General features: G+C 43.7%; 2 protein-coding genes across 4 annotated transcripts in view; both read right to left on the bottom strand.

The window, feature by feature from the left end:
• Positions 1-8,505: 8,505 nt before the first annotated feature.
• On the bottom strand, positions 8,506-68,037 carry nrp2a (neuropilin 2a). Of its 2 annotated transcripts, XM_078243443.1 has the most exons (18): positions 67,191-68,035; positions 58,539-58,713; positions 49,022-49,203; positions 41,243-41,473; positions 39,642-39,797; positions 38,854-39,023; positions 38,070-38,225; positions 30,854-30,998; positions 28,936-29,111; positions 28,340-28,519; positions 28,088-28,232; positions 23,239-23,319; positions 22,922-23,026; positions 19,232-19,497; positions 18,508-18,604; positions 16,598-16,630; positions 11,743-11,805; positions 8,506-10,943 (listed from the first exon to the last, which is right to left on the bottom strand). In XM_078243443.1, the coding sequence occupies exons 1-18, from the start codon at positions 67,264-67,266 to the stop codon at positions 10,639-10,641; spliced, it is 2,742 nt and encodes a 913-aa protein (XP_078099569.1). In that variant the 5' UTR covers positions 67,267-68,035; the 3' UTR covers positions 8,506-10,638. The 2 variants fall into 2 exon arrangements, with proteins under 2 accessions (XP_078099569.1, XP_078099570.1); XM_078243444.1 differs by lacking the exons at positions 8,506-10,943; positions 11,743-11,805 and adding an exon at positions 12,050-14,727 and having other exon boundaries at positions 67,191-68,037.
• A 30,494-nt stretch (positions 68,038-98,531) lies between these two features.
• pard3ba (par-3 family cell polarity regulator beta a) overlaps positions 98,532-130,111 on the bottom strand; it is a 143,734-nt gene continuing 112,154 nt past the window's right edge. For both annotated transcript variants that reach the window (XM_078243477.1, XM_078243478.1), the window contains exons 22-24: positions 126,970-127,081; positions 113,049-113,125; positions 98,532-99,927 (exon numbers count right to left, since the gene is read on the bottom strand). In XM_078243477.1, the coding sequence (XP_078099603.1) occupies positions 99,537-99,927; positions 113,049-113,125; positions 126,970-127,081 (580 nt within the window). In that variant the 3' untranslated portion in view covers positions 98,532-99,536. The remainder of the gene's footprint in view (positions 99,928-113,048; positions 113,126-126,969; positions 127,082-130,111) is intronic.

Genomic DNA, 130,111 nt, shown 5'->3' with positions numbered 1-130,111 from the left:
GTGCTCCACCTGATGACGATGTGTTGGGCATGGGAGACGCTCATGAGAGGATTTTGAAAAACATTGGGTTTCGTTCTCTGGATGGCGATACTGATCCAACGCGTCCCAACCTGTTGCCTCATGAAGTTCCACTGCCTCCAAGCCCTCCACCTGCTGAGGATGTGTTGGACATGTGGTGCACCAATGAGAAGAAGTACCCACATTTAAAAGACAATGTGTTTCCTTGTCTGGCTGACGACCCTATGGAGGCTATGCCTTACATGGGAGACACTCATGAGAAGAAATACCCAGATTTAACAAACATTGTGTTTCTTTGTCTGGATGACAACCCTGCGGATGCTCTGCTTCACATGGGAGATAGTCTCAAGAAGAAATACCCAGATTTAACAAACATTGTGTTTCCTTGTCTCGATGACGACCCTATGGAGGTTATGCCTTACCTGGGAGACACTCATGAAAAGAAATACCCAAATTTAACAAACATCAGGTCTCCTTGTCTGGATGACGACCCTGCTGATGCTGTGTTTCACATGGGAGACACACATGAGAAGAAATACCCAGATTTAATAAACATCAGGTTTCCTTGTCTGGATGATGACCCTGCTGATGCTGTCAGGGGCGTCGGACTGGGGGAAAAAAGGGGACTGAGTACCCAGGGCCCTCATGTGAGGAGGGCCCAAAAATATGCTAGAATGAATAGCTGTGGATGTGGGGAGAGGCCCATAGAAAATACCTTTCTACAGGGCCCAGAATGTTGTGCTACCCCCCTGGATGCTGTGCTTCACATGGGAGACACTCATGAGAAGAAATACCCAGATTTAAGAAACACCAGGTTTCCTTGTCTGGATGACGACCATATGGAGGTTGTGCCTTACATGGGAGACACACATGAGAAGAAATACCCAGATTTAACAAACATCAGGTTTCTTTCTCTGGAAGACAAAGTGGCATGTTTAATGTTCAAGCCTCTTCACCTGTTGCATCATGAGGTTCCTCTGCCTCAAGGCCCTCCTGCTGCTGATGCTGCGTTGGACATGGGAGACACTCATGAGAAGAAATACCCAGATTTAACAAACATCAGGTTTCCTTGTCTGGATGACGACCCTGCTGATGCTGTGCTTTACATGGGAAACACTCATAAGAAGAAATACCCAGATTTAACAAACATCAGTGCCTGATTTGATGCCCCTCAGTCGGTTGGGTGAGAGTAAGCTATGCTTGATTTATTTAGATTTTTGTTTTATATAATGTATACTATGTTAGTAAATAAAAACTGACTAAATTACAATTTTGTCTCATATTATTATTATTATTATTATTATTAATTAACCTTGCACAATAGGTTTATCTACATCCTATCATTACTAGTGAAACAGTTGTACATTTTTACTCCCCAACTTGCACATCAAGTTTTTCTGTATCTATTGAAACAGTTGTACATTTCCATATATACATTTTGCAAATTGTATATATTTTAAATATTGCTCGTGTAGTATTCTATTATTATTTCATGTATATCTTTTCCTATTATTTAATGTTTACTCTGTATGTGTGCTGTGTGTCTGATATTTTGCTGCTGCAACTATCTGCATCTATTATTATTATTATTATTATTATTATTATTATTATAATCACTCATGTGATGTAAAAGGTACAAACAAGTAGCACTAAACAATACAAGTATAGCACAAAAACAAAAAATGATTTATTTATCATTCATTAGTTGACACTGGTAGGGTATGCACATTTACATCAACAAATTTACAGGATTCCCAACATGCACATACCCTTGCCATTAAACACAAATACACACCTAATGGAACAACTTTGAATAATGGAGTATGGAGTGAGAAGTATTAAATGAACTGGAAGTGCTTCTATGATCGCCGACCCAAGAAAGATTAGGAAGAGGCACCTTCCTGCATGATTGGCTCCGTAGCCGGTCTGACTTGCACACGGGCTTGTCGGGGACCCTGCCATGGAGCAGAGTGTCAATTTTAAAAGAGCATCTCTTTTTCTCCGGGCTGGAGGGTGACGGATAATGCTTTTGTGCATTACTGAGAAGGAAAGGCCATCCATCATGGCTACGTGTGTGTGTGTGTCTGCAGTATGTGCATGGGCTGATTGCATACAGGTATACCGTTGTTCTCCTCGAGGCTGTAGTGTGGTTATGGAAGGGGGGGAGGCCTTCCGGGTAGATGCAAGGCAGGCAGAGCATCTGGAGACAAGGACTCCCACTGGTGTCAAGTAGGGGCGGGTTATTTATTTTGTTGGGGGTCGTGGGAATACTGCAAGCATCTTCTTGCTGATGAAGAACTGATGCTCTCAGACACATTGCAATGCCAGTGGTGGTGTGTGTTTTGTGTCAAAGGCTACCTTTTCAATACCAGATGTCAGGCTGATTGGTGGGAAGGAAGGGGACACAGTAATGCAATAAGAAACATGCACACTTATGTATATACTGTGCCGACACTAACAGAATATATAATTTCATTTTCATGAGTTATGGGAACATTTTTGACAGTGTCACCAGTGAATACTCAGCAGGGGACTGTGCAGCACTAAAGCTCACATTCTCTGTTTGCAGGGAAAAAAAATAAAAAATCATATTTTGGACACAAATGGCTGGAAAATACAGGTGAAAAGCAGTGTGGAAGTGCATTTATATGCGCATAATTTGCAAAAACCTTTTTTATTTTCACTTCTATATAAATCTGGGAGGCAATCTATTCAATACAGAGGCGTTCAAGTACAGAAACCCTTTTCATTTTTGGCAAGGTGCCAAGAGAGAGAGAGCGAGAGAGAGAGAGAGAGAGAGAGAGAGAGAGAGAGAGAGAGAGAGAGAGAGAGAGAGAGAGAGAGAGCTATACTATAGTTTGACCTGCTGAACTCGCTCTTTTTAGCATGCCATGCTCTGTGGGGCTAACATACAACATCCCATGCTAATGCTGTTCCTGCAGCTGCTCTTGTTCCCATAACAACTTAAGGTGAAGAAGACAGGCCTCTAACCAAAAAGCAGTATGGGTGGAAAGACACATGGGAACTTAACCTGTACATGCACACAAGCAGGTCCATACATGCAAGTAAAAACACATACATCCATACAGTTGTAATTTCACACAACCCACTTGTGTTGTTTTCCCTCCCTGTGTGTGTTCTCAGGAGAGGGCAGGTGGTGTGTGCTCCCCTAGTTCCATCCTCTGAGGGTTATTACTGTTACAAATAATCCCACGATGACGCCAAGTCCAAACAGTTTCAAAAATGAAGACGGGATATTGATTTGATATTTGCAGCAGTATTTGTCAGTGGATTCGGTTGCTTGTTTGTTGTTCTTCCCAGTATATATATGGAAACTGCAGCGCTGCGTCTTTGTGTGTGGCCTTGGTCATGGGAGGAAGGCCTTTTGTGTAGCTTGCTTATTCTACTACGATGTGTTTACTTGACTCCCCGCTTGTGTGCCCCAGTGGCCTGATGCTGTTATGTCTCCAAGGGTCCAAACTGTAGCTTGAAAGGGACTGATAAGCAAATTGAGCAGGCCCCTTTCCTCCCTGCTCTGTTTGGTTATATGCAGAATGATTGTTTCATTTGTGTACAGTGTATTTTCTCCCTTTTTATGGCTCTCTCTCTTTCCTCTCCAAATCACTGTATGTTTTATGAATATCTAAAGCTTGGTGGCTTTCAAGCCCATGCAACTGTAAGACCTCTACGATATAACTATTCAGGTGAAAAACAACAGCACACAGAAAAATGAGAGGAGTAACCAGAGATAAATCTCGAGAACACTTACTGCAAAATGTCCCATGAATCTACTGCCATGACATCATTTAGCAATAGTGTGTGTGTGGGTTGTTATGAAGAAGGGTGTTTGTGTGTGTGTGTGTGTGTGGTGAGATACTGTAGAGAAAGAGAAAGGGATTGCTAAGTTGGCAGTTTGAATGATGTTTAACTGGAGCTCAGCACAGTTGAATGAGGCTGTAAATCCGCTTTCTCCTGGGTGCAGTTTCTCAGAGCGCCATGGTACAGAAATATCATGGAGAGAAGGATGTCACCACATTACTGTTGCACACACACACACACACACACACACACACACACACACACACACACACACACACACACACACACACACACACACACACACACACTTCCTGCCTCCTGCCTCCTACAAGGCATAAGATATAACCCGTACCATCAACAGCAACCCACTCAGAGGATTGGGGGTATACACAGAGCACAGAGCTCCATCCCACATTAACCAAACACAGAGAGCTCTTCTCTTGAGGCTTCACATCCACACAGGCCTCACTGGCACATCTCCCGCTGCCACAACCCTTTTCCACACAGCTTATGATCAAATTGTAAAAACAGAGTAAAAAGGAAAACAACAAAACAAGACTGACAGCTACAATTTCATGCAATAATGGAAATCAGTGTTGTGTGTAAATAAATGAGAAACGCATCTGCTATATATCTAAATGTATGATTACAACTTAACCTAAGAGCATTTATTATAGCACCAAATTGGAGTGCCTTTTAAGGGTAAAAACACATTCCATGCTTTGACATTGCACCTGTTTATTTGCTACTGCATTTCTGCTGCCATCACACTAGTGTGTGCAACTTCATCAAAGGGGAAATGTGGCGGGTGTTCTTACAAAGTCGCTTCGTAAACACACGTTACTTGTGGAGCTAATTTGATTCAGATGAGATTTATGTGCAGAGCCAAGGAGACTCGGGAGGTTTTTTTGAAGGGTAGAATCGTCAATTATTTTGGAACAGATGGGTCTCAAAGTGCAATTGAATTTGATTATCGCCTCGATGGAATACATAATGAAAGAGCCCTAATTTGAACAAAAAGTTATGAGAAGGCCATTTCAATTACTCCACAAACTAAACCGGGGTAGCAGCCTCACACAATAGGCTCAGGCATTCAGATGATTTTCTATTTCTTATTTTCTTTCTTTCTTCCCCTTTAATGACAGCGAGAGTGAATCATGATGAGCACAGCTGTTTATTTGCTTGTTTCTGAAATCTGCCCCCGCTGCATTCTTGATGCTTTTGGTCATTGTTAATTCATTACCACTTTTCATGAAATACAACTTTGTTTTTCGTTCTATTATCACCACGCTTGTTCATATAATAACAGGCCTGGCGACTCAGCTCTGCTGAAATCTTTTGACAGATTTGGAGTGAAGAATTGTCTACGGTGCCTGCGTCAAACAGATGATCACAGAAGCTTTAAGATGTTTTGTTCAGGAATCTTGACAACCTGTCAAGTATGATTGCTCCACTAACAGCTTTCCTTTACTTAACCTGTGATTGGCAGATATATTTTTAGCTTTTTCCCCCCAGGTTCAAGAGTTCATATTGATTAAGAAGTCTTCTGATCTGTTTTTAGAATTAGGTTGCGCTAAAACTTTTCATCAGTTATTCCTTTATGTTTAGAAAACAATGGCCACTCTTTCTACCTAAATACAATCTTAATTGCAAGACTTAATTGCTGATGGGTGGACTGGATGTTTAAGAGAGGACCCAAACTAAATGGGAACAGGTTATTAGGAAGGTTTGTGATGTGACTTCCTGTCCCACATTGTAGGGGAACTCCACCAATTGTACACATAAAAGTCTACAGGTGATGGGGAGTACTACTGCATATGTGGCTTAAGGCTATAGACGCACAAGATTTCATTAGCTGCAAAACACACCTGAATCTGTTACAGAAGGTGCAGTGTGGGTAATGTAGGTAAGAAAGGAGAATAGAATAAAAAAAAACTGCAACAAGAATTTTGAAATTGTACTGGTCTCTGACGTCAAGCGCTGCAACACCTTCACTCAAACTCAACCACACACACTCCAGACAGATGGTTAGGACCCACTGCGAGGGGCACCCCGCATTGCCTGATAACACGTTTCTTGTGCTATTCAGGGCAACCGTAACTGTAAACACACCAGCCTCAAGTGGAGCGAACAGGTGGCCCACCACATAGGACCACGAGTCACGTTGCGTGTCCACAACAAAAGTTCAGTCACGAGGAAATGCTCCAGATACCATATGATGGCATCAAATCTGTCGATGGGGGAAAATATCAGATGCTTTTCGGGAAATCAAATCCGGAGCTCTGAACCCAAACATCGCTGCTCAGCGATCCCAGCATGAGGCATTAGCTTCAGTCTAGAGGGAGTAGCATCAGAGCAAAAACAGACCATCAGTGTTGTGGTCCCTCGACAACAGGATCCAAAATTGGCTCAACTCATCCTCGGTATCTTCTTATCAAGTTAATTTCCTCTGTACTGCTTCACAATGACAAGAAAGCTGGCCTAGTTTGGAGCTCTGAACGGACCTTTTCTCATCCCAATCATTTCCTCCATGTATTTGTTTTCGGAGGCAGTATCCTCTGGTGTTGGGGAGATGATAATGTCACGGAGGAAGGAAAGTGATGGTCCGCCTGTTGTTTATATAAGACTTTCGCATTTGTTGTCATTGGGTCTGTCGTCATTGGCGGGCAAGTTGCCACAGAGCCCCTTTCCATCCTCCACACAAACACACCCTCCCTACTCTGACCCATATAGGTGCTTTGAACCGCTGGCAGGCCAGACAAGATTATCTGGGCCCCCTTCCCAGGAAGACCATTGGGATATGGGTGCGCGCTTGTGTGTGTGTGTGTGTGTGTGTGTGTGTGTGTGTGTGTGTGTGTGAAACATGTAAGTCTCTGCATGTGTATATGCAACGCTGCTGCAGTTTCTGACAGCATTTTGGATGCTGTTGAAAGACATGTAAGGTTTAGTCTGGCTTTCTTCTCAAGACCTTCACTGAAGATGCAGAGAGGAGGATATGGAGAATTTCGGATTTCTGAAGGTATAATTCTATTTTAACAATATTCTGCATGATCGCAAGCTAGTTCTAAGGATAACAAAACCAATGTCCTTTGACACACCAAAGTTTCACCTTGCTCAGACACCACGAGAAGCCTATATGCAGTAATATAAAGGAAATACAGAGTGATTAAGTTAGACAACTAAATAAAGTTTCCTCCCTAACTGTGATGACTAACTGCCAGTTTGCCTTCTCTTCCATCTTGATTACATAATCCCCACATTAATTAGCTGTGTGTTGCAGTCACTTCCTGTGGCGCGACCCTCAAATGGGCTCCTTCCTCAATCTGGCCTATCGACTTACAGGGTGCCAGAGCTTTTTCTTTGAAGGCCGCCTCGGCTTCACAGGCAAAAGAACTCTCTGATCTGACGGCTAAAGGAAAGGGCCCCTGCAGTGTGTCGTTACAGACTGATAAAAACCTAGAAAAACAACATTTGGGTAACACACACACTCACAGGAAGAAAAGAAATTGGAATAATTTGGTTGTGAAAACAAGAGGCGGTATGGAACAATGACAATCTGGCTCCTTTGGTAATTTCCTGTCGGCGTTCATTCGTGTGATGTGGTCGTGACTGTTCTGCCGGGATCAATCAAACCTGTGAGCAGATGGCATCGCACTCCTCTGGTGGACTGGGGATTGTCTGTATTTTTTCAGAGATGGTAATTGGCCCGCTATGTCACGGACCGGAGCATGCTAACAGCCACTGCCATCGCCGCTGTGCAGTGACAAACACGTGTCATTCTGCTTTGTATGGCTCATAATGTGGTACCTGAGCTACAGGCTCCATTTCATATCATCATAAAGTTGTGTTAAACATTGCTATAATTAAAACGTTACGATGACAGTCTAGTTCAGTAAGGAAAAACACATTTCAGGAGCGCATACAAGCTAAGAAATGCAACAATAACTTCAGCACTCTTTTTAATCTTCAAAGTCATGACTGTAACAGCCACCATAAGACACCTGGTAAAAAATTTGGACCGCTTTGGCAGTCCACGAGACCTCAAGGAGTCAAAGATATCACAATCTGGATCTAAAACTCTGGGCTGTATTTGCTAATAGGGTTTGCATTTAGGTGAGGAAAGCTTATGTGGATAAATGGAACCGTGTGTGGGAGACTCAGCAAGCTGTATAAAAGAGAAGCAGAGTAATTGCATGTGTACTGTATGAGTGTGTGTGTGTGTGTGTGTGTGTGTGTGTGTGTGTGTGTGTGTGTGTGTGGCTGAGACGCCGGGCCCTTCAAAGCTTTGATGTTGGAGCTCCTAAATGAGGGCCACCAGAGGTCCATACTAATGGGACATCATGTGGAGATTAGAGGCAAAGTATACCAGGCTGACAACATTATGGCATTATGTATGTATGTGTATGTGACAAAGAAAGAGAGCAAGAACATGAATGAGTGTGTTTGTGTGTGTGTGTGTGTGTGTGTGTGTGTGTGTGTGAGAGTCCCCGTGTGTATTCTTCTTGCAATTAAAAGTGAGAGTTTGGCTCGAAGTCTCAGATGGAGTTTGTGGGTGAAACTTAGTTGTGTCTACAGTCAACAATGCTACGCAAATGTTGCATCAATCAAACCTTTGTTCTTTCACACAATGTATCACAGCAAGAAAACCTTAGCCAGCTTTTTCCTCAGTATGGTATAAATCCTTTATTAAATAATCATAACAATAATTATAATAACAATCATAAAAAGAGCATTTCTGTACAAAGACCCCTCTAAAACAACAACAACAACAGCAGTCCGAGCAGTGCGAAAGGGGGGATTCTGTCCTTTTTTAACGTTTGTTTGGTCCTCCCGGGTAGAAGGGGGCACTGTGACTGTCACTGTCAGTGTCAAGTTACTGTATCTGATACCGGCTCCAAAGGCAAGCTGGATCCCCGAGGCTCCAAGGCACTTTGAAAAGAGTCAGTGGGGTCCAGAGAAATGGGCCTCAGAGGAGAGGGACAGCGTGTGTGTGAGTGTACATGGTGATGGTAGACGGGATGATATGTTGAGTGCATGTGTGTGTAGTGAATCCATGGCATTTGTGTACGACATGGTCTTAAATATATACCTCTGGCTTCTCAGCAGCAACCATTGTTCCCTTCATTTTTAGGTCTGAGTGCCTCTCGGTGTATGTGTCCAAAGTTTCATGTGAAAGTGGGTGTGTATTCATGTTATGTATATACATGTGTATATACAAGTGAAGTAATGTGTGTACTGTATGTGCGTGGGAGGGAAACTTCTTCTCTCACCCTCTCCTTCTCATGGCTTATGAGTCCATTCAGAGAGTGCAACACAAGACCCTTTCTGATTGGTTCAAAACAGTCCCGAAGAATGCCTGCCTTGCTGTGCGAGAGCAGACATAAAAAAAAATGTAACAGAAAACAGCCACAATCAACCAGTAGTTTGAGGCGGGGGTGGTGTGATCTGTGTGTATGTATGAGGTGGGGGGGGGATAGTAGGTCCTTTAAATCATGGCTTTTGAGGTCCACATGTAAAACGAGAGAGATGGATACCTCCTCTCTCGTGTTGCCTCAACGTTCCTTTTTCAACATTTCTGCAAACAGTTTGCTTTAAGGCTTTGTTGTGTGTCCGGCCACAGTCAATTGAGACGAGCTGTTTCTGGCATTTGTTTTTGATCCCGTTTGCTTTCTGTCCTCGCGAAAAGCACAGGGAGAACATCGCCCCTGTGAGAGAGAGAGAGAGGCAGGGGTTTTGAGTGCTCTGTCAGTCATATAGTCCCTCTCAGTCTCTCTTTGTTTGTCTTTCTTCAGTGGTTTTCAGTCTCTGTCCTTACCAGCAATCCATAGGTTGCACCGACCAAAGCTCCTGGACCTTTCACCATTAACCACAATGTAAACATGACCTTATCATTGACAGGAACCAGTAACAACAGTCTCCGACAACTAAATCTAACAATAACTCGAGAGTTATTGTTAGATTTAGTTGCAGTTGTAGTAGTCTGTCATTAAAAGAATGTGTTAAAATGCCCTCCCTCCCCCCACCTTTACACACACATACCCGTTCTTTGCCTCTTTTTTTCCAACTTATCTGCCATCACAGACTGGGGATAGGCCAGAACGAAAACATTAAACAGAAAGAGAATGACCGAGAAAGACAAACTCGATGGACGTCTGTGACTAAAAATAACCACAGACTGTCAGGAACTAAGAGGATAACTGAGGCTGATAGGTAGCAGAGTCTACGACGGAACAAAAAAAGCCAACGGGCCACACTAAGGAGCTAAGTTCTAGGCCACTGTGTTCACATGTGATCAAAAAAGACACTTTCTAAGCACATTCCTAACCTACCACCTTTCCAACACAATGTGTTATGACTCAGTACGTGTAGCTTACAGTATCCAGCGTCAAAACTAGACCTCTTACAAATATATGATGCATTTATAAACACTTCTCTTTTAGTGGAGCAGGAATCTGTAATTGATATGTGTAGATATTTTTTGAGGCCTAACATCACTGCAATGAAACGATCCATCTGGGTAACTGCAGTCATTCTCTCATTGGTTCTTTCACCACAAAAACAACTAACACTGGACTGTGCCACGTTTTTCCGTGCAGGACACGAGTTCTCATTTGATCTAAAAAAAAAAAAAAGAAAAAAAAAAATTGGCTTTCTCGTTGTCCATGTGTCCAGGGATCTGCACCACTGAGGATGCAAACTGAAAGTGAACTGGAGTAAATGAAAAATAGTGAGAGGTTTTTCACAAAATGGCCGTATCTCTCGTTCCGTCTCCTTTTGTGTTTTCCTCCCTCGAAACCCTCCTCACGCCTCGGTGCAGCAGCGCTGTTGGTTCAGCTTGACCTTGTGCTTGAGGCCGTCGTACAGTTCGAAGTTGTAGTTCTCCAGGGTGGTGGAGGAGCGGGACGACAGGCCGCTGTAGGAGCAGGTACAGTACAGGAGGAGGCCGGCGCACACCGCCCCAAGCAGGACACCCAGAGAGCTCATGACGATGATGGTGACCAGGATGGGGTCCAGGGTGTACAGCCACGAGTTGTCCTTCTCTGAGACGCGGGTCACCGGAGGCTCAGAGGACGGCGATGCTGTGTTCCACTCAGGGAACTGTAAAACTGTGACGGGAGGGGAAAGAGGAAGAAAAAGTAGACGAGAAAAGTTAATTTCACGACCGCTAAAAGTGACGTAAACGTTTTAACACCTGTAGTTTGTGTTCTCTGGTCCGAATCGGTTGATGAGTTTGTAAACTTGGAGCGGTTTCCCCTTGGATCAGTTTCGCTTCACACAGAGAAAAAACCCAAGCAAACCAAAATGCATCACTACAAACCAGACAAGAACGTTCACTTATTGGTCAGATGTGTCTGGGGTGGGAGCAAGAAAGTAAATACAGGAAGAATGTCCTGTGTTCTGGAATAGTGCATATTTCTTGCATCTCCATGGTCAAACCAGCTTATTTAATTTAAATAATTTTTCAGACATTGTTTCGTGAGCGATGTCACTACATCTGCTCTACTCACGAGACTTTGCTCTGCTGTGCCGGAGTCTGTCTCCAACTTTAGAAACAACGACGAGTCTATTTCTTAGAGAAACCTTGCAAGCTGCTACAATTTGCATGTGCTGCTGCATCGCAGATTGCAAAACACACCTGACTACAAGAGTCATTTAGCTCACACTTGCGGAGTACACATAGTTGGGTTGGTTCGAAGTTGGATCATGTTCTCATCCAGAGTTCGTGGTCCGCTTTTGGTGCGCATCCGAGTGCGATTGCTGGATTCATACCTGCCCAAATGAACCGCACCAAGGGGGAAAACGAACTCTAGTGCGATTCAACTGAACTAAATGAGGCAGGTGTGAAAGCCCCTTAAAATTCTGGCTCTGATGATCAAAAGGTGTTGTAAGTTCTTTGTGCCTTACCTCCACCTAGTGGGTCTCTGCCACTGAAAAGTCGTCCATCTCCAAATTCATTCGGTCTCTTAACTGTCAGAGAGAAGCACAGGAAACACAATCTTTAAGCATCAAGCTAATTCTACACATGGCTCCAATTTAATACCTTTTGTAATGCTTATAATCAGTAATAACAGGTGGCACTGGTCATGAGTTTGCAGGAGCACAAAAATATTTACTGATAAATAACCCTTTAGACATTGTAAATTGATAGTTGGTGTCAATTCTGACCATGTAGTCATTTTAGCATCCATACACACACATAAACGTCTTGGAATAATAGAAAAATATGACTTTATTAATAGAGAAAGATCATTATGATACATTCCTGTCAAACACAGTCATCACATAGCATACTGATGTTATAAGACGTTCATTAAATAATTAACATTACCCATCATTATCACCTTTAAAATCATCGACACTGTTACTGTCAAGTTTAAGAGTGGTGTATAAGATGATAAAAGAAAGAAAAAAAAACGAGAAAAAAGAATAGTGGCAACAAATGTCAACATTTAAGTAGTGCTTGTGACGGTCTTTCTCTGAAAGGTGGTGTGAACTGAAAACTGATTATGTATGTCAGTGTCTGAGTTGATTATGAGTGTGGTAAAACTAGCAATGGCTGCAGCACTTTAGTTGAGCCAAATGGCACAAGTGTACTTATACTTTAGATAAGTTTTCTTTGTGTGTGTGTGTGTGTGTGTGTGTGTGTGCATTTGTGTCAATGTGTAAGTGTGTGTTTGCGCTTGCTGCTCTTGGCAAGCATGCAGGAGTGGGAGTAACTGCTTGGCAAGGCACACGTCTAGATCTGGAGGTCTTTGACGGCCAATGGCATTATCAATACTGTTTCTGGGGCAACTGAAATTGGCAGCACATTGGGCGGCGGAGGTGCGGTAGATAGGAGGGAAAAGTGCTTACCACAGTCTTAATAAATGTAATATGTCCATTTACTAATTACAACTATTAGAGGCTTGGAGCGTAACGGTGTCGAGATGGCCCAAGTAGGGTGTCCAATCCTTCCTCCCCCAAGATGATTTAAAAGCACATAGTGAGAGTGTGCCAAAAAACACTTCTTTCCCACTCTGGAGAGAAAAGCGCAGCTTCTAAATTGTGGCAACAAATCGAGGTGCATTCTGCTGAGCTGTGCACTAGTATGTGACGGATTTTTGCTGGTGTGACAAATCATGAAAGCCCCGCCTGTTAAGCCACAGAGTGAAGATCTCAATTTCATTCAATCTAGAGCGTTAAACTGAGCGTGTCAAACCTCACCACCTCTGTACCGACTGATCAGAGTGAAATTGGTGCCAATTTGTCTAGCTCGGTCAGAGTTTCAAGAAATTTCACAATAAAACCTTCTTTTAGATCCCAGATATGTTAAACATTAGTAAGAAGTGCATTAGCTGTGTCTTATTTTATGTTACTAGTCATTTATGGCATCTAATGGCACTAGAGAATCAATAGCTGGAGCTCTGCTCTGATCTTCATTCTCTCTCAAGGGTGCACATACTGTATACAGCAAAACACTGCACTTATGTCTTCCAGCTGGTCCAGCGGCATTGTGGGATTTGTAGGAGTATAAATCAAGACAGAAATGGTGATGGCAGACAGCTGTGTCTATTTACAATCCTAAAAACAACAAGCACATATTCCCAATGAAAACAGAACAAGGCTTGGCTCAGCATGAGTTTCATCTGGTCAGCTCAAAGACATGGAGAACAACGGGAGCGGGTGATATGACGCACAAATGGGAGTGGGAACAACATGCTTTATTACGGCAGAGAATCAAGATGAAACACTAAACACTAAAGACGGCTGCATCCATCACTGACTGATGCCTTTATCAGGAGAAGACAAGACGTTCAATCAAACGAGCTGGTTATCTCCATTTGTGATGCAGGACTTAAAGTATGATGGATTTGCATTCTTTTGTTTTTAAATGTGCACATGCTCTGTTGAAAAGCACAATGGAAGGATTTTTTTTCCCTCCTCCGTTACAACCCCCTCACTATTGGTAGAACTCATATCACAGCTATCTCATGTTATGACAGAGATACCAAGAGCTTTATTTTCTGGGGATTGCCAGTTAATTTCCACAGCTAGCACGTTGGATGCCTCTCAGCCTAACAGTCCCCCCCCCCCTCTCTCTCTCAGCACTGCAGAGCTCCTCATGTCTCTGGGGTCTTGTTTTAGTCTGGTTTGGCAGCTCTGGCTGGCTCTCGCAGCGGAACCAGCTCAACCCCCTTCTCGTCCCAGCCCACACATGTCTGTGTGCATGTCCATGCTGGGGTCATTCCAGGAGGACCGTTGGGGTTATGAGGAGCCAGACGGCACTCAATGGTCCGAAGCAAGCTGTTCAGATAAATAACTTACTCAGACTTCAGTCCTCACATCAGGAGCAGCAAAGTGTGAGAATGTCAACAGCAAACTCCTTAACGGAACAAATAAAACAGCAACCGAAAGCTACATCCATTAGAGACACAGAGAGAGAGCACACAGTGTTTCTTTGCAAATTTTCACTTGGCAGTTTAGGACAATGTCATCATCACCCTTGCAACTGTAAACTAAATGAGGGAGGGGTTGGTCGAGTGGATGTTCTGTCAATCTTGTGGCATCACGACACACACTGCCAGGGACATCACAAGTTGGCATCCTGCTCTACGCAGCTAAGTGCTTCTTTTCAGCAGAGGGTACGGTGTCGGTCCCGGCTGTCCAGCCTCACTGTCAGGACTGGCTCTACCCCTGGGGCGGCCATACTGGAGGACCAGTTAGAATACTGGAAGCACTGTGAGGAGCTGTGATAGGCCACTGACAGCTGGCTCTTCTTGGTGGCCAGGTGTTGTCGGCAGCAACAGAGGGCTCTGACCAAGATGGCCACGGCCAGAAGAAGGAGGGCGCCCCCGGCGGCCATAATGTAATACCAGTGGATGGGCAAGGGAGGCACAGGAACGCCTCCCCCTGGTGGAGAGATACAGAATAATTGCCAGCGGGAAAAGAGAGGAGTGGCACTTGTTTATTTTCTACATTTAAAATGTTTCTCTATTTTATATCCCTATTGGTCTTCATCATACGAACAGCAGGCGTGCACCTCATATGAGCATGCACAAGCATGCCAGTTGCAAAAAATTAAATAAATCTCCAAGGCCAAAAAAAAAAAAGAGGAAAAATTAAAATGCATCCATTTCTCTCATGTAGCTTGGGTTGCAGTTGGAGGACAAGTTTTCACACCAAGATCATCAAGAGATTTGGTTTGAAATCAGTCCAATGGTTGATCCAGTCAAATTCAATGCAATTATTGTTTTTTTTTCCAAAGCTACAATGGAATGACTTGGTGTGAAACGAACGCCAAAATAATTAGTTATAAAAGCACCCACACACATTGAATTAAGTAGCTTCCTCTTCCTGTTTCGCACTGGCACAGGAAGTCACAAACAGCCCCCTGATAAAGAACCATGCAAGAATCAGTCGGACACCACATGGTAATCCAATGTTCCAGAGCACTCGTAGCTGATATTGGATTGGGATTTGTTATTTAGCTGGCTCGAGTTGGCAGATTTGTTTTGAGTACATAATTTATCCTGTTCTCTGTTCTTGGTTTTTCATTTTCTTCTTTCTCATGCATTAGCGTCCTGGCCATTCCTCTCCTCCTCAAGCCAAGCTCTGTCTCCTTGGAGACTATCTCCACAGATCCTCTACACTGCTGCCCCTGGCTTGAACCCCCTTCTTAAATTCTTGGTAAGAACCAACTAACCACCTTCCAAGAAGCCTCTATCCGACTATCCAAGACTGCTATGCAAAAACGAACCCCTGAAGACGTTGGAAAAAAAAAAAACTAAAACCCAAATGTACCATACAGACTTAATGTGGAGAGTCGTAAGACCGAGAGAATGTCAAATTGAACTAGGGAAAGTGAAGCTGAGCTGAATACATCCTGATTTTTGGACCGTGTCACATAATTACAGAGGGAAATGGTGCATGCTGCTGCTACTTCACACTGCACACACTCATTAGACAGAGCTGAGTTAGGGAGAGGAGAGAGAGACACCCGTGCTTGCCGCTGCTCAGTCACTCTATCTGATTGCTTGTTCACTGGTGTGTATGTGTGTGGTGATATTAATGTGTGTGTTTGTACATGTCTGTCAAGGGTTAGAGACTCTGTGTGAGTGAGTGAGTGTGTGTGTGTGTGTGTGTGTGTGTGTGCGTGTGTGTGTGTGCGTGTGTGAGGGCAGAAGAGTAAAAAAGCCGAAGAAGTGCACACACATCACATTTGCACTCTTATCTTATTGGAAGACATTATGAGATGCCAAAACACTAACATCAATCTCATAGAGTCCCCCAGGATGCCCTAAATATTTTTCACGAGGCAGACAGTTATTTAAAACCCTTCAGGCTGTGTCAGGCAGCGTAGAACTGAGAATATGTAGCTCTTTTCAAATATCTGACTCCATGAGGTGCACTTGATTTGGCTTGTCATGCACGCAGAGTTTGCCGTTTTGAGCCTAATCCTTTGTTTCCAGAGACTGACAAGGTAAAACTAGTGCACAGTGCATTACTGAAATAATCTGTCTTCCAACTTAGTTTGAGTTTGGGAAAATTCATTTGGTATTTGCAAATTTGATAATTTTTTTTTAGCAAGGGGTTTTAATAATGAATGCAGATTTATTCATCTGGAATCACATAGCTCTAGCAGACTCAGCCTCTGTGTTGACGGTGAGGACTGGTTTGGGCTACTTAGTGCCACCAAGCAAAAAAACCCCAGGCTAGTGCATACCAACGAGCAGGAAGCAAGACCAGAGAGGAAGTGACATCATATCAAAGTCAAACTCACCGGAATTTTCAGGAGAAAATGCTGCAATGGGTTCTGTGAGGACAGAGAGAGAGTCAGGCAGACATGGAGACAGGAACAGAGAGAGAGAGAGAGAGAGAGAGAGAGAGAGAGAGAGAGAGAGAGAGAGAGAGAGAGAGAGAGAGAGAGAGAGAGACAACTGTTAGATAACTTTAAATACAAGGGAAAAGTCAGCCAAATGTCACACAAATGTCACAAGACTATCAAAGTCCTCCTGAGGATATTTAGGTTAATTCCTCAGATAACTCATATGAGTTATGGCATTTACTCGGCTTCTTTGCCAGAATGCAATTTCAAACAGAGCACATTGTGTAAGTTGGGAATCTAAGTGGGACTGTGCTGAGAGAGTGTATAGGCTATGTGCATGTGTGTGTGTGTGTGTGTGTGTGTGTGTGTGTGTGTGTGTGTTTGTCTGCGTACGCAAAGTTTACGCATCTCAAGTTGTTTATCTGCCTAGTCCAGTTAAACTAGAGCGGGCAGAATTTTTTGGCTTACTACAAATGCACAGAGCAGAACCTTCACTATGATTGCCTGGAATGCAAACACAAAGAACTGGTGTGTGTGTCTTAGTGTGTGCGTTTGTGTGTGTGTCACGGGGCGGGTGGGAGAGAAAGAAAGAGGGAAACTGACTTGGGAACTGGCGCCTTTTGGCGGGAACGCCAACGCACTGTGCAAAACTCAACTGCGTTGGGTGATAAGCAACATCCCAGAATGCTCTGGGAGTGGCGAAGGAGGGGAGGGAAGGCAGGAAGGAGGAAACACAGCAGCATGGAGGCAGGAGGGGGCTGGGCTGTCATCTTTGCCTGCCAGGCTGCTGTGCTGCTTAGACTCTCTCAAGACTCATGACACACGCATACACACAAAAATGACTGATGCAAAAACATGAGTGTACGCCGCAACCTAGGGACACTTCACACACACACATGCACACTTTCCCCTCAATAACACTTGGACTGTGGTCCAGCACCAAAGCACTCTGAACCCCTGGCTCGGTCTCTGATCTGTTTAAGACCCTCTCCAAAGCCCCTGCTCGGGCCAGATTAAGGAGGCCGTGCTGGCGCTCGGCTCACACCAGGCACCCAGAAAGTTGCTTGGGAAACAGCCTGTCTAGTAATTCCCTTTGACGGCTCAGGAAAAGCTCTGTTTACAAATACGAAAGAGGAGTGAGTGTAAAAGAGATGGAGAGAGAGGAGAGAAAGAGAAGTGAAATCTAATGAAACATAGATTAGCATCGCCGGGGCCCACGGGGCGTTTATGGCCTAGTTTTCCTATTCTTCTTTTTCTTTTCTTTTTTTTTTAATGGAGGAATAAATGCTCTCCCTCCCTCTCCTTCCTCCTTTCATCCCTGCATTCGGTGGGGTGTATCTGAAACTGGGATGGGAGGGTGCCGGAGAGAAGGGAGGATTGGAAAGGGGCGAGGGTGTTTATCACTTCATGTGTGTCACTGTTCAAGGACCTTCGGGCTGAAAGTGGAGGAGGTGGAATGGAAATGGCAGATTGATGGGAGGGCGAGATTATGAGGCGATGGTAAAGTTGACAGAAGATGAGAGGAAGCTGGTGGGTCCAATGGATGTGTGTGTATATATATATATATATATATATATATATATATATATATATATATATATACACACACACACATACATATATACATATATATATATATATATATATATATATATATATATATATATATATATATATATATATATACACACACACACATATTCTTCTGGATGGAAAAGATTTTGGCAAAACATATAGTTTGTCCCTGTCTGTCTGTCAGAGAGTTGTCCTTAGAAATGCATGGATGTGAGGTCCCGAAGAGTGTGTGTGTGTGTGTGTGTGTGTCTGTGTGTGTGTGTGTGTGTGTGTGTTTGTGTGTGACTTACGTGTACACTCTTTCAGAGGGGTGCTAGAGCTCATGTGGATGTTGTCTATCCAGATGTGTCCTCTAGTGCCGTGCACAAAGAAACCTTCCATCACAACCTACGGCATCCAAAACAGAGGAGGAAGAGGAGGAGTTAAAAGTTGAAAAAGAAGAGGAAGACGAAGACATGATGAAGGAAACAGGGACCGGGGGAGGCAAATTGAGAACAGGGACAAGCGGGAGGAGGAGGAGGAGGAGAAAGAAGATAAAAACTTAATACAGTGCTCCTGATTTCAAAGTTGCACCCAACACTTGCAATCATCCTCCCCTTCTTTGCAAGATTCTTCAACTTACTTTTTTATGAGAACATTAACTGATTGTGATGTCTCTGACAAATGCACAGCGATCCCCAAACAATCACACAGCCAACAGAGACAATATGGCTTACTTAAGCTCCTTTTGAAGTCAAACCTGGCCTAAGGTGACAGAGAGACTGAAAGTGATGTTTTCATATGCTCTGAGATGAATGCTTCTCCCTTTCACCTACCCTGATAAATACATTAAAGACATGTTTCTCTTTCTGGGGAGACATATAATAAAGGGTTTGAAACAGATGCCTATTATGAAGCAGACATACTTTAATATAGCTGATATTGGCCAGAAGTCTGGTGCTTTCATAGCATTGCTGTTATGACTTTTCTAGTCACCTTCTTTATTTAACCTAAAGAATGTTGGTTTATTACTACCTGGAAGTCTTTAGGGGAGCGAGGCAGGATGGTGCGACCCTCCCTCCAGACGGGGCCCTGATCGTCTTTCAGTGTCCACAGGACAGTCTCCTCGTTGTGGCCGTCCCGCAGCAGGACCTTCAGGTGGCCCTGGGCCTCCCCCCACAGCTGGTAGGAGAAGAGGAGGCAGAGGGGCCCGGTGTCTGCCGCCACCACGGGGCTCACGAAACGGGCTTGCTGCTGCTCTGTCTTTAGGCTGGCGTCCATGTACAGATAGCTGTTGAGCTCTGGAGGGGAGATAATGAAAGATTACTTTGTCTTACTCGGAATAAGTGTAAACTGTAATGCCAATTTCACAAGTCCCCACACACTCTTTCAACTGTGGTTCAAAGGGTTCCTAAATCCAGATGTGCTACGATTGTACAGACTAACTTTGGCGATTTCCATGTTTTGAAAATCCTGACATATGAAACCCTTTAAAACCTATTGGATAAACTCAGGAATACATTGGATCAAGTGAAAATAGAAGAAAAAAATGAACAATATGCAAGCAAGCTGTTTTAGTATTTGTAACACTGCCAGAAATGAGCAGAGCTTTGTTTTAACCTTGAGTTTGCTGGTTGCTACAGTCAAATGAAAGTGAAAAAAGCCTCATTTAATGGGTTTTCATTTTAGCCCTTGAGGCAATAAAAATTAGGAAATTTGAAAGGATGTGTAGACTTGTATAACTGGTAACCACTGTAAATGGAAGCTGCTGGAATGAGTTTGTGGGGCACAAATGGAGCACATACACATACTGTGTGTGCATACAGTCACACAACCATAAATCATCACTGTTTGCACATACAGGCAGACTTAGACACATAAATACTCATATGCACAGTATGTTTTCACACAATTACAGATATCCCAAACAAAAAAGAAATGAATCACGAGTTGTTAACAGGAACGGGATCACTACCACACAATAGTCACACCAAACAATAGGGAAATGACAAATATAAACACATGGAAGAATAGGACTGGTGAGAGCGTCATTCTTACATGGAGTGCTACCAGAACTCCAGCCAAGACCCTCGGGGCCTATTTCTCTTCATTCCCTTCCAGGTAAATGACTTCAACAGCGGAAAAGTCCCAACAAAACGCATGCCACTCCATTTGTTTACACCAGAGGATGTTTAGTTTGCAAATTGGATGCCGACATGAATTCCATTGTGAGAGATTGGTGAGCCTACAGTATGTTTGAGTGTGTGAGTGTGTGTGTGTCTGTGTGTGAGAGAGTGACTCAAAGAGGCGTCTGGTGAAGAATTTCTTAAGTGGGCCCTGTGGGAAAGTGTCCAGTATCAACAATCTGCAGATTAAATCACCTGCTTTATCATGTACAACTGTGTGTGTGTATGTGTGCCTGCCTTTCTGTCTTACAAGCAAGAAAAAAGTAGTCCGAGGCAAATCAGGGATCATACAGGTATTTCCCATAGTGTGTGTCTGTTTCAGTTTTTGATTCCCAGTAACACCACAATGTTTATCTGCACAGCATCTGTTTTTTATCCCAGTACCTTACAGTTACATCCAGCCATGCTCAACTTATTAAGTGACTGGGTCCATAACCTTTCACTGTGTGTGTGTGTGTGTGTGTGTGTGTGTGTGTGTGTGTGTGTGTGTGTGTGTGTGTGTGTGTGTGTGTGTGTGGTCTTTCCAGCAGATCCGACAAGCAGTATCTGGAGGGACAAATCTTCCTCCGACTTGACAGCTCTCCTCTGGCCGCCATACGCCCAGACTCGCCTGTGTGTGACACTTCAGACAGTGTGTGACAGTATGTCCCTTGGCCCTTCGCAGCCCTCGAATGAGTGGTGTCTGTGTACTCCCCCTTGCTCCACATGACACTGTTTTCTTGTGTATATACTGCATGTGTGTATACGACTATAGAGGATATGCGGGTGAATCATATTTGTGGAGTCCACGAGGTGTTTTATTACACATTTTAAGGTGTGCACTAAAGCCTCTTCCGTCGTGTCTGCCTCACGTTGAAGTGCGGCGTCTTGCAGCGAACCCCCCATTGTTGTGCCTCTTGTTCGCCAGACAGCTCATAATCGAGACTGCCTCGCTGTACGCAGGCACAACAGAGCATTATTAATCCATTTCACAGCGGTCTCCTGCAGCGAGAAGCAAACAAGGATTCAATCTATGAGGCCTATTTAGCATGTTTTTACTAGCGGGGGTATATTAAGCCAAATAACACAAAATCTGGTGGTTAATTCCACCTCTGTGCCTAATAATTGGTTTCATGACTGAGGTCAAGAGGTGACGAGATCATGGTTTCTGGGTCACATGAGAAAAGGAACTCTATAGAGGATTAAACAGCGACTTGATAGCAGTGAAATAATGATCCTGTGTTGGCTGGGATTTCTGACCTTTGACATCCAACAGGAAAATCAAAGGCTGGCGTGGCATGTCAAAACGGCTGGAAATGATACTCCATACATGAAAGCCACAACCTGACTAATCCAAGAAACCCTTTCCAATCCGGCCGTGATGAAAGAAGCTGCTTTGAAGCCCCCTGTCAAAGATGGCTATGACCTAAATCGGTCATGCTTCAGGAACATTTCTGCCTTCGCTGTGAGATCTGTTGCCCTGCTGAACACAATGCAGGTGACATCACAAATTTGACCAAAAAAAAAAAGGGGGGGTGGGGGGGTGGTTCATGCTGAACCTCTTGTTTAATTCTTTCCAGCTGGAGAAATGCTGAATCTTTCATGGAAACTTGCTCAAAACCAATGAATTTTAGAACAAGGTTGGGATAACACTCCCTTACCCTGTCCAAGAAACATTATAAATAGTGCTATAAAAAAGAACTCCCTAAACCCAGCAGGATACATCTTATATAGTTTTTAATAACACGCCAAAAGCTGCACTTTTGATCCGCAGATATGTATAAAAGGGAAAATGAATTATTATTTCTTCATGGAGTGATGCTGTGTCTACACAGCATCATCTGGGATGTGCCTGCGGTAATGGAGAGGCAGTAACGGACGACTGGGAATAACTGCTCGTCTTTGGAATCTACTGCTCTGAACTTAATTGGAGCTACTGGGTCTTAACCCCTTTCTGCAGAGACGTTGCACGTTTTGACACACAGGCGAGCGAGCGGAGAGCTGGTGTATGACACGTGTGAAGCTGTACGTGCTTGACATGGCGGTGGCGGCGTCTCTTTCCCCTCTCATTCCCTAATTCATTTTCATTCTCATTCGCTCGGGAAAGAGCGGCGCGGCTGGCAGACAACGTTGTTGCTAAATTAGACTGGTTTCAATTTAAGGAATCATTTTAATCAAATTGAAAAAGGACTCAATGAAGATGCACAAGGAGAATGACTTCATTTAATTAGTGTCTTGTCTAGACTGAGTGAAGTTGATAAAACAAACTTAATGCATTCGTGTTTGTGCAATTTTCTGTGCTGAAATGGAATTGTCCTTGCAGCTGCATACAAAAAAGCTCTGCAGCACAGATCCTATGTTAGATGTCCGTAATCAGCCTGAGCTGCTAACTGCATTGTTTTGTAAAATCACCCAGACAACCCCTGCAGGTCACTGTCCATCAAATGCTTGCTACATTGAGAAAAACAAAAGCTCCCTGAAGCAGCTCGGAGTCGTTCTGCTAACCAGACAGTGGCGGTGAGTCACGCAGAATCTTCACATGACTGTTGAGGAGACTCACCGTGGCTGTGCAGGGACCAGAGCAGAGGGGCGTTGGGGTCGTGCGTCCACCCACACAGGCCATGGTCAAAGTCACACACGCTGTCTGATGGAGGAGAGGTGGCTACTGTAGAAGTGGAGAGCAGTGAGGAAGGAAAAGAGAGTCAGAGCGAGAGCCAAAGGGCACCAAGGTGTGAGAAATCATTTCAGATAGAGAAGCATTCACAGCTGCTCTCCTTTATGTCATACAGGCCTTTCAAAAGGCTTTCATCTTTTATATTACTGCTTCCTAATAATACTATTAATCCAGTATTTCTCATCTTTGTTTCCTGGTCTCACCTGTAGTCGAAATGGGGACAGTGGTGGTTTCAATGTCAGCAGGCAGAGTTGGCGTGACGGTGTCGGCCGGTGTGGTGGTTTCTACAGAAACAAACATAACAGCTCAGGTCAAAGGTGGGTGTATGAAACAATCCTCAGACATTATATTACTGTAAAGAGGACACATTATATATAATATGAAGCTACAGTCAGCAGCGGGTTAGCTTAGCATAAAGGCTGGAAACAAGGGTAAACAGCTAGACTCGCTCTGTTGAAAGGTAAAGATCCACCTAACATCATGTCTAAAGCCCTCTAATTAGCACTTTATATCTTGTTTGATTGATCCATACAAAAGATTATGGGGTTATGTATCAGACTATATCTTGGCCTGGGCCAACAACTTCCTTGTGTCCACTGGTTGCCTGGCATTTTTTTCATTGCAAACTTCTCTGCAATGTTTCACAAGCATCCCCCCTGCATATAATCTCTTTTGCACAGTTCAGGTTCACTTTAATAGCAGTGAGCCAATGTTTTAAACAGGAAACCGAAGAGTTATACTTCTGTTTTGAATCATTTCTACCCATATTTCAGACTAAAATAAACAGCACTGTATATTATGTGTAAATTAAAGCACATGTCATAACTCAGTGTGTGAGGTCATTGCTCGAAACTAACTAAGTCCTGTCTACTGTCTCCATACGGCCATCCCACCCAGAGTGCCAGAGACAGGAGAGGGGCAGATAGCCCAAAAGCACCCAAAGGGGGCCCCGTCATGTTATGTCTGGGTGCTCAGGCGTCAGTATCTGTCAAATATGCACAGATGCACACATGCTACTACACACACAGATGCAGAGTCACACACATTCACATGCATACAGGACTAGGGTTAAGGCTGATGGATGGATGTGTCTAACAAACTCCCCTTGACCTTGGACAGGATGATCACACTCTGGGACTACTCACTGGCTGTCAGAGAGGAACAACACACACACACACACACACACACACACACACACACACACACACACACACACACACAATCTCCCACTCTGTTTTCTTGTGTGCATGTGTGTTACCAAGTGTCTCGCTCACTCTATAACTCACACGCACTCAGAAGAAGGGACACAGCAAACACAAAGTGAAATATATGATTTTCTCTCTGCCCATAACATCTATTTAGGCACACATATATCACAAAAAAACACATGCAATACACTAAAGGCATAACAATTTGCTCATTAAAACACATCACATGTGCGCACAAACAGACACATGTTGAGCAGACTGCAGTCGGAATGTGAAGTGGGAGAAAGCACTGTGTTATTAAGAGCAGATGGGTCAACCCTGGTGTGTGATGGGAGTTTACACGGAGGTTTTAGGTCACGTCTCAACCGAAGATCCAAATTTATCATGTGAATAAACTGTGTAAGCTGTTCTTCCCTCAGTTCCTCTCTGTATAACCATTGCAGCTACAGATGTATGTCCTTGGATTCTTAAGCATATTATATTTTATATTGCTTTGTTAGCTTTCTCTGACATGTCACATTTAAATTTATCCAAACAACTCTGAGACTTAAAAGCCTGAAGATGTCCTGTGGGACAGAGCTCATCAGTTGGAAAAGAAACAACAAGCATGCAAGCATCTAAGAAAAAGTCACATGAATCCATCACCACTCTTTGCTCTGCTGGCTGGCTGTTAGCGGCAACTCTAGAGCCACCTACTGGTCTTTCTGCATGACAACTATTAACATTTAAAAGGCACTAAGGGCGACAAACACGGCGTGATACACAATTGATCCGCTTAAAGGAACTTCCTATGGAAATGAACGTGACGGTGCCCCAGCTGGAGAAATGGCAGACATGAAAGGGCTGGCCACAGCTGGCAACGGCTTCTGACATTAACCCAGCGTTAATGTCATGTCCTTTATGCCTGTCATTAACTACCTAATGAGACTCTTATTGCTGCCGGCCCACCGGGAAGGTGAGGCAAGGAAAGCGTCCCTCTTCCCTCAAACCTCTCTTCCTCCCAATGTTTCAAATGCAAGACCATCTCTTGTTCCCCTTCTCCTCTTCATTCTGTCTCTTGTGCTCACTCTTCTCGTTTGTTTTTACCTTTTTATTCCAGTCTAACCTTTGAGTCCTCCACTTAAGTCTTGGGACCAGGCGTTAAAGCAAACCAAGTACCTATACATTACCTGCGTGCAAGAACACACACGCTCCCATGTGTGTGAACAACTAAACCTTGTAATGAACACAAAACACACAGTCTAGTCCATTAAGATTCTACCCAGCACTCTATGCTTTCAAAGGTCAGGCCTTGTCACAGTGTAAATGTGCTGACCTTTCCAGGGTGTGACAGGAGTGTTGACGGCAATGGGAATGGGACCGACTTTGGCGTTTGTGTATGTTTATGTGAGACAGTGAGAGAATGTGTCTTGCCCCAAGCCCTGTCCTTGATGTGTGTGAGGACTAGAGCCATGTGGAGGCCCATGTGCGCGTAAGCAGGCCTACTGTACATGTGCAGCAGAGGGCCTTGTAATGCAGGAAAAGTCCCTCTGCAGCGGAGTGTTGTCTTACATAATGTGTCTGCTACTGCTGCAGGTGACGATGCAAGTCATCACCATGCACGGGATGAGACACCAACACTTAGGAGTGGACCCAGGGGAACTGCTAGCATAGATTATGGAGGTGCACACTCCCACATTCAAATACACACTGCAGCGGCACAGGCACACACATACGCTCACAAACATACACATGGACATAGACACAGATCAATGCTTTTTCATGCTTATTTTTGCTTAAAAACAGACCCACACACACACATACAGGTTGGAAAGGGCTCTCTGTATAAAAGACATTGCTCTCTCCAAAAGAATCTGACTCAGCGATATGTCGGAGAGGAGAAAAAAATATCTTCAATTATATAGAAAGCTTTTCTGTAAATCTCTGCTTGGCAGTCCTAGGCGGGTGCACACACACGCGCACACACACACACACACACACACACACACACACACACACACACACACACACACACACACACACACACACACACACACACACACACACTCCTAAATGATGGGACGCTATGACAGTGACATAAAGAGCTTAAATGCAGCCAAAACAAGTATAGGACCAAACTGTCATCATTTCATAGTGAGCGCCACCATATTAACTGAGGTTTTATAGAAACCAGAAAGCTAGTGTGAAGCTGGGACACCTGTGATTCACATTACAGGTGTGTACGTGCAAGTGTGCGCTACAATTCAGTGCTCCTAAGACTGAAAGGATCCTTCCTGGAAAAAGGGAGATAAGATATTTTGCATTTTCTTTTCCTTTACAGATGAGTCTCTATAATTTCATTCCTGAGCTCATACATTTTTCATTTTTGGAGCACGTACACTAGAGAAAAAACTGTCAATGTAGAGGCTGTGTGTGTGTATGTGTGTGCGTGTGTGTGTGTGTGAGACAGCTGCGCATCAACAGGGCATACAGAAGGAGTCAGGACCAACAGCAGTGGGCATGGAAAAGAGGTGCGAGTTATGACTAATGGAGGAGGAGGGGAGGAAAGGAGAGGAGGCATGGTAACAAAAAAAAGAACAAAAACATTGACGGACCCACGCACTGGGCCTCAGGGTGGGAAAAGAAAGAACTGCAACCATGTGTAGGAATGAAGAGAGAGACCTTATTTTATTCTGCCTCACTGTGGTAGCTGCTGCTACGTTCAAACGCCACTGAGCAGGATTTGGGGTAAAAAAAAAAATAAATACATAAATTTCATCAGCCTAAATCATATAAATGAGAAGAAATTCAAAATATGGCTTAAGTGAAGACAGAACAGAAAGAAGTGAATAGTCTGAGTGTAAGGCGAAGTGAAAGCTTTACAGGATGTCAGCAGTATTCTAATGAGTTTTAGAGGCCTGTGAACAATGTGTGACCCTCAGCAGCTTTCTGTGACACATTCCCCTAAAACCCTCCACACCAGCTGACAAAATCACCCCTCTGCAACAAGTGGTAATCTCTGACCCTGAGGATCTTATTTTTTCATTTTGTTTTCATCTTTGGGGTTTGTGTTCATTGTCGATCAAACGGTTAATTCAAAACACATTGTTTCCTGTGCGGAATGGGGAAGTGATATCAGGTATCTAAAGCAGCAAAAGTAAACTCTTTAATGGACTGCATGTAAATTGAAGCACAGTCATATTCTATCTTTCACTGACATATTTCCAGAGCACAAGAGCCACGTACTCTGTGTACTAACTGTGTATTACTCTGTATGCACAAGTGGCGATAATGATGATGTGCTCTTTCTGATATTTCATCTCTCTTCAACGAGAGAGCACTTGTATCGGCACTTGTAAAAGCACAGAAACGCACATGCTGACACACACACACACACACACACACACACACACACACACACACACAGAAATCACCTTGATGAAGGCTAACTTACATTTTGGAGTCAGGAGAGTATAAATGTACATTTCTCTCTCTTTCTGTGGTGTATTCTGTGTGTGTGTGTGCGTGCTTGTGCTGAGCATGTTGTGCTATATAGCCCAGTCATCCTGTTCAGGCACAGAGGGAGTGGTAAACACTGAGAGTCCATATGTGTGCAAGTGCTGGTAAATGTGTGTGTGTCGCTCCAGCGCTACATCACATCTGGATCACATACCACGCTGGAAAGTGAACAAACCAATTCATTCTCTCTCTCTCTCTCTCTCTCTCTCTCTCTCTCTCTCTCTCTGTTCTGTAGATCTGTTCATTACAGCGCTGGGCAAATAATTCAGCCTGGAATAGTGTAGGCAGCAAATTATCATATATTAAATGATTTCCCTGTCATATAAGCAACAGCAGAATGTCCTACCTGGAAGGTCACAGCCCAGTATCTCCACTCTCATCCCGATTCCTGCGGGAGACCACCTCTCTGGATACAGCCGGATGTACTGGGACACTATCTCCTCAAAATGGCGCAGCTCTGGGGTGTCGTAGTGCGTGTTCCCCTCAAAGATCTGTCCAAAACACACAAATACAAATGTTCATCTTGGTGGTTTGTCTGTATGGGGGAAGTTTACTTGCAAACACATCATTTTCCCATCTATCTTCCTCCCTCACCCACCTTGGGCAGGCTAGTCTTGCTGTCCATGATGAAATTCCACTCTTTTCCATTCAGGCTGTGTGCCACTTTGTACTTCCTGACAAACGCCCGGTTATCTGTGGTCGCCCCGCTTCCTGCGTCTCCTCCCCTCGCTCCCTGGGTGATCACTCCACGCACCGTCTTAGGCACACCGAGGTCCACCTGTGGAGATTAGATTGAGATAAAAGCATGGCGATGAATGTACTTTACACAAAACAACACATGGTTATGTTTTAATGCAGCTGTGCTACTTGTTTTAGCTTGGTTGCCTCTGGCAGCTGGAATGACACTATGTGGAAGCCAGAGTTTAAAGGGACTACTTGTTGCATATATAAACATGATATTTCTACTGTGAAAACAACAACAAATGACACCACAACCATACTGTTGCTGGCTTTTGTCTTGCATATTTAGCACTAAACTTAACCCCATGGCACAATATATAAAATGCACAACATATGTTACCAGTAGATGCATTCATTTCGGTGTTCATTGTGGTCTTGTATGGTCACATAATCTGGAAACATTTCACAAACAGTGAAAATGTACAATAAATGCAATTAAAAACCCTCTTGTACCTGAAGCCACTCCTCTCCAGCCAGGGGCTGTGCAGGAGCGGGGAACCAGCCGGAGCGACTGGCCACCAGACGGGCGGTCGCAGGGTTCCACACCATATCCCTGCTGGAGGAGGCTGAGATCTGGGCATCAGGGAGCAGGCCGGACAGCAGGCCCTGCAGGTCTGAACATGGAGCATCTGGAGTAAAAGGCGGAGAGGGGAGAGATAACTTTAACCTTCACCTCAGAGGCGGTTTGATAAAGAAGTTTCAGCGATGACCTAACATACGCTCATGTGCTGTTACACATATTCCCACCCGGGAGCTGTTGTGCTTCACCACAGGATTGAACTACTGGCCACTGAGCATTAAGAGTTAAGACTGGAGCAAATAGGAGAGGGTGAGGGAGAAAAAGAGACGTGTAGCGCAGCACTATTGCTTAAATATGCAATTGCATTGCCTTAAGTGAGGAAAAAAAGCATACGTTGACTTTCCTGCTTTGCATTCATGCACTTCACATCTCACACAAACATTTTGAAAATGTTATTGTATCTTTACATTCTCTACAATAGCTTGTCTGTTCACTGTGCTGCACACATTTTATGTACTTTCACTGGCTGAGGGAAAGTTCCACGTACATGCAAAAGCACTTGGAAATGAATCGCATTCAGATATGGATGAGCGAGTAGCATTGAAAGTAACTTGCTGAGGGAGTATGTGAGAGGGAGAAATGAGGATTAAGGGTATAAGGGAGGTATAATACAAGGAGTCGGGAGGCAAAGAAGTAGAGAGCGGAAAGAGTGAGGGAAAAAAAGCACAAAAAAGAAAGAGAGACGGAGCTGAGGCCGACGGCTTGGGGAAGCTGGGAGGAGAGCAAGATGTTTGAGATGAGGCTCCTACAGAGACAAACAGTGGGAGAGGAAAGGATCGAGGGAGGAGGAACGAGACACTGCGGGTGGTGGATGAGGTAGAGAGAGCTTGAGGAAGAGACACAGAGGAAGAGAGAAAGGGCAGGAGGAAGGGAGATGGGGAGATGTTAGTTGTGCTGACGGTTTAAGAGAACACAGATCAAAGTTTCATGCTGTTATGTCACTACGAAAGCAGGAGATGTAAATAATGAATAAAAGGCACAGGAAGTGTATACATGTGCCGGTGGGTGGTGTCTGTGTAAATTTCAAAGGGTGTGCCTGCTTTTGAGGTCATCTGCTATATTTAGCCTGAGTGTGTGTGTGTGTACCTGTACTGTAAGAGCTAATAGTTATTTCAATAGCAGCTGTTGAGGCTGAAGCGAATCACAGTTTCTGATGTAAGAGTGAACAGGGAGCCATGAATGATTGAGTGGTACTCATTTCTCAATATAGAGGAGCTCACATAGCAAAGGGGACACATCAAGAGAGTATCTAAGACTATGAGAGGGAAGAGAGGCATCGCTGGGGGAGATCGAGAGACAGAAAGCGAGCGCGGAGAAGAAGTGGAAGAATGTCGAGAGAGGGAAATGACACTGGCGGTTCCTCTGGAAGGAAGAATAGAGTAAAAGTTTCCTATAATTAGCCCAAGGCTTACTATGTTTAAAAGACAGCAGGGGAAAGTGTGGGAAAGAGACTAAATACACCTGTGTGTGTTCTTGGTTTTCACGATTTAGCAGATTATTGTTTAGCTGATGTTTAAGTATCTTTTTTAAGCAAATTATATTTGTTTTTTTAATGACAAGCAGCAGAAAAGGTACGCTTCAGACCACAACATTGCTGGTTCGAAATCCCTAAAGCTCTCTCATCAGCTTTGTTCAATTGCCTTTGAACGTGAACCCGAGCCCAGCAGAAAACTGTTGTTGTGTGTGTTCAGTCAAACTGCACAATTGCGAAAGCAGCGTAATGATTCTGGCAAAGTCAACTTTCCTTAGGCGAAATAGAAAGGTCTAACCTTGGGACACGCCCACACACACCTGTAATCTGGCATCCGTAGAGCTCAAAGCGCAGGGCAATGCCGTTCCTCCAGGTCTGTGGTCGGATACGAACAAACCGGGCCAGGACTGGCTGCGGGACCCGGTTCAGAACCACCTCGGCTGGGTCTGTGTTGGCGTGGAAAATCTGGGAAAATAAAGACAAATAGAAGACAAAGGTTACTGTCAGAAGGAGATGTGCTGCTTATGCCGGTAGGTCTTATCTCTCTTTTTCTCACACACACTACCTCTGGCTCTACACCCACCCACGGTGCATGGTTTCACTTGGCTAGACACACACACACACACACACACACACACACACACACACACACACACACACACACACACACACACACACACACAGTGGCAGGCCGGACAAAGCAGAGACAACCCAAACACGGATCCAATGTCACCAGCCCAGCTGTCGATGTGTTTTGGGGTCAAAGGTTCGGTGTTGGGGAGGCTGGGAAAACCCGACGATGGATGAGGGTTTTACACACACACACACACACACACACACACACACAAAAATTGCCATACACCTACACCTCGACGCTGTTGGTCGCAGGAAGATGTGGGAGACATGACCTGAAACTACAAAACATGATTGGCTGTCGGACGCAGGAAGTCTGTCCAGGTGGGCAGGATGTAAGTGAAATTAACTTCCCAAAGCATCAACATTTACTTCTTCTCTATGAACACTCCCTTCCTTCCATTTGCTCTTAAGCAGCGGGTGGGACAGCAGGGGTCAGAGGGCAAATGTAACCAAGCTGGTCAAGTTACTTCCTGTTTTGGGCAGAAAAGCATCCCACGCTTGAGGGCGTTGGATGGGGACATTCAATGACAGACATGAGTCTTCCTTTCTTTCGTTTTTTTGTATCACACAAGGTTTCCCAAAACCATAACTCACGGTTTGTAATTATAAATGACTTCCTCTCTTCCCACTCTCGGTCTGTCGTTACCACATCCCTCTGAATACCTACATCTCTGTTTTCTCCTTAATGTTTTCTTCAAAACCATACCGTTGATATCACTGCACACATCCTCTCTCACCTCCTCTGCCTTTCTTCCTCTTGTTGGTGGCTACAAACTGAAACCACACACACAAAGACACAGGAAACCACACAAACACACATACATCCTACACGATCAGATGAGCAGAGGAAGTGTCTTTTAATTGCCTGAGTGACTGTTAAGTGTCATTGACTCGGTCTGTGGTCGACCAGGCCGGCTCATAGGAGAGCCGACAAATATTCTCAAAACCACACTGATGAACATCACGGCCACAACGCACAACGGTAAGATGGTATGACAACTGCTACAAGCAGCTGAATTAAAGATTAAAAGGCATCATCTCTTAAAAACGACCCCTACATGATTTCTCTTTTACTCCAATCTAAGCACAGGATGATCAAACCAAAGCACGCTCCCTTAGCCTAAAGATTTGATTCTGTCTTGTTTTGATAGTTGTTTTTCATTATACAGTAAGTGATAAACAGTGGGATTTTAGTTTGAGTTTAAAAATATTACTGCCATATTGGTGTAAAGTGACCTATTTGTAAAATTCCCTGTCTGGCGCATGCCTCCAAAAAAAATGATATGATATTCCAGAAATTCCATAACCAGTGGGATATATGAGAGATATGACTTCAAAATCCTACTCGAGGGGTTTTATTTGATTTTGGGCATGGCCTGATTTAATCAAGTGGAGCTGACACTGGCAATACAAAGCAGTGTGAGTGTTTGAACAGATAAGCAGCTCTATCGCTGCTGTATCTGCTGCTGGATGAGGATAGACAGCCGTTATGTTTACCTAAGAGGCCAAACAGTGGATGTGGGCTCTTATGGGGGTTATATAAACACCCACGCATGCTCACACAAAGACAGGCGTATGATAGAGGGCTTGCCTCACATACAGTTCAACCAACCCATCTTTACCGCTCCCAAAACACGAAAAAAACGAAACAAAGAGCAGCATGGAGGAAAGACAGAGGACAGGAAAAACAAGAAAATGACTGCAGGGAGGAAGAGTCCTCAGAAGAATAGTTAAAAACAGATGAAGAGAGGGGTGGAGGCGGGTGAGAGAGAGAGGTAAAAAAAAAGAAGGTTGAATGGAGGGCAGCAGATGTAACTGGAATATGAACAGAGTAATGTGGAAGGAGTGGTGGCGAGTAGGAAGGACAGAACAACACATTCATCACTGAAACAGGAATTCCAAGTATTTATCTCTTAAAGTGCTCATATTGTGCTTTTTGGCTTTTTCCCTTTCCTTTATATATCTTTTTTGTGCACGTTAAGGTCTACAAAGTGAAATAGCCCAAAGTCCACCCCAAAGGGACTTACCATCTCCAACAGAAAACACTGATCACAAACTGCTCCAAACAGCTCTATTGTAGTCCAGCCTTTACTTCCGTGACGACTGTGCGTCACTTTGTAACACACGTTATAATGCTCGCCTAGCTGCTAGCATGGCACGCCCTCCTACACTGCTTCTGACTGGCTAGTAGTCCTTACCTAGGTACTGCCCATGTGCGACTAACAAAGATGGAAGAGAAGTGAGATGTCTCGCTCTGTAGCTAAAACAGAGAGCTCAACACACAGGGTGAAAAGAGGAGCTGCAGCAATGTGCAGTACAACAAAAATATGGTGTTTTTTGAAAATTAAACCATGTAAACCTATTCTGATATAATCTCTAAATACAATTATGAACCTGAAAATGAGCATCATATGAGCACTTTAATAAGGGAAAACAGCTCAATTCAATAGAATGTCCTTTTTTAAATGAATAGCAGACTATTACATCCATTGTAATACTGACATTTTGTGATCAAAATTTAAAAAAATGTGTAAACATGGCATGATTAGGTCCATAAATAGTTCAGATATGTCTGTTAAATATTTGCCCACTAAAACTTCCCCAAAATGTCCAATTGTTCGAGATGCCCGGCCATGACTAAAAGGCTATTAGCCGGTGCAATATTTCCAGCTGCTTTCCTTTGTTTTCATCTTTGGATAAAAGCAGAGACTATGGCCAACATTACTATTACACCAAAAGAACAATTTATTCAATAACAATTGGCTCTCAAGACGCTCTTTTCATTTTTCTTTTGGATGTGAGAGGAGAGAGAACAAACTAAAGACAGACAAGAGACAAAAACTAAGAGAAGTTGTCAGTTGGCTCTCAGCTACTCTGTCTCTTCCACTTCCTCCCCTACCTGAAAGGTCACTCATTTGACCCCTGAACCCATTACTTCCAAGGTTAAAGGTCAATGGCCTGAGGAAGCAGATGGTTGCTCATTGACCAAATTGTAGATAACGTGGTTACTTTTTGACTAACTGGGAATGTGGCACGAATTGAAATGTATGCTTGTATTGTAGATGGGAAAAGCTGCCAGTCTGCTGTCTGGACCACCTCTGTAATCTGCCCGACGACTAGCATGTTTTTGGTTGTTGATTGTCTATGTGTGTCAATGTGAGCCTTGTCAGTCACGTGACATGCAGGCGAGGTGGGCTGAATAATTAACGTTGTCATGTTGCGTCTCCGATTGTGGAGGCTCATGAAAATATAACGAGGCCCTGCGCGCGCGCGCACACACACACACACACACACACACACACACACACACACACACACACACACACACACACACACACACACACACACACACACACACACAAAAAGCAGCATGCGGCGGGCAGACTTGTTTGTGTAGACATTGTCAGGACACAGGCACCATGGGTATTTAACTATTGATGACCTCTCCGGAGAACGAGGTCACCGTGAAAGGTGTGTGTAATAGCAAACACCCTTTCACAAGATCTAACGTCCTGGACCAGTAAACAGAGTAAAAAAGAAGCTTGTGTGAATCAAAACAGACTTAATTTCACTGGATTCTTGTTAGAGCTAAGAACATTTGCTCTCTGGAAAATGAGGGGTGGATAGATGTATGCATCATAGCTTGATTCATTTACCATCTCTCCCTTTCTCTCTCATTTCTGTGTTATTGGCACATGTCTCCTTCCTCTGCCAGTGTTTTCCTTCAAGCTGATGGCACCACAGGGAGACGCGGCGGGCTCTGCACAAGACATTATTCGTTTCCCAGCCGCTTTTTCATCCCCGCGTTGTTCCCTCAATCCCAGTCTCTTTCTCTGTCCATTACGCTCGTCATCCCTGACTTCTTGGTGTAGTTATTCCCTCTGTCTCTCTCTCTCTTTCTTTCTTTCTTTCTAGCCATTACCCCCCTCCAACCCTCTATCTTTCCCTCCCTCATTCTCACTATGAAGATGTTGACAGTAGGAACTGGTTCCAGCTGGCCGCTCTCCACTACTGGCTCTAAGAGCGAGCGAGCGAGCGGTGTGTGTGTGCATATGAGGTTGAAGCAGTGATCCCTACAAAACCACCTTAGGTCAAAGTCTCCCACTTTGTACCAACGCTACCAGTTGTGTTTGACTCCGTCTGTCTACATGTGCGTGTATGTGAGCATATGCAGGAATTATGTTAGTATTTTGCATTAGCGTGAAGAATGAGTCAGTAAAAAACTAAGTGTGTGTCTGAGTGAGGGTGTGTGACAGCGTGATGGAGGAGCAGGCTGAAATGCTGTGTGGGCGTATTTTTTCTTTTTCCTCTCCCAGGTTACTTTATGTGTGTGTGTGTGTGTGTGTGTGTGTGTGTGCTGGACAGATTAAGCACAGCTTCACAATGCTTTTCAGTAACACAATGCTTGGTTAGCGCTGGGGCTGATAAGATTTTCCTCACAGATGGATGACAGTGTGTGCCTTTAATGTTAATTTGTTTGGGTGCGCACTTGTGTCTATGGTACCGCTGCTAAAAAGAATCATTGTGTTTTTGTATCCATGTGTGAGTGTGTGTGTCTGTGAGAGATATGCAATTCCTAAGTGTGCTAGCGTCTCATCAAGTAATGAGGTGCATATGAGACGAGTGTGATTTAAAATTAACAAGTCACATGGGTGTCAAACTGAAAATGTGTTGGCTTGCAGAAAATAAAACACACACACACACACACACACACACACACGCTGGTGTGACTGAGGTTTGCAATCTGCAGTGCTTGTGTTTTTCTCTTCTGACAGCACTTTCATTTCTTTACAAAAAAAGCGCCATTTCCCACAATGCCTTTCCTTTTTCAGCTTCTCTCTGCCTCTCTTTCAGTCAAATAATCTTTATTGGCATTTAATCATTCAGTCTTTGTTAACACAGCAAATAAGAACACAAATCTTGACAAGAAATGGCAACGTGCTCTCTCCCCCAATAACGAACACAGTGAGGCTAGAACTGCCAAGCCGGTCCTTTTATTAATAGGTGATTCATATCTGATGCACAGACTCACGGCTCAACCTTCCTTAAACACCGCCGACACACGCACACGCACTCTTCCAAAGGCACATTAACTTTCGAGCTCACTGTTAAATGACAATTAGAAGAACCAAATCCCAGTCATTACAGGACTCCCTGACGGGAATTCAGTTTCAACCACTTAAGGGCTCTTTAGGGGGCTTAGGACGGGCTAACTGGGAGTTTGTACGACCAGACTGGCGGATTAGCAGTCACGGAAGATTCAACCACAGCCCACGGGGACCAGAGGAGAACCTGGCTGACGGGGAGAGTTAGGAGTAAAGTAATCTCTTCAGTTTCAGCATTATAAAGTCAGGCCGGGCTCAAATCACGACAGCAAATTATGTGCCATTAGTCAAAGGTGTTATTCCTGAATCCCATCCATCCGTCAGTCTGTGGTCAGCAAAAATATAAAGAGAAACTTTCATCCAACGTAATCTCAGATCTCTGTATTATACATCAGAGAATGTGAATGCACAATTCATCCTTGTGGATTTTAAGCATATTTTGAGAGCCCTATCGCACAAAAATGTTGTAACTGTCATGTTTTCTTTATGATCATCACGAACAGAAGGTATACTTAATTATTTCATACATTTATAATGTAATGTTCCATTAGTAAAAGTAGCAGGCCTGATTTTCTGGTTTCAACTTGTTTTTGAGGAATATTCACAAACCCTTTGGTTGGCTGATACTCGAGTTGAATGTGTCTGCTATCTTTTATTGATTTTTCTTTCATTTTCCTACTGGACTTCTAAAAGCTGAAAACATAACCGATTTTATAGCGACCACTCGTACAAGCAGCATCTCTCCCAAATGCACGTTGATGCATCTGTCTGAAAGTGTCTGAACAGTTTTATTTCTGCTCAGACAGATTAGTGGACTCAGATTACACAGTAGTGCAGACAGGCACACATCATATACATATGCGCCGACACGCACAGATCTCCAGACAGCGAGATCAGCCAGGAGTGTGTGTATGTGTGTGTGTGTGTGTGGGGGGGGGGGGAGGTCCTAATAAATTGCACAGATGTTGACTTTTTAAGTCAAATCCACGTTTTGCTCAATAATCTCCACATCAAATACCCCCGACCAGCTCCACCCAAACCAATCACGGGCACACACAGAAGGGGGCCCCCAGTCTGTGTGGGTAAGTGAGTGTGGATTAACCCTCCACACCTCCCCCCTAGACTTGCCGCTCTCTATTTTGCTGCTTGCAATCCACAGTGACCTTAACCCAGATGTGAGGGACAGAGTTGAAATCCCCTGGAGACAGGCTTACTATAGCTCACAACAACCTGCACTGTATATACGTTCATACACAGGCCTGTGTGTGACTGCAGCTCCCCATCCTACACACAAAGCACTAAACACCGTCATTTTCACAAAATAATGTTGCTATGAAACCCAAACTTGCTCAGTCCACACCTGGTATGACTTCACAACCCTAGGTGTGTGTGTGTGTGTGTGTGTGTGTGTTTATGTGTGCGTGCGCATGTTGGTGTGAGAGAGATGATGAAGCCCAGATAAGGGAACATAGAGGACTCCATTGTTCTTGTTTGTCAGCGTCCCCTCCTCTCTCTAACTCTCTCTCTTCCTCCCTGCAATTCCCTCTTTCTCAACCTCATGACTGGGTTCATGAATCCGGTTCATAAACAGTACACGAAGGGGAACGGCTCCTTCAGGAATGTTCCATCTACTGATATGACTCTCGGACGCACACAACAGCCTCTGTTGTTGAAGAACGTATCAGGATGGTGGTATAAAGGTTGAAAAAAGGGGGCCTTGTAACTACAACTCCATGTCCTGGATGAGGAAAGTGATAGTGATATTGATATATGCATTTCTTCTGCTAGTTCCTACCTTGTGGTTCTTGCCGTGCCGGTAGACCATCCAGTCCTCCCCGTTGGTGCTGACCTCCAGTTTGAAGGTAGTGACGTAGTAGGACTTCTGCGTCTCCTTGGAAATGGCCCCCTGTGTGGCGATGCCTGTCAAAACCTTGAGGAAGTGCAGGTCAACCTGGAAGAAGGAGCAAAAAAAGAAATAATTTAAAAATCTCAATAACCGAATGGAACAGATTAATAGGATGGCGATGCAGATTGCTGTAGGGATTTACGGTGCTCAGGGCTGATGTAGATAACAGAGACAAGAGAAACAGACCAGCTGGTGTGTCTATCTGTCACACAGACAGCAGGGGATGGACACCGACTGTGGCCTACTGCTGAGTGTGTGTGTGTTTTTTTGCATTGTCGTGTGTATATACGAAGGAAGGCTGGAGGCAAAGATCAATGGCATAGTGTTGGGATGCATTCCTGAAGAGCGCCTTCATCAATCACGGGCGCCTCGCTGCTCTCCTCTGCACTCGTGTGTGCGTCTACGTATGCATGTGTACGCGTGGGCCGGTGTGTTTGAGACAGAAAAGATTGAGAGCGCAGAAGCACCCTCTTATCATCAGTTTACAGTTCCTTCCTTTCAGTGTATGTGTGTCCTGCTGTATGTCCTCACTGTATATGAGATGCTGGTGCTCACTGCATCTTCTCCTCTATACTATAGTATCACAGAGGCAAGTAATGCTGATTCAGGTGTCTCGCTCCGTGTGGTCTCTTTGTGTGGAATGATTAGAATTTTCAGATCTTTAAAACCGGACCTGTATATACTCCTTGCTGCTGTCCTCTGAAGGTGTCCAGGCGTTGTCGTCGTTGTTGAGACGGGCCTGGCGTGCCAACCAGCGGTTGTCGTAGAATGTTGTTGATGCGGTGATCTGATCATCGCTGATCTTCCCTGACTCCATACCGAGCGCCATGCTACAGTGGAACGCTGGTGGGGGAGAGAGAGGGGAAGAGGGGAGAATGAGATGGAGAAAGCAGAGCGTTAACTGTATACTTGTTGACATGACTGTAGAGACGGAAAATAAGCTGTCTGGAAAAAAAAAGGAAAATAGGAAGGGAGGAAAGTTGAATAGAATGGATAACAGATGCAAGAGCAGTGAAAGGGAAGATCTAAGCTGCATATTATAGAGCTTGAAGACAGAGACGAAAAGATTAATCCAGACAGAGAAAGGGCAAAGGGAGAGAGAAAGCAGCCCAACAGGTGAGCAAAGGTAAATTGAGGTGAAGTTAATTTATATTCTGAAAGAAAATAGTATGAGTCTGCTTCTGAGAAATCCTGCTCTCTTAGGAGAGAGCAAAATAGACTGAGATGGGGTGAGAGAGAGCTCTGAGATTTAAATAGCATTAAAATAGGCAAAGATGAAAATATCGAGAGGGTAAGAGGAGTAAAAGATGAAGAAAGAAAGAAGAGTGTCAGCAGAGATGACAGAGAAGAAACGGTTGAAAGAGAGAAGATATAGGTGGTAAGAAAAACAGGTAGACAAACCAACACAGAGAGCATTTACACGCGCAAACACGCTCTCGCTAAAAGTTATCTCGCACTCACAGTCGCTGACTTCTTTGTGCGTCATGTTGTATCGGGCGGAGAAGCCGTCTTTGGCAACAGCCATGTCGGTGTGGAAGGAGAGGGACAGCAGGCCGGAGGACGACTGGATCTCTGGAGGGATCTTTGTCCCACAGTACCGGCCGATCAGAGGAGCCACTGCGGACACACACATAAATCAAATTGACGTAAACATGTTGTAGTTTTTGTGGTTCTAAATAGTTTCATTTTCAAGTCATTTTGAGGGCGATATTGCAATAAAGGTTTTTAAAACACAAAAACAGGAAGGAGTTTGTGCTTTGATTTAGAAAAGCTGAGTAATATCTGTTTGCTATATGATGCTACTGAGTACTTTCCATGGAAAATCCAGGAATCCAGCACTGCAAAGACAGGTTTAGACAACAAGTGTTGTCTAATGAGTCACAGCATGCTTCCACCACATTTCTTCCTCCCATCATTCCTCTCTCTCTCCCTTTTTTCTCCTGTCTATCCCTCCATCTGCCATGTGTGTCTCAGCCAGGGCCCAGCAGGGGGATTGGAATCCCTGCCTTAATGCAAGCTGCACTGGGATCAGCTGCAGACAAACGCGCCCACACACACACACGCACACGCGTGCATGTGGGCGCATTTGTCTGCGAGAGAATTACAATAGTCTCAAGAGTAGTTCCCTAACCAGACCTCCAAAATCTTTACCCTTCCGTTTTGTCTCCTGTCCCTCTTTCATGCCCGAGGACTCGGCTCACTGTAACTGGGTTACACTTTAATTTCCTCCTAATTCTCAACTTTGAATGGTATAAATTGTTTTCAGCTATCAAAGCTCCCAAATTCAAGGCTATAATTGCAATTTTAAATCCACTTGGATCCCTTTTTAGTAACTGAAAATAGAATAATTAGAGCAAATCCTCAGTTCTCTGCTTCACATTTAAAAAAAAGGGGGAAAGAAAGTCAGCAAGAGAGAGGAGGGAAGTTCACCTCTCACCGCTGCTAATGTGCTTTTCATCAGCACCACAGCGGCTAACATGACCCTGTGGCGGTCACTATCAAAGCTCTTGATAATATCCTCAAATGTTGTTTTTTTTCCTTGCCACTTCCTGATCTCGGTCGATAGGCCACTTTCGCAACGCTCGGCACCTCCTATTGGATACAAACAGATATTCATCGTAGCCGTCACTCTCACTCGCCCGGGGGAGGAAGGAAGCGCTAGGTGATAAGGAGGGAGGACAGGGAGGAAGGGGGTGATGAAGGGAGTTATTATGGAGAGGGAAGAGGGGCATGGGAAAGGGCTGCTCCTTAGGGGTGTCAAGGCACTTTCAGCTCCACGTGTGAAATAATGTTTCCTGTATGTAATATGAAGGAATGTAAAGCAAGGCTGCTTGCATCAAAGAAAGTTACGGCTGCTCAGGAAATTGAAGACTGGTGTGCAAAGTGGGGGACTTCTGTGTGGGAATGGGCGCGAGTCTGTGTGGGTTCTGACTATGAATATGAATGTAGAATGTGTGGGTGTTAACCCCAGAAACATTTCTGTGTGTTTCCATGCACCTTAATAAGTGAGTGAAGACGGTGTGTGTTGAGTCAGTATTTGATTTGTGTGCGTGTGCCCTCACCTTGTGGCAGGCCATCCCACACGTCCAGCCAATCGTACTTGCAGTCACCCTCTCCCACCAGCAGGGGGTCGTTCTCGAGGTCAAAGGTCAGGAACGTGAGGGTGATGTCCATGTGGGGCGGGGCAATGATCATGTAGGAGCACTCCAGATTATGAGGGTATTTATCTGGGAAGCCCGGGGACTCGATCATGCCGGAGGAGCTGGTGAAATTGCGGAAGCAGAATTCCGACCCTGTGCAGACAAAGGATAAGAGGCTATTTAGAAAGGAATAAGCAATCGCTCATATAAGGGGAAACTATGTGCGTAAGCAATCGATCACACTCGGATATCTCATCTGACTTGCAGAGGGTGTTTCAGAGAGTCGTTCATCACTGACAGCAAGCTGGAACATACAGTAGCTGTGGTGGTGAGACAACACACGAACACACACGGTTTTATGATCACTGATGGAGGAGAAAATAATAAATGCTCAAGTGGGCGTTGCTGCACGCAATATGAGCAGGCTGATAGCTCTTTTTGTCGGTTGTGTGCCACCGTATTTGACACAAAGCACCAACATTTTATACCACTTCTGGGTTCAAAAACAATAAAGATGTGACAAAGATTTAAAAAGGAATCAATTATATTTCCAGAAAAGCAGTAATATTATGTTTGACAGTCTTATTGCGGCCATAAAAGACCCCATACTCATACAATACATAATCAATGATACACACTTATGCAAGGCTAAGAGGGGAGTAGGCTGACCCCCTGCTCTATTATATATATATATTCAAAACAAATATTCTCTAACACTCTTTCTTCACCTCCCATTCTCTTTTGCACACACACTCTCACACAACACAAACGTTGTGTAATGGTTCTAAGTGGGCCCTCTGCGGCAGCTCCTCATTATCCATGCAGATTTATGCGCCCTGGGCGGCTCACCTTGAGCGGCGGCAGCTGCATGGCTCAGATCATCTACCCATCAGCCACTGCTACGCTGCCCACTGGGGAGCATGAGTCACGGCCAAGTGTTTATGGACCGGCACATCAATGAGGGTGGGAGAGAGCTGACGGCCCCACACACGCACAAAATATACAGGGGACTTCACACAAATGTCACACAGTCTCATTCACAAACCGTGGCTATTTTCTCAGTCTGACCATCCGCCTTCTCCTCAAACGTTACTATCTTTATATGTAGGCTATAAACAGTCAGGTCTGTTTAGCTGTATGTCTTTCTGTGTCTCTATCTATTTTTACGCTTGCCAGGAGGGCAAATACCTTTGTGTGATAATGTTGCTGAGAGACTGCAGGATTTTCATTAGGTCTAACTGCACATGTCAGAAATACCTGCAGTTGTGGCCTTTCCAAACCAACTGATGCCACTTAAATCACTGCTCTTCTTGTGGCTATTTATAAGTGCACACTGGTTTTCCCAACTTCTTTTCAGTTGATGGACCGATAGACATTACATTACATTACATTTCCCTTTGCCAACTGGCAAGCATATAACTAGCATAAAGAAAAGAGTCTGTGCTTGTAGTATTTTCCCATCATTGAGGGTGTTGGATAGCAGATAGGGAGGCCAGGTTGAAGAGACTCAGGGGGGAAGCTTTCTGGTGTATTTCAAACCAAGGAAAGTGGGAGCACTGCATCATCTCAGAGGAGTGCCAGGCCACGTTTGATAACCAGATACATATTCATAAAAAGCAGCATTTAGGAGCACAGACATGTTAACAGCACATTCCTTCTGCAGCATTCCTCCAAGGCACCAGTCCTTATTATCAGACAGCCCTATAAAAGCTGAGGAGTCGACTGGCTGCTCTGGCCCTCCCCTGTCTACACTTGGTTAATGGCAGAGAACTGACCCCAATCAGCACTGAGAGAGAAGGGAAAACTCAGGAGACTGTCTCTGTGTCTCTCTCCCTTTGTTTTTCCTGTTCTCTAGCAGCTTCTAGCAGCAGCTTTTTCCCCTCCTAGTTTTTGCTCTATTTTTAATGTCAATTGTCTCACGTGTGTTCCATGGCTCATGTATGTATTCATGTATTTACAGCGCCCGTGTATGTACCTTTCTGTCGATCGATCTGTTTTGCATACATGGGCATATGTTGTGCTGAAGATGTTGACACAAACGTATGAAATCTTCCCCCACACGTTAAAAGCAGCACTCAACCTGATGTGTTTCGACTCCCCCCCCCCACCCCCCACCCCACACACACACACACACACACACACACACACACACACACACACACACACACACACACACACACACACACACACACACACACACACACACACACACACACACACACACACACACACACACACAGCAACATCAAAAACACCGTTGGATCGTCTGCCTTCATGCTAGGAGCCTGGCTGCCTACACAAACACACACACACAAACACACACAGAACTAGGCAAGTTGAAATAAGACGGTAATTTACAGCAAGCTACTGGTGATATCTCCCAATCCCCTCAACTACTGACCTCACCTCTCTGTGGTGTGTTGTTGTGTGCGTCTACAGTTACTGTGTATGACTGAACAGCATAAATTAGAGTAAACAATGCTTTGAATCCATTAAAGCAGTAAGAAGCATGTGATTGTAATAAAACAGTAAATGAACTATGCAGTATGCCTGAGCCATATGCCACGAGTGTGTGTCTTTGCATGTCTTTCCTGTGGTTTTTCAGCTCCTCACATGTGTATCTTTTGCTGCTGGCATGTTTGTTTCTCTGTATGGGTCTGTGTGTGTCTGAAGGTGTGTGTGATGGCTTCACAGTAGGTGTGAGACCCAGTAACACACTGGCCTTGTTTCTTACTGGGTCACAGTGCAGCAGTCTGAAGTCCTACTGCAGAGAACTTCAATCTGAGCACAGCTTGACTCCATCGCCTCCAAACACACCACTCTATGTCTTTTACACACACACACACGAAATAGTCGCTTTACACACTCCGCGCTGCCACGTGCCAACACTGTGCGCTTGCGTGCTCATATAATGCGTGTGTAGCAGTGTATGCATGAGTACCTTTCTCTTTTCGTAGACGTTCATTAGTTCACAGTATATGAACATGCCAAAAACAAGTCCCCGTTACTACCTCCCTCCGTCAACCCTCAACCCATGTCTTATACACACACACACACACACACTTTTGCACATGCTTGCCTTATGCAGGGCCCTGGTTGGTGCTTGCATCGCACCATGAGCTGCCATTTGGCAAGAGCTGTCTGCTGGCAAAAGAGGGGGAGGTCATGGTGTGAGTGTGTATGTGTGTCTGTGGCGCAGGGGGGCCGAGAGGTTGAGTTGCTGGGTAGAAACCACTCGACTCTTGCACATGAGTGCCTGATGTAGTAGCAGCTCCACGTGTTGTGTCAGGGCAACCCCCTTCCCTCCTCCTCTCTTCTTCTCTCATCCTTTCCTTCATTTTCCGTCTTCTCAGCAGCGACACGCGGGCTCTGTGTTCATTCACTCTTTTAACTCTCTGTCTCGTCTGGCGTCGCCTCGCTCGTCCTGTCCCCGGCACGCAACTCTCGCTGAGGGCTCACCTCTGCGCACAGTGTCTGCCACACATCAAACCTGCCTCACTCTATACCCTCTACCTGCCTGTCTCCGTCTGACATGCATCTACTCCTCAGAAACACGCAGATCTCTCATGTAACCCCGCTGGAGCTCAGTTCTGGCTTTCATTGAAGAAAAATCTCTCCTGAGGCATCGAAGGAAGAGTGTGTGCATGCGTGCGTGAATTTGTGGCGAAAGGGGCATGCTACACAAAGGGGTTGGGGTGGAAAAACAACAATAACAACATTGCAAACAAGAAGACTCAAGAAAAGAGAAACAAGGGTCTTGGCGTGCCATGGCCCAACACTTTTATGGACCCAGAGAGACATCAGTCTGAAGCAGCTTTATATAGAAAGGAATGCTCCTTCTAAGTCACGTATCACACTGATGCCTCTATTGTGGAACGGAATGCCATTCTCAAGTTTCTTTTTAAATATTGAGCATGAAAAAAAAGCCTCCTGCTGTTTGTGATCAAAGTGTTTCTGCAGCTCTCGATTTCCTTATTCATGCCATTTGCAGATCATGTCTTATTATTTCATTTTGCGACACGTTCTCTTCGTCACTGATCAGTTTTAAACACTCTTTGCGCTTATCCAATTTATTTATTCATGAATTTAATTTACCATTGCTAGTTAATTACTTGAGGGTAATTCCAGCGTTGGGATGAATCGGGTGTTTCAGGAATAAAACACCACATGGCAATTAGCCATATATATAGTAACAGCCATCACTGACGCAAGGGTTGCCATCCAATAAATGCAATAGCATCAGAAATACACACAGGGCCAATGTTGTGACTGTCACTTGGTCGGGGGTCCTGCCTTCAGGCGGCGCTCCCGCCGTGACCCCACAGATGCCACGGCAGTGGTCACGGAGGGGACCCAACACCCTGGGGTGCTCCCTGTCTTAACTCGGGATTGGCTGCGACGTTATCTGCCCACGCCGTGCTAGTGGTGGGCTTTGGGGAACTGGGAAAAAAGGGGCTTTACTGGCAAGTCTTCCCCCTGTAGCCGTGGTAACAGCGTCAGCAGCACATGACTGCGTGTATGTGAAAGTGTATGAGGGATGGATGGGGGCGTGGGGGGCTGGGGTGGTAGTCGGGGATGAATAAAGGGTTAAGCACGCATGAGTAGGAGAAAAGTAGGGCATAACAATAATGGGGAGGAGCAGAGTCGTGCACTTTCACTGTACAGCAGGATTAAGGCATACGTGTACTGTATGTGTGTGTGTGAGTGTGTATGGGGGGGGGGGCTGGGTGGGTGGATGTTGTTTTGGGGCAAACGCTCACCCTGGGGAGGTGTACTGAAGGGGTGGAGGGGTATCAGGATGGATGTAGAGTCAAAGGTCGACTCCTGCTCCTCCTTGCTGGAAATAATTAGATTTCACTGTACTGTACCCCATTACACACACACACACACACACACACACAATTTAAATACTCCTCTTAATTTCTTGTTTTTCGAACAAGATACACTTTGAGACCTAGACATGAATTAAATGAATGGCGGCCCACTGTGGAACACGTGCTGCAAAGACAATCAGCTGGTAACTCACTGGAACATAAATCTTTTAGCTGCCTCAAGGCCACCTGACCATTTCACCTCTCCTACCCCACACACACACACACACACACACACACACACACACACACACACACACACACACACACAGATTGCTTGTCCAATAAAAAAACTAGAGTTGTTACAGTCACCGCTTATGTAACAGGGTTGAATGAACAAAACAAAAACAAGCTGCAGTATCATTAGAACAGGCCAAGATATTCCTCTCGCTTGCTCTCTCTCTCTTACACACACACACACACCACACACACACACACATACACACAGCCAAAACCAGACATACACTGTCTGGCTTCTAGACACAGCGTGGGGGGGTCAGCCTGGACTGTAAGCTGTACTGTCTGTTTAATATTGGAAGGAAGCTGAACACACACACACACAGACACACACACACAGATTTCTATCTCTGCTGGGACGCACCCTTTAAAAACACATACGCACCCATAAACACGGACCCACTCGTACACAAACCCACTGTACTCACACTTTTACAGCTCACTTTAAACATAGCAAAATACAGTTGCATCAAAACATACTTCAGTAAAATAATATTACTGTCTTTCAAAGCTATACAGAAATTACAGGTACACAGAAATGCAACTCAACTCCATTAACGAGGGTAAAAGTAATGGCGTTGCAATTACTTCCACTCTGGTAAATAAACACATCTCAGTCTGAATCTCTGCGTTCTTGTCAGAAGTTGTAAACTGTGTTTAGTGGAAACCCGTGGCCCAGGCCTGCCACGGGAAGACAAACAGCTATGATGAGAGAGTGTGCAGGCGCTGGAAACGCCGTAATTAACACATGGCCTCAATCACGCATCCTGAATACATTTTCACTCACTCCTGCTTTGTCGCTCTATCTCCCTTCACCCCAATCATTTTCCCACCGTGTGTCTCTGTCTGTCACACACACACACACACACACACACACACACACACACACACACACACACACACACACACACACACACACACACACACACACACACACACACACACACACACACACAGAGATCTATCATTCTGCCTCCACATACATACAGACACACTAGAATCTCACACAACAAGCTGAGTGGAACCACCCACACATGCAGCAAAAAGGCACCTACATGTGCTCACACAATCTCTTATGCACCCTGAATTTATACTGGGATCTTGTTAAAGCCATGGCAACCGCATCCACCATCCACCAGTCTTCAATCCATCTGTGTATATGTGTGTGTGTGTGTGTGTGTGTGTGTGTGTGTAAGACAGATGCAATCTAAACTATTACATTGTCGGGGTTCGAGCTGGTGGCCTTGGTAACGGAGCTGAACACCAAATCTGGGTCACATTCGTTTGACACAAAACCAGAGATATTTTTCAAAGGTAGGAGGTGATAACTCAATGCTCTCTCTGTGGGAAGAATGCTAATTTTTTTGTGCTCCATAAACCTCAACTTTTACTTTTCTTTAATGGCTTTTAATGTAAATGCTCCTCTTAATTTCTTGTTTTTCAATCAAGATACACTTTGAGACCTAAACATGAATTAAATGAATGGCGGCCCACTGTGGAACACATGCTGCATAACAATCAGCTGGTAACTCACTGGAACATAAATCTTCTAGCTGCCTCAAGGCCACCTGACCATTTCACCTCTCCTAACACACACACACACACACACACACACACACACACACACACACACACACACACACACACACACACACACACACACACACACACACGCCTCACCACCACCGCCAAAACAAATACACTTCCTGCTACAATCTCACCTGCAATATGTGCACTTCACCTCGTGCACTTCGACGACCTCGAGAAAATTCCATTTCGGCACACACTCATCCCCATCAATCTCCTCGCCCCCGCCTCTACCCATAAACCTTTAACCTTAAGTCCAACTCCAAGTTGCCTTGGAGCTCTCTCCATCACCTCACCACCCCCTCCCACACCAAGCCCCCCCCCCCAACGCATCTCCCCAGAGGAAGTGGATCCTGCACCAATTAAGCAAGCATTCCTCGCATGCTTTCAAGCGGCTTGAAAAGTACTTTTTTTCTCTCTCTCTTTAACTGTTTAAAGATGGTTTATATGCACGGCTGCCTATGCTGATGTAAATTGTTGTAAGAGTGTTGGGGTGAATGATCACAGGTTTTGGGCCATTAGCATGGGGGGCAAAGACAAAATCATTAACTTAAGTATTAATGTACAGCGGAGACTTATGTGTGGAAAAGTTGGAACTTATGTTTCCCACAAGGTCTTTGAATAGATTGAGATAAATGATATGCAATGAGCAGTGGACCCATACAGTGGTACCAGACAGAGTGGCTGGAGCACATTTAGTGAGATTCCGTCTGTATCATAAGAATAAGCAATGTGAATGAACCAATCAGCTGCTATCCTTTGTATTCAGCGTAAAACTGATAAAGATTATAATAAACCAAAGTGTAAGATGATCAGAACAGTCGAGAAATGCTCTGCTCTACACTCTGCTTTATGCTGAATATCTAACATTCATTTATTCATATCTAGCTAGCTATCATCTTTAACTTTAAATCTTATTTTTTGCCAACTACAAACTTTGATGAACTAATCACACACACAAGTCTTATTTTAAACTTCCAATCATGTTTCAGGTCCAGTCCCTCACCTGTTTTGAAGATCTCGTAGCGCAGAGAGAAGCCCGCCCCCTGGTGGGCGTAGTCTGAGACAAATCGGATCTGCAGGGAGGGTCCAGATGAGATGATCGGCGCTGGGGCGATGTTGCTGCAGTGTCGACCCAGAACATCAGCATTTTCCGAAGTCCCATCGCGGATCTCAATGAAGTCATACCTGATGAAATTACAAAAGGAAGAGATGATTTATTGTTGCTTTAAAATGTTTTCCCACAGAAAACAATCTTAACATTTAGTTTGCACTAAGCTTAATGCAGTAGGAAGGAAATAAGAGAGGTAAGGAGATCAAAGGAGAGCGGCGGAGGGAAGATAAACATAGCTAGATAGTTATGGGGTTATGCAACAAGCTAAGCTAATAAAAACCAGACAGGTGTGGACCTATTTACCACCAGAGTTCAGCCTCAGGACAGAATACACAGTGTTCAAGCAAAGCATTTAGGAACACAACATTAAGACAAAAGAAAATATATCTGCCACAGAATTGGCTCTAAGTCACAGCTTCTCCACCTTCCTTGTGCTCTTTCCCCTCAGCTGCATTCAATAAATGTAGCTCTTAAAACCCTTTGTTGCTCGTGACAACACACTCAGATCCCTTTTACATCAGCTTGGGGCGAGCACGCCCCCAAAATATTGAACCTTGGATCACAGGAAAGAAGATCTGTGTTACCCACAGAAGAGAACTTGAGCAAATGGCTGCAATCTGAGGGTAAAGATGCAGGCAACTAGACAGCTGGAGACAGAGGAGCTCATGAAAAAATAAAGAGGCGAGGGCTTGGAGAGAGGAAAGGTGAGGACATTAGCAGCCTGGGAGTGAGTTGGGAAATTAGGATAAATAAATGTGAAGACGCATCGCTTTTTAGCTTCTACATGCTTGAGCTCTCAGCTCATTATAACCTTTGACCAGCCAACTGACCCTGAACGATAAAGGCAAATTCTTAACTGTCAGCTCATATGTGTGTGTGTGTGTGTGTGTGTGTGTGTGTGTGTGTGTTTATGAGTGTGTGTGAGAGAAACAAAGAATGAGCTAGAAGGAGAGCCCACCTGGCTGATCCTGAATTAGCACATAATCCTGTGTGTCATTCCTCTAACATTATTAGAAACATGCAGCAGAACAGCTAGACAGGCAGAATATGCGTAACATGACCTTGTTGCCAGGTCAAATATAGGTTTATATGTCCATATAAAGTACAGAATAAGATGGAAACGAGAGACTAAGTGGGAATAAACACCCCAGTGAAGCCCAGCATGGGTCGGGAACTGCGTTTGGCGACGTAGTCCTTAACGGTTAAGCAGATCACCAACCAAGCTAGCCTAGAAGCGCTGAGGGAGCTTAGTATAGTTTCTTCACAGGAAGAAAGCGAGAACGATTTGTAAGGAGCTGGTCGACTGTGATTATATGAGGGGGCGTGGCCCTAGCACAGTTCGACCTGTCTGTCACGGACAGATGTGGTGTCATTGGAGCTTCCATAGTTGGTCACGCCGAGGTGATTCCACCATAGCGAAACACCGAACGAAGTTAGAAAAATAACTGTCATTTACTATAAAACACAGCCCTTCTGTGCATTGGCTCCAATAACTGATACCACAGCTTTGTTGATATGATTAAGAAAGAACTGGTCCATGCCTGTGAGCTGACAGAGAACCACCACTTTTTAAGGTAATAATTTGAGGTTGTGACAATACTGGAAGGTGTGGAAAATTCCATAATTTCTGTTTGTTACCATCTCATTCTGTAAGTACTGTTTTATGTAAGTTACACTGAATTTTACTTAAGTAATGATCTTCCTAAACTGTGAATCATACTTAAAGCGATCCTCATTTTTCTACCTCTTTTGTAAGTATGTGTTTGGGTTGCTGCTATATATGTGTGTATCTAAACATGCATGTTATTGTATTTCAAGTTGCGCAACTGTGAAACACTTCCTTGTAATTTCGTTCTCCATAATATTAATCCCTGTTGCCTCTCTCTCTACAGTGCTACCAAGTATCTCTTCACCCATATTGTGATTCCCGGCGTAACTAACTGCATCGCCACAGGAGCCCTGCAGCTACACAGAGGACGCCCTCCCCTCATACACACACGCACACACACACACACACACACACACACACACACACACACACACACACACACACGCAAACACACTCATCTCAATTAGTTGATATGACGGAGCCGTCAAAAAGACAACAGGGCCGCTGTTGTCTCGCTAATTACTGTGATGGTTTCTTTGATGCTGAAAAAGCACAGACATCTCTGGGTTTTTTTAGCCACTTTTTAAACATGGCATCTAATATTGTAAACAGGATTTTTTTTCTCACTACTTCCTCAAACTGAAAAGTATTCAGTAAAGCTGAGAGGTACCAATCAGCACCCGACTGTGTTCCTTTATGAGATCTAAGCACTAAGACTGCTTTTGTACTGCGCCTTAGAATAAAACGTGGATTAAGTAGAGTCAGTAAGCCTCTTTTTTGGCTATCTCCTTCCTGCAGTGTTTTGATTCCTTTGCAGAGCATTCAAGCTAAGACTGCTGATGGAGGGATAATCCCAGCTGCATTAATCTGGGTCAGAGTGGCACATGTACAGGTGAGGATCAGAGTGTGAAAATGCTGCAATGAGCCTGTAATGTCACTGTCAGCACCATGCAAGCAGCTGACGGATGTGTGGTAAGTGGTCAGTTTTATTAAACTAAACAAAGTATGAAATGATCAGAAAATGAGAATGCACAACAGCCAAGTGAAATTTTAACAAAGCCATTTTGGAAACTTCTGATTTGGCATTAGGAAGATATTTAGGGAAACACCAACGTTAGGTCTTTTTAGTAGTAATGGGTGTGATGAGGGTGTTATCAGGGATGGAGGGTCTGATGAAAGGTGGTATCAAGTTCCAGCGGTTTTGACTAAAAGTTAGGATATATCTACATCTGTTGCAGCAATGCTGGCTGTTCTGTCTCTCTCGTGGCCCTTAACTGGAGTGCTTTTTCACCAATTCACATTATATCTGTGCACAAGCATGGAAGAACATTTGTGAATTATTCAAAGACAGATGTCATTCCTCTCTAAAGCAATCCCTATATGTTGACTCTGCCGTGATGTTAATAAACTTTCAGTGCAGTTAAAGTATGTGATGGTTGAAGCAAATCTGCACAAAAGTAGGCCTGAAGAGAACTTGCGCTAGTGAGTACAGAAGCTGTTGTCCAATTCTTTTATACATGTCTTGGTTGTAATCCTGCATTACAGAGGCGATCGAGAAGGCTTTAGCTGCAAGCTCCCACGGTGAGTCTGTAAGAGCCACATCTATCCCTAAGTACGCCTGCTTAGGGCTGTTACTGACACATGCTTTGGGAAAACACACACTCAAACATATGCCAACAAACACGCACATACACATGCAGACAGACAGACAGACATGTACACATAAGCACACGCTGATATACACAAACACAGACGTGCACGTACACACTCGCCGTATCGCCAATGCCAAGGATAAAAAGCCTGCGAAAGAGCTGAGAGCCTAATTAGGTTTTAATTGATTTTGGAGTGGGTCTCTATCCTTCTCTCTCTCTCTCTCTCTCTATCTCCGTCTCCCGCTCTCTCCTGTCGTGGATTAGCGTCAGCGAGTGAGTGTTCCTCAGATGTGATTATTGACCTGTTCGCTCAGCCTCTCCCTAGGCTCTGATGAATACATGCATGAGGGCCTGACGTGTGAGAGCCCACTGTCTGTCTCTCTCAAACACACACTTGAACGCATTCCACGACACATTAAATTATTCGCACATGCGCACACGCAGACCCGTGAAAGACATACACACACACACACGCACGCACGCAAACACACACACACACACACACACACACACACACACACACACAAAGCCCCCCTCATCCAGATTCCATTAGTTTGTCGTTTTTTCAGCCAAACCCCGCCCCATGTCTGACACCATCCATTCCCCATTCCCAGCTTTCTGTCTGTCTGGGTCTGCATGACCGGCCCTGTGTTGAGGGAGCCATTACTGGGTACCCATAGAGAATAGCTGGAGCAGAGGGAGAGGGGTAAAGGAAAGTAAAAACCCTTAAGGGCCAGTAATTCTGCACCAGTCCAGACATGTCTTCTCTTCCTCTGCTCTCATATATCACTCTGCCCCTCCGCCAAAACAACTAATTGCCTTTTACACCTTTGCTGTTTGTCAAGGACTAGGCACATCCCCTGTAGGCATTGGCACCTCACCACTGAGAAACATAACTGCAGTATGTATACACTGTGTGTATGTATATTTATAGGTCTCTCAACTAGCCTTTTGTGGCCTTGAGGGCTCCAGTACTCTCTTTGCTATAAAAATCTTACTCCAGGAATCAGATATTTGTTATCTTTATCAGCAAATGAGTGATCTTCTAACTACCTGTCTGCCAAAGAACTAGCGTGGGAGCTTGTGTTTAATTTAGTTTCATCTAAATGCCTACATAAATGCATTCATTGGGAGCGTCGAAATTACACAAAAGATTAACACATAATTTGCTGTGGGCGCGTCATGGTCGTCTGATTCAGTTTGTTTATGCCTATAAAAGAGCAACAGCTGTTCCCGAACATCAGCAAACCAAACTTGGCTGTGCTCAGACACTTGAGGCCTCCAAGTTGAAATGATTTTTTTTCTCTCTGCTCCATTGTGTGTGTCCCCCCCCCCCACGTTTCCTTAGAAACCCACAACACCCTGATCCGGTAAACGACGACGTCTGTTGCGATTTTCTTTTTCCTCTCACTGATGAACAGAAGCAGAAATTAAGTAAGACGGAGGGTGTACAGTTGACACACACCCAGATACACAAGCATCTACACACACACACACACACACACACACACACACACACACACACACACACAACCACCCACTCCTCCCGCCCTCGATGGGGACTCTAATAAACCATAAGTGCCTCTAAAATATTAACTAGATGCTGCGAGCAAAATCCCTGCAGATCCACAGGGCCTGCCATCTTCAATCTAGCCCCAAAAACAAATAGCACTCCTCTTTCTCATCTCCTCATGCCTCACCTCCCTCTTCTGCTGTCCATCACAGATTCATACTTACACATGACTGAGGCCAAACCGCTGACCACAGGCAGTCTGGGCTCGGCCCCAGACCTTCTAGTGCGGCATCGATCTGAAACATCAGACTATAACTGCTGTCTGAGCTGAAGCTGCGACCCTGCTAGATGCATTTTAATCAGCCTCTTTCAACATGTATTTGCGACAGAGATTTTTCTCACTGCGTTACAATTCATCCAGACACAATTTAGATCCTCCAGTCCACTTTGCTTACATGTTTTCTTTACACGAGGCTAGAAAGCTTATATATCTGAATGTCCCTGTGGCAGGAAAGAGCAATTGAATAAAGAAAGCATTTGAAGTGGTTGATAAGACTGGTTTCTACATTTATTCATACCTCCTTCTTATTATATCATCATTATAGCACTGACAACTGTTATATTCATGACCGCTGGACGCTGATGACCATGATCTTGTCCTAAACGCCGGCCAAGTGCCAGATATTGACGGATCAGAACCTGAACAACTCCCTTTAGTGATGACCTCTGGCAACTCATCTGTCTCTCCTTTCATCCTTAACCATCACTCTCCTCCTACTCTTCATCTCCTTCTCTTGCTGCCTCCGGCCATTACTGATCATTTATCGATTTCCCATTACAAGCGGAATACAGACATCGATTTCACACCTTACTGCGACCCCTCTGGGTATTAGTAAGAGGGTGATATCATGCATGCACACACACACAGACACACACACACACACACACACACACACACACACACACGCACGCAAGCAAACTTCTCACTGTGAACAGGCATGTCACAGGCCAAAGGGACTTACAGCTTTGTGTTTGAAGTTATAGACTTATATCATCAAATCTCCCCACCTCAGCCTCCAGTCAATAACACATAACCAAATAAAAGTGAGAAAATAAAAACCACAAAGGTGGAAAAAATGGATCTTCCGGAATGACTGAACGAATAAGTTTTACAGCGTGTGTTTGTGCGCACATCTGTATGTGATTCTTTCGATGTTTAATTCAAGTGTGTAAAAATAAAGAACAAAAGGGAGTAATCAAGAAAGGGAGGGAGGAAGATGACGCGAACAAGAAAGAGAGAAATAGAAAAAGGGAGCGCTCGCGCTCTCTCTCTCTCTCTCTCTCTCTCTCTCTCTCTCTCTCTCTCTCTCTCTCTCTCTCTCATGGCAGATTGCATTAGAGATATGAGCCTGATATTTCATCTAGCCTTTATTACATTTAGTTCGCATCAATCGGCTGGCAACCTGGAGGTAAGAGCTATTTGGCACACGGCCGGACTCCCCCTGAAATGAAATCCTGAATTAAAGTGCCACCTCAGACACGGAGCGCCTGCATAAGGCTGCGGATTCGATTGCTGCAGTAGAGCCGCAGTTTGGCTACGTTACATCGTCCGAGTACTCACTGTTTGAACCCACTGAGGGAAAATCACCAGGGATATTAGCCAGAGTTCTGACCTCTTGGGCTGACCAAGCACTTTTCTGGGTTTTATAAAGGGCCTAAGGGGGGCTCTGCATCTTTCAGGTAACACACAGCTCATGGTATTCGCTGCTGCCATCTCTATAATCCCAGCTGTCAGACAGATTTTCAGCCTTGACCAAGATGGTGAGCTCTCCACCTCTGCAGCCCTCCAGCTCCCCTCGCCCTAACCTTGCGGAACACCGTGAAAACATGCAAAAATCTACTCTCTGCTTGCTTACACTGCCGTGCCTAATCATGCATGCCAAAGGGAAGCTGTCCGTAACAGTGCTACAGGGCCTGGATCAATCCGGGTAAAAAGCATAGCACAGGAAGGAGAGAGCAGGCATATCGAGCCATACTTTGGCTTTTTCCACTTATTTCTGCTGCTGTTTCTGCGCCCCAATGGGAAATGCATCCTCCATGAAACACAGAAGGGCAAACGCATTAGTGTTAGAGGTTATGCATAAATAAATGTTGGCGTGATCCCCTTGTTCTCTAATGGGCCTTTAGAATGGGGGTTATATCAAGGAGGCTAGATGGGTGGATGGAGGGATGGAAGCGGAGTGGCTAGTCTTACAAACTAATACTCACTTACATGCTTGCAGAGTTACTCACACGTATAAGCCTTTTTTCCACCCACGCTCGTTTTCCTTTTTCGCACACACACACACCCACCCACCCGTGGGAGTGTGTGTTAGAGGGCAGGTCAAGGCCTCAGTCCCTCCAGGCGAGTGAAAAAAAAAAAAAAAAAAAAAAAAAACATCCCAATAAAACCCTCTGTTGAGAAGAGAAACGATGAGGCATTTCAGTTTTCCCTTCCTCCTCCCTCGGCCTCCTACTGCCCTGTGCGCCTTGGGCTGTGAGAAACTGCTTGACACACTGCTCATCAACAGCTGAGCCATTCCTCTCTACCACTCCAGCGGGGAAGTCCAGTGTGCTACTGTGTTGACACAGTGACACTGGTGTAAAAGCGTTATTTATTACTCAGAAACATATTGCAAGGGAGATAATTATTCAACATTTTTGCCTTTGACAAAAGCGACAGAAACCTGGAGACACAAAGCCGACACATCAAAATAACATTTCCCAGATCGCTGCAATGTGACACAAAAAGCTGCCATTGATGTCGTCATGAAAGTTAAATTTTCCTGGCCAGACACAGCTCTTTGTCAGTGAACAATGGAAAAAATACCCATCTAGAATTATTAATTCTTTAATTTACAAAGAGAAGGGAGAGCTGGAGAAATTAAATGGTCACAATTGCAGAGACTACTGCTAATTCGTGTCTGTGTTCACTTGAAACAGACAATGGAAAAGTCTCAAAGTGGGTGAATTGTGTAACAGTCTCCCTGACTCAGTTGTATAAAAATGGACTAAACAGTAGAGACCATGACTACTTCTTCCTTGTTCCTCTGAGGTCAAAGACAATAGAAGACCTTATGATTTGGATTATTCATGTCTCTGAGAAAGGAAACTGACCAACGCAGTCATATATCCAGAAAAACAGCTGGGCTTCATTCTCTTCTCCTTCTCTTCCCTGTTAATTATCTCTCTGCCTTCCCTCCCACAAACTTCAACTACATCATGATTCTTTTCTTTTATCCTGTCCGGTCAGTCTTTGCATACTATTGGCGTTTTTCCATTACATGGTACCTGCTCGACTCGCCTCGACTCTACTCGCCTTTTTTGGTTTTCCATTACGAAAAAAGGTACCTGGTACTTTTTTTAGTACCACCTCAGTCGAGGTTCCAAGCGAGCTGAGGCAATACCAAAAGGTGACATGAAAGCGACAGACAGTGAACAAACCCACCATTTTTAAATAGTTTAGCCAGCAGTTTTTTTTTGCTGCCTCCAGCTTCATTTGAAACAAAATGTGTCTTCTGGCTGTGGCAACAACAATACACCTTCGACGTTCTATGCGGCGCTATGACGACCAGCCACGCTGAGGCGGTACTCAAATCTGCAATGGAAAACGGACGCACAATGCGTCGAGTCGAGCTGAGGCGAGTAGAGTCGAGGCCAGTCGAGCAGGTACCATGTAATGGAAAAATGCGATATCTGCCCTTAAACTCAGACAGGAAAGTCCTGATAAAGTCAGATTGTTAAACAAAGACACAAAAGTAATTCTCAAAATGAGTCTAAACTTTTTGATTATGGTGTAAAAAGCATGTATTGTCCTTCAGCATAAAAAAAATAAAAAAAAATAAAAATGGTTGCAAGCAGAATAAAACAAAAATACTTCTTGGCAAATATGTTGTCCTACATCATCAGTTTAACCAATGGAAGAAAGACAATGACTAATTAATGAGACATTTGAAACATTCTTTCCATTCAGTCGTTTTCTGCTCTTTGAACTGTTGAGGTTACATGCAGTTGACGTGCCCTTGAGCAAGGAATTCCAGCAAGTAAATGCTCTGGAGAAGCTTTAAACAAAAGGGCAGTACTAAAAAGACTATGGTTGCACTGGGCAGCATCCAAGACATAATGTGTGTAATGGTGTGAATGCGAAAAAGGACGATGCTGAAAAGAGCTCATGTGCTCGCCGTTCTCTCCATAAATAATTATTTCACGAAAAGTAAACCGCAGTCCACTTAATGGCTTTGCAGAAAGCTTGTATCTACAATTAAAATTTCCTTTGCAATTGACCTGTTGAGGTCGAAATGTGGAAAATGTTTCAACAACTTGGGATCAAGCCAAACCGCCAGCAGTGAATTATAATAGTATGTAAAATCCTGTGTGCTTCAACAGGAAATTACTTATTTGAGATGCAATTGCCTTCGCAGCATACTAATGAACTGTCAACACAAATCGTCATTCAGCCAGAATAATAATACACCATGAAGTCTTATTGGTCAAAGCAATTTTACCCTGAAAGAAGAGTGGTTTCAGACATCCCTAAGACATGACTACATCTCTGCCCTCTCTACCATTCTCCTATTTGCAACCTGCTCGTCTTACTTGCAGTCCAGCCTCTCAATCTCAAAGTGTGGGTTAAAGTTGAGGACGATGCGCGAGGCCTCCGGCGCCGTGATGATCCAGTGACAGTTCTGATGAGGCGGGTACTCCAGAGGATAACCAGGGGAGGTGATGTAACCCGCCTCGCTGGCATCCAAGACGCCTCCGCACTCTGGCACTGTGAGAGAGACAGAAGGGTGGGGTCCGGAGAGAGAACAGTTATTGATTGTAAAACAGACAAAATACACAAACAATTCAGTAAATTGAGTACATTTTTATTTTAAACCTACAATTCATACATCTGTCATTTGCATGGCAGGCTGTAAACTATATAAAATCCCCAGTAAATGGCACACTCCCTATAACAGTGACTCAGAGGACACTCCTTCATTTACCTTGTTTCTCGGTATGAAGATGTGATGAGCAACAAATGAACAGTAAAACAAAGAAAGCAATTTAGGCCGTCAGTTAGGAGGAAATTGGAAAACCTTCTCCATTGTGGATTCTCAATGCGAGCGGGATCACATGGGATCACAAGCTATTAAAACAATAAAAGATCATCAATGCTGCATTTTGGTAAGCACACACACACACACACACACACACACACACAGAGAAACACACAGAGCCTTTTTCACCCTCTTCCACACCCAGCCTCTTATCTCTCTAGTTCCCCGTCGGGAGCGTTCTCCAAGTGTAATTGTTGCTCCGGCAAGCCAATCTGCAAACATTAGGACACATTCCCTGATCCTATCACACTCTCCGAGGAACAATAGCCTGCCAATGGCATCGCTCGGCAGGCTTCAACAGGAAGTGACACACAGACGGCCTGTCTAGCGGGGTTCTAGGAGTCACCCCGAATCTGTAATGAAAAGCCCCACGCAGCAACAAAGACCCCATTCTCTGCGAACACCCTGACAGCTCAGGCAGCTCTCACGCTTTGCGTTATCTCCCATAAACACGCTAAATACATAAACTCACATGCACATACAAAAGAAACATGTATTTGGGCATTTTGCGCACGCACACACACACACACACACACACACACACACACACACACACACACACACACACACACAGGTTATTGTATTGTATTGCATTGCAATAGATTTGCAGGCATTATTATTCTTTATGGCAAAAGAGCAACGTGTTCTCCATGACAACAGCGGGGGGTGGTTTAGCTCTACCTCTGTACAGCATATGTGTGTTTGTGCGTGTGGTTGCTGATGCACCAGGGGGATCTCTAAATGTAATGAACTTTGTGATATTGAACTCAAAGGGATAAATGTTTTCTTAATATTGTAGCTGGCGTATGTCGGCAAAATAAGGAAAACAATATACAGAGGCAGGGAAACTGCTACATCAGGCAACAAACTAAAGCTTATGGTATACTGCCATTAACAATGCACTGCCAAATGGTGGGCTTAACCACTCAGCTGCTGAGATGCATCTATTCTTGACATAAATGGGTTGATATTCTTGCCTGTTTCTTTCAAATTTCTGTGAAAGCATCAATAAAGGAAGCAGAAAGAAAGGGGGAAAAAAAACTGCACCAAAGGCTTGAAGTGTAATAGACCCTTCAAGTGTTGACATTTCCACTGCCTATTGTGCTTAAAAGGCACACTTAAGATTCTTTGACATTTGATGCTGCGATGGCTTCCTTACTTTGTTGCTGGAGAGGAGCAATGCCCACGCTCACACACCAGGCGCAACACAGCTGCCGGTGATTTCATGTGAGTGCGCGACTCCAGCCGCCCACATGCATACACACAGATACATACAAGCTTGTTACACAAATGTACAACATACACACATACACACACACACACACACACACACAAGTTGAGCTACATGTGCACATATGAAGGCATGTACAGGGATGTGTGCATAAACACACACCAATGCATTTATACACACACACGCACAGCCGCTGCTCCATGTTCAAACGGCCACCCACGCACGCACACATCCAAATACGTACAGAGGGCCTGTCAATCACGATGGCCGACAGAGGTGGGAAAAATAGCTAGGAGAAATTTTTCAAAAAAGATAGCAGGGATGGCAAAGAATAACAGAGACAGACAGAAAGCCACACAGACACACACACACACACACACACACACACACACACACACACACACACACACACACACACACACACATCTCTTTATCTGCTGTGGCTGTGCAGACAGTCATTGTTGGGAAGCCTATGGAGGGAACGACGTGCAGGATGCTATCAGTGTGCAGAGCCTCGGTAGATTAAGCCGTTTGGGGAGAATCCTGCAGCCTCGACACTTTTTCCCTGAGCTGTCCATTCAGTAGCCTCCAAGAAGGATGAAGAGGAGGGGTGGAGGCGAGAGGGGAGAAGTAAAGGGAAGGGAAGGGGGGCAAAGGATTACAGCAGGGAGGAGAGGATGAAAGGGAAAGGAAGTGGAGAGGAGGATTGAAAAGGAGGAGAGACGGTGAGGCGATGGATAAAAGATAGATTGGGGAAGAAGGACAAAGATTGATCGGAACAGGGAGGAGGGTGAAGGCAGGGGATGGGGTTGATGTACGATGGGCGGGCACGAGGACCTAGGAGGAAGAGAGAGGACGAGTGACAGGCGGAGAGAGAGAGAGGGAGGGAGGCAACAAAAGGTGATGAGGAAGGAGAATTACATAGGGTGAGAAAGAGAGAAAGAAGGATGATGTGAGTGAGAGAAGAGATGGAGCGAAGGGACTGTGTGTGTGTGTGTGTGTGTGTGTGTGTGTGTGTGTGTGTCGAGCAGAGACAAGCCTCATTAAGACATGCCTGCTATCCAGCGGCTCCCTGTAGACACTGACCCCACTGGGAAAACTCTGTCACTCAGCTCACACACACACACACACACACACACACACACACACACACACACACACACACACACACGCACTAGCACTCGCAGCATGTGTGTGTGTTTGAGTGAGTGTGTTAGAGCGAGTGTGTGTGGGTTGGTGGGTGTTTGCTGAAGCTCAGAAAAAATAAAAAATAAATGACGGGAATGTAGCAGAAATATACGTCTGTACTAAATGAACCGTTCTGAGAAGATTTAGAGATGTGTGTATTTCTTCTTTATAGCTTGAATGTCTGTGGCAATTCATTAGTACAAAATAAGCATATAGGACATTTGTGTGTGTTTCACTTTTAAGCATAATGTTTCAGTGAGAACAGAACTTGTGGTGTTGGATGAGTAACACAGGGGAAGCACTCAGGAGCTGCCAGCGAGCTTCATGAATTACACTGTCTCTTCTACTAAAGGAGCCAATCTGTCCACACACACACACACACACACACACAATGTGTGAAAACAATGTTACCACTGTGTGTGTGTGTGTGTGTGTGTGTGTGTGTGTAAACTGTATATAACAGCAAGAGTGTATTTGCAAAAGTGTGTTTTAGAAGTATTGTGTAAATGAAACTGAAATGCAGCAAAAATACTATATGTGTGTGTGCCTCATTTGTTTTCAGCATAGACTGTCAATGAAATAAATGTTAAGTAAAATCGGTGTGTGTGTGTGTGTGTGTGTGTGTGTGTGTGTGTGTGTGTGTGTGTGTGTGCGCGCACATTTTCTAGTCACTCCAGATCAAGTCAAACCCAGAGACGTCTTTGTACCCGTTATCGTCGTTGTAACCCTTTATCTTCATTATCTGGGAAAATGTGCATATGTCTGCATGCCTCATGTTCTGTGCGTGCGTACGTGCACACTCACGCTCTCATTTCTATTAGCCACCTTATCGGGGAAGTATGGCGTCACGCTCTGGGATAAGCTGCGAGTGTGAGGAGAGGGTCTGATAAATCCCTCCATCATTTCTAGTGTCTCTCGCGCCCCCCCCCCCCACCTTAATTAAAAAGTGCTATCGCCCAGAGTGAGGGAATGAGAGGGGAGAGTGGGCAGCACTCATCCATTCAGTCAATAGCAGGGGTTGTCTCTCTGACTGCTTTTAATCTCACCCATTCCACACTAGACTGGACCCAAGGAGAGGGAGAGGATGAGGAGGAAGGGCGAAGTGACGAGATTCACTTTTTATTGCCCTGTGCTTTAACACCTTTATGCTAAGGTATAGAATGGCCGTGCTTTGGGGAATAGAGGCAGTGGTATGAGCAGTATTAGTAGCAGTGAGTGAGAATTTAAAATTCACATTAATGAAAAATCCTCATTGATGAAATACTATCAAGATTCCGGTTTCAAAACTTTCTAGAATACTTTTTTTTTTTTTACTTTCCGTACTTTGGAAAGACATTTCTTCGGTTTTACAAGCCTGGTGTGTGTTTAAGTGTGTGTTTAAGTTAAAAACAAGAACAAAACTGAAACTATCTGAATGCTTTTTCAAAAATGAATGGTAATCGTATTTTGAAAGGTTAGTCCCTTGCTTGTGAGCTAAAAGTACCATATATATTTGCAACAACTGGTAGAAAATGGTAAATTTAAAAAGACATCCTTTCACAGAGACATAACGAGTATTGATGTTTTAGATAGATTCAACACATTCCTCAGACATTATCTACCAGAATAAATGAAAATGGACCAAAACACATACCGACAAACAACAATCAGCCCAGAAATGCAACATACACAGACAATAGCTTGTGTTAAACAGTGTTAAACGTGTTTAAGGGGGATTTCTTTCTTCTTTTAAGAACTAACAAAAGCTACATCAAAGGCAGATAATATCCCCAAATCCTCTTTTCCCTCTGTTTCCTATTCTCTCTCTCTTTCTTATCCTCCCTCCCTAACAGGATAAGTGCCCCATGCTAATCAGCTAAATGCACAGTGCTGGCCATCGTGATCAATGGTTCAATGGATCAATCGAGCGAACAGATGGTTGCTGGTGCCTGCAGGTGGGGGGGGGGGGGGTAATGGTGTGGGCCTAATCCTAAACACTACCTGACTACAGTATCATGTCTCTGTCTCCCCTGGTGCACTCTTTTGTCTCTGTGCGGCAGCGTCAAACCTGCATAGCCAAAGCACTTTTAACAAAAGATGTCCCTATCTAAAGAGTAGAAATGGCTGAGACTACATCAGCCAGGGAGAGCTGTGAAGAATTAAGCTTTGCAGCGAGAGTCTTGGTGATTTGTTGCCACCCTCTACCCCCCCACCTTACAGAATGTTACTTTTCAGTGGAACTGACTGCTTAAAACCCCTTTCTGGGAGAACTGCAGTTATTACAAAAGCAGGTTTTTTTTAAATCCACACCCTTGTGTACCCTTTCCTCTTTAACCCTGCTCGTGAATTACAGTAAATTTAAAATGCTTTGCCTCTTGACAATGCTAACCCCCCTCCAGCTCCCATCTAAACCCGTCCCTGAGCACCCGTTAAGACCCCCCCTATGCGGCTAATGCGGCAGAGTGAAAGACCCAGCTCTGTTTTATTTATGGGGGTCTTGTTTTTAATTTCACCCCAAGTGTGGCAAGGTGTTCCAGGGCTTTGCGTGAGCCTAGTACTCTCATACCTGACTGGTATTGAACGGGCCGCTCCGTTTGTCTTTGGCTATGAATGCTAATAGGTGACCTTGTTTTCGCAGCTGATACCTCTGAGGCTGGGGCAGATTAAAACACAGAGAAATGCAAAGAATTGAAGGGCTCGGTTGTAGAGGAGAGGAGAAGACAAAAAACTAAACAAATAGAGAACCGTAAAAAAAGACCAACAAAGAAGATAGAAATGAGAAAGTCCATTCAGTTGGGAGCTAACATTTGGAAAAGAAATGATTAAATGAGTAGAAATCCAACTCTGGAAGAAGGCGATACCATAGGACGAGAGAATGCACAGCCAGCCACTCAATAAACATGCAAATGAGCTTCTTAATGGCCTGAATATTAATGCTTGTGGTAAGGAGTAATTGATGTGCATGTCACTAAGTCAAACTATTGCGATTACAGTACAAGTGGAGTCGAAGTCTCCCTGCTTCGGATATAAAGATTGCTGCATATAGGTCTTCTTAAGACATGAAAAGGGACCTTTGCTATTCCACGCGAGGACGCCACCAGCAGAGAACAGCAGGCCACAACTGGAAATGTCCAAGCAAGAAACAAACAAACAACAGGCTTCTGGCAGAGACGCCTTGAGCGTGCATCATTTTGTTCCACAAAATTATATTTTAAAGGAAATCTTTTTGCTACTGGAGATGTACCAAGTTGCTAAAACCAGAGGGAGTCGATCCTCACAAGCAGGAATCTTTAATGTGACTCAAATGTGATTAACTTTCATGAGAGCAGCATTGTTTTGTAACAGTGTAGATATTCTTCACTTCTTTTATTTCCACCCTCCCTGTAGCGTTCTGGCTGGGATTTTACCAAACCAGACCCCGCCCCGAATCTTCCTCTGCCTTGTCCCCCCCCAAGTCTTCCTCTGCCTTGTTCCCTTCTGTTACTTCACATTAAGACAGAGTGGATGCCATGCTCACTTTTCTGTGCCTTGGGTAGCTTTGCATCTGCCTTCCATTCTTCTATGCAGTCACTGTCCCCTCACATTTCTCTCTCAGCTGCACCCTCTTTCTCCCCCCTGACTCTCTGAACCTCCCTATTCTGTTCTCCTTCAGTCTCTCTTTCCTCTGGCGTCTGTGTGTAATGTGGCTCTTGAGGGGAGCATAGAGGCAGGGACATGCGATGCAGTGTCTTGGCAGGGGAGAGAGAGAGAGAGAGAGAGAGAGAGAGAGAGAGAGAGAGAGAGAGAGAGTGTGTGGGAGGGGGGATCTAGCTTCTTGCTTGCCTGATGGCTGCCAAGAGGCCCACATCTGTCTCTGATCAAGGCGTACACAGGCAGCCAGTCACTCTCACAAATGCGCGCACACACACACACACACACACACACACACACACACACACACACACACACACACACACACACACACACACACACACGGCTGGGGTGGCTGTCCTATTTAAAACAAGAAGCCTTAACAAGAGGAAGAACCCACATGAAGTGAACAGAGCTTGAGACAAATCAGCGGGTGCTGTTGTAAAGGCTCAACCGTCATCATATGATCATGAACAGCTCATCACCCCGCCTACTCACAGTGAAAAGGAACTAAAGCACAAAAAGCATACAAAACTATACATCTTATTTGGAATACTCCATGTATTATAGTAGGAAAAGATAACTGTCATAAATTAAATTGTGTGGACAAGCATGTTACACTAAGTACCACAGAGAACAACATGTTAGAAGATTGTATGTACTATGTTTTTTGCGCACATATCCCACCTGGCGACAAGCGAAGAAAACGCACATCCACATTAAATATAAAACCGTGACACCCGCAGTCAAACTACCGTAAAAGCAACAAAAATGCTAGAGTAGGTAAGCGCGTGAGCGAAAGGCCATGTGTCATCCCGCAAGGGGCGTCACTTCTCTGTAGGGTAAGCCCCAACATACAACCCTTTCCCACCAACACCCTGCGCATTTCTGCTGACATAATGAAGCCACAGCTAATTCTTGTTATTAGTTGATCATGTCACCAGATGGAACACTGTGCTCCCTGGTGTTAAATCCACAATTAATGAGGATTCTAAATACATTTGGCGCTGCTTCCATGGCTGAGCTTCGCTCTCTCAGTAGTATATCAAGTGTGGACACAGTGCCGTTTCCGTGCGTTACGGAAATAATTAAGTGCCTTAAAGCAAGGCTCTGAATCCTTACCAGCTGCAGGGTTGCTATTCTGCGGCTCATCCTGCACTGTAACCTCCCTGGTATTTGATTACTGAGAGCGCATGGAGGTGACGGTGCGCCGCCGCATGGAGCTACCCGGCGCTCAGCCACCAGCAGCTTTACGCTGCACAGACAACCCCGAAGAGCACGAGGAGATAATAAAGGAGAGCGACTGTGGTGGCTGATGAAGATAATGATTATAATGGTGATGATTACAGTCCTATTAGTGGAATCATACGATGAGAGTGTAGCTTTTACGCACGGTTTCTTGGGACACCAGCGAATTGATAAAATAGCAGGTTGTAGTCCAGACTACGCCTAAAACCTCTTTTCATCCGGATGTGAAATATCATTTTAATCAAGACAAGGGTTTGCTCATTTCCCTTGATGAATAATTAAATCAAAGAAAAACAAGGATAAACAAGGTGTTTGAATTTCCAAAAGCGTCATGCATATAATCAGATAACTGTTTCCGATCTTCTAAATATTTGATGAAAGCATCTAAGTTCTTCAGTTTTAAATGTGTCACAGCTGGCTAGCGTACAGGACAGAGCTGTATTAGACTGACTTCAATTTAAAGTCATCTTGTCATCATGATTCTGATTAAACTCACATATTAGGCCTATATTACATATATATTACACACACGTAATATATATATATATATATATATATATACCCTCAGAGTTTTCTCAATGTCTCCCATAATTAAGGGAAAGAAATATCCAAGAGCCCAAGAGACACATGGGTCTGGTTATAATACAATAGCTATCATACCAGGCGCGTATGTGTATTGAAATAATATGAAACACATGACAAAGATCTCTTGATAAATCATTTTAAAAATGTAGAATAATTGCAACGTATGGTCCAGCAGATTGAACTAAATGCGATGTTTGGACTACATTCATGCTTCTGTGATTCAGAAGATTGTTTATTTCCCATATGTTTTGGTGCGTCAAAATCAAAGAAGTAACTAAAACTCACCCTCTTCTCCTCTGACTCTCAATGCCAGATGACACATTGCCATTAAAAATCCAATCAGCGATGGCTCAAAATCCATCTTGAGTGATGCAGAAACTCGTGGAGAGCTTTAAGTTTCTAGTGTTTCCACCTCTTAGAATATAAATTGTGCTGTTCGTTTAAAAAAAAATCCACACCCCCGTAAGACCAAAAACCGCTGGCAGCAGTCAAAACTCCTCCACTTCAGGAATAATCCCACTTTTATTTAACCATTGATGGAGGAAACTATGCCAACTACATGTTATTGAAGACATTTAAAGATTTATATTTTCGCAGCCTTTTGCCTTTTATGTCTGTCCATTTAGCGGATGCCACTAAACCTCATCCAAAAAAATATCTAACAAACAAACAAACTCAATCAATACTGCGTGCGCTCCGCAGCTGGGAGGCTTCGGGCGATAGCTGCGCTCCAGAGACAGCGGCTCCAGGGTGCTTCAAGTCCCGACTGAGAGGCTCTCAGTCTCCGTATCTCCCTCTCCCCGTCCCCGCGTATTTTGCGCACACGAGGGTCGGTTCTCCTGTAGGGGCTTGGTAGTAGCAAGATATAAAGTCCACAGTAACAGCTCTCAAAGCCCTGGAAGCCTCAGTCCGAGTGTCAGAAGCTGCTTTTTATTGCAGCACAAAAATCACAGAATAATAAATAAGAAAAGGTGTTGCGCTCTTGCTCTCCAAAAAGACCTTTCATGTCGTGCCACCTCCTGCGGCACCGCTCCTTTCGCCTGTGTGTCTTTTTCGCTCCGCTCCGACACCGGCGTGTGTCCTGTGGATGTGTCTGGGAAGTGTGTGTAGTTCGTGTGTGTGTGAGAGTGATCAAGCTTTTGAGCTGAGCAGCTATCGCGTTACAGTCACGGCGCTTCGGCTCCGCCCCCTCCCGTCGGTCGCTGATTATAGGGAATTGGAGAGAGAGCGCGTCTGTCTGTCTCTCTGTCTCTCTCTCTCTCTCTCACACACACACACACACACACACACACACACACACACACACACACACACACACACGCACGCACCCCCCTTCAGAAGATACCACAGATATGAACTCTTCCACAGATAAGGCCCAGATAAGACATATTGTAATGGTAAACCAGGGTGCAGAACTTCTCCCGGGGCTGTTTTCAAAAGGAACAGAGGGGTTTGGTGGGGAATAGAAAATCCCAGAAGGAATGAGGCAGGGAGGAGACTTTGACTGGGGATGGGGTGGTTGCACAGCAAACAGGCACAGGGCTGCCTTTCACCACTAAACATATCAAAACGACCAAGCCAATGTCAAAGCCCTCAACTCAATAGAGGGAGAGCCCACCTCAGCCATGCCCAATCTCTGCCCTGCAATCAACAGGCCTAAATACAGAGCGGGAGGCGTATAATGACACAGTAGTGAGCCCAAAATAATCTGCTGAGAAAGGCCTCTCCAGCGTCCAGCCCATGTGCCCTGCCTATGGCTTGTATTACCGTGTAATGTAATGGACTGGCTGAGGACTGGCTGTATAATGAGGTACAGTATGTAGCCTTGCTGGCATCTTTATTTGGAACAGCTAGGTGCATTCCAACAGGTCAGGACACACTTTCGGGTGCAATATAACATACTGTACACCTTCTGGTATATGAACTTTTACTCCTTATAGGTATGTATACTGTAGGTGCATGCTTTTAAAGGGAATTGAACTGAGCATGAGGAGTGTTGGTTCTTGCTACAACATAGATTAGCTGATGGTGGTAAACAGAAAATAAATAAGTTTTCACAGTCATCATCATCTTGCCTTATTGTCCTGTGACAGTCCTGAGCTGTAAACAAAGTCAACAAAAGACCCCTATGCCCTTGACGGAAGGTTGTATGACAGGTCTGGGTGTCACTGCCTGCCTGTCTGTCTGTCACCTCAGTCAACTGTCATCCCCTGCTGCTCTACACCCCCCAGGTTCACTAGATGCCATCAACTTGCAGCTTTCTTACAGCCCGTCAGTCATTTTTAAGACCATCTCTTGCCAGAGGGTGCAGCGGTTGTCAGACGTCATTGTGGTTGGCTAATCTGAGCCTCTGGGCGGGGGTCCACACTGGCGTAAATCAGTTTGCCATGTGCTAATTTGCTATATTGTGGAGTTGTTTATGCATGTGATTTCTGTGTGTGCTATATGTGTTTATTAATGAAAAAGCTTAGTTATTGATAAAAGTATTTTTCATGAGCAGTGGGTGATCTTCATTTAACCCCCGTGATGACCCTTTCACAGAGATGGAGAGAGATAAAGAGAGAGAGAATACACATTGTCAATATAAAACCTTCAAGTAACACTGGGTCACTTCTTGCTCTGGTCTGTTCCCCCCTCCCAGTCCCCAGGGGTCATTTGATACTCCTCTCTCCCATTTGTCAACATCGCTGTCCCCACCATCAGCTTTCAACCCCCAAAATATTGGGTCAACGCATGGCTAATGGAGGGCAACAGTCCACAAGAGAACCTGAGAAAGCGAGAGATAGAGAGGGAATGTTGTGGGTGGAATATGTTTGTACTGATCCCACAGGGGAATACATATTCTGTAGCCTTCATATATACACAATTGGATGATACTCTGACATCTTTTTTCTTGATTTTCTGTGTTTCTGTAGGTGACACACACTCAGTCCTGTTGGCTATCACTCCTCATACAAACTACCCTGTTTTTCTTCTATTTATATATAAAAAAAGTAAAAAGAGTAAATTAAACTCATATCCTCGCAAGCACATGCCCCCAGCTTAGAAAAAGCCAAAGGACACATGCATTACTGTGTCAGAGGCTGTTTAAGTAGCACAGCAGCGGAATCAAACACTCAATTTGCAGCTGCAATATGTGAAGCTCTTTTTCTGATGTATTTTACCCCAGGTCTTATCTGTATTCCCTCTGTCATCTCCCAAAATACAGTCGACAAATGGCTGCCATACAGTCCGACTCTTCACCTCAGCACACCTGCGCTGTGTTCACTCATGGGTGGTGGAGGGGATCACAACAGAGTCTTTCTCACCCGTGTGTGTGTGTGTGTGTGTGTGTGTGTGTGTGTGTGTGTGTGTGTGTGTGTGTGTGAGAGAGAGAGAGAGAGAGAGGGGGGAGATAGATACCAACCGCTGCCGTACTACCTCCCTTATCACAACCAGCCCCGGAGACTGACAGCATGACTGATAACTCTCCCTCTGTCTCTCACACACACACACACACACACACACACACACACACACACACACACACACACACACACACACACACACACACCACTCTCTCAACACCCCCCCCCATCAGTTTTCGCCAGTCAGTCGGCTGTAGGTTTAAAGGAAAAAACTGTGAAAGTCTATCGTCTTTTCGAGAGGCTGAGTGATCCCAGTCGAGGCCTTCAGCTTTCTTCTCTTCATCACCAACGCATGGCTTTAGATCTAATGGTGGGGGAGATAAGCTAGAGATAGCCTCGACTTGACCCTATCAGCATCTTGGGTGTGTGTGTGTGGGTGTGTGTGCAAGAGGGGCATTGTGAGCCCATCAAGAGTCAAAGAGGGAGTTTTGTGATTCCCTTAGGTATTCATTGGAGTGACACATCAGCTAGCAATATCTGAGCTTTCCAACCATTTTTTGGGAAGGTAAATGCATTAGGAAATGATGTCACACACACACACGCACACACACACACACACACACACACACACACACACACACACACACACACACACACACACACACACGCACACGCACACTACAGGCAAAGCCTAAAGGAGCTCAGTATTAAAATGATGTAGCAGCTGCATCTTTAATCTTCAAACTGTTCTATTTGTTGTATTTTTATCTTCACACTTTTCTTTGCTGCTGCAGTGACCCAATTTCCCCTTGGGATCATTAAAGTTCTTCTTCATCTGATCTTTATCTTATAAGTACATCTACGCGCATGCACGCACACCCTCGTCTGCCCCGGTGATATTTCCAAACACTCCAACACCAATTCCTCCAGTTAATAAAAAGGATCTCCATCTTTTCGCTAGGAGGCACACATCTTTCACAACTTGTGCTATTCCTAAACTTACTGCCACTGTTGAATTCCTGATGGGCCACCCAGGCTATGGGCATGCCCTGGCCAGGGAAATAATTACACACACACACACACACACACACACACACACACACACACACACACACACACACACACACACACACAACCCACTGTACTGCATACACTAATCTTGTTTCTGCTGTGCTGGCTGGCTGGTTGGATTGTATGGAAACATCTGGTGTCTGGCTGCTGTCTCACCACCACTCCTCCTTCTCCCTCTGTGTGTATGTGTCCTTCTGTATGTGCTACCTTCAATACCAAAAACAGCTCAATCATCAAAACACTTTCAGCTGCAGTTAGAAACAGCATTCACAGCAGACAGAGAGGAAACCTCAAAGCAGAGCAGTATAGAAATGCAGTGTTTTGATTTACAGAGACACCCAGAAACACGAGAATTCATGATCCTGTGTCCATCAGTGTTGTTGTAAGCTCTAACATACTTAATCTTGTGGTTGCTAGGATCAGTTTGTCAGGCAATAGAGATGACAAAACACTGACTTCAGTCTGGAGTCATACCCAATGACTACAGTGCAGGATGATTCATTTGCAGTACACAACTGAGCCTAATGGGGGCAGGCAACTGCATCAAGCCAAGGTGGTGAGGAAACCAGACTCCAGGCAATCTTTAGGAACATGGTGTAAATATTAACAAACTTGATGTTAGATTATGCATACATTAAAACGATTAAGATATTAAGATCAACATGCAGGCAAACTGCACTTATGACAGCTATCTAGACAGATCTAATTTGCTTAATCGTGGCATATTCAGAGCATGTCAGAGTGCGGTTAAAATCAGGCAGAATTTGTTAATCATTCAGTAAATAAGTCACAGTGGATGATCAGCATGTTCCAAATGCCCTATTTTGATGAATGGTAATTTATAAACCTGCTTAATAAGTTGCCGTTTTGGATTCAGCTTTGCTTGTTTCACATGCAAGATGGCTGCACTACTGTGCATCTACTCCATAGCTTGTTGTTGTCAGCTCAGTTCAAAAATGTTGTTTGCTCACTTTAATTGCAAGATGCCTGCTCTATTCCCCGGCCACCTCTTGTTTATGATACAGCATCATTATCCTCTGTATTTTGCAGAGGAGACGAGAGAATGCATCTCCTCTTCCTTTGCTGTTCCACCAGGATCTATTTTACTTCTGCTCTGTCTCTTTCATCTCTTTCCACTGGCCTGCTGTGTGTCTTTATAGTCACATCAAAGTGACCTTCGCCACCCTTTTCCCTCCAAAACCCCCCACCCTTCCTTTTAGTCTGAAGACCAGGGGGAGAGAAAGAGAGAGGGGGGGGGGTGGGGGGCTTACTACACATAGTTTCCACACAGCAATACAATACCTGACATGTTGAGCAGTTTTCAATATACAATGGAAATACAATTGCACTTCACTGCAGATGTTACAGCTAATCTTTTTTTATGCCTCATATCTGCTGCTTGACATAAGAACTGTTGTTGGGATCAGAAAAAGTGAGAGGAATCCACTTCAGTGTGTATATGTGCATACGTGAGTGTCTCTTTTGTGCACTCTTTTCCTGTGTGTTCGGGAGGGGGGGGGGGGTCTATAACAGTGCCCCCTGCTCCCCCCCTCACATGGTGTTTGTAGGTTCCAACCCCACTCCATCACAGCAGAAATGAGTGCTGCATTAGGAGGCAATAATAAAAAGACAAGAGGCCATTCTCCACGGCTTGTTTACTCTGCGGGGCCTTTATCACTCGCCCTCTGAAGGAAAGATCAGCGCTTGACAAACCGGGGATAGAAAACACTGGAGGACAAGTGCATGCTAATGAGAGAGGGAGTTTTTTTTGTTGGGGGGGAGATGTTGGAAGTGTTGCACGGCTAGGAGCTACAGTTTTGTCTGCTGCTACCAGAATAAGAAGAATCGTGTCTTTATCGTATGAAGTTAGGCACTTATACATTATGTATGCATGCTGTGACTGAAGACATACTGTAATATTACATTATATATGGGTCATTTTATATAAATATACCTATTTATACCCTGAATAGACTAAATGTATAACTTTTCTGCATGTTGCATTTTCCTTAAAGGACTAAACTGGGATTTTTCTATATTTTCCAACAAAATAATACCCTACCCTGTCAGTGGCACTCAAACCCAAAGGTTCATAGTGGAGTAGTAAATCTTTAAATCAGTGCACAAATACATACTTCTTTAATTTTTTAAAAGCCAAAAACAATGGACAAACATTACTTTAAACAGGAGTAAATAATGCATTTGTTGGGGACTATTTTCAGCTGCAGATTAATACACATTTGGTGCTCTAGTAAGTATTTACAGCAGCACGACGGCGTGAGTGGGACTGAGTCAATCTAAACTACAGTGTCTGTGTTAATCTGAATAAAAGAACATGTCACACAGTGCAACAGTGCGGCTCATTGATGTGTTTTTAGAAGTTTTTGGACAACAGCAGAGCTCTATGGCACAGAGGAATAAGATATATCAGGCTTTGGCTACACACGCAATGTTAGTAGGTTTGATTTATTGTTGGTTTAGGTATTTTCATGAGTCATGACATCCGTCAAAAATGATAAAAACCGAGTAGGATGGGAAGAGGAGGAAATACATTAAACATTTGTATGTGTTTCTGAAGAATCACGCCATTCAATTAAAAAGAGAGACAGAGAGAGAGAGAGAGAGAGAACAGAATTGTGGAGACAGATGGTTCGAGGAAGTTTGAGATATAAAAAGGGAGATTCACTTTACATCTGCTGAGGGAGAAAGAGGATGAAGAAAAAGGAAGTGAGGGGGATGCAAAAAAGGAAAAGTCACAAACAGAAAGAAGCAGAGAGGGCACTTAGGATAAAATGGCTGACAATTAAAAAAAAAAAGGATCTTTGAAAAAGGCGGCTCCCTTAATGTGGTTTAACCCTGGTGCATTCACATTAGCATGGTAATCTCATCAATATCATGTGTGTGTGTTCATGTTGGAGACAGCTAAGCACTCTGCCCCATTAGCAAAACCTAATTGACTTACAGCCCTCTGACCACAAAGGTAACATCTGTGTAAGTCATGTAAGTGAATGCCCTGTGTCACCACACACACACACACACACACACACACACACACACACACACACACTTTTAAATTACATTTGCTTCATTGTGCATCCCTTTGCCACTGATTGACCTTGATATGCAGCAGTGGATGCAATATGGACCGTATCTTTGTCTTAAGACGAGATGGAGACACACTGGTATTTAACCCCTTTAAACAGACTCCTGCCCAAAGGATGTATCTAGATCTACGTGTATAGGAAATATTTGGCATTGTATACAAGTCAGCAATCGTTAAAAGAAAACCACAAAAAGAAGATCCATTGGCCAAAAAACTATTTCAAGAGTCAAAGAGGGAGTTTTGTGATCCCCTTTGGTTTCATTGGAGTGACACATCAGCTAGCAATATCTGAGCTTTCCAACCATTTTTTGGGAAGGTAAATGCATTAGGAAATGATGAGACACACACACACACACACACACACACACACACACACACACACACACACACACACACACACACAAGCAAGTTCGATCTGATTCTACAAAGACTGAACAGAACATTATATCATTTTGTTATTGTTTTTATATGGCTATTTATATAATATGTAAAACCTTACAGACTTCCGGCAGGTCAGTGAGGTTTTAGGGGTTAAAGGGATATTCCAGCAATTTAGTACTGAGCATCTATAAAGTTGGGGGACTTGCGAGCGACACATTATAACGAGAACTCAACTCTGTAGCAAGGACATTTACCAGTTTGTAACACATGAAGCCGCGTAACCCTGATGACATCATCAGGGGGTTATCTGTGTTTTGACTTCAGAAATCTCCCTTCAGAGCCACAGAAGACTCTACACAACTATTATCAAAAGCGGAGTAGTAGTCCTCAAGAGCAAACTGATCTGTTTGTATAAAACCGATGGGAGTGCTCCCTTCATTTCAGTGCATACGGGATAAGAGATTAAAACCAGCAAGCAGACAGACAGACAGGAAGAAAGAAAGAAGGAATAGGCCGACAGGTAAACAAGACAAGGATCCATCATTATTTAGCCACGGATATAGAATATCAAATGGAGGACAGGAGAAACCTCCATTTCAGCTGCTATTATTGAAAATGACTAATATATTCTGAAGAGAGAAAGAGAGATGGATGAGATATGGAATCTGATGGAGACTGACACTCCATCTTTCTGAATAGTAATCCAATAACGTCTCCTGAGTTTCCTTATGGCTAATCAATTGTGCCGCAGCGCAGAAACAAATCACCATATCGCCGAGTCAATAACCGTCAGTCACGGAAATACCTCGCCTTAACTGTCAGTGTTTATCAAGCTTGGCTGAGCCTCAGCTCCCGCTGCGACACCGGAGAAGGGTGACACGGGGTATGTTTGGTATGCACTCTCGCAGCTATCTAAAAAGGTGGCCCATGCTGGTTGTAATTTAGATAGCGATAAGAAGGAGATTGCGAGGTGTTATCGAACACACCCTGACCTCAGGTGAAGCCAAGCTCGACCAAAGTGAAGATGGATGATGATGCATTGATGACAGGGCGAACACAACAAACAAGTTTATCAGAGGAGGGGAATAGGTCATTTTACATACTCATAATGTGTGCCTATCAGTGCTGGTTCTGCAGCCTGATCTCCACGGGGATCAGGATAAACAGGATCTTAGGTCAGGATCAGGATAAATAGAAAACAAGAAGCCGCAGCTGAAAACCCACACAATATAATGTCGCACTAAGTTTAGTTTAATTCGCTCACTCAATAAAATGGCAGCAAAGCATTGCTCAATTCGCATCAGCAGGGCTCTGTTTTGTCGCCTTTGTCATGCCCTCCGATGCTATCAACAGCCAGGTGCTAAAAGAGAGACGGTTGGTACCTCTGTATTTAAATTGCATCGTCACTAATTAGCAAACAGTGGGCTGAATTAAGTCACAGCAACAAACAGAATATTTGCCAAAAAACAAGCCAGTCAGATTAATTAATCTTCTTACCTTCACAGTCGTGGTTGGAGACAGCATCTGGTCTTTTCTGCTCACAAAATGTACAAGAAGACGTATCTGGATCCAAAGCCTCAAAACTCTGCTGCAAAGTCAAGCCAAAGTCTTTGGTGCTGCAGCTGCTTCAGCTCTCAATGTCTGGGTCTGAGTGAGTCAAAATTTTAGAGTTAATATTTTCAAAAAGTATTAATTCAAGGGCCATGTCCTGTCTAATTAGCTGCTCAAATAAATACACCTGTGTCTGCAACCCACACGTCCCTAACGAGTTAAGACCTGTTGGGGCAGAAACATGCGAATGGGTGTGTGTGTGTTTTCAGTAACATTTCAGTGCTCCCCTTCGAGGAAACATTTATTTTGCTTTCACAAAATGAAAATTATAGAACTAATAATTTACAGTTGCCATCAGAAGATTTTTTTGCCATCATCCAATTTACCACCCACTCCAGGATTAATGCCATTACACCTACTCAGTGGAGTATAACTCTATCTAACCTATTATATCTTTTAAAAAATGTGACACTGACAGACTGGATAGAAGAGTTCCAGATGAACCTGGCCCGGTGCTTCGGACTGAATGAGGCAACTTTATGTGCTCACTGTGGGTACATGGTTAATGTTTTATACCATATTAATTACAGCGAGGCGAAACTGTCAAGGGTTTGCCACCATGATGATAAATCAAACATGTAACTGCTGTCCTGCCAAACCAGAATTGACTCATGTTTGGCTCTGACCTAGATAAGCTCGGCGTTGTGTATTTTACATTTCCATCTGAAGTATTTTGCATTAATATATAGCCCAGTGCTGGAAGGCCATTTTTGTTTTTCTGGGTAAATGTTCACAATAAGAGGATTTTGCCTTTACTTCCTGTTCCTACTGAGGATATTGAAAACCAAAAAGCATCTTAAAAGCTCAATGACCCTACATCGCAATAAAATAAAAACTCCAATTAAGAGTCAAGAGAGACATATAAGTGATTATGAGTATGTTGTAAAAACTCAAATGCCCTTTTTAATTCCTGATTTAACAGCCTTCTTCCTTTTTTATTAGCTTTAATTGGCAGGAAGTTTCAAAATAAAAGACATGTGCTTCTAAAGTGGAGCTTTGTTAAGTAAAAAGGAAAGCTTTATAAGTGAAGTTCTTTTGTAACCAGATTAGCAGAACCCGTGTCTGCCTTAATACTACAGCCTTTAATTATAAAAGATAATTAGAGGGCTCAACTTTCTGACTTGTCATTCTTTCTTTAAATTATGTATAAATCACATCTAATATAAGGATGATAGAAGAATTCTGATGTGTTTTATTGTTACATGTGTCAGGGATATCTCACTCTAATATCAGTATATTAGCCCAATGTCAAATATAAGACATGGCTAATCACCGTCAACCTAATGATGAACATTCCTCCTTGGCTCCTTGATATGTACCCACCTCTGCATAACAGTAAAGAGATGTCACCCTATAGCACATTCAAGTACTTCTTAGTGTACTTTAATGTATTTCCACTCCCTGCAGCTCTGCTAAGTCTGGATGTACAGTCAACCGTCACAAAACGTCTTTAAGTTATTTAGTAGGGGTGCAAGATATAGCGACTCAATATCGTTATTGCAATATCACGTTGCGCAATATTATATCTAGCGGTGCAAGATATATCGATTCAATATCGTTATCGCAATATCGAAAGTGTCGCAAAACGTATGCAATATTTTGTGGAGCGCTGCGTCCCGTCCGTTGGCTGTGTGGCTTGGTTTTGTTCGATTTAGAGCCCGCTTGAAACGCTATAATGATCATGTTTCATTGGCCAGTTACCGTGCCACTTGCACATGTTAGTGCTCGTCAGCGCTCGGGTCCACTACGTGACAAACCCTGTGTGCATATTTTGACAGAGTGACAGTGTAAGTGAAGAAATAGATAGACAACAAAATGGAACGAATCAGAGAAGAGAAAGAAAAGTTGTGTCCTGTTCTCTTTATTTCTTTATTTTATACTGTCCAATCAGTGAAACATGTCCTGTTCTGTAGACATGGTCCTTATTTATTTATTCATGTTGGACTGGTCCAATATGAAATCAGTTGAAATAAACCTTGTGTTGTAAGAAAACCTGTTTTATATATTATGAATCTATTTTGATGCGTTTTCCCGTAACTTTTGTAATTTTACATATGTTTAAAAATATAAAAATTAATATTGATATTGCAATATCACATTTTGTCAATATCGTGCAACCCTATTATTTAGCACATCACTCATAAAGCAGCTGTTGCTAACATTAGGACATGAATCATGAGTAAATAAGTATGATTTATGCCTTCATTAGATCCATATGACACAGGAACCTTAACCCAGAACAATATTTTTTTTTAAAGATAACTGATGCTTTTAAACTGTCTGTGTTAAATGTCACATTATGTTTCAGTGTTCTGCTCTGGCCTATTACACACACATATCTCTCATTCCAATAGCACTTAATGAACTTTGAGCTGGGCTAATTCTGACAGGGAAGACATTAAATTGACATAATGGGAATCTACCCCGAGGTCAAAAGTCTAGTGAAATAATAGTATTTATTTCTTAATGAATTATCAATTAATTAGTACATTATTGAGTCTCCTCGGGCAGCTTGCACTGATTGGCTGACCTAGTATTCTGATCTTTAAAGCAGACTTATTAAAAGAAGATGAGATTTCTGGTGGGATACTAACAGAATGAGAAGTGTGGAGTTTGTTAGTCAAGGTTGAATGTTTGATATGCCTTTATTCCCATCACTTACTACCACTACCACTCCTCTGAAAGGTGTATTTATATAACAGCTCATCACCTTATTCAGCATGATTTTTATTTTATGAATGAAAAACTGACAAACGCTCTGCCTGATTCATTTTTGATAGGAAACTGCCTCATTTGGCCGTCAGGTCAATTCAAGACAATTCAGAGTCATCTTATAAAAATATTCAAAACAGGTGTTTAATTTGAATAGTTGTTCTTATAAACAGAGCTGTGATCATACACTTCCTGTCTGTTTGCTGTGATGATCCAGCGTCACAGTTGCCTATTAACTTCTTTCATTTCATTCATTCATTCAAACCTTTATTTAACCAGGATAAAAAACTCCTTGAGATTACAAATCTCTTTTACAAGAGTGTCCTGGCAAGTCATTAGTAAAAAGCTGCTAAATTTACAAGTTGTATCCCGCGAGAGGAGTCAGATATGTGTCAGTGTTCACTTTGGATCCTCTTGAGATTAATTCTGTAGCACCATCTGTAAATGAACAGTGTGTGGTTTTATAGTGACAAGCCCGGGTTAAGTCAGATGCGGTTCAGTAGCTGCTAACACAGTAGTCATCTTTAAAGAAGATAATGTCACTTGGTGAAGAAAGTTCTTTAAAAAGTTTTTTTGGAAAAAGAGGACGTATCACTTAAGTAGCTGAATATTTCAACTCTTTTAAAAACCATGATTTGAAGAGTCAATACTAAATGTTTTTCTCTTGCAGTGCATGTGTGTGTGTGTGTGTGTGTGTGTGTGTGTGTGTGTGTGTGTGTGTGTGTGTATAACAGACAGTAGAACATTATCTTCCTTTCCCTTTCCTTCTCTTTCTCCGCCTCTCACCTTTGTTTCTTTTGAAGAGGAAACAACAATGGCACCATTAAGTGTCTGAGGGGTTCTTTGATGTGAATGGAACCTAAATGGTCCATTCAACGGCCAGTCAAGGGAGGGGTGGGGGGATGGCGGGGGGATCAGGGGGGGAGAAAAGGGGGTCAAGCATTTGTAGTGAAGGGTAACTTTACTCCAATGCAGTATATCCAAGTACTCCAAAAGTTGGACTACTGTAACGTTCAATGGTGTTTTTTGCCTCCAACGGCGCCTTCCAAGCAGCTAACCCTAAACATAACCATTGCCGCGCAAAAAACACCAAAGACCTACTGTAACACATATTACTTTTACAACTAGGTCTTTAAAAACTTCAATATAAAAGGTCAAACCAGGGTTTGACTGAAGTTGAAAGGAATCTGCTCTTTATTGTAATTTGACAAGAATTTTATAGTTGCAAACAATCATCTGATATGATATATAAACACCCTAACTTCACTCCACCCTCGTCTCCCTATTAAGTATCATTTACCTCGTGCAGATCCTTTTGTATTTTATCAAACCATGTCGAAATTGCCCCCAAGTCACATGCCAAAAATCAAAGAGCTCTCAATAAAAACGGAGTGGCAAGCTTGGAGGCAACGGGACCTCATGAGCCAGTGGGCAGAGAGATATCTCAACTGCAAATCCCGCATCCTGCAGAGAAGGACATCATTTAAAAAAAAAGGAGACACATCTTCCCTAGTTGAATCAACACATCTTTAAGACTGGATTGCATTAGCTACTGTGTCCACTTCTCATTGGAACACTAGGGTTAGGTAAAGATTAGTCTCGCAATGCCAGGCATATCTCAACAGCGCTGTGGAGGAAGGTCAGGCTAGTCCACACAACATTCCATGGTGGAGAAAAACGTGCACTGGTTTATTGGCATTTCTTTAAACCAATCACAATCGTCATCCAGCAGCACCGGAACAATCCCGTAAATGAAACGTTGTTGAACTAGACTAGGTAAAGATTGTGGTTTAGGTTAATAAAACTATACACAAAATTATTATTTACAGGTTTGAGACGGAAGCTGCATGACAGCCAGACATGCTTTATGCCCACCCACAACGCTGACCTTCACACTCATACTTGCTTGCCTTGCTATATGCGGGGCACACTACTTCCTGCCTTGGCACTGTACATTGGACAGGATAGACTCCCTGCACAGCACAAGCAGGTATGGATAATGGCTGGATGGGCAACCTTATCATGTCAGATAAATGCTCTGTATTCAACATATCTAATAATATAATATTGGATTAAAATGGAATCCAGAGCAAAAGCAGGATTAGGAAATTAGGAATTGGGATCAGGGCAGGCAGAAAAAAAGTATTTGAGTTGAACTGAAGTTGTCACCATGTTCACCACGCCACCCTGCAGCTCTTTCCAGGCAAGTACCATCATGCTGACCCAGGCCCTTTACACAGTAACTGAATCAGAAATCAATATATAGTTGTTGTTTTTATTTAACCTATGTTGATGATTTGTATCAATGGGTGTGAAAGAGAAGGGACCTGGAATAAAAAAACATTAAAAAAAGGAAGTGACCAATAAGAAATGAAGAAAAAGACATCTGGAAATGAGGAAGGAAGAGAGAGGAACTAGATGAAAAAATTATAATGCAAGGAGGGCAGGACGAAGGAGAGAGAAACTGTCATATCTCCGCTGTAATAGGGGAAAGGGAGCCTTTGCTGATTGGAGTTGCCATGGCAATGGTTGGCACCTAGTGTATGTGCGGGTCGTGTGTGTATCTGTGCATGATTGTATTTGTGTGTGCACGATTTTGTGTATATGATAGTGTTTGTGAGCATCTGACAATGTTTGATCAGTGTGTGTGAGTGTGTGTGTGTGTTTGTGTGTGGAGGTGGGGGTTTGAATGGGGGATCTTGTTGAGGGATTATCAATGTACTCAAAGGCAAATGAGGAGGGAGACCAGAGAGGCACAACAAAGCACTACTAGCCTGCTCTGAGGACGGAAAACACACTGTAAACACACAAGCAGAAGATAGACACATGAGTGTGTGTGTGTGTGTGTGTGTGTGTGTGTGTGTGTGTGTGTGTGTGTGTGTGAGTGAGTGAGAGAGAGAGAGGCTGATGTTTATCTTTTACATTGATGCACCGGTAACATTGTCCTCTACTTTTACGTCAAACTGATTGCATTTGGGATGACAGAAATAGCCAGAAACGGATGAGAGACTGAAACAGAGAAGGCTTGGATGTCCACGTGACAATAAATGTTTGTCCACATCTTCAGACAGCGACACAGTTGTCTTCTTTAACGCAAGCTTCTTTTGCCAGAAAGTCTAGCTGACATTAGCCAAGTAAGAGAACATGCAGTTAAATTGTGAAAATATACACAGTCCTGACTCACACTTGCATGTAAAGGCTACAGCATAGGAAATTCTCTGGCAGAGAAACACACATAAAGTATATAAAAAAATCTTGTCCATAACAATCACGTGTGGGCTGTTGATGAAACGTTGACAGCAACACACATAGTGGGTGTATTTGTAATCCAATTGCAAACCAGGGTTTGACTGAAGTTGAAAGGAATCTGCTCTATATTGTAATTTGACAAGAATTTTATAGTTGCAAACAATCATCTGATAATCATTTTGATTGATATATTGTAAACACCCTAACTTCACTCCACCCTCGTCTCCCTATTAAGTATCATTTACCTCGTGCAGATCCTTTTGTACCCTCTCTGACAGCAATACACACACAGCCCACACTCCTCCCTTACAGGTAATGACTGCAGCCAGACTCATTATTTTCAATCCCAGGTTCCAGGGTGGTTACCACAGAAAGGTCATGACAATAGCTTTTAATTGTTTTTGGGGGTCACAAACCTGTTTGTCGAAAACGTCTAAGCCAGCATTGTGTGTCATGCTCATTATTAATAATGGTCAAAGTGCCGTGGCGTCTCACACCCCCGCTCTGGGTCAATACGCTTTCAACTCAAGCAAGTCAAACTTCAAAACTGGAGATGGTTTGAAAGCTGCCTGGATGCCATGCTGCTTAAACCCACACAGTAACAGAATGATGGATGTATTGAGTCAACTGGCCAGACTAAGCCTTGAACTGTACATTTGCAGTGTCTCTAATAGGATTAAATCTTTGACATTCAGTTTTTCCCAGATTCGATCAACGATGTGGGCAGCACTGTTTAGTTGGATTTTCCATTGGCAAACTTTGAATTTTTGTAGGTTGTGCTCATTTAGTCTTTTCAGCTTTGGTGGCTATCGATGCTCATGCTAACAACCCAGTTCTTCTATTTAACATAAAATGCATCACTTGCTGTAGGCCAAAAGGCTTCTTATGGAAATATCCATCAGACACTGGGTATGAAGGCTATAAGATGAGACACTAATCTATGATAAACAGGTGCATAATGAACATATATTTTAGGCAAGGCAAAGCAGGTTAATTTACAAAGGACATGTCATACACAAAGGCGACTCAAAGTGCTATTTATAAAGCGTACAAGACATTAATTAAAAAATTCCACGAGACGTCACGACACAAAAAAATATAGTAAAGAAGGCATTAAAATGATAAAAACAGAAATGAGTAGAATCGGCACAAGATGGATCATTTTGAGGGATTTGGTCAAAGGCAATGGAATAGCCAAGTCATACTTGGGAAAGCCTGTCATGTAATCTGGAAGTTTGTTCCAGAACAAAATGCTGGTTCTCAATATTCAATCAGTTAGCAGACTGCTAGCAGACTGCAGAAGTGCGCTGAAGTGACTTGTTCAATGTGCTTCAGTAAAATTGGGTGTCATCTGTATAATAATAGATGATTTTATTTGGCCAAATGGATGCACGTAAATGTTTAATAGAAGAGGACCAGGGACGGAGCCTTGTGGAATTTTACACGTTTGGATACATCATTTCTCAATAAGACGAGCGGTTCTTGTCTCAGAGATGATAATTGAACCAAAAGTCTGACCAGGCTTTCAAGGCTGTCTACTAGTATTGTATGGCCAACAGTGTCAAAGGAAGCAGAATATACAAATAGTTGCAACAACTTTCAGATTATTTCACTTATGAGGCTGTGGTTTGTAATCACAGATGCATACTGACTATTGGTGTGTGTGATTATACTAAGTAAGCTGCCAAGTTTTTTTTGCTAGTGTGTCACCAAGACAAATCCCTGCATAATAAGTAACTGATTGTGATTACATGTTTTTAATATCCATGGTATTAAGAAATAAATGACAAAAACAAACCGGTCACTACAACAGGCCGGTTTCAGTTTACACTCTAAATTCCTGCTGAGTAAATACAACAATCTGCTCCAGTTCATAAATCATTCACTTGTTATTCTGCAACCCAGATATGGAAGAGACGAATGCATCACAGTCTTCAGCCTCCTCTCCCACATTATATCCGTCTTTTCTGCTCTGTGATAGAAAATCCCGGCGCAAGTTTTCGACTTAGTAAATGTCAATCTCTCGGAGGTTTGTGAAGCGACTTGCTTCCATGCGGCCTCAATAGGCTCTTTATGACAGCTTCAGTACCATGATAATTAGGCAGAGGTTGGAGAGACAGGCTCAGACTGGGACGCCATTTGCAGTATTTGCATGTGTGTGTGAGTGCTAGGGTGGTGGTGGCGGCGGGGAGGGTAACTGAGCTGATCCACAGCATACAATGGACTGGCAGCTGCTGTAAACGATAGCAAGGTCATCACTATTGCAGCCGCTCATTCAGGACTGTGTGTGTGTGTGTGTGTGTGTGTGTGTGTGTGTGTGTGAGATGGAGAGTCTGGGAGAGAGTGGAGAGAGTTGGCAAGTGTGCATGAGAGAGTGCAGCTACATTTCCATTCATTTGTAAAGGTTTTTAAGAGGGCTTTTATAACTTTCCGAATAAAATGCAAATTAAGTGAATTTCCATTAACTTTATTGGACTGTATAAAATATCTTAAGCAAAAATGTATGGTAGGTGTCTTGGGTTGATGGTTGTTATACATAGTTAGATTAAGCTGTCTTATAAGAAGACATAGCCGAGTCAGAGTAAAGAATAAATGGATCAAGGCAGAGTGGTTGAATTGCTTTTCATGTTTCATGTTGCCATGTTGTCTGGAGACTGTTGTTGTGAGAATATGTGGGATCACAGCCAAAACAGCTCATCAGTCATGTTACTTGTCTGTTCGCTGTCCATTTGAAGCATAAACTCCTATTTGACGAACGCAAAAACAGGCTGGAGCAAACATAAAATCTTTTTATGAGGTCAGATTTTCCCTCTCCAATACAATTTTTCTAATGTGACACTTCATGATGTGCAAAAACAAACAACCTTGGAAATCTGGCTAGTGTGCGAGTGGGGTGTGAAACAGAGAAAATACTGTAGAGAGATGTGTGCATAAACAGAGGAACAGACTGTACCTGTGAGCTGATACTTCTGACAGATAGTGAGGTTGCTGTTATTCAGGCATTTCTCCTCAGTGATGGAGACCCCCCCCCCCCAAGCCAACTCCTTGTTTCCTGTTTTGGCAAATAAATAAAATAAATGCAGACAAATTAAGATCAGCTCATAGTATTTGTTTTTCAAATGATGAACTGCCAATTTAAAGACCTTGTACACAAGCACAGGGTTTATCACTTATCCTGGCTGCTTAGACCTCTGTTCAGGGTGAATGTGGTGGAGTTATGCAGAGAACACCAAATTACATAATCTAAAAAGAAAGATCAAGGTGTGTGCTAATAATCAAGCATGGTTAGTAATATCCAACATAGTCCTAAAAAGAGGTTGACAATAATGAGGCAAAATAAGCACCCATGTGGGTGGAATATAGGTGTGTAAAGAGCAACTTACACCTACAGGTCCCATATTATGCTAATTTTCAGGTTCTTACTTGTATTTTGGGTTTCTACTAGAACATGTTTAAATGCTTTACGGTTAAAAAAAAAAATAGCTCAGGATAGCTCAGATGGTGGAGCGGGTGCCCATGTCTGGAGGTTTGCTCTTCGGCCCGGTTTTATTTCAGTTAGCCTAATAGCTGGTTTGATTTGCATTGAGAGATGATCTTATGGAAAGTACCCCATGCCAATCTCTAGGTATGGATGCATAGTATCCTGGATCCATGAAATAACTGGCCTTTAAAAATAAAACTCTGCCTGCCTCTATGGGAATTTAACATAGGGGTGTACTTACTTATGCCCCCTGTGTTTTAAGGATGAACATTTATTTATTTACGATACATTATTCATTCACAAAGAAAATTGGTATCCTTAAAGGCTGGAATTTTCCTCATTTTTTGTAATTAAGGCATTAAGATCAATTTCCAAAAGATTATTTTTTTATTCAACTTTAGCATGGGTGTCCTAATTTTTTCACGACTGTATAGTATAGTTGTGGCATCACAACCGTACTGAAGTCCTTACGGCTTGTTTAAAGGCACCGTTTCTGTATACGGGCCGTGTGCATTTCTCTGTGGATTGAGCATTTTGATACGTTCACAGTACTTATATATAGCAACTCGACCTGCTTTAAAATGAAAAAAAAAAACATGGAAATCTCACTTTTTGCAATATGGGACCTTTAACTTATCAACTTGCTATAGCGATAAAGAAGTGTACTCATCCAGGGTGTGTCAGTACACAGTGACATCAGTGGGTGTGGTTTTCTACTATCCATCTAATGTTCATTTTCTACTATAGCCCACTCCATGAATAAGAAACAGCACGGCTTAATTTGTCATCATCTTTGTAATGATGCTAAAAAACAAATCTGGATTTAATGAACTGTGGAAAGTAAGTAACAAATATAGGAGAGCTTGATGGGAAAATGGCTGCACAGTACCAAAACGATTTGGCGCTAAAGCAACATGTAGAATAAAATTCCAGCATGTAAACAGAGAATCAGGTTATTGAAAATGTCACATTAGCTATATTTATTAAAAACTTCCTGCTATGCCTCTCTGTGCTCCAGATTTCCTTGTGGGGTGATACGTTTTTTAATGAATTGGCCAGCATCCAGCAGCACAATATTACCCCAACAATAGCAGCCTTCGCACGCCACTAAATATCTGATGGGCTCTGCCGATTTCTCTGCTGATGTGAAGCGCTAAATACGGAGATGCCATTAGTGTGGGCAAAGCAGTCCCCAGCCATCATCTTAGCAACGCCATCTTGACATAAACATTTTGGAGGCAATTAAAGATTATATGCCTGTGTGCGTGCATGTGTGTTCGTAGCTGTCAAAGAGCAATTACGGTGACAATGTCCTCAATGTTGTTCCGGACGGCTCATTTTCATATCAGAGGAGACTTGATTTGAATAATGTGTTTTCAGAAGGACGTGTGTAGCGGGCGGGGACGTATTTGCAAAAACCCATGCACGAAAACACAACTGAAAAAACACACACATGGAGATGAGATGGATGCGAGGCAGTAAATACCTCTTAATTGATGCACTAAATCCTTTGTTTCATTATTTACAGACTCATCTCATTATTCTAAGATTCCCAACTCTAAGTACTCCACAGAGCTGCTTCCATGAAATAAACAAATGAAAACAGGAGCCAAAAATAGAAAATGGCCTGCCTTCATCATTATAGGAAGATGTGATTGTGTGTGTGTGTGGAAAGTGGGGTTTACATTGTTTTTTTACAAGTGTGACAGTATGTGAGGACAATTGGTTACAATGTTCAGCTTGACAGTAATTAAAAAAAAGTGTGTAATTTCATACATGAATGTGTGTGTGCGATTCTCTTATAGCTGTTCATTTCAGAGGTCTAAGACCACTTTGCTGACCAAAACTGAACATTCTTTGTATGTGTACGCATTATTCTCTTCAGATTGAGGCTAGCTTTGGGGCGCCTGGGTAGATCACTTGGTAGAGCGTGTGCCCCATGTACAGAGGCTCAGTCCTTGCCGCAGCGGCCGCGGGCTCAATTACGACCTGTGGCTGATGTCTAAGCTGTCCTATCAAATAAAGGCCTAAAATGCCACAAAACAAATCTTTATAAAACATTTAGCTAGTAAATCATCATCATTCAATTCCCACTGTGGTTATAGCCTCTGAATGGGACTGAGCAGGCGTATATAATCATTTTCATCATCAACACTTAAATGCAATGGCGGCGTTGTCAGATCTAATTCGCTCTGGAGACGCTTTCCAAAAAGCTCAGTTTTTGGGTGAAAAAAAACTTGAAGAAAAGGCCAAACCAGATCTGTTCAGATTTAGACAGTTTTGGACTTGGGCAGGTATTAAGACACCACTATTCTCTAAACCATTACTTTTTTTTTTTTTTAATAAAAGGTCTTATATGTCTCATTATGCTAATAATGAGCCATTATATGCTTTACTTTCCTGCCAGAAGTCATCTTATATGAGGAGGCGTAGATTTTTCCAAATGATGTAAATGGAAGGAAAAACCTGTAAAAATACAATTAAATTAGATTTTTTAAAAGTGTGTGTGTGTGTGTGTGTGTGTGTGTGTGTGTGTGTGTGTGTGTGTGTGTGTGTGTGTGTGTGAGAGAGCTCACATCTGGGTGTGAGTGAGATCACATTATTCTGACGGGAGCTTGTGTGTGTGACATGTTGGGCCTTAATTGAAGCAGGGTGCTGTGCCAGACTAGCCATTATGGGGCTGAATCTTGATCTAATCCGCAGAGTTAGTGGCCTTAAATAGATAATGCTCCTGTACTGGGGTCCAGTCACTGGGGAGGCTGAACATATAGTCCGAGAGAGAGAGAGAGAGAGAGAGAGAGAGAGAGAGAGAGAGAGAGAGAGACGGTGCATGTGTGTGTACACGTACAGGAGTAGACAGCTGAAACCAAGCCAAAGGCATAACGGAATGCCTGTAGCATGAGCAGCAATCTTTCCAGAGTAACTGAGACCCCCAGCTGGTCTCTGTAGAGCGGTGTAACTTTAACGCTCCACTAACATGAGCTGACACTCTGGATGGGGAGACTGAATAGGACCTGAGAAAGATGAAAATAGAGATAGTGATGGAGAGAAAGGGAGCGAGACAGACAGGTTGACGGCCAAACTGACTTTGAAACACAGCGGCAGACCGATGAAAACAAAACAAGACTTAGTCAAGTGCAAGAAAAAAAAAAATCAAATGTAGGGAAAAATAGTACCTGCCAGAGAAAACAGAGCGGAAGAATTCCCAATGTACTACAAATTGCAGAGCTGGGGCATTAGAGTAGCTTGTCAATCACGACCCCCCCCCCCCCTCGACACGCACGAGGCAGGTGATCCAGGTTTTACTGATACACACACCGACGAGTCAATTACAGGCCGGCGAGGTAGAATATCACGGCCGCCCGGCCACTAAACCGATGGCTTAACCTCCTCACACTGCATCAATATGCCTCACCGGAGAGGAGGAGGGGGGCTGAATGCTGCTGGAGACAGCACGTGCAAGCCGGGCATTCTCAACAGTCAAATATGCATGTGTTCTTTCAACCTGGGCTTTATTCCCCCAGTGGTTGCCAACACAGTGATCAGTTTGGTATTAAAAGTCCATCACTTACTTCACTGTAAGAGTTGACGTAGTTGCCTGCAAGATGTTGAGAATGCACGCACACATATCATTGTCAAGAAGCAATTTAAACTTTCCCTCTAAATAGTCCCACTGCAATGCAACCCGACTGATACTTTTATACACGATGGCCTTAGTAGCTCACTGGCAAATAGACCAATCAAGACTGTTGGTGCGTTCATAGGATGCTCTGTAAATAGGAACAACCAAACTGGAAAAAAAAAAGAGTAAACAGCATCCATTCTACTGATGCTGGCAGAGTAAGATATCAGTAATACAACTCACTACACCATACTGAGAAACATAAAGTGGATTTTCCTTCAAGCAATACAAAATCAATTCTATTCTTCCACTGTTTCCGAAATGGCCCAGCCGCTGTCGTTAAAACTGACATTAGGCTACGTTCAATGACATTGACACTGGACCTAATCTGGGGTTCTGCAGAATCATCCAATATCAATGTTTTGTTTGGCGAGTGGCTCGTCTGTAATGTTATGAGTACAGCAGCAGCAAGCAGAGAGGAAGTGTGAGCCAAAGTATTATCAAAGTGACCCTTAACAGCTGCCTGAAAGTATGTGTCTTAATTGTGTTTTAGAGTTGTCCATGGAAGTCACCATCAGGCTCTCATAAGACAAATAATTACACATAAATAGCTGATTAGGAACATTTGTTTATATTTAATAGGCACATTTCTTCTCCTGACTCCTTCATAACTTACATCAGAATGCTATGCATTGTGGGTTATTCCCCTTGAGCACAGTCTGTAGAGTTGCTAACTTTAGAACAGTGTGCATAAAGGGCTCAAAGTGTCAATCACAGAGGCCTCAAACACTTGCCAATTTCACAGTGGGACAGCCCTGAGCCTTCATGAACGTGTTAAAGTCAGTGAGTCCATCAGGGTGGACATTTGAACTGGGCCAACAAGTCTTGAAGTTAAAATGTTGTGTTTTTTGTAAAACCTGTAAAGAATTAGCCCAATAGTATTAAGTGATTCATATAGAAAATACAGGAATTCATGTTGTTGGTCTCCAGCATCAGATAAGATATGTCATATCTCCTGCATCCATGTTCAAAGGAAAAGCAGCCTGTCCACACACTCCCCTGATTAACTGACTCACATATCTCCTGTCATGCTATGAATCAACACACACAAGAAGATGTGGTATCTATAGGGCTGTTGCTCATTTTGCTCTCCACTCCAGAGGAGGAATAGGATGTGACTTGCCCTCATGGACACCCATAGGCCTTCAACCCTCCGGGGTGTGTGTGTGTGTGTGTGTGTGTGTGTGTGTGTGTGTGTGTGTGTGTGTGTGTGTGTGTGTGTGTGTGTGTGTGTGTGTGTGTGTCTTTCATGAGTCAAGTCAAGGCAGCCCCAGGCTTTTGTGTGGCCAGACCCTCACCTCCAATAGTATGGAGTCCAAGTGACTGCCTCATGCATTATAGCAGAATAGAGTTGTCATTGTAGCATGTGTGTGTGTGTGTGTGTGTGTGTGTGTGTGTGTGTGTGTGTGTGTGTGTGTGTGTGTGTGTGTGTGTGTGTGTGTGTGTGCTAGCTGGGAATTAAGCAAAACACACAGGGAATCCCCGGCTCAGCTCTCTCTGCCCCACCACCCGCCTGCTCGTCCTTCTCCCTCTGAAGTGGGGTGGGCTGAGATAAGGCGTGTTATAAAAACACACTCTCTCAGAGGGTGGTCAGAGCTAGCAGGTCACATATCTCTGATGTTTACAGGGGAAATCCATGATGTGAGCGGGTACAAGGAGACAGCACAAGCATGTGTGTCTGTGTGTGTGTGTGTGTGTGTGTGTGTGTGTGTGTGTGTGTGTGTGTGTGTGTGTGTGTGTGTGTGTGTGATGTGTGTAGTTTATTTGCTGAACTCTGGCTGCATCATTTTTATCTACGTTTGTTAGGGAAAGATTGTGTATCACTCAAGGCGACGGTACACTGTGAGTGTGAGGCCGTGCCAGGGAATGTGCATGCTGTATAAATCAGGGAAGAGGTCACACAAGTGCATCAGGGTAACAAGGACTCTGCCCCCTGTAGGACAAAGTAAGGATTAGCGTACAAATAATAAAAGTTTTATGCTTTAAATTAAATTTAAAAAAGAATTTCCTTTGCATGTTTTTTATCTGCAGAGTTGTTATTGTTATTTCACAAGTTGCAACTTGTGAAAGAGATTGGCAGGCTGTGTGTGTGTGTGTGTGTGTGTGTGTGTGTGTGTGTGTGTGTGTGTGTGTGTGTGTGTGTGTGTGTGTGTGTGTGTGTGTGTGTGTGTGTGTGCATGCGTGCGTGTGCGTATGTGTGTCACTCTCATTTCCTCCCTATCACAGAGCTTATCTGTGGACTGCAAAGAATTGGGAGAGAGGAGTGACAGAATGGAAAGAGGAGACAGAGGAGTGTGGCAGAGAGAAACAGAGAGACGGAAGGATGGAAAGTCAAGCTGCAGAGTGAGAAGGGCAGGCAGTTGGTAACTTGTGTTTACGTGCGTGAGAAAATGTGTAGCTGTGGCGGTTTGACTGTTATGTCTAAAGGAGGAATAATGAAGGGGAAGGCACACTGAAATGACTCAGTAAAACTCCCTATTATGCCTTTTCTTTGTGTACTGCACGACACGACTCTGCAAAAGAAGCTCCAAACTGTCTCAACTAACTGCAAAACACTTATAATAAATAAACAATTAAACTTTCCTGCAGTGAAAAGAGTCTTGCATCAAAAAGGGTTAGAAGAGAAGAAGAAAACTGCTCCCTGTGTTGTGCTCCTTATCTCCTTTCCACTGCAGCTCTGTAGTTAACAATTGCCTCAAGAAAATGAGGTAGAATCCAGATGCGCAAACTGGTCAAAATGTACACACTTGTGGGGCGGCTGCAATAAGAGAAGCAAAACGAAGGAAGTTTGTCTTCACTGCAGAGACCTTCTCAATTAGCCACTAATTGCCTCGCCTTAACGAGCAGGACATTTCTTAGCACTAATGAAGCTGGTGGCAGCCGCAGAGTGTGTGTGTGACGCTCCCAGCTACAGTCTGAGGTGTGTGTGTGTGTGTGTGTGTGTGTGTGTGTGTGTGTGTGTGTGTGTGTGTGTGTGTGTGTGTGTGTGTGTTTGAGACAGAGCGGAGATCTAATGGAGTCGGGTCCGCAGCTCATTTTCAGCGAGCTGTTTGGCATTCTCTGGAAGGAATGTGTGGATGGATTACACTGTTGGCTGCTACAGCGACTTTCCAATGAGGCTCCACTTTGTCTTCACCATTATCTAATCCACGTTGGAATGACCATCTCTGCAAACTAAAAACGACGCCGGAAATCAAATGACCTGCCTGTTTGTTACAGCTGCATGGACGGACATGTGATTTGAGAAATTAAACTCCACTTGGAACAGAAATGGAGTCTGTGCAAGAAAGTGGGATTTGAAAGGCATACTGATGGGAAAATATTTTCAGAAAACACGTGTTACATAAAGACGCAATGCAATACAGAATACAAGAAAACAAGTTGTGACCATGAATGATGCATCATCCTTTCAAATTCCATCAAAAATCTTAATACATCTACAACAGGTCTTCACTGGAACTGCAATGAGCAGACTCCATCATATGCAGAATCTTTGTAAACATGGGGGACATTAAAGGGCTAATCCACTGATTTTATTTGTCAAAGTCTATTTTATTTTTTACGAACCTCCCAGGCAAGGACGTACTAACGAACAATGCTATCAAGTTGCATTATGGGATTACAAGCGGGACTAAAAGTCTCTGCTGCATGAATTTTAACCATTCTCTTTTGAATCTCTCACAAGCTCAAATGTTTACATATAAAATCACAAATTTTAAAGGAATTGTTTGACATTTTGGGGAATGCTTATTTGTTTTTCTTGCAGAGAGTTTGGATGAGAAGATCTATACCACTCTCATATCTGTATAGTAAATATGAAGCTACAGCCAGCAGCAGGTTATCTTAGCTTAGACTCCAGGAAGTGACTGCTCTCAGCCAAGAAATAGTCCGCCACATAAGTCCCTAAAAACCATGACCGGGTGTTTTTAGACTTAATTTTAATTGACAAAAAAATGAGATTTAAGGAGGTAATAAGGGAGCTTTTAAGGTGCTGGTAGGGGGGATTTTGTTACCTTTAGACAGAGCCAGGCTAGCTGTTTACTACTGTTTCCAGTCTTTGTGTGGAGCTAAGCTAACCAGCTGCTGGCGGTAGCTTCATATTTATTGGACAGATACTGTATGTGAGTGGTATCAATCTTCTCATCTAATTCTCTGCAACAAAGTGTTGCTTTAAGATTAAATTCTGAGTGTTACCTGGCCAAACAAAATGTCATCTTCCTCTAATGACACAAACGGGGCAAACAGTGTCAGGTCTAAACGCCCCAAGAAATCTTGACCTTTGACCTTTTCACCCATCAGGATAAACATTTTTACACCACCGCAACACAAATGTTAAAATAATGTTGAAGTACTGCAAGTCTCATTGTACACCAGGTTAGGTTTTTCTTTATGATTTTTTTTAATGAGATACTATAGAGAAGACAATATATCACGCACCGTTTTCAAGCTCATAAGGAAACTAAGCAGTCTCTAATTCCTCTTGGACCTGGCAGGGCTAGATCTTAGCCAAGCGATCGGGCTAACAGGGACACACGACACACTGCCCCGTCCTTTTCCTGCCGCTCACAGCAACCCAACACTCCTGACACAAGCTCACCCCCAGCACCCCAGACTGCCAAGCAAAACACCTGGCATCTGTATTAGAAGGGCGGCAATTTCACAGTGACTGCCAGGCGGTCAGCTGAGCCTCTGCCACACACATATTGGAAATGTGTGTGTGTGAGGGCAGAACGCTACGGATGTGCTATGTGTCTGTAAAGACAGCTTGTGTGTATGTGTGCAAGCAGAGAGCAGGTGTGTGTATATGAGAGACAGCAGTGGGAGCATATGAAAAGTATGTGTTAGAATAAGAACTTAATATACAAGGATAAAAGTGTGTGCATGACAGACGGCTCAGTCTGGACACACATAAAACCACAGTTTGGCAGCGCTAGTACTCTGGAAACATTTATAACTATACTGTATATCCACATGCACAACCACAGTGGCGTGTGTTAACTTGCATGCAGATTTGTACTGTATGCATGTCAAGTGTTGGACAAAGTGCCTACTAATAATTTTATATGGTTTCCAGTGTCTCTCTGACATTGATGCATTTCCCTGTTGCATGCTTCCATTCCTTGGCTGAAGTTTTGTGTGTGTGTCAGAGGCCAGGGCTGGTGCTGAAAGCCTGATGGATGGGGTCCAGGGGTCATGGACTTCAGCTGTTGCTGGCCACATCACAACCCAGTGAACCACACTGCTAGCCTTGAGTTAGCACCAGAGTGCACAACACTTTTTGGTGTTTTTCATTGTCAGAGCGATAGGAACGCTGAGAGGGTCTGGGGAGATATATAAAGACAAGATTTTGGAGGGTTTGGATGTTGGCAGGGGTGTACAGTAAGAGGGTCCAACGGTTTAAAGCCTCCTTACGCAGGAAGAAAAATAAACAATGCAGCCCCCCTCTGTTCAGGTGGGAGCCCACAGGGAACAGGCCTACAAACCATTCAGTGGCCTCATGCTCATGTTGCATCTACTGCTTTTAAAAAGACTCAATTATTTTGATTTAAAATTTAAAAAAAAGTGCCTCAAAGAGTAGAGGAATAAATGCTGCGCTTCACTTACTGAATATAGGTTGGTGTTTATGCTAACTGGCTGAACCCACAAGAGTTTACCACACTGAGCTAAATGTAATGCAGATGGCATTCCAGCTGCATGCTCCCCATGTATTACTTGGTACCAGCGTTGTTGCAAAGAACAAAGGGACTTTAGTTGTGTTTGATAAAGGATTTTACAGTATACAAGGTTTCAGGGGCTCAGTTACTCTGCCCAAAAAGAACAAAAATCCTGCTTTCTCTCCATAATGGGATATATGAACCTTTCATCCTTGCCACGACAATGTCATCAGCTCTGAAAGGGGCTGCTGTGCCAGGAGCGGCGGACACGTTGCCATGGCGACAGTTGGGTAAAAGATGGTGGTTGGTGGCTTGGCTGTGGTGTGTGGGCAAACGAGAGGCAGCCAGTGAGCGTTTGTTGCTTTTAGGGTAAATATGGTCTAAATGAACAGTGTTGCTGTATCGACTCAGCAAAAGAAGAAGAAGAAAAAAAAAGACATTAAGTAAAAATGGATGTCTTAAACACAGCACAATGTGAAACCAAGCAAGAATATTGCACAGGATATGAAATTATTTCCAATATCAGCCCAACTGCAGAAATTCAATTTCACAGCTCATGAACAATATCAAACAAACATGCTGGCTGAAAGAGCACACTCCAACTTGAGTGATACTGTATCAAAAGGCTACAGTAGAGTAGTAGTAAACAGCAGACATAAAAGCGAGTGAGGTGGGTGAAGGGCAGGCTAACGGGTAACGGTAATCCATAACTCGACCAATCTCCATATTCAGGCCGTTAGTGCACATAAGCCACCAGCTATTCCCATGGCCTGTCTCAGACCTGGGAAGAGGGGGGCGGGCTGGCTTTCTAATGAACTGTATAATTAAATGAGAAGCTCCGCTCGGCCTGCTTAGACTACTCTCGATTCCGAGACCATGATGCCTTAACGAGCGCTGAATTGAAAGGAATGGCAGCAGGTGAAGGACAGAAGGACAGCGGGCTAATACAGTGGAATGTGCCTTTAATGAAGAAGATGAAAGAAGGGGGGCGAGAGCAGGCCGAGGTCACTGTGGGCACTCACCCGTAACTTCATTCTGCGGTGCGAGGGTGTGTAGTCCCCCCACACACACTCTCTATCTACTGTATACTCCACCCTCCATCTCTCTCTGTCTATCTCTCCCAGTTCTTTTTTTGGGGTAGCTGTGTGAGAGAGAGATAACTGATTGAGCTCTCCACTTTGCTCTCCCCAGAGCACAGCTTTTGATTGACACATGCTAACAAGCTAAGGTGTTCGACAGGGGCGCTGGCAGAATAGGTAATGCTAAGAGAACATAACCAGGGAGTTCTCCCACAACCTGTGGTCCATGACGATCGACTGGGGAACAGCCCGTGCTTCTGCATTTTTTGTATTCCTTTTTTCAGGAACTGCGACAAGAATGTGGGCTTATGGGGTGTCAAATTAGTTCACGCAAAAAATACAAGAAGAAAATGTAAGTGGATTTTCAAAAACCAAAAAGAAGCCAGCAGAATCGAAAGGTGGAGGGGAGTAGAGAATAGACAAATAGCTGTTAGGGAGGGGTCCTCGAAATCAAAGGCCATCGAGTGGGAGGAAAACCTGCTATGTGAGGCATGAAAATGTGCCTGTCAGTGTATCAACGGCCGTGACCGCCTCCAGTCTGAGTGTGTGTGTGTGTGTGTGTGTGTGTGTGTGTGTGTGTGTGTCATGTGCTTGAACTAAAGAATCTCTTCTAAATGACCATGAACAAAGGGTCACACACTTATGTTAACTGATTACATAGACGCATGTTAAACAGCCAAACACCCCTTGACAGTGATTTCAAAGCTTTTGTTTAATGGACATTAAATGCAATTAATACTAGGATGTTTCATTGCTGTTGTTTATTGTCTTTGGCAGCAGACTGACCACAAGCACTTGAAGGAGGCAGTTTACTGCATAGTTATGCTTTAAAGTACAGTGAACAGCCAATGGAGGCAGCTTAAGTGCTGGAAGTTGTTTTGCCCTCCGTGAGAATGAGAGAAGACATGGTCTGCGCTGAGCCACAGGAAATACTTCCAGTTATTAAGGTTTATATCCAGTTAAACCTTGACTCAAGGTCCACTTACTAGCGTTTTCTGGAGTTTTCAGTGGAAGTAGTTTGGTTGTCATTATTTTACCAGAAAAGCCCGGGGAAAGATAGTAAGTGGACCTTTTTTCTTTGGTTAAATATATTTATTTGTGAGGAGGTACTGGTTTCAAAAAATCTTCCTGTTGGTGTGTTCAAGGGCCCTCTCTCATTGTTCCTCTTCTGGAACAAAATAGCCCATAAATGCAACATTTTCAGCTGACACACATTTCAGATACTGGAATGTCTTTGAACGGCTTACTAAAGGGAGCTTACCACTGCATTAGCATCGCAAAATGCCATTATCGTGGCATTATCACAGCACGGCATGGTAATGGTAAATCTACGGTAGCCTACATATGCCTGTTAATGAACTAAAATGTGCGAAATCCCTCTTTAAAAGTGTGAAACGTGACTTTGCTTTGCATCTTTGCTTGTGCTAGACGAGTTCAGTGTATTAGCAAGACATTTTGAACTGTTTCGTCATGACAGGATGGTCAGCAGACAGCTGCTGTGTTTTTTCCTTTCATTGTTTATCCAGCTTGTAGCCATTCTGGTTTGGGATACATTGTAATGCTATTTTGAAAAGTACTATATGAATAGAAATGTATTATAATTAGCATTTGTTTATTACTGTTTCTCTGCCTGATAGCTTGCTCCTCATCTGAAGTAGGTTAGGATACTTGGTGTGTGCACAAAGGGTTAATTTGCTTAAAATTAGTTGAAATAAAACCAACCATTTATCTGCCTGTGCTGGCTGGTGTGAAAAGTCTATTTCAGCTCACAGAGGAAAGAGTCAAAGCGGTGCAGAGGCGAGACGGATCAGCAGAGGCCCGGTCCTCGTTGGCCTTGACGCTAATTAAACACTAACTGATAGAAAAAGCCTTCTCCACACTCTAATTATTCCCCATTTCAAGTCTAATTTCACCAATCACTGCCATCTTTATTTCTGAGAGCAAATTGGGCAGTAATCACTTTCTAGTGGAGATTTCCTTGCCTCTAATAGTTGAATATGATTTAGTCATTATCAGAACGCTGGCTACTCTTATCAGTCATCTCACAGGGCAAATTTATCTGGAGATTGTGCTCAGAGAAATTAATCTGAATATTTTAATGAATTTTTAAAGTGATGACTCACAGTGTTGTCGTAGTTTGAGTGAATATTTTAAATATGCATAGTCTGGATAATTTGTCACACGAAACAAAAAATAGGAGGAAATGATTTGGTGCAGCTCAGAGGGAAAATTTAAAAAAATATTCAATGGAAAATATTTGTATAAAAAAAACATTTATTTGACAGCATGTTTGAATCAATGCACCGTTGACACGTTTATTGAGTTAGTTAAGCAGTGATATGTTAAAAGATACAATTTTTCATTAAGCTCTTTATTAGCTGTACCGTGTATGACAAGTCGCACAGCTTGCTTTTATAATCTCTAGCTTGTGTTTGGATCAACATTTTTATAAGAAACAAAAAATATCACAAATACATTTTGCAATGCATTTATACTTCAACCAATGTACAGTAAATGTATTAGTCACGTCCACATTCAAATAATTAAAGTGTGACAGCAGGATGTAAAGGAAGTCCAAGAGACAAAACATCAAGGACAAGAGGATACTTTGAACGGGAGTTACTCCCTTTTCCTGTTTGTCGACTTCATCTTCCTGTGTCTCCTGGTCAAGGTGTTCCTTCTTTATTTCCTTCAGTTTGATTAGCTTGTGCAAAATACTGGAAAAGACTTGATTCTATACACCATTTACTAAGTTAACTCTATATATCTATGTCATTAATTTATTTGCCTTCATTTAATTTCAAATCTACAATATAAAATCTGTCAAAATAACATCTTGTTGATATAAACATTGGCACACTTGCAAATATACACCAGTGGCTGCAAACATGTATATATATGTACACAGTCACAGTCACACACACACACACACACACACACACACACACACACACACACACACACACACACTTGTTAAATCTGTCTTGGCCTGTGAAGAGAGGTATGACCAGATGGTTCTGAAAATAAGCCTTTTTTTTAAGCCTTTCAGCTTGTCACTTATTCCTTTCAGCATTCTTGATCAGATAAATTAATATGGCAAAATCACACTTATCCACATTGGCAGCCTAGGCAGCTGATATTAAGTTTCACTAATCTGGAAACACATGTATTTGGAGTTATTTATATTCTTTGTATGATTGACTCCATCTCATCGCACTTTTGGGGGTTAGATGAGAGGGGTCAGTCACTCAAGAGTAGCTTTTACACTGCATCTATCAAGGGGTTCTTCCGCCTTGGGTCGGACTGTCTCCCGTCTCCGTAGCGCTCAGGGCTGGTGTAGCGGCCGGGGCTGTGCTGCCCGTATCCGTCTCCTTGTCCTCCAACGGCTTCGTAGGTGTGCCGCCCTCTGCGGCCTGCGGTGGGCGAAGGTGGAACGTCCTGCCTTAGTGCTGCGCGGTTCTGCTGTCCTGCGTGGGGAGATGAGGGGTAGTAGCGCGGGTTGCTGGGCGCCTGATGGGACTGTGGGCCCGTCTGGGGGAGCTGCACACGGCCGGGCTGGCTGGAAGAAGGAGGGTCATGGTAGTGGCCGGAGTAGGGGGCTGGTTCTCTGGGCACAGGTCTGGAGTGGGTGGGGTAATCATATGGATCCCTCCTGAAAGAGAAATATACTTGTCTGTGAACAATTGTAAAGTAGTGACTGTACCTGATATTAGCCTGGAGCTAGTCTGTAGAACTGTCTGACACCATTAGTACACAAACACAAATATCTATATATAGATATATATATATATATATCTATATATATATATATATATAGATATATATATATCTATATATATATCCTTGAGAGTATAGCTGAAGACAATATTTAATTCTGGTTTAAACTGGTTTGGAGTAGAGGACGTGCCAGAGATTTGGAAGCCTCCTCCTGTTATTCAGTTTACGTGGTGAGGCTGTGGCCTTGGCAGGATCGAGTTGTGGGGGGGACGTGGATGGAGAGATGCCAAGAGATAACATCAAATGCCTTGGTAAGCATATATGAGGTTGTGTGTGTGTTTAGCTGGAGTGTGTAGGAATGTGTGTGTGTGTGTGTGTGTGTGTGTGTGTGTGTGTGCGCGCGTGTGTGTGTCTCCCAGGGGTCTGCAGTAACGAGGCAGCCAGCTGGAAGTCTCCGGTTCCCTCCCACTAGCTCTGGGTGATTAGGGGCTAAACCCCTGGGTAAGGCGACACGCAGGTCTCGGGGAGACGGAAGGAGAGAGAGAGAGAGAGAGAGCGAGAGAGAGAGACAGAGAGAGAGAGAGACCTGGAGAGAAAGTAAGAGAGTGGGAGACAATGGGAGAGAGAGAGAGAGAGAGAGAGAGAGAGAGAGAGAGAGGAGAAAAGAAAAGGGAGGGCTGCTCACCCTTCACAGGCCAATTCAAATGTTTTCCATCTTATGTGCTGTTTCCAGTGCTGAGTGACACATGTCTAGCTGGAGCAAGTAAGCAAATCTAAAAGTCAGGTCTTCGTCGGCCTAGCTGTAAGGGAAACGCTCCTATTTTTAAAAATGGGCATCTAATATGAGCCCTGTCAGCATCATAAATGATAACTTTTGGCATTACAAACTTTAACATAAGCCACAACACTACCTATTTTGGACCATATACTGTATAGTAGAATCAGAATCAGGTTTATTGCAGTTTGCATTTGCAAGGAATTTGCCTTGGTGTGTTAGTTGCATAAAGTATACAAACAACGTATTAGAAAGGAAATAAACAATGAAGCCAAGTACTGCTACAGTCAAGAACATACATACAGAATACATATATTACTATAAAAAGTATGTTAAAAGAAACTAACAAATATATGCAATATAACTTTTTTAGAAAGGAAAAGAAGGCTTGTTGTGCAATATTGTGATGTGCAAAAGTTCAGAGTATATATAACAGTCTAGGATGTGTTAATGTAAGGTGTAGAGGCTGTCAGTGGGGGTCCCGGGCCTTGTTGATGAGGCCCACTGCAGTTGGGAAGAAAGTGTTTTTGTGCCATGAGGTTTTGGTCCTGCCACAGGGGAGTGTTTTTGGGGGGGGGAACGGGGTGGGAGGCATCGCCTACAATCTAGACGTAGTTAAGGGTCCATTCAAATCAAATGCACACACTCTAAGGGTCTGTGTTAGTTAAGGCATTTTGCTACAGGTAACCGGTGAGAAGCTGAAACACAGTTATGAAACAGGATGTCCAGATTGAAAGCTTCTCAGCCACAAGGAAAGTTAGTTACTCTCCACTAAGTCAGCGATCATTTTCTTCCTTATCTTCTGTTTGTGAGGTTATTCACACAGTGCTACAAGCTACATGCTACTCTACTTGTTTATGTGCACAAACTGGTGTTTGACCACAGCAACGCGTTCCTGGATGACGCTGCACTGTGCTGTTGAGACAGGATATACTTACAGAGGCTACTTGGTGTCGCTTCAGTTTCAGGACTTAAAATTATTTTTGAATATATGGATTCTACGTGTAATAAAATATTATTTTTCCCTGGGATAAATCTAACTGGGGAAAATTCAGGTGCATGTAAATGCAAATAAAATTGTTGGTCTGAACAGCAAGTGTTAACGCTTTCGTTAACTGGCTCCAGTTTAAGTTATTAAACTATATCAATCAGCAACAGAGAGCAACAGAACAGATTTGAAAGTTTACTTCCCACCCTTCAACAATGGCTCCCACTGTAGTTATTATACAGAAGCCTTGAGCTTAGCCTCTCCCTTGTTCTCCTCTGCCCAGTCTCTTGAGTCGAGCTCAGCACCTGTTGACTGGCCAATTAGAATGACTCACTCACCACAGATTAGGTCGCACACAGCTTGTGTGTTTATATGTATGTGTGTGTGTGTGTATGTGTGTGTGTGCATAATCGGACTTCCCTTGAGGATATTCATGGACTGTGGTGATGTGAATTTCTATATATATATATGTATGTGTGTGTGTGTGTGTGTGTGTTGCCGATATCTGTAGAGTGGGCTGGGAGGCCTGACCACCCAAACAGAGCAGTGGGACCGGATACACAGGTGGTCCCAAGAATGAACAGCACTGCCTTGTCAGTCAGCAGAGCAGGAAAAACGGAGCCACACACACACACACACACACGCATACACAGACACACACACACACACACACACACACACACACACACACAGACAGACAGACACGCGTTTTGAAGGCTTGAGATAAGGTGAGAAAGCCCCCTTACCCCGCCCCCCAAAAAAAAGCGAGGAGAGAGAGTGAGAGCGAGTGAGAGAGAGAGGGAGAGAGACAGAGAGAGAAAGTGAGAGAGAGAGATCTCATCTGAAATTACGATGTGAGGAGACAGAAGCAGATGTGGAGGGAGTCTGGGTAAAACATTCCTTCATGTAAAGCTCGGCGAGGAGCGGAAAGCGCTAGAGAGAGAGAGAAAGCGAGACTAAGGTCAACCTCCTCATTAATCCAGATTAAATGGTGAAGGCCACCAGGGGAGGTATAAGAAAGAAAGGATGGAGTGATATAGGGGTAGAGAGGGGGGAACACCTGGGTCTTTAACCCGACTCAGGGCCACCCAAACAGACAGGAACCTCCGCTGGCTTCCCCATTCTTCTCTCATCACTCTCCTTCTTTTCCCCCTTCTGAGATCTTCAATTTCCCCATCTTTTCCACTTGAATATTCATCTTCCTCTCCTTCTCCGCCACCGCTGTGACCTCTCCCCTTAATATCTCTTCATCACCTCCCTGTGCACCCTGTTATTTAAATGCCTCCGCCATCTTTGCACCTCATCTTTTCCTTCTTTCTCATCTACAGTGCTATTTTGAGCTTCTCCGAGGTAATAATAAGGGCAAAGCTGTAATATGGAGCAACAATAAATTCATGTGTGGAGTAATCCTTTGACAACATAGTATCCTGTGGGCAAATGTGAGACTTATGGATATTAAATGCAGGGGGGGAAATACCATAACTTTGCTATACAATCACTGACAAACTCTCAATTAATTAACAACAAAACAAAAAAAAAGTACTAGTTTAGGTGAATAAGCACCATTAAATATGTTCTTTGTCCAATTTTCTGAATGACTAAGGGATACATGATGAATGATGAAGGATACATTCCTGTAGTGCATTGGTATACAGGTCTGGATGACCTTTGACCCTGGCATGACATGGCTTAGTAGCCCAGCAGTAGTAGCTCTGAATGGGTCGCCTTTTGTCTGCTCATATGGGAGTACTTATATTTCTTCAGGGAGGTGAGTGTCTTTCTTTGCAGGAGGAGCAGAAGGGAGGTGAGTATCTTAAGTTTGTGTTTTTGTGTTGGACATTGATTTCATCAAAATGATATGTGATATCATTGTAAACACATTGTATAAAAGCAAAGATAGGGAAAGTCCTGGCATCTTGTAATAAATAACATTTGTGTACCTGTGTGTGTGTGTGTGTGTGTGTGTGTGTGTGTGTGTGTGTGTGTGTGTGTGTGTGGCCAAGCAGCTGAGGGATTAGGGGGTCCATGGGCCTCAGTGACCCACAGAGAGTTCCTTATCCCTGGGTCAAACAGCTGGCTTCAGCCTGGTAAGGAGATGCATGTGTTTAGTCTGTGTGTGTGGTTCTGTGGGCCTTTGCTAACCTGGAATGTCCTCAGACCATGTTTAATGTCCACAGTATTTCAATTTTACATAAATTTGGATTTAATGCAGCGGATCCAAATAAAACATTTCAACGTGCCTCAGTGAGTAAGAGAGCGAGCCAGAGGGAGAGTGCACGGTTGCGTTTGTATATTCTGAGTGTCAGAATGAGATCTCTTGCATAACAACTGTAATTTTGTGTGCTATGAGTATGCAAAAGAGGAGTGTGAAGGCAGAAAGGAAAAAGAAATACAAACATAGAAGGAACATGCCAAAAAAGTAACTAAATAAAGGTAACCATTAACCTACATGTAAAAGATGTTGTGTATTGGTTTACTCTTCTGCCACTAAAAACACAACAGGTGAGTTACAGTTTCCTGAGGACGGGATGGAAATTTCCTCCAGAGCTTTTGATTTACAATAAACATGCCAAACATGGCAGATTCCTGCCGAAATAAAACATGGGTTGGCAACTGCAATGACAATTAAAAGAGCTCCGCTAATTTAGCTTAAAAAGAGCTTATGACAACAAGAGACATGCAAACAGTAGGCATGTTTTCATTCAGCTGTCAAGCGAGTTTCACGCACACTTGTGAAATGTCAAAATTAAAAAAATGGAGATTTGATGTTTCCGTGAGCGATGTTGAAAGAAAGAAATAGTTTTGAATGAATGTCAGAAAAGGAAAATTGAAAGACTTTCAAGAACACATTAGTACTTGATAGGTTGTTATTTGTCTCTGTGTTATTATATAATGTACTAGTGATATTGTAATACAGCTATCATAAACAAAGCTGCTATTCACCCGCACACAGACACAGACATGGCAGTGACAGTAGGTACGACATTACTGGGTAATTTTCGGAGAACAGCAATGAAACATCATTCTTCACCAGCAAAAGCATTTCCATCCTTATTCATCGCGTAACTTCTTTACATACGTACATTTTTATTTGATTTGAGCAAATGTATGTTATTGAATCTCCACTTGCCCTTTAAATGGGATGCATTCATGATTTGCAACAGGCCAGAAAATGGAGACGGTGTAAAGACAGGGAGAGGCACACAGAACAAAAAGGGACTTCCTGTGTGGGTAAAAAGACGAGCCATGTTCAGTAGGAGACAGACGAGCGAGACAGATGTAGCCACTCGTCTGTCCCTCTGAGGTCTATATAGAGCATCAGTGCAGGGTGTGATGTGAACCACAGGGACCAACTAGAGTGGAAAGCTGTAATGACACGCCGTGTAATACATCTGACTCACACTTCGGGAACATCAGCACCATATACCACACTCCCAACCACCCTCTGAGAGTGTGTGTGGTGTGAGCAAACGACAGACGGAATATTACCTCCATATTTATACTGTATGCCTGTGCATGTGTGTTGGGAGTGCATATGATTACAACGGTGAAAGGAAAATGTCCATCTGGGACTGTGAGTGTGTGTGTTGCCATTGAGGCATAGCTTCCGCTTTATGACAGTGAAGAATTTCTGTGTATGGTGGTAGTATGAGGAATAGGGGGTGGGGTTACCTTGCACCTGCCCCTAGGAAACGGAAGGAGGAAATTAGTAACCACCCCCCCACTCCTTATTAGAACCCTAAACTCACCATCCTGGTCCCCCAATTACCCCCGGCCCTAAACAGCTGGAAAACAACCATGTGTCTCCGTCAGACTTGCACACAAACACTCACAAATACATTTGTTCACAGATTTCCCATTTAGAGCTTTAAAACTATGTTATGCAATGAAGGTCAATTCATTATTTTGCTTGAATTTGCCAATATTTTAGTTTAGAAATGCAGGATTCCACAGCTAATGTACCAGGGAAGCTTTACATAATTTATATTAGGACAAAAGTGTCCAAATGTATTGCAATTTTGAACAGTATATGTTGGATTATGAGGTACTTCAAGTCATGTTCTATTCACTTATATTTTAGTCACTGTATGGAGGTGTGGGGTAACACATTTACAACTAATGTAAATCAATTATATATATATATATATATATAGGAAGAGCAGCTATAAATAAGGCGGATTCAAGGAAACATACTGTTTCTAAAGTCATGGTACAGTTGTATTTAGTTAAATTAAAAACGTTTCTAGTGATGTGTTGATGTCTGGAAATCTGCAGTGGTGGAAATTGCAATTCCATAGTATACATTATTCTCTACCTACAACTACTTACCTGCTCTGCCTTCTGTTTAAAGTTGAAGGATGTATGTACGTATGTTTGTCTCCCTTTGTTCACACAAACATGCATAACAAATGAGTGCAACTGCTTAAACACTGAACTGCACTCACCTAAATTGCATTTGCACATTTCATTCATTAATGTGGGAACATACAGTACAGATGCATATGTAAGCACATCTGCCAGCTATGTGCTCACCTGTTAGTCAACTGACGAGGACCAGACACGGGTTGCATGCAAAATGCATTCATCGCTCTGCAGAACAACAGCTGCCGCACTTCACTGCCAAACACTCCCACACAGACATTCATATGCATGTCCGCACATACTTTCCTGGGTAAAATGTTTAATGTGTCATAATTTGTGGAGAGATACCAGTTGCAGAAAAAAAAAGTAGCTGGAAATGCCTTCATTTATTCAATATAGCAAAACCACTGTGCTTCGATGATAAGTTGTGGCCAGAGCCAAAACGTGGTCATCAATTATTGTGTGTGTTTATGTATAAGATGTAATACAGTATGTTCAGTAAGTTGACATAGTCATTAGTGTATGATGCATTCTCCAGATTCATCCTTGTCCTAACCCCGCACAAACACAAACACATACACACACACACACACACACACACACACACACACACACACGCGCGCACACACACACGCACAAAGTCATAGCGCTAATGGCGCTGTGCTAGCTGAGTGCTACAGACACAGAGCAGGCCCGGCTGGCTCCGCAACAGAGGAAACCATTAGCCACTCTGGCCCTGGCCGCCGAGGCAGCTCTGCTAATCAAACCAGGCTATGTCAACAACAGCAGTGGAAATTGGCTCTCACCTAGACACACGTGCCTAATCTAAATGGGGCTGTGTTTACACTCTTTGCTACTATATACTGAGCAATGACGAGGAATGTGTAATGTAGCAGTGGCAGGTAGCAGTGGGGCCGGCTGCAAAGTGGGAGCTTTCGCTTAGAAATGAGAAGGTGAGGAGAGACGGGAGGCACCAGGGCAAAACAGCCTGTATGTAAACTAAGAATAGGTACTCTCCCATAAAGCTCATAGGAACATTTAATGACTCATTCATCGTTTTAGTGATGTCATGCTTCAGACTTGTATCAATTATTCTACAATATTCTATTTAATTTGATTCTAATGAGTTGTACTACATTTAAGGCATTTAACTGCTGCTCTTATCCAGAGTGAATCAAAATGACCAGATGAGAACAAACTAATTTAAATTCTAGGGCCACCAAATGTACGTGCAACCATTACTGAGGAGGTCAAAGGCCAGATTTACCTCTTGGACAGTACTCCAAGAGGGAGAGTAATCATGTAATAGAGACGTTCTGGGAAAAAGCAGAAACAGTCAATGACAGAAACAGATGGCTAATACAGAAACTTTTAGGCTCACCACAAATCATATTACATTTTTCAGATCAGTTCATGCTAAGTTTACTGTATGCCTTTTTATTCTATTCTATATTCTTTGCAAAGTAGAGAACATTTGAATTCATGCTGACTCCTGCGTCTCTTCCACAGAGCTGCCTGCCCATCTGTATTTGCGGACTGAATGTCATGCAGACTTGTACATGACAGTTTTTGTATTTCTCACCGAGCTCATGGAGAGCGCAGAGGCCTCAAAGTGTATATCTTTTGTTTTATTTATAAAGCCATGATTTTATTTTTTTCCATACACAGACCTGGGAGACTGTGGGAGAGAGGGATGGAAGTGAAGGGGGAAGACGGAGAGCGAGACGAGATACAAAGAGACGTAAGAGAGATATAAACAGAAGCCAGACAAAAACGCAGACAAAAAGGATTGATGGAATCAGAGGACAGGAAGAGAGAGTAATTGTAAACAGGTAGAGCCACTGGTGCCTTTAGCTGTGCGTGTGGCAGAGCTGGCTAAAGCCCTTTCATTTCCTACTGCTGATTCCATTACATTTTTCTGCGTCTGTGCACAAATACTGTTAGCTGGACAAACACTGCTGTCTCTGCACACCAATGGGGCCCGTTCCTTCATAAAGGGCCCGCAAATAACAAAAGGGTCAGGACAGCTCTCGGGAAATCAAACAAAATAATCCGCACATTGCTTCAGATGCTCTTGGGTTGCTTATTTAACAATAAAAGAGGGGGTCACATCACCTTTTAAACCAATCACGTAGGGTCCTGGAAAGACATCAGCAGCTGTTATGAGGCAAACGCAGAAAAACTATTGTGAAGAAGGACTCTCCAGGACCCAAGAAATTAAATCAGTTATGGAGACAATAACTCTAACTGAGTTGGGAGTTTAAAGTGAGCCATTCGACAGCTGGACAGCAACGGGTGGGGAAACACTTGATCACTTATGAAACTGTGAAAAGCAGGATTGGGTTTTAATAAAGATTGGGCGGGTGCGGTGAAAATATGATTTCTTCGCTGACCTTGAAAAAGCCATCCGGATTCATCGAGAGCTCCAAACTACACGCCCTAACAATATTACTGCACTAAAATAATAACAGACCTTTGCAATAAATACAACCATCCAACTGTGCGAGGAGCTTATTTCCAGTTGACAAAATCAGACAATGAAGCTAAAATGAATGGGTAAATTCTAGATGGGGTTTCTCATTTTTATTATTCCTCTCATCTTTCCTTATTTATTCATACTATTCTAATCAACAGACTGCTTTCACTCAGAGGAGGGCTGAGTCATTTATTCTTTTCTATTCTGTGTTGCCAGGTGTGTCCAGCCTGGACATGGCTCATTAGGGCCTGAGCAGACACAGCCCGGGGTGAAACGGTTCATGTGCTGAGACATGGTGGAGAAGTCCAAGTGGCTGCAAGACTGGGAAGTGCGTGAAAGTGTGTGCACTTTTGGAGGAAGGTCAGGTGTGAGTCCTTAAGGGACACTTTCCCACATACCAAAGGATACTCAACATGCTGAGGACAATCAAGAGGTTGCCCTCTGTTTTTTTTTTTTAAAAGGAGGAGCAGAGAGTGCTTGGTGAGAGCACCTAGCGTTCAGTCACTCCATAAACGACGAACCTGAGAGGCCCCTTGGAATGAATGACTGCAAACACACACGCAAAAAGAGGTACTTGCTAAAGGTCTTTAGGAGTCCAAAATGGGTGGGCTGACTGACTGACCAGAGCCATCCAAAAGAAACCAGATCTGAAAGGGACCCCGAGGACAGTCAGACCCAGACTGAACCACACAGACCCAAACAGAAAGGGCTGTGAATTAACAAGCAGCTATGTTTTTCCTGTGCTTCCACCTGAATATTAGACATATACTGTATAAGACTGAATATAATTTGGACCTGGCTGGACTTGGATCCCATGTTGGGTCTTGGTTAATAGGAACCAAATGGACCTGTGAAGACCTTTGCCACTCGCAAACGCACACACATTGCGTCCTTCTCAATGGGTCATCTCCACAGTCCAGATGTGACAGGAGCTTCACGAGGCCAGTACGGTGTGCTCTCTGACTCACTGGCCATCGGCTTCACATTAATCAGCCAATTATCAGCCCCGGCCGGCAACGTTTGCCGCGCCAACCCGGCCCCCTAATCCAATCACCTTGGGGGAGTGGATCAGGGGGTGCTCTGATTGGATAACCCGGGGCTGGGTCGCTGCGCCCCTGACCTGCTGCTTTGAATTGGTAATGATGTTAATGTTCTCCATATGGCCGTGTGTGTGTTTGTGTGTGTCCCCAAGCATAGAGCATATCCGCAGGCTGAGCTGCATCCCGGCGTTAATGGCCAACAGAGAGAGGGAGGTAAGAGCCAAAGTAGCACTATCACCCTCCCTGGGGCAAACCTCTCGACGCTGCCACTTCCTTCTTTCCAAATCCTCACTCCAAGACTTCAGCTTCTCTTGTTGGCTGCCGTGCCGTAGCTCTCGGCACTCTGTCCCAGGCTGAGGTTTACTTTCTTTCCCTGCTACTTTGGCATCCACCCCTTCAGGTCCAAAGAAACTCTTGATTTGATTGGTGGGAATAGCCAGACAGATCTTGGCATAATAAAGTTTTGGGCTGCAAGATTGTGGTGAAAATAGTTTTCTGATACAATCAAGAAAGTAAGAAGGTAAAAGGGCATTTTGTTTGACTGTGAGAAAAGTGGTACTATGCAGTTTTTTTTAGCTTAATTTACCTTAACTGAACAGCTTCGGGGTCACTGGAATGGTTATATGACTTTTTTCGGGTTGAATGGTGGTCGTCTCGCTCCCCCCTAGCGCCCGTGAGAGGAAAAACCACCCTCGCGTCAGGGAGTATCACGTGATATCAGGTCTCGCGATGTAACAAATTGCTTCACGGCACTGCACACATACACCCATTCAGAACCCGGCTAACAAGGTGGCGATGGAGTTTTTCACACTATCATCATGGCTGAGCCGGCAAAAAAGAAGCAGAAAGCTAGGAAAGCATTGTCGGAGGAACAGAGGAAGAGGAAACGGCAGGCTGACCGAGCGAGAAGTCAGACACAAGTAAACATAGGAGCTGACAAATATCTATTCCGAAACTGTAGGGGGAGCTCTATAGAGAAAACAGAGAAGAAATGGCCAAAACTACATAGCGCCTCTTTAAAGCTACCAAAAGTCAAAATCACTTGGGCATATGGAAGAAAGAAAAGTTGAAACTCCAACAACACTCCACCAAGATTTTGAAAAACACTAATTAAAAAGACCACAGCATACTGTGCTTACATTAGTAGAGCTAAAATGTGCATGGACATATTGAAACGTAGAAACACAACACTGAAAGTGAAATATTTAAATGTCTGCCTGAACGCCTCAATTTCATCCCCATCCTTTTGACTAATATCTTTCCTTTCTCTCCATATGCTCCATCTGTGAGGTGCATCACTACATCTCCTGTACTATCCACGCATGCGCACGCACGCACGCGCGCACGCACGCACGCACGCACGCACGCACGCACGCACGCACGCACGCACGCACACCTCCTTCACTCCCACCACTCCAGCTGCAGCCCCAGCCGGCTCCACACAAAGGCAGGCCAAATGTATGCTAATGAGAGCCAGGCCAATGGTGGAGCCGCACTCATTTTGAGAGGAAATGGCTTTCAATAATGGCTGCCCCCGGGGGGATTTTGCACAAAGTTCAGCTCCACTTTGAAAAATGCATTCAATTCACTGCTGTGTCTGCTCTCTCTTTTTTCCTGTTTTTCCCCCTCGATGAAAACATTTAAAAAAATTACCGGAATATATTTGCGTCCCTTCCTCCTCTCACCTCTGTGTTTATGCTAGGGGAAGTCTGAGGGGTTTTGGGGGACTGAGGAGTCGTGATTTATTTTTACAGAAACATAAGACACAAGACCACAAACATGTGACTTTGAATAGTGTTCAAACTCTATCTGGCACTTTCCCTGTGCCTTTTGTTGCTCGTGCTTTTGCTTTTCTGCTGAGGCAAATGTCCCCAGAAGCATGTTAACTGTAACATATGCATTTCAAACAGATGATATCATATGGGTCTTGGGCCTAAAAATACTTCAAAGAGGAGATGAACAACAGTTAAACAACAATGACAACATTTCTTGAGGTAACAACCATTGTTCGACTTCTTATCTTTATGCCTAAGCCAGAGAATAGGATGGCTGCTACTACTTTATTGCTTAAATATAGTCCAATATTTCAAAATACCCTAGAACCAAAAACACCCTGCTATCATTATGTGTAATATGCAGAACTGGAAATGTGCTAGTGCTAATTAAAGCCTCAGTTTAATAATATGCAGTGAAAGCATTAGAACAACACTGGAAATGGAAGAAAATACAACAAAATGCCAGTCATGATTTCCCAGAGTCCAAGTTGATGTCTTCAGATTTCTTGTTTTGACTCACCAACAACGTAAAATCCAAATCAATTTAATTTATAATGATATTGAGCAGCAAGCCCTCAAATTTGAGAAGCTGGAACAGATAATGGTTGGTCTTTTTTTTTATAGCAATAAATGCAAGCACAACTTTCATTTCTGCCAATCTGAATGGCTGGAAAGGTTTTCAATTTTCCGGACTTGCTTTTATATTATTAGGAGGAAAGTTTCGATAAGTGGATGGCATGACTTCTTTTCTCTGTGTTTCTGTACGCAAGTATAGTTTGAGCTGTCAAAGATCATGCAAGTCTCCTTTTGTGTGTCTGTCTCCATTTGTCTCCACAGTTACAGTTGGCCAATCTCTCTGTCCCTCTGCTGCTTGGTTATGTCCCTCCTCCTCTCTCTCAGATTCTCAGGGTGTCTCGTCCTCCCGTGAGCCAGGGCTGATGTCTGCGCTCCCTGGTGCCTGTCATATCATGAGGAGCAATAACCCGTGAAATGACTGTTCTCTTTTTCTCACTCTCCTCCTCTCAATCCCGGTGTCCCCTCTATTCCTCATTCTCCTCCCCTCGCTTTCCTCGCACCACGCTACTCCACGCTCCACTTAGCTGTTGAGGCCGCGAACATCACAAAGATGGCGTTTGCTCAGCGTGTGCATATATACACTCGCGCGCACGAGTCAGGTGTGGTTGGCCTGAGGTATGTATGCTGCAGCACAGCTGGGAAATGTGGAGAGGTATGTGTGCACACATGCCTAATTTGAAATGAGAACATTTAAACAAATATAAAGGAACATGTGCAGTTCCATTGAACCCACACTAGAGGTTTTACATCCTTCATAATCGCTAACCATCCTCTCTGCGTGCATGTGTGTGTGATCCTCCTGCCTGTGCCCTGGTCTCTGGAGAGCTGAACACTCCCAATTCCTGGGATGAGTAGACACTCCCAAGGCAAACACTCCAGATTTAATTATAAGCTCTAAGGAGGATTAGTCTGTGCCGTGTGTGTGTGTGTGTGTGTGTGTGAGTGTGTGTGTTTGTGTGATGGAGACACAAAGGGAGGGAGTGGCAAGAAGTTATCCCTTCATTTACTGCATTGAGGAATACAACACACACACACACACACACACACACACACACTGGTCTCACCTTGGGTGTGTGGGGTACTGCTGGCCCACCTCTTCGTAGCAGGGCACGGGTCGAGACTCAGCTCCTCTGGGTGTCATCTGTGAGGAGAGACAGGACAATGAATGTTAAGTATGTAGACTAAAAAAGGTCCAAGGTTCAGTCACTTAACAGTCCAAATATCCTTGAGCAAGGTGTTGAACTCACACCACCCTCACTGGAAATTCAGTCAGGTAGAGATCTGATGAAAACAACAATGTGTTAGCCTGTTTGCCGATTTGCTGTTTGTATAGGCCTACTGAGGAAGAACACATATATTCTTTTGGCTATATGTTCAACCTCAGTAATATTTCAAATCAGCGGATGTACATTAAGTGTTTAAAGCCTGCAAGTGTTTGTGTGCAGCCTTGTGGTTTCAGTGGGAACAAAAAAAACAAAGAACGGGAGAACTCATGGAATGCCCCAGATGTGGTAACATAAACACACGTAACCACATGTGAGGGCCGTGCCCCTCCGATGAACATGTGTGTGTACGGTTCATGCAAACACACCAGTCATATGAAGAAAATTACAGTTTTGGGCAGAGGGTTGTTCACGCTCTCATCTAAGCCACGTTGATGCTCAGGCGGATAAATATGGAAACGCTGTTTACATGAAAACGACTCGGTCCACACTGGAACACCGCAGTAGCAGAGCTAAATCTCTTCTCCTTCGTTCTCTTTCTGTTGGCAAACAGTGGATTAAAGGCATCATGTGGTCGGGGGAGTAGGACAGTCGCAGCTTTACCCAACTCCGTCTCAGAAGGATAAACCTCTATTCTGTCGCCTCCTGCTCTAAATGGTAACTTACACACGGGTGACAAATTGCAGAAAAAATCTGGATAAATAAAAAGTGGAGAAACATAACAAATGCATTTCATTCAGGGCATGAGGGCTAATCGTTTGATTTTAAAGTAAAAAGTTAGCGCTCTCAACCACCATCATCAAAACACCCAATGAGGGAATCTCTCACCAAGAATGGTGTTCCAGAGACTTATCTAAAGTGTTTTAGCAAGGTGTTGAAACGCTGTCATCCTTTTTTTTTGGTGTGAAAAGTGGTGCGTGGATCGAAGGCTAACATGTAGATTAAAAAAAAGATGTGGCGTCAAATGTAGTTGTGCAAGTGTGGACATGGTGTAAGGTTAGGACAATACAAGGGGGGGGGGGTTAAACAAGGGGTAGACAGAGAGGAGAGAGCATACCGTTTCAATTATCTGTAATCTAGGTTCTGGGCTCGGAGTTTCCACATACAAACACAGGCTGTTTACCCAGTGGATATTTCATCGGTCAAACACACCATGCACCACTGCAGCGGAACATGCACACCAAAGCAGCCGCACATACAATAAACTGACATGTACATGTGTGTACATAAGAAAGCAATCACAGGTCTGACACATACACACAGGGAAATCTAAAGAGGTAAACAGTGATACGTTTGATCCAGGCTATCAAAGCGACACCCACATACACAGAATTTAATATCACACTATAAACTATACCTAGTCTAAATGACTCCAGGTAGGACGGGTCTATTGTTGTGTTTCGCATGAACGTATGAGTTTAAACTCATTGTGCATGTCATGCAGCAGCGGAGCATTACCAGATATCATTAGCATTTCTCTGTAATGTAGGGAGTTCTAATGTATCTGAATAGGAGCCAGGAAGTGAAAGCAGATCAGAGGAAAGGCTGCTGCTCTATCAAGTGACCTTGTGCCTGTGTGTGTGTGTGTATATATGTTAATATTATGGTAGTCGGGGAGGCCGTGTGTCTTTGTGCCGCAGGTTTAATGTGATGTCGGGAAGTGAATGCTCTATCTTTGGATGGCGGTGCGTGTGCGTTAGGTAGGGGACATTATGCAAAGAGACGCATAATGTGAGGTAAAGGGGACATTAGTCTCAGGAAGAATCTGGGACTCAGGTGGAAGATATTGTGTGTGTGTGTGTGTGTGTGTGTGTGTGTGTTGAACAAGGCATAATACATCTTCTGAGTATGAAGCGAGGGGCAGAAGGGAAGACGATGAAGAGGAGGGGAGGAAATGTGTGTTTAGATATAATGAGTAACATTATTTGTCCATTGATTGTATTAACATAATAGCCTGTAGCCATTGGTCTGATTGATTTGGTTATTACCACACACACACACACACACACACACACACACACACACCTAATTTCAGTTTCAGTCCCCCTTGCTGTAAAATAGCAATATAAAATTCATCCAGGTTAGAGTGAAAATGCTGTCAGACTTCTGAGGTCTAAAGTGACCAAAAAGTCTTTACAGCTCTGGTGGAGAGCGGTGACACACACTTTGTTATTCCTCGCACACCACGCAAGTTCATGTCCTCTTCCTGAACCTGGTGACACCATTTGCAGTGCTGTGTGTATCTACAGAATATGTATGTGGCATGTGTAAGTGGTTATCAGTGGAAAAAATAATGTCCTGAGCAGACAGTAGCTGACAGAAAGCCAGATTCTCTCTGGACTCCGTGCCAGACCACCAATACACACACACACACACACACACACACACACACACGATAGGGAATTTCTCATGAGTGTCATGTGGGAAAATGGGAAAGCTGAAAGACTTTGTTACAATCAGCAGATCTTCAGACTGCTTTTAATACTTTGTCACCAGGGAGAGAAAGTGATCTTAAACATATCAGGGACAATCTTTCTTATAAAGTGTATAATTGTGTCGAGTCATTCGCCAGCTGACAAACCGCTTGGCGCGTGTGAATGAGCAGAAAGTCACTTTTCCATTCTTCCAAATTAGAAAGGCGTGCCTTGACAGTGCCAGATGATACGCATTGCAACACACACACACACACACACACACACACACACACACACACACACACACACACACACACACACAAATCAACTCGAGCAGCACAGCTGTCGCATTCATCAGAAAGTATTGCCGGAGCTCAGGAAATGAATTTCTTGGAGCACTTTTGGCTTTGCTGTAAATTTGCAATGCTCATATATACAATAAAGCTCAAATGAGAGTCCAAGTGCTTTGACACAATGCCTGAGCAGGGCTTTCATCCCGTGACTGAGATGCTGAGATTTGCCTTTTCTCCAAACCGCTTTCCTTCACCGCCTCTTTTCAACTGGCATAATTAGCCTCCTGTACTGCCATCTATTCCTCTTCCATCCATCCATTCTTTTTCTTCTCCCTACATCCATCTTGGATGCTAATTAAGCATGTGTCTCAGTGTGGAGCCTCTGACTGGCACCCCATGCCCACCTCCTGTTGGCAACCTCACCCCATGCCCTGCATCCGACTGGCACGATCAGGCGGAACCCACCCGATATCCATCCTCCCCACCCTAAAAATCACTGTGATGAGATCCTGCTGACTCCCCCATGGGAGGAGAGGAAACAGATAAGAGAGGGAGAGAATTGAGCTGGCACAGAAGGTAAAATGGTTGTTACAAAGATTTGGCGCAGGAGTAAATAAATACAGAACAATACACATTATATATATATATATATATATATATATATATATATATATATATATATATATATATATATATATATATATCTATCTATATGACACTCACTCACATACAAGTCTGCATGTTTATATAATGTTGTAAGATGCTGTAAAAGCACTTCCAGAGTTACTAGATCTCTGAAGCAGGCTTTTAATGTCACCTCAAGTTAGTTAGTTAGGAGAGACTGCAGAAGTTGTGTTTGGAGTGAAACAGGTAGGGTTAGATCACTGTCCCATCCTTCACTGCATTCAAAGATCTTATCGTTTTTTTGTATGCTGAACAAAGGAGAAGGAAGAAGAAGTTATTAGGCCGTTTACGAAATCTTTACAACCCTAAAAAGTTACGGTGGGTGGATGTTGTTATCTCACTTAAAACATGTAGTTTGAGTCTAAGAACAGCGAAAAAGGGGGATTGTATAACAAATTTACTCCCAGAGTCTCTCTGCTTTAATTCCCTTGTCTGTTAAGTCGCCACTGGCCTGACTAAGTGTGTTTTCCCAACAGAAATTCTCAATTTGCAATGTTCTTGTGAAATGGCTTGTTGGCATAGTTACCAACTAATAACCAACCAAATCTCGAAAAAGGTCAAAGCACCTCTTTCATAGTAAGCCGTAGGTACACAAGACTATGCTGTATTAGGAAGCTGTGTGTGTGTGTGTGTGTGTGCGCGTGTATCTCAGACAGGAGGCTCAGTTGCCCCCCAGTGTACACTAAACACTCCCACACCTGGACACTGCTCACTCTGAGCTCGTTAGCAGCAGATGGTACACACACACACACACACACACACACACACACACACACACACACACACACACACACACACACACACACACACAGACACGCAGGGGGGGGGGCGGGGCAAAGGTTACACACACTCAGACTGGAATGCAGTCTATTTTGGTAATAGGCCAATCTGCTGGTAATTGTCTTCATTGTTAGTGTTTGTATAGGCTTCAACTCTTGACCTTAGAATGGCTTTTTACATTAATTATAGAGTTGGGTTCGGACTTTGACTGGATGTGTGTGTGTGTTTGCGGTTTAATCTCCCCATGCGAGGATGTAACAGGTAGAATGGAAAGACTGTTTAGTTTATAAGCTGCATTAGATAAATCAGAGTTCACCACGCTCTTGCTTACTTTCATCATTTGCTCCATGCAGACTACTTTATCTGTCCGAATAAGTTCGCTCTGGTTCAAACTTTCCTACCGTTTGCATGAACTAAATTGAACGAGTTTACACGCATCAGCACACATTCAAAAGAATGTTTTACACTCTCCCGGAAATGTACTGATGACACAGGCTCCAAGTGGGGAAAACACAGACAAAAATATGTTTTGCAACCCAAGAGACAATTTGATTTGTTTAAGTGGCTATTAGCCATAAACATTTTGTGATTGGAAGATTTACATCACTCTTCAGGATGACGTGGAATGGGCTGGTCGGTTACATGAGGCACTTGAATTGTTATTGGGTTATTCTGAGTGTAAACAGAATATTAGGTTTCATGTTAATTAAACCACCACCAAACCAAATCAATGACTTTTTAGACTTCCGGGAAATTGCCTTAGACGTTAGAAAGTGAACCTGCACGTATGTGCATTCTGTTACCACATAAAGCTCTAATCTACATGGATCTTAAACCTGTTCCATGTGTGTGTCAGTGTGTGTGTGGCCATGGCAGTGGCCATGGGGTGTTGTTTATTTACTGGAGCCGTGTCCCTGTTCCTCTCCCCCTCTGTGGGTTTGTTTACCTCCCCACTGGTCACTGAAATAACATCCAAATACCTCTGTGAGTGTGTGTGCATGTGCGTGGTTGGCTTCATTCTTCCCCCCACCAGGTTGTGATGCCCCGAAAGGTATCTCATAGGTTGTGTGAGTACGAGAGAGAGAGAGTTTGTATGGTTTCTTTTTTCTTTTTTACCAAGCTGTGATACAGCGGTAGCACATAGTTTGTGCTTGTGTGAGCCTTGGCACAGCCTTTATGCACACACAAGCTGCGAAATCACATCTTCCCACAGCTCTCCCTCCGGTTCTGTCGAGTCACGTGTCCGTGTTCTGTGACGGCACCATCGCCACAGCACAGGTTATTCAGGCTTTAGTCGCCCCTCCTTACAGGAGCAGATTTGTGGACGTGGGGGTTGACACCACCACCGGCGAGGCTTTTGACGACTGAATCCAGCTCCTCATGCCCTCCAATGGCCTTCTGCAAATGTTGTGAGGTTGATGCGTTTGACCTTCAGATACTTTGATACAACTCCTGCCAACTCCAGACCCTCCAGAGTGATCTCCGTTGGTTTTAAAGGGTCTGTCAGGGTTTGTCTGTGTGAAGCCCTTTAGATGGAGAAGAAGTATCCAGATTTGTCTCAAACAGGCTTTCCTTCTCTGGATGGTGAAGCGGCCCATTTGATGTCCCAGCCTTTCAGCGTAATGGTTTACAAGGTTCCGCTGGCTCTAATGCTGTGTTTCCACTGCATGGTACGGCTCTGCTCAACTGGACTCACTTCTTTTGGTACCGGTAGTTTTTCTTTCCGTTTTCCACTGCGGATAGTAACCCCTCAGTGTGGGCGGGATTCTCAGCTGATGGCCATAAAGATGCCATGGGAAACTGCTGTGACATCATCTTCATCGTGAGACTCGCTGAATCCTTTTCCCTTTCATCAGCAACCAAACAGAGGAATGTCTGCACTTGGGCATTGTGCAGTGTAATGTACAGCGTAGTGTACGGCGTAGTTTTGCAGGTTGCCATTTTATAAAATCTGGCTCGAGTGAATAAAAGAACTGCGGTCGCTATTGATGGTAGCTTGGCTTCAAAAACTTCTTTCCAAAACATTCGTGTATCAAGAAGATATGAATGTGTGGTAAAACTGATTAGGACTTGACAATATTGCTACAATGCAAAATTCTCTTTGTATAATTAGCTGAGAAAAATTATTTAGAGTATGAATTTATTTGCTTAACTTGTTTCGGTAAGATGTTAAAGTCTGACCTCAGACATAGACTGGTGACGAGCTTTGAAGTGAGAGCGGGTGCGAGTGAGGAGCAGAATGGGAGATTTTTATCAACTGGCAGACAGATCACACTCTGCAGTTTGCCCGTAGGCCCGAGACAAGCTGTGGGGATAAAGACAGACACCAAATAAGTCCCTGTAGGCCCAGATGGGGAGGAGGGAGACGAGGTAGGGAAAAAAAATTAAAAATCCTCACCCGGCTGCTGTGCAGCATTGGAATGAAGTTACTTAAAACAAAAGAGAGGAGAGAGGGCGAGGAGTGTGTTGAGCCTCGGGGATGAGCTGGGGAGACAAGGACAGAGAGGAGGAGTCCGTGGACAGAATCGCTCATTGTGACTTTGCAAAGAGAAAAGCGAGAGAAAGGTGCGAGACGTGTGTGTGAAAACTCTTGATAGCAATGGGTGGAAAAATAATGTCGGAAGGAGATGTTCACTCTTGACATTGTCTCCCGAGAGTGTGAGCAAGAGTTCAGCTCGTGCCTGAGTTTTAAGTCTTTGTGTGTGTTTGAACGAGCAAAAGAGGCAGTGCTCCCTGTATGCGCCAATCAAACAACGAGGTGAGAGCCGACGGCAAAGAGCAGATGGCGTGAAACAATATAGGTGGTCAAAAAGTATGAAATTCCCCGCTGTCTTTACTCTCCTATCTGCAAACAATCAATACGCAAATGGTCACAAAGCATCATATTCGGATAATGTGCCGTATTAGTGCAAGAAATAATTGCAAAACATGGATTAAATTCACCTTACTGTCATATACCTTAACCTACAATTATCTTGCGAGACTAAATAGCTTGTAAAGAGGAATTACCTTTGCAGTACGACTTTCATTTTATAATGATCACCTCCACGATCTCCTGTTAGCTCTACTTCTTGTCTTATTTCTCCCCTATCATTTTCCTCCGGTTTTCCAGTAGCCGTTCACAGTAGCTTGTTCAGGGTTATTCTGGGGTGTATGATCCAAACACTAACTTGTGGTGTGGCCTGTGTAATTATACGGGCCAGAATAGCACCGAGCCCGGTCCAGTGAGTCAGGACGGGCAGCCTTTGATCGGCACAGGCTTGAACTGCTGCACAGGGCTAAAGGATCATGAGGAAACCAGGAACAGGAGACTGCATTTCTTGGAATTACTGAATTACGAGATTTTCCTCAAAAGGTTTGTGTGTGTGTGTGTGTGTGTGTGTGTGTGTGTGTGTGTGTGTGTGTGTGTGTGTGTGTGTGTGTGTGTGTGTGTGTGTGTGTGTGTGTGTGAGCGAGCTGCCAGCATGGATCTGGCTGGAGCCTCCTACACAGAAATGAACTCTGAAAACCAGCTTCAGTTTGGCCAAAGCTGAGGTTTGCAGCCCTTTGATGGTGACTGAGTGTGTGTGTGTGTGTGTGTGTGTGTGTGTGTGTGTGTGTGTGTGCGTGAGTGTGTGTACATGTTGCCTTTTTATGGTTGATTGTGGATTGCGTGCCGTTATGTGTTTGTGGTATGTTACCTCTTAAAAGTCTGTTATAAAATGTGTGTGAGCGGGGCGTTCAGTCGCCGGTGACACTCATTTATATGTAGTGTGTGTGCATGTGCACGTCTTTTCTGTGTTAATACGTGAGTGCACGACGTGTGTGTGTGTGTGTGTGTGTGTGCAAAGTCAGTCTAGAATACGCTACATTTCTAAACTGTTCTGAGTATAGAAAGTGGGCCTTAATCCAACTTTCTTGGATGCCTCAAATGCAGCTTTTCCCATGGGGATTTTGAGTGTGTGTGTGTGTGTAAGTGTGTGTGAGTGTGTGTGTGTGTGTGTGTGTGTGTGTGTGTGTGTGTGTGTGTGTGTCTGTGTGTGTGTGTAAGAGAGGAAAAAAGTGAGACAGACAGAAAGGTTGTTGAGTGATGTGTGTCAGCCAATCATCCTTCTCACTTTCCTCATTAAAACATGGCAGGTGCATCAGTAAAACCTCCAATCAACACACACAGGGCATATGCTAACCTGATTAACACTAACATTAGACCAACATTAGTGCAGCCTCCTTCGGAGAAACACCCCCGGACCAGCTGCTCTCTCTCCCTCGTTCTCTTCCATATGCACACACTAGCATCTCGGCCTCCCACACTCGCTTTCTCCAATTCATCTTCTTTTTTAAATCGACATTTTTAACAGTTTATTTGAAAAAGTTTCTAATTGATTGGACAGCACAGAGTGGAGGTGGTGGAGAAAGAGAGAGAGAGAGATGGGCGGGGGTTTGCATCAGATAGAAACAAAGAAACAAAGCTTCCTTAAAAGAGCACAGAACATGTATTTACAATATAAATATGTATGCTGCAGAATTTCAGCTGAACTTGATACTCCCAATGGGAAATGTCTTTCTCTTTTGCCCCCTTAGGTAGAGATGTAGTTGTGGAGTTGTATGTATGTTCAAGGGCATCCCATGCTTGCTTCAGTCTCAACGTCCTTTCTACCACCTGAAAACAGCTTTCTCTTCCTCCCCCGCTCCATTCCTTCAGTTGTTTATGTCGATGCCTCCATGTGTCTGTCAGTTCCTCTGTCCCATCTCTCTCCTCCTCGTGCCAATCCAGCTTCCCTTGCTAGATGTGCTATTTCTCATCCAACCCATCTTCCCCCTAAGGCGTCTCTTTAAGTCTTATTTGCTTCGACTCTGCTTTATTGCTTTGTCGTGTTCTCACTCTTTCTCATAAACACATATGTTCTCTGTTCCCCTCTCACTCTCTGTTCTTCTGACTGGCTGCCTCGCTGCCACTCCCCTTCCCCGTGTCCCATTCCCCTCATATTCTCTCCCTCGTTTACTTGCTCCCTCACTCCTCTCTCCAGTTTCTCTCCCTTGGGTCCCCCTCTTGTTTTATAAGCAGCTTTCTGCTGGGCTACAGCATTTTGTTGTGGCAGCTTTCCCAACAGTAGGCACACAGCAGGACTAGCCTGCCAGCACATCCATTACACCCCATGCTCTGTGTGAGTGTGTGTCCTCGGTGAGTGAGGCAGAGAGAGCCTGAATTGTTCACAGCAGAAGGTGTGTGGTAAGAGGAGGCACTTGTCAGGAGAAAGCAGTGGTGGCCAGTCACTGGGGCGCAGTGGGAGCCAACGTATCACACCAGAAAACAAAACTAAATATCAATATCTAACCACAAAGGGCCTGCGGACACATTTGAAGTGTTACACCACCACATTTGGAAATCTGCTGCTGATAACTTTCTGACTTTATTTTTTCAACACAGTTTTTCCAAAAGTTACCTTTTAGAACAAGTTCACAGATGAATACGTGTGCATTCATTAGGACTGTGGGCGCAGAAACCCATCGGGGGCTTTTGCCTGTGGGCATGAAGCCTCCCGCACAGATCACCACTGCCCGTGTGTGTGTGCGTGCGCGTCTGTGAGTGTGTGTAGGCCATCTATCACCGTGACAGGCTGGTGCGTGTTTACTTAATGATGTGGGGGTTTTATTTATGAAGTGATGGCCGACGTGTGGGAGGGAGAGAAAAAGTGAGAGAGGGGGAGAGATTGAGACAGCCTGAGGATGTGACATTAAAATATCATCAAGGTGATGGATGTCTACACACACAACATTAGAGAGAAGTACAAAAAACAGCTGCGCAACGGATGACAAGTCGTATCTGGACTTGTGTGAGCGTCTCTCTGTGTGTTTTATAATGACTCCGAGTGTGTTGTTCAGTGTGTGGTTTTCTGTGACTTCTGTGTTCATTAAGGTGTCACATGTGCTGCCACTGCTGTTTATGATTCACAGGGTAATGAGTTGAGATAAGATGCATGAGTGTGTGTGTGTTTCTCCTATACTGTGTGCCTGTGGGTCTTTGTTACACTGGCTAAACAAGACTCTGGTTCACTGTGGAGTCACATGTTATGCACGGTCAGCTGGAATGCACATAAAGTACATCTGCATTATAATAAACATGCCATAGACATGCAATCAGGAGTACAGTAAACAAAGAAGCATAATGTGAAGCTCCCCGGATGTTCAGCTGTGTCAGAGAGTGCAGCGTCAGTTATAGACATCATTTGTTATTATAATGACCACTAGGGGGCAAATAGGCCAACAGTGAGTGAGTGAAAGAAAGAAAGAAAGAAAGAAAGAAAGAAAGAAAGAAAGAAAGAAAAAGGTGATCTGGGCTTGGACTTGAACAACAAATTCAGGAACAGTAAGTGTGTGTTGCAAACTGAGGTGTGACGTCTAAAAGACATAGCCAGGGAGGATGTACTGAAAAGATGTTACCGTACTGGCTGCATTATGGGAAATGTAGGATCCAGCGTTAATGGAGCTTCACCAATACTAGGGACAATAAGACGGGGTATCTTGGCCTCTGCCGCATTCATTTTGACCATTCTTATTTTAATCTGTCTCACTCACAAGAGACCCTTAACTTTATGGAAACTAGTTAAAAAATGACTTTATATAGTGTGACAATGAATAATTCAACTATTGTAGTCAGTTATTAAAATATGGAGTGAAGAACTATATCAGTCCCTACAACAATGGAGTGTCTCATGTAAAAAAAAAAGAAGTTATTTCTGTCTCATCTTATAGAACAAAAGAAGTCTATACATGGCTCATGCACTCTTGTGGGTTAATTGGCCATCAAGACATTACAGAGAGCCTATCATTAGCATATAGAGAAAAATAGACAGCGAGAAGGGGACATCGTGATTGTCATAATTACAAGTGTGACCTATCCACAGACAGGGAACATGGTGGAAAGGGTCAAATTAGAGACAGATAAATAGACAGAGACACAGAGGGAGAGAGGTTAGTGGAGAGAAATGAGGAAGGGACATAAAGTCCTTTTTGAAGACCAGATTTAGCTGCACACGCACGCACACTTTAATGTGACTCGCCACACACACACACACACACACACACACACACACACACACACACACACAACTCCACCTCCAGATCATGTCCACAGACGACCGCTGAAAGAATAAACAGAGACATGAATAGATAACTAACTACCGCCTTTTGTTCCTTATCCCTTTGTTTACGTCAGCTTAGGTTAGTGTGTCACCCAGGATCCTCTAGCTCAGGATAGCAAATGGACACACAGACACACACACACACACACACACACACACACACACATTAACCACTCAGAGAGGGAGAAGGGTGCTCATGGCCTTGCGTGGAGAGCTTGGAAAAACCTTTTTAACCATTCAAGGCTACATAAATGGCTGTGCATAAAAGAGCAGCGAGGCGCTCGTAGAGGTGGAGGCTGCGGCAGCTAACAGGCTGATACCACAAGGCCGAAGCAGGCGAGTGAGTTCCGCACTCAAGTGCTTTGCATTCACGCTATTGTTACACGGAGAGAGAAAACAGGTAAATGTGTGTGGAGTAATATCCTGGGGAATCCAAAGGTGTGGACACTGTTAACTCAAATTTGTCAGCACATGAAGGAGAGCAACCATCAACATAACTCTTTTATGCCTTATTCTAGTCTCATACAGAAATGTTTATCCTCACAGTGAGGATGCTTCCGTTTTATTATGTCTACTAAGAACTTATTGGAAATAGATGCAAGGCTCTTCTAAGATTAGTATAAATGTATGTTTGTTTTTCTTGAAAATCTTGTTTGTGCAACCTAAAGAGTGATTCTGTAAGTGTAAGTCTAGGTAATGGAGGCTTACCTTCCACTGTGCCGTATGTGTGTGTCTGCGAGGCATAAATGTGTGTCCTGTGCCTGTGTTTGTTTCTGTCCATGTCATCGTTAGAGATGGAGAACTCTGGGCAACACACTAACCCGAGTTAACATCAACAAAAATCAGAACGAAAGCACAGACTGTGGTAAGAAAATCTCTGCTTATTCTTTTGGTGGTCATCTCTATACAGGGTGTGTGTGTGTGTGTGTGTGTGTGTGTGTGTGTGTGTGTGTGTGTGTGTGTGTGAGTGAGTGAGGGAGTGAGTGAGGGAGGGTGTGTGTTTGTGTGCAAACAAGCCTACTTTTCACTTTCCTTTACACTACTCAGGGCCGAGGAAATTTCTTGAAAAGCTTCAGTTTGTCATTTTTTGGGGGGATTTACAGTTGCAATACTATATTTTCATTTGTTAGATTAAAATATTACTTCACAGTCATCCTTCAGCAATCATGTTGTGTTTTTCCATTATCAGCTCTCTTTTTTCTGTAGCCAATAATACTTCCCAGGTGTTTTACTGTTTCTATTCTCGTGTGTGTGTGTGTGTGTGTGTGTGTGTGTGTGTGTGATTGTAAGAGGGGTGTTTCATTATCGGGCTCCTCAGGGGAGGAACCCACCACTGGCTTTCACCCTGGACACTGCTTTTTATTTTTTTGGGGGGTGAAAAATAAATCAGATCAGAGGTTGCTCCTCACACTAGCTGCGATTTAATTGCATCAGAGTTCCACGGCCAACTGATGGCAGAAAGTCATGCTGCACAGGGATGTGTAATGACTGACGAAGCCCTTTGGGCATCAACGAAAGCAACCGTGGCGCGTGTCTGCAAGTGCCTAATGAAGACTGCTTCGACAGAGCTTCATTGCTCAATAAACACACAGACCAAAATAAGCCAGGAAACGAGCACAGCAGGATGCAGGTTGTGTCAGGTGATTGGGTATCGGCGATGCTGTCAGTAAATCCATCCTGTATTTTCCCAGTTGCCTCTGGCCCTCTCGTTGTTCAGTTGTCATTTAATGAAAAAGAAATCTCGCTCAGAGGAAATGCCTTCACAAAGATTCAGTGATTCTGATCAAAGTGTGATTTTCTGCATCTTTGTGCTCGCATTTGAAAATGGCTGATAAATGGCCATTGATTTCCATGGTGAGTATGCTGAGTCTGGGAGTGTACGGAGGCAAATGAAATGATTCCTGAGGCAGGATCAATACAGGTTCAGGGGACATTTAGCAGCGCAGCTCGGTTAGGAGAGGCAACTACAGGGACATCTTAGCCCATTGTTGTCCTTGCCAAAATAAGAAAGAGATGGAAGAAGGAACAAGGACAATAATACCAGAGAGGAAATGTGGAGAGAGAGGAAGTAAGAGACAAGGTTGGGGTATAGCGCTAAAGGAAAGGGTGGATGGAAATGTCACCAGTCTAATAGATCTCTCCATAAACTAAATGAGGAGGAGAGCGGATGCCGCCTCGGTGGCATACAGCATCTCAAAATGTTAACAAGAGAGCTGAAAATAGCCTGAGAAAGGCACAGGGGAAAAACACTGGACTGCTCTGGAGACGCATTTAACATTTCAATCTTTTTAAACTGCTGCTCGGTATGAGTGTATGTCTTGCTGTCATTCCATGGCGTTTGGATGGATGTCTGCAGACTGTGGATGTCTCACTGCAAACTGTGGATGTCTCACTGCAAACTTATTTCCCGGTATTAAAAAAACTGTTTGCCATTGCTAGGCTACACACACCCACAGGCATGCACACTCACCCGGTGTGGGTCGTTCTCCAGGACTCTGCGTCGTGCGGCGTCCAGCTCGTCGTAGCCCGGAGCGGCTCGGGCCTGCTGGTACTCCCTACGCTGCCCCTGGAGACGCTGATCGCTGCGGAGAGACAGACAGACAGGCGTTAATAACGCCGGATAGGTGGTGTTTGGAGAGAAGCGGTTATATAGACAGGGTTCACATCAACAACAACTAATTCCATGATAAACGGTTTCATTTTCACCGCAGCTGGGAATTAAAAAGGGAAGAAAAAGCCACATTCATCCTTTCTTAAATCCACCTGTATTATTTTTTGCTTTGCAGTGACAACCCCTGAAAGCACAGGAAGACTGACGGGCAGACAGATAATATCCACAAAGCACTGCCTCTGAGAAGACATCGGTGCCTGAACTGAACTTTCTACAGCTGACAGATAAAACCAAGGTGGAAAAAAATAAAGCAAAAAAAAAGTAGAACAACCTTTGATGGATGTGCTTTTCACTTAAAAGTCACATAGACCAATGCAGCTGCTTTACTCGATGGATTTACAGACAGACAAGTCAACATCTAAATGAGCCTGCTGAACCTGACCTTGGCAAGAAAGTGAAACAATAAAAAAAAAAAAAAGGGAAAAAAATTGCCAGTGAAGAGATAAGAACTCAGGACAGAATGGGGACAAAACTTAAAGAGAAACATCATCATGCTCACTGGACCTTTATGTTAGATAAGCTACACGCACCTGAGAGTACAGAGCCAAGCACACATAAACACGCGCACACACACATAAACACACGCACGCAAAAGGACAGACATAAATGGTGTGCTCGAATGAGCACAATCCTTCAGGATGTGCTACCAGAGAACGACTGCGAGTGCTGTCGTTTATCTGTGTTTACTGGCTGCATTGGAAACAGGTATCTCATATTGACACCGATATGCTGTTCGCTTGCTATTTCGTCCTCAGGAGATACACACTGTATCAAAATATTCAAAAAAAGAAAAGTAACACAAGGATAAACAAACAAACTCTTCACCCTTCCTCTGCATCTCTAAAACTCAAATACCCTGAAAAGCAACACACAAGGAAGCCCTTTGTCCGACACACAACACCCACACAGCCTTCATCAAAACGCCCGTTGTGCCGTACATTCTAATGGTCTGACCCCCAGGCAAATATTGACCGAAATGGGGAGAGAGAGAGGGAGGGAGGGAGGGAGAGGGAGAGAGAGAGAGCGAGAGAGAGAGCAAGCGCGAGAGAGAGAGAGAGAGAGAGAGAGAGAGCGAGAGAGCGTGAGGGACACAGAGCAGATAGAGAGGTTCATTAGTGAAGTACATAGCTTACAGTACATATTTAAGTCTCTCTTGTGACCCTGCCTTTAATTAGAAAAATCTGGCTGAGGCTCTGAGTGTATCTTTGGGTGTGAAGACAACCTCAGGAATGTATAAAAGTGTGTATTTCTGTGTAGTTAATCCTTGTGCTTTAGTATGTGGAACACACTGTGCGTTTTGCCTGTGTTTATGTATCCTGATTTCATGCAGCCTTCTATGCAACCCAGAGGGGGCAGAAGGCTGAGTCGCACACACTTCCGTGGCAGTATGTTGTGTCGTTATTATTACTCTCATTGCAGGCGCTCAGGACACAAAACTCAATCCTGCTGCCATGAGGAGAGAACTTTCTAAAAGTTTCCGTGCTGCTATGAAACACTCAGCCAAGATGCTTCTTCTTTATAAAGATGGAGATCTGAGGCGGCATTCAGTCGTGCTTATTGTTGCTTCTTGAGATTGGTATAATGGTTGGTTTCAACACACAGCTAATCAATACTAATCTCTGTCCCCCCCCTCCAAAGGGCTGCGTCCTGCAGACAACCTTGCTGTTAACATATTCACACATAATCTCTTGTATTATTTGTTTATTCACTTATTACTTCCTTTTTTTATTACTCTTACTTACCCCTCTCCACACACAAACAAACAAACAAACAAACAGACCTTCAGAGAATGCCCACACAGAGACAAGTTAAGATTTACTTTCTTTTTTTCACGCCACCCCTCTTCCACCAAACCCATTAGCCAATCCCTGGGCCCGTAATTAGGGCTGCCATTTTGATTGAGCGTGCGTGTCGCTCTCCCAATGAAACAACGCTGTAATTATCTCATTATGCCGCGGCCTCCATCACTGACAACACCAAATATTATCATATTAACAGCTGAAGACAGAGACTGATTCTGGATAAAACATTAGAGAGGGGTGGGTGGGTGGGGGAGGGCTTTGACGTTTGAGTACCAGTTTGATGGGTTGACAATTCAGCAGGCTGCTTTCCAAACAGTGACAGAGGCGGGAGAGAGGGATGTGTATATGTGTCTGTATAAGCAGAAACATTTGTCCTGACCTGTGTGTGTGTGTGTGTGTGTGTGTGTGTGTGTGTGTGTGTGTGTGTGTGTGTGTAGGGAGACAGGTAGTCTCCCCTGTTGTCATCAGCAGCTAATAACTGCTGCTGATTGCCTGTCTTCAAACCTGAGGCCAGTTGCATAAACAAAACAGATCTAAGCTTTGGTGATATACAATTTTCTCAATAAAGCAGTTTGATGTGAGATCAAGAGCCAGCAGAGTCAGCTGGGCTTGCAGGTTGTAGACAACCCCCCAGGTTAGCTAAACGTACTTGGGAGAGAACACCAAGGCAGATTGTAATAAAGCAGAATTAATGTTTATGCCAGATTGTGTATGGAACCAGGGCTCTGTCCTGATTTTCTGTCTTTTTCCTTACACAAATGTTTGTATATGTGCCGTACACAGGTCTAGTAAGTTCATAAGGGCATCGGCGTCTGAGAGGTAAATAGACACACAACTAATCAAAACATTAAGTCTTATTTTGCTTTATTATCTCAACCACAGAAATAGCTCGGACGGGTTTTCCCTTCAAGTATCATATTTCATCCATATTTTAGAGTATCTGACTATGCAGGTTGATCTGAGGAGGATGGAGACTGAAGGGAGAGAGGGAGAAGATAAGACACAGGAGCATGAAATGAAAGATGCATCAGAAGACAGAATGAGAGCAAAACCAAACAGCTAGAAAAACACAGTGATGGGAAACTTGGAAAAGAGTGAAAGAAAGAGCAGGGGAACTGGAGTGACAACAAGACCGTCCG

The sequence above is a fragment of the Sander vitreus genome, chromosome 24 (assembly GCF_031162955.1).
Source record: "Sander vitreus isolate 19-12246 chromosome 24, sanVit1, whole genome shotgun sequence".
NCBI classification, from domain to species: domain Eukaryota; kingdom Metazoa; phylum Chordata; class Actinopteri; order Perciformes; family Percidae; genus Sander; species Sander vitreus.
This window is presented reverse-complemented; position numbering and strand designations above follow the sequence as displayed.

Bases quoted from the DNA above. Each gene is read 5' to 3' on its own strand.
- nrp2a (XM_078243443.1), bottom strand. From the start codon at position 67,266: ATGGATTTTGAGCCATCGCTGATTGGATTTTTAATGGCAATGTGTCAT. The intron at 18,605-19,231 runs GTAGTAATAAAC...TGGATGCCGTAG, and splicing joins GCTCCCCTAAAGACTTCCAG to GTTGTGATGGAAGGTTTCTT. The intron at 16,631-18,507 runs GTAAGTCACACA...CTGTCCTCACAG, and splicing joins CCCTCTGAAAGAGTGTACAC to AACCCATTGCAGCATTTTCT.